Source organism: Aotus nancymaae, unplaced genomic scaffold, assembly GCF_030222135.1.
Source record: "Aotus nancymaae isolate 86718 unplaced genomic scaffold, 86718_ANA_hifiasm-v0.15.2.pri h1tg000058l, whole genome shotgun sequence".
Classification (NCBI taxonomy): domain Eukaryota; kingdom Metazoa; phylum Chordata; class Mammalia; order Primates; family Aotidae; genus Aotus; species Aotus nancymaae.
Window position 1 is genome coordinate 21,684,558 of NW_026988472.1, and position 144,179 is coordinate 21,828,736.

At 38.5% G+C, this 144,179-nt stretch overlaps 1 protein-coding gene across 2 annotated transcripts; it reads right to left on the minus strand.

Moving 5' to 3' along the window:
* Window positions 1-5,448: 5,448 nt before the first annotated feature.
* Window positions 5,449-105,098, minus strand: LANCL3 (LanC like family member 3). 2 transcript variants are annotated; one of them, XM_012448103.2, is made up of 5 exons: window positions 104,526-105,098; window positions 31,389-31,512; window positions 27,559-27,756; window positions 19,839-20,046; window positions 5,449-11,369 (listed from the first exon to the last, which is right to left on the minus strand). In XM_012448103.2, the coding sequence occupies exons 1-5, from the start codon at window positions 105,096-105,098 to the stop codon at window positions 11,210-11,212; spliced, it is 1,263 nt and encodes a 420-aa protein (XP_012303526.1). In that variant the 3' UTR covers window positions 5,449-11,209. The 2 variants fall into 2 exon arrangements, with proteins under 2 accessions (XP_012303526.1, XP_012303527.1); XM_012448104.2 differs by lacking the exon at window positions 5,449-11,369 and adding an exon at window positions 18,663-18,726.
* Window positions 105,099-144,179: the final 39,081 nt, after the last annotated feature.

A 144,179-nucleotide genomic window follows, 5' to 3' on the forward strand; every position in this document is an offset into this window, starting at 1 on the left:
GCCCGCTTGCTCGCCACAGTGCCAGCTGCGTCTCAGTGGTGACTGTCCCCTGGCGGGCCGCGAACCCTTGTACTCCGACAGCTCGCGCCGTGGCGCCGGAGCTCAAAAGGATACAGTGGGCCCTGCGAGCGTCGCGCGCAGCCTCTGGGTCCTAGAGTCCCTTGGCCGGCGTTTTCACGGGAAATTGTTCACATCCCTTTGAAAAACTGCAACCACCCGGCCCAAGAATTGGAGTCAGGACGCCTTTCTAGCCCACTCTATTTTCTGGGCCGAGAAAACGCCTGATTCTTCAAAGGGCCAGCGTTTCCGGTCCTTTAAAAAATAACCAGACCACACAATATGCTTTTCAAAGTGCAAGTATATTGTCATACACCCACCACCAACTGGGAAAAGATTTCACTTTTCACTGTGCCATGTGAGCATGTCCCTTTGTCTTCCAAATACAGTGGTCTGCATTGCTTCCAATGATGAAAAGATCATCTCTAGGAACCAATTCCTTATCTCCCAGAAAAACTGTCTACAAAATGTATTCCTCTATAACTGTAATTAATTCAGGGCAAAGATCAGAGCCCAATAAGGAAGTAGATTTTTATTCCAAGGCAGACCTCTGCTTATTGCTGTGCTAATACCAAGACTAACACAACTTCTTTTCGCCCATTGAACTTTCCATCATCTTCTTGATATTAAGATGTACTCAGCCCACCCCTGTCCCTCAGACCTCGATCTAGCCACTAAATCTCTCTAAAACTCAGGTTCCATAAAGGGATTAGACTTAAGTAATTATAAGATCTCTTCCCCTGTTGAAAGTGGGTGATTTCAATCTTCAGGCATCTCTGGCGTTTTTCTATTTGGGAAAAATGATGTAAAAACCAATAGAATATAAAGATTCAAACGGAATCGAGACAAAAAAAAAGGTACAGGGAGAGAACATGATGGCTTGTCTTTCTGTTTTTTATGTGGCATGAGAAAATCCATTTATGAGTTAAGGAGAAAATTCAGCCAACAGCTGAGAGGTAGCAGGCCCTTTCCCTAAAAGGATTACTAGTATCTATTTATAGAACCCAGAAAGCCACCATATCCTGGGCCAAGATACATACACTGTGACAAATACAGAATCAGCAGCAACACTCCACAGAGTATTTGTGTAATGTTTTACTTGATGCTGCGGTTAGCTTTAAAGGAAAAATTGGGAGCTTAGAATTATTAATTGGGACACTCAATATTTATGGATTTTATTTTAAGGCAAAGGATTATCACAGGTTTTACATTAAGTATACTGTGCATAAATGTATTATAAGGGGGGCAATAAGCCAATAAATAACATTGCTTTAAACACTATAAAGTCCAGTTTATAGTGAATTATTTTCTACAGTACAAAACGAATACAGAAAACACATTTGGAAAGATCACAGTGTTTAGAACATTGTAACAGCAGTTTTAAAAACCATAAGATGCATCTCTAACCTTCAGACTCTAACTTGCTTATAAAGATATTTCACTATACCATGCAGTAGGCTGTGAGCAAACACCCCACATGAAAGGGAAGCAATATCAACTGACTAGTACTAACCCCTCCAGGAACAACCAATAACAAAAGCTAAATTGTGATGAGCATTTGCACGTTGATCCTTCTTAGTCTGTGCACCAGCCAACTTGCTCACTCAGTCTGCACACCAGCTAAATTGCTCCAGTGATCATCTCTTTCTGTATTATCATTTGCCATTTTGTCCTTGAGAATAATATATACCTTATAGTTTATGGTTGCTAGTTTCCCTGTCAGATACCTCAATGGGTTTTGACTAAAGATTAATGTATTGCATTACACTTTTTCACTAGGACCAAAATACCTATTATTTTTAAAAATATTATGTACACAATAATAGATTTATAGAAAGTGATGTTTTGGTATAATATGTAACATACCAGAATACTTGAGAATTTGGTTTTATTATAAAATACAGTAGCATGACATTTTGTGATATAGTAAAATGTCTGGCAGAATATTCTACTCTAAATTTAGACCTAATTGCTGCGGATGTCTTTGAAAGAGCCTCAAAGTGCCTCTAAGGAAATATAACAATTAGCAAGAGGTCATATAACCTGTTATGGCAAAAAGACAATTTTAAAAAGCTTTTCATTTTGTGTACAAGTCTTTCAAAATTTTACTTGTATACAACAGATAACTGGTGTTGAATTTAGTGCTAATGGAAATTAGTAAGATTTTAAAGTAGTAATAACGAATCTCTATTATTTGGTATATTTTAAAATATAATTTTATGTTTTTAACTCTGCATTCGTGCCAAGGCAAATATATTGCAAATAGTACAATTTCATTAATAATAGTAATTCTTTGATCAGTTCAAAATTCATAAGTACTTTAAATAAGTTATTCATTCCTAGATACAATTAGAAATAAGCAGTTATACTATATTGACAGAGTATTCCTTTATACCTCCTCGTAATTAAGAAATTACCTTAATGTGCTGTTTGTGAAATGTATCATTAGGAAGGTGAGCTTTGTTTTCTTCAATGATACAATTATATTTCTGTAAGTATTGTGAATTGTGCCAAAAAAGCTTTTTGGTGCAGTGAATTCTATTCACTGGGAAATACACATTCCAAAACTAACATGTGGTGCTTGACCCAGTATATATTCCCAAGTATAGGACTTTGCAAAGTGCTCCCCCTGATAATTTGATTCTACAAAATCCATTTTTTAATGTTTGCTAATTTAGAGCCATTAAATTCAAGATACTAAAATTCAGACTTCCAAGAAGAGTTCCCCCAGATGTTTAAAGTTGAGAAAGCTGTATCTTTTTAAAGATTAGGCTGTCCTTCCTCATCAGATTCTAAAATGAAACTTTTGCACTTAGAATATTCCATTTCTACTACTAGAGAATCTATGTGCAACTCATGTTACATTTTGCATTTTCAAGAACATAGGGATTCTACTGCTCCTACAGTCTTTAAAATTTTTAATACTTAAGAATATTAATTCAGTATGAAAGAATATTAATTTCCAATGGTGAAAAGATCATCTCTAGGAACCAATTCCTTACCTCCCAGAAAAACTGCCTACAAAATGTATTCCTCTATAACTGTAATTAATTCAGGGCAAAGATCAGAGCCCAATAAGGAGGCAGATTTTTATTCCAAGGCAGATCTAATTAATTGTCATACACCCACCACCAAGTGGGAAAAGATTTCACTTTTCACTGTGCCATGTGAGCATGTCCCTTTGTCTTCCAAATACAGTGGTCTGCAATGCAGAATTAATTATATTGGTAATTGCCACTTAAGCATAGATTTTAAAATGAAACTTATGGGAACGACATTAGAGACCCCACTAAAACCAAGTTGCAAAAAGATCACTTATTATAGCTTGACAGTAGTCAAGTATAGTCTATATCTTATTTAAACTGACCGCTATGTCACAGCTACTTCATACATATTACAAGAACAGTACGCATTAAAGAATGTACATTAACACCACACACAAAATACAAAAGTAAAGCATCAGCAAGAATTGCATTACTCTACTTAAGAAACTGTATTTGGTGCTTACACATATGCACACTCAAATGTCCCCCACCCCACCCACACATCTTTTTACAGTGTTCACCATTTCTGAAAGAATAAGAGGAAGTTATATATTTGGGTACTTTCTGAAGATCTATGTCCAAGTGCTAGACTTTAAAGCCATCTGTTGGTTTCAATGTAGGTGGTGGTGGTTCTAGAACAAGAGATATTTTCGCTCTCAGGTGATTCTGAATACAAAGATAAATAGAAATGGGCTCCAAAAGGAGTGGAGAAAGAGAGGAAAACACAAAGGTTTTCTTATGGAGAGACACTTGTGGCAATTTCCAGGATTCTTACAGACACAGAACTCAACAACTAAACAACTTCAAACAGGTTTCTTTACCCAGGGTAGTTTTCTCAACCTTTAATATGTTAATGTACCATGTATTCTTCAAAAGCGGGTAAAATAATAGAACTTTCATAACATATTTAATCACAGAATCAATTTTTCTACAGGGCTGCTCTTGATACTGCTGGGCTGCATTTGGGGAAATATTGCAGCACTCATGTAATAGGGAGGTTCTGCTTCCATTTTCTCTCATAACAACAAAGGAAGGTAGGAAGACTTTATCAGTACTAGGAAACAGGTATGGGATGTAGGCTCTGCACTATCCAATACAATAGTTAACTCACGTGCAGCTTTTATACACTTGAAATGTGGCTACTTCGACTGGAGATATATAGTAAGTATAAAATACACACTAGATTTTGAAGATTCAGTACAAAAATGTAAACTATCTCATTCATGTTTTTATATTGATTGCATATTGAAATGCTAACATTTTGGATATATGAGGCTAAGTCAAATATATTATTAAAATTAATGTCATCTTTTTCTTTTTTGGCTATATGAGGCTAAGTCAAATATATTATCAAAATTAATTTCATCTTTTTCTTTTTACCTTTTTGATGTAGCCACTAGAAAATTTGAAAATTGCATATGTGGTTTACATTTGTGGCTCACATCACACACTGCTTCTGTATTTGTGAAACTCATGGCTGTTGTCTTCTACAGATGGTTACTAATGGCTTCAACCTGACAGAACTTTTAATAAGCTCAGTCAAGCTTAATAAATGTTTAATAAACTTATTCAACTTAGCTTGAACATAGCCTTTCACTGAGATCTATCTAATAGCTAAATGTCAGCTTTTGCTTCATATGAGATATCGACTCTCCTTAAGTCAGTCGCATTCTCTTTTGCTCAACTACTTACACACACACACACACACACACACACACACAGAGGGGTAAACTATTTTCCTACAGGAACTAAGAAAAACCGAAAGGGAAGCAAACAGGAAGTCCTTGCAAACTGTTTTCATAACCCTGGATAGTTAAGCCTCATGTAACTTTACCCCCTTCTCCTTCTCCTTCCTCAGTATTGGACAGGGAGGAGAAAGACAAAAAAGAGAGGATAGTCTGTTCTTTTAATCCACATTACTCACCAATCCCCCCAAAAACAAAAAAAACGGGTGATTTGGTTATTTTAAGTAATTTTTTTCAAATTCAGTTCAGAGTGGGTAATTAACAGGTACACAAAGGCAAAAGAAGATACAGGGAATTCTGCAGATAAGTGACTTTGCCATTTGTGGAAGAGTCTAGATAAAAATGACAAGGTTCAATGTTTTAAGAAAGAAAAACCAATTTAAAAAGAAACTCGGCCGGGCACGGTGGCTCAAGCCTGTAATCCCAGCACTTTGGGAGGCCGAGGCAGGCGGATCACGAGGTCAAGAGATCGAGACCATCCTGGCCAACATGGTGAAACCCTGTCTCTACTAAAAATACAAAAATTAGCTGGGCATGGTGGTTTGCGCCTGTAGTCCCAGCTACTCGGGAGGCTGAGGCAGGAGAATTGCTTGAACCGGGGAGGCGGAGGTTACAGTGAGCCGAGATCGTGCCACTGCACTCCAGCCTGGCACCTGGCGACAGAGCGAGACTCTGTCTCAAAAAAAACCCACAAAAAACAAAAAAAACTCACTGCTGTCAGTTGTCGTGGGGCTAGGGGAGGGACAGCTGAGGGTGGGCAGGGTGGGGAGGGATAAGGAGGGGAGAAATACCAGACATAGGTGATGGGGGGATGAAGGCAGCAAACCACTTTGCCATGTATGTACCTATGCAACAATCCTGCATGATATGCACATGTACCCCAGAACCTAAAGTACAATTTAAAAAAAGACCTCTAAAGTCATCATCTGCCAGTCCTCAATTCATTAGTACTTTCAATTAAAGAAACAAGAAGAGAGATTCCACCTCCAGTATGAGATTTATGATAATGGATGAGGGCCAAACATTTAATGGAGCATCAACTTTGTCACATTAAAAATAAAATTACCAGGTTTACTTATGGAGGGGAAGCAGGATAAATGCCACCACCACACTATTCTCGTGAATAGCCACACTCACTTGTGATCTGACTACTAGGCCCAACTTGTGTTGCTGCTGACCTTGAGGTTGTCTGCCCTTCTGTTCAAAGAGTAATCCAGTCTTATTGAGGCTGGAACTCTTAGCTAAGAACAGACGTGGATGCAAGAGATAAGGAGAAAACCTGCCCTCCCAGGCGAAAGGAAGTCACATGATAAAGCAGATACAGGAAAAAACACATCACAATGAACTATAATATTTAAAGAGGAGAAGTTGGCAAATCAGGGGTGGTTCTGCACTAGAGGTTCCATAAAGCAATAAAATTCATGGGTAAGAATGGATTGGTTCTTTATAGCATTAAATGTGAGTCCACAACTCACTTTCAGATACTGAGCTTCAGCAAGCTTCCCCCACTCACCCCTTTGCTTGCCTTCTCATTTAATTTCTTTGCCAAATTTATGCCAATAATACATGGGCTCAGCAAATTTGAGGCTCAGTCATTTAGCTATTAATTTGAGACAGTGCTAAATAAATAGCCCAGGTCCCCAAAGGAAGGCCTAATATGCAATTGAGGGTATATTTTTGATTACTACATGTCACGTTGTTCTGAGACTTGAATTAAAGTGCAGATCAAACTCACCCCAGAATTACTTTATTTTCCAGTTCATTTTCTCTCTACAGACCTGGCTTGCCTGCTCCTTTTCTTAAGTTATTGGCACTACAACCCTTTGTTCTCAGCAAGCAAAATAAATATTTGCATTAAAAGGAGATGCTGAACTAAATCCATCTGTTCCCATGCAGGAAGTTCTGGTGAATCAAAAGTTCTGAGGCAAAATGCTGTGCTCAGGATTGGTGGTAGAATAAAAAAAAAGGTACACTTGGTTTTTATCCATCTAGTGATCCAGACCTCAAGCACTGCATCCACATACAAAGATTCTATTTGGTTGAAATGCTTATTGGAAGTCACAACTGGGCATGATTTTTCTGTGTATATAGTGGGTAAAATATAGCATCCCTTTTAAGTGTAAAAAGGATCTGCACATTTAAAAACTCATATCCATTTTATCATTGACAACTTTTATAACAACCCTGTGAAGTAGACAGGGTGATTATTATTATTACTATAGTGGCCCCTAAAAGTGGCAGAGCAAGGCTTTGAGATTTCCAGCACAGGGCTCTTTGCACACTACTGTTTTTCTGTGTTCATTTAACATGACTAGAAATTACAAACACATTTGTTTCATTGAAATTATGGAGATTTGCTCTTTCAAATTTAAAACAATTTCAGTATTACCATGATTAAAATCTTACTATGTCCAAAAAGTTAAAGAAATTAGCTGCCACTGGAAGAGATCCAATTTAGCACAGACCAGGAAAACTACTGTTTCTTGAGTTATCAGTAAGCAAATACTGTTATCTTAATAGCATAGTCAATTACCTAATGAAGCACAGGGAAATATACTCTAGCAAACCCCTATTCTACTCAGTTATCAAGTTACAAGTGGAAATAAAAGACGACAAACCCATGACTAAAACAGGCTCGAGCAAAATAAAGATGTATAATATTTTGGGGTGCGTGTGGAAGAGATGGCATGTAATTACATTAATGAAACAAAATACACAGAGTTGTAATGGTTTCCAAAATGTCCTGCTATCAAAGTATAATGCAGTCTGCCCATTATTGAGAGACCCTTTCAATGTATCCTCAAACATTTCCACCATTACCGTCAGGGTTTATAATTGCTCATGCCATGTACAGTAAATAATATAAAGTTATACTAGCGGTGGTGAAAATGCCCCTGTAGCCTTTAAGAGACAACAGGCTTAAGTACTACATTAAAAATGTTACCATAGATAAGGGAGGCAAGTTGAATAATTAAATAAGAAGTGACATGCCACACTTTCCTACAGCAAAATTTAACGATCTTTTCCCCTTCTTGGGAAAATAATATAAAAGAGTACCTTCCAAAATCTATAATTCTTTCAGGAAAATGAAAAGTTTCATCAACAGGCTTAAGTGCTAAACAAACTTATTCCTGTTTCTAATTTGCTGAGATGTCATTTCATAAACACAATAGTCAAACATGGTCTTTGCTTAGATTTGACACACAAAAAGGGTTGTCTTTTCATAATGGTTAGCACATCATCATCAGACCTATCAGAATTTAAAAGGGCAGATAGCCTGAAAGTGGTCTGTTTTTTCTGAAGTTACTAAAAATGGAACTGATATGATAATGAACTAGAGTATCAGTTCTGAGTGCTTTAGGTTTCAGCTCTCAAGGATGAATTGTGAAAGGAATAACAAATTGAAACAGAAGGTAGCTTTGAGGGAAAGGTTATTTTGTTCACTATTGTATGGTTATTTTGTTCACTATTGTATCCACAGATTCTAGTCTAGAATACTGAATAAACTTAGAAAGAGCAACCCTGGGTTTGAATCCTTGTTTTGTCCTTTTCTAGCTGCGAGACTTTGGAACATTTACCAAACACATTTTGAGGGGTTCCTGGACTATAAAAACAGCATGTGTTCCATAAAGCTCTGTATATAGGATGGTTATTATATTCAGCCTATATGAAAAAACTTCTGGACTCAATTTGGGGAGTCATCTAAAAGCTATTATTTATGTGGTATTGTCCCAAACTGAGCATTTTCACAGATGAACAACTGAGGCCAATTTGATATAGTCATATCTGAGGATATAAAAATGAAACAATAAGTTGAAAAGGTATATGCATTTCAAAATCATTTTGTCCTACTTTATTGCAATGATTGCAAACATACATAGTCATAAAATACACAAAGATAGTTGTTACCCTTCTTTGGTCAGATTCTTTGAGAATGTTATGTATGCAGAGATCCTTGTCCCCCCAAAATGAGCACACACACACAAACAAACTGATCCATACACATATACACACCAACATACTTGTAGGTTTGCTTTTTAGGCAACAGAGTATTCTCTAACTTGTCCCAAGGTCTATGATTCAAGTTAAGAATTACAAACAACCCCATCAAAAAGTGGGCAAAAGATATGAACAGACACTTTGCAAAAGAAGACATTTATGTGGCCAACAAACATAAACAATGCTCATCATCACTGGTCATTAGAGAAATGTAAATCAAAACCACACTGAGATACCATCTCATGCCAGTTAGGATGGAGATCATTAAAAAATCTGGAGACAACAGATGCTGGAGAGGATGTGGAGAAATAGGAAAGCTTTTACACTGTGTGAGTGTAAATTAGTTCAACCACTGTGGAAGACAGTGTGGCGATTCCTCAAGGATCTAGAAATAGAAATGTCATTTGACCCAGCAATCCCATTACTGGGTATATACCCAAAGGATTATAAATCAATCTATTATAAAGACACATGAACACGTATGTTCACTGTGGCACTGCTTACAATAGCAAAGACTTGGAACCAACCCAAATGCCTATCAAAGATAGACTGGATAAAGAAAATGTGGCACATATACACCATGGAATACAATGCAACCATAAAAAAGGATGAGTTCATGTCCTTTTTAGGGACATGAATGAATCTGGAAACATCATTCTTAGCAAACTGACACAAAAACAGAAAACCAAACACCGCATGTTATCCCTCGTAAGTGGGTATTGAACAATGAGAACACATGGACACAGGGAGGGGAACATCACACACTGGGGTCTGTTGGGGGCTGGTGGGCTAGGGGAGGGATAGTAGGGTGTGGGGAGATTGGGGAGGGATAACATTAGGAGAAATACCTAATGTAGGTGATGGGGGGATGGAGGCAGCAAACCACCATAGCATGTGTATACCTATGTAAAAATCCTGCAAGATCTGCACGTGTACCCCAGAACTTAAAAGAAAAGAATTACTGAACTAAAGATAAGTATTTGGATTTACATGGGAATAGCTATGGAACACACACACACACACACACACACACACACACACTTCAAATATTTGACTATTTAAATAAGTCTTATACAGTATACAATTTCCTACTGAATCCGATATATGAAATTGCCACTGACCAAATTCTAGGAAAAGGGTCAACTCATGCTCTGCATATTGAAGTGACAGATGCTCCTATAGTATTCTGCAAATCAGTATTTACTTGAAGCAGTTTCACAACTTCTATGTGTTTACAGCAGGGTTGAATTTGACCAGACAACTTGGCTCAATGAGCATTGTAGCTAATTTCTAGTGGACCCTGTGTCTTGGAAGGTAAGGTAACCAACCTCAGAATTCACTTATCTCTTCATTTAATAGTATAAGATGGAGCAAAATTATTTCCACAATCACTGGTGACTTTCTCAGCCTGTGTCTACCTGTCCCAGACAATGGCAGAAATGACACATCTTTGTAGTGGTTACCCTGATCTTTGAAATTAGTGATTTTTACCAAGAGTATATTTTATAGTTCAGCTAATAGCTTCATAAAGATTATGTACATAAAGGCATTTTTAAAATTACTAACAATAGACAATACACAGTTCACACTTCCTCTGGAGAAAAACACTTGACAGCGACACTTGCTATAGTATAAATTTACTAGCTTATACATTTTGCTATACTAATAGAGCTTTGGGGAAAAAAGGAAGCAGGAAAAGAGATGTTCTAAGGCCTAAGAAAACTTCACATTTTAGTATTTGACCTAAGTTATGATATGATTTCTTTAAATTGCCCAGGATAATGAAAAAAATAGATTCATATGCAAATATCTTTACTCAGTAAAAACCATAAATTTCAATAAGTATAAGCACAGGACAACCAAGAGTTTTTTGAATGTATGTCAGCAACCTCACAATTCATCCCTCCTAGCAGTTTTCAGCTGGGCAATTATTTTACTTTTTGATTGTCTTTATTTATGAATTTAGGGGTAGAGGGCACACAGAAATGGTCAAATTCTCATTCATACTGCAAAGGTATTAGTGTATTTCTTGCCATAGTCCACACTTTCAGTTTGGTTTTCTATGTATAACTACAAAACAGATCATTTTTCTTTCCCCTTTTCCTATAATCCCTAGTTTCACATCTATTCCCTGAAACATTAAATCTCTGCAGTTCTGAGATGAGTTGTGGTATCTTTATTTTGCAGATCCTCTCTCAAGTCTGGCATCATGTTGCCTTCACCTGCCTGATTCCTTCCCTCTGGTGGCAATGTTAAGGCTCATGGTTGTGATACCATTGAATGTGGCTTATGCAGAAACAGCTTCAGCTTGGCTCAGAAAATCTCAGGGGATCTCTGCAGGGCCACAGTGGAAGATGGAGCCTTCTAAACAAACACGCTGAAGAGAGGGAATTCAGCCTGATTGGGCTGTAGCAGGTCAATCAGAAAGCACACTGTCCCGGAGAAGCCTTCATACAAGCTGTATATACTTTCAAGGACCCGAGAACCAGCCTTAAATTCCTCAGTAAATAAGAATTGAGCAAACCTAAGAGAAGAAGAAGAAAATATGAACAGTTTAACATTAATGTTTCCATATTGTGGACCTTGGGTTGCTTCCTTCTCTTCTATTAAAGTTTTAGCATAATTTTCTTTCCAGAATTATATAATTAAGTATTTTAAGAAACACATTTTCTCTGTTAAAAAAAGGAGAATATCCATTATATAACTGTGTATGTTTCACAACAAATTATGCTGGCAAGCAAATCCAACTATTCTCAGAGTTTGCAAAGCAAAGGATTTCATTCTCTCTGTCATCCAGTAATTAAAGTTAAAAAAAAAAAAGCCAGACAAATTGTTCTACTTTTATTTATCTTGTAAAGAAGCAAACTGATATATGACTATTCCTTTAAAAAAGTAAATATGCTGTGTTTCTGCAGGCATATTACTTCTGAGCTAGGTTTTTCATTTACATGTGACAAAAACAGAGACTTTGAAAATAAATGGGCAAGATTTTATACAATCTGTGCTGTGAGCAAACAAGGGAATAAGATGAATAGGAAAAGGCAGCAACCTTTTACAACGATATTACCAAATAGCAAATGCAGCTACGTGACAGATTATTTTTGAGACATCCACCTTAAATTAAATCACAGGCCTCTAAACTCCTTATGAAAGACCTTTTTCCTTTTACCCATATTTACCACAAATGCTAGCTTTTCTTCTGAGCTTTTCCCCCATGCACTCATTTATTTATTGCATTATTACATGTTATTAAAGTATATATGATTTGGTATACTGTATTTTTTTCACTTAAAAATGTGCTAAACATTTTCTATGCTTTTCAAAATAATTTCTAAATGATAGCAACTTAAAATACTATTCAGATTATTTATAATAAGTAATATTTTATAGTGGTTTACAGCTTTCAAAGTGCTGTTACCTACATCATCTTTTTTACTGAGTTGCTCTACTCATGCTCATCAAAAACACAAATAATCACCAATTCAGAGGCTGGTGTTCATAGCTTGGTAAGGCTCAAGCACTGATACTGTCATAAATTTAGGTTACTGCTACTATATAGGGGGTCTTACAAAGGGTAATTATTTATTTGATTTTTTAGGGCTCTTGGAATTACATATGGCAGCTTAAAATAAATCAGCAAGAAACAGACTGCAACTCTATTTGGTACAATTTTTCTATAACTGTTTTCCTGAATATGCAACAATTATAAAATGAAATTTAAAATTTAAACAGTAGAATAATAATGCATCATAAGCGTTACTTCAGAATTTGTAATAATATAGCCAGCATCTCATGATATAGCATCATCAGTCTGGCTCCTCAGGGAAAAAAAAAGTTTTCAAGTGTATAAAATAAACCACACAGGATTCCAAAGGAAATTAATTATATTAAAACACAAGAAAAATTTTAAAGCCACATTTGTGATGTAATAACATATGTATTATTTGCTAACACATTAAATGCCAAGATATAGTAATGGGTTTAATAATTGCTAACATTTCTAGCTAGTGATGTGAATATAACATATTTTATAATATCTGTAACAAGAGTAATACCACATGAGAATATCTATTAATTATATTGTTTGCAAAGTCACACCTACTAATACTTCTGTGACTTACTACCTACATTCAGAATGGAAGGAAATGCTACATTTAAGTTTGAGACACAATCACTTTCTCAAGCAAACTCACAAATCCTAGATTAAGCATCCCTGGTATAGAAGAAAGAGCAAAGGCTTTGGAGCTGAGATACACTAATTTGATAATTTCATGTTATATGACCTTTGGCAAATTTCTCAATTTGACTTTAAAATGGTGAAGTTGCAGAACTGGATAGTGTTATATGTAAAGATAAAGGATATCATATATTAGACTCTGAGCAAATAGCAATCATTCGTAAATGGAAAACATTACTTTTTACATAAGCATATTTTAAAAGAGTTGTAAAAAAAATCATGAAAGATGATTTGTAAAAAAACCATGCTAGAGAAGAAACATACAATGTTGCTAGCTCTTCTTCTGACCTTTTCCCCCATGCAGTCATTTATTTATTGCATTATTACATGTTATTAAAGTATATATGATTTGGTATACTGTATTTTTTTTCACTTAAAATATGCTAAATATTTTCTATGCTTTTCAAAATAATTTCTAAATGATACATAGCAACTTAAAATAGTACCAGCAATGTCTGATAGTAGCAGTTTCATTGTATTCTGACCTGTATTGTGTGTTATTATTTGTAAAAAATATTTCAAAAATCTATCCAGTGGTGTAAAATTAAACAAATTATTTTTTCTTAAATGTTCTCAGTCAAAATAGAAGTCCGTATGCTAATTACAGAACTAAAAAGAATGGAAGACACAATAAAATATGAAAACATTTCTTATCAAAACCTATTGATTATGACCAAAATGAATGCTGAAGAAAATTCATAGATTTGTGAGTTAATGTTATTATTAATAAAATGAAGGAATGCTTTCTAATTATGCTTTTTAAAATTCTAGAACATAACAAAATAAAGGGAAGTAACAGTGGAAAACAAACAAAAGACAAAAACAAAAAAATTAATAAGCAAAGCCAGGAGCTAGTTCCTTGAAAGGATTAACAAGATAGAAAAAAAACACTGGTGCATCTGACCAAGAAGGAAAAGCATTAGAAATCACAAAGGGCACATAGCCACAGGGATAGGAAATAAAAATATTATGGGACTATATTATTGGAGCTCTATGTCAAAAATTTGAAAATTCATATGAACTAGATGGTTTGATAGAAATACATTCACTGCCAAAAAGAAGAGTTAGAAAACCCAAGTAATTGAATAAGCATAAAAGAAAATTAAGAAGTTGTCAAATATTTTTCTGCAGCCATAAAATCCAACTGTATGTTAAATAATAGATGACAACCAAGTAATATTTATTTTAGGGAGGTACATATTTTTTAACATGCAATTGTTAAAGTATGCCCCTAGCCGACAGACAAAATGGGCTCCCCATGGCAAAATGAGGTGCTCCAAATTAAAACAGAACCAGGTAGCTATGACTGGGTGAGGGAGTGATCATGTATTCTGTGTTCTGAGAAAGATGTTGTAAAAGCAACACAGGACCTTTCTTTTTCCAAACCAGTTCCTGTTGTGAGTGCCAAGATACGCCAGCCCTCCACCCGCCATTTGGAAGAAACAGGTGACAGAGACTTCTGGTTTTGAGCCTGGAGACTAATCAATTAGATCACACCTAAGCCAAACAGAGCCGCCTGCCCTGGCCAATCAGGGCTCAGCTGCACTGACCAATAGGAACTGAGTTTCAATCCTTCATTTTCATAAAAGGACCTGACCTGGGCAGCCCTCTCTTGTTCTCTGAAAGCCTGCTTCTTTCTACACCAAAGGCTGTATATCCGACTGTTCACTGGAATAGTCTCTTTCCTACACATTCGGTTGCAGAGTTGTTCACAAAATACCCAAACAATACAGATATTACCTGTACATTTCCAGTATTCTACTTGTTAGTAAAAAATGTAAGTTGTCTCTTTAGAGCCCTGGACCCCAAATCTTATAACCAAGACTCTGTAAGCTAGGACTGGCCTGCCAGAAAATAATGTGTACAAAGTTCATTATTTGAGTGATGGATACCCTGAAGCCCTGGTTTCACCACTATGCAATCTATCCAAATAACAAAATTACACTTGAATCCCATACATTTACACAAAGTTTTTAAAAGTTAAAATATTAAAAATTACAAAAAAGAAAATAGAGGTGTTCTGATCCCTTTTAATAGACTTTATAGCAAATGAATGAATTTCATTCATTTCTGATGAAATTTAGCCCAAAGGTGAAATCCCACTAGCCTAGATGATATCCAAAATTACTTTCTTTTTCCGTATTTGGGAAACAGAAGATCTGGCTTCAAGGAAACCATGAATCAAATATATAAACAGATTTCCTAAACAATAGAGCTTCAAATTGAAGACTTACATAAGTTAGTATTTGCCATTCAGTGCATTCATGTAAATATCATGAAAAGTAGTTTATGTTTTTTAAACATTAAATATTAGATAAGTTGGCTTGGGAAGGCCTTTATGAGAAAATGACTTTTGAGTGAAAGTCTGAATGAAATGGGGAAGTCAGGAGATATATGTAGAAAGTGAGCATTACAGGTGGAGGAAACCAAAACTTCCAAGGCCTTGAGATGAAGTCTACCTGGCATCCTAATGGAATTACAAGGAAGCCACAGTGTTGGAAAGAACCAGGTGGAAGAAGAGTAGGGAATGAGATTAGAGAGGTAATGGGAAGCTAGATCATGTAGGACCTTTCATTCATACGAAAGACTGGCATTTACTCTGAATCATATAGGAAGCTATTGGATTACACTGAACAGAGAAGTGTTATAATCTAACAGGATAAACATTATAAGAAGTGAATATAAAAACCATGGTAAAACATAGAAGTATTCCTAGTAAAATCAGCATAAAAAGCAAGGGTGTTTACTACCAGTCTTACTATTGAACATTTTTATAGGGTTGCATCGTTATAGAGAACCATGTAGTGGAAAAAAAACACCATGCACATGAGAAAGGAAGTAACAGAATCATAGTTATTTGCAGATGTGTGTGTATCTATTTAGAAAACCCAATAGAATCTAACAAAAAACTAATAGAAACAGTAATGGAGTTAATTAAGGCAGCTAGATATATTATTATAATATTTATAAAAAGTAAAATATTTGTAAGATAAAATCTATATTTATATAAAAAATTACATATTAGAATAGAAAAGATTCAGTGATGTGTATGTTTTAAGAGCTTTCATATATACCAGTAATAAATGGTATGAAAATATAATGAAGGAAAAGATTCCACTCACAATAAACCTGGAAACATAAAATACCCAGGAATAAAATTAATAAGAAACATACAAGATCTTTTTCATAAGATCAAAACTTTACCAAATTACATTTGTTTAAACTTAAATAAATGGAAAGGTATACCATGTTCCTAGATGGAAAAACTCAATATTCTAAAGATGTTGATTCTCATTAAGTAATCTGTAAATTCAATGAAGTTCCAATCAAATTTCTGTAAGATTTTTTTAAGTATGACAAATTGACTCTAAAATACAATTAAAAGAATAAATGACAGAATAATAGGTGGAATAGGGGAAAGTATGGAACTTATATATTTATATCAATTCAGTTTATGAAAAAATTAGAATTTCAAATTATGGGGGTAACTGGTCAAGAGATGCTATTAGAATTTTTTTAATAAACAAAAAAAGATACACATCTGAGACTATTTAAAAAGTTCTAGCAGAATCAAAAATTTTAATGTTAAAATAAAATCATAAAATTATTATAAGCCCATGTAAATTAATTGTTTTCTAATCCTGAATTGGGAAGGGTCTTTAAAGCATAACACATAATCTAGATATTTTAAAGAAAAGATTAAAAACTTTGACAAGAAAAATACTTAAAAGTTTGGTATGACAAAAGGCTATGGACAAAATTAAAAGAGAAATGGCAAAGCAGGAAAATATTTACAACATATATTGACAAAGAGTTACAATCCTGAATAGAAGCATCACAACAGGAAAAAAATGGGCAAAGGATAAAGACAGGCTAGTTATGGACCTAGAAATACCTATGGACCTAATGATTTCAATTCTAAAATTTCTCTGACAAGTGCTTTCGCAAGTGCACAGAAATATATGTATTGGATATTTGGGGAAATTTTGTTTTTATTAGTAAAGATTACACACATACCAAGTGTCCATTATTTAGGGACTGGTTAATTCTGGTACATACATAGTGAGTAACTATATAGCCATTTAAAAAATGAGATAGATTTATACAAAATGAAATAAAGAATGGCCCTTAAAAATTGTTCATTTAAAATTATAACCTGCAAACATAGTGGGGAGGTGGTGGGCTCACACCTGTAATCCCAGTACTTTGGGAGGCTGAGGCAGGAGAATTGCTTGAGGCCAGGTGTTCAAGGCCAACCTGGGCAACATAGCAAAATCCTGTCTCTATAAAATAATAATAATAACAATAATAATAATAGTAGTTGTTTTAGTCCATTCTGGCACTGCTATAAAGAAATACCTGAGACTGGGTAATTTACAAAGAAAAGAGGTTTAATTGGCTCATAGTTCTGCAGGCTGTACAGGAATCATAGTAGCTTCTGGGAAAGACTGAGTTCCACTAGTCAGGAGCAAGAGGGCAGGGGGAAGTGCTACACACTTTTAAATAACCAGATCTCTTGAGAATTCTATCACTATAGAGTACCAAGAGGGGATGTTGCCAAACCATTATGAGAACTCTGTCTCCAGGATCCAATCACCTCCTACCTCGCCCCATCTTCAACACTGGGATTACAATTAGACATGAGATTTGGTAGAGACACAGATCCAGATGGTATCAGCCATGTATGGTGGCATGAACCTGTAGCCCTAGCTACTCAGGAGGCTAAGGTGTGCCCACAAGTTCCAAGCTACAGTGAGCCATGAATCACACCACTGTACACCAGCCTAGGTGATAGAGTGAGAACCTGTATCAAATAACTAAATAAGCAAGCAAGCAAGTAAGCTATAAACAGTATGTATAGACCTATTACACATCTGTAGTAGTAGGAGCTCATTAAAATATACATGCACACATATACATCTATGTGAACAAACATTTATGTATAAAGAAAAGTCTGGAATTATAGTAATAACAATGAACATTTACATTGCAGTTACTATGTGCCAAGCATTATTCTAAACAATTTTTCATATATAAACTCGTTTAAACTACCAAACATCCCTATGAGGTAGGTACTATTTTCTGTATTTTACGAATGAAGATATTGAGACTCACTTGTTAAAATGAGCTAAGTGACTTGCTAAAAGTTGTGTGACCTTGTTAAAGGTCACTTAAGTCACTTAGCTCATTGTAATAAGTGATTTGTTAAATGTCACACAATCAATTTGATAATCATCAGTTATGCACTTTCAGTGGGAATCTTCATAACAGTACAGGCGCTACTCTAGAACCCCCTCCCGCCTCCACCAAGTGACAGCTCAGATTGATGGGAACCAGACTACATGGGTGGGTATGAAAGACCACTCTGGCTTAGAAGACCTAGGTGCCACACAGGAAAACAATGTCTTTTGTAAGCATTCATGGTTATAGACACCTTCTCAGTCCCTTCAAAGTGAATGCCACTTTCATGACACTCTGCATTCAGGGATGCCCCTACCTGTGCTTTCTATCAGATTATTTATAGTTCATTTATGGCCCTTGGCCCAGTTTACCCAGATCACCAGTCAGAGGTAATATCTATCAAAAGCAATGTTGTCTGGTATATAGCAGATGTTTCACCTTTATTAGGTTTACAGGAAATAAACTATAGAGGAAAATTTTATATTGTCTGTCAAAATTACAAATATATATATATATTTATTTATATAACATATATAGGAGATATGTATATATAATATATGTATACACACACACATACGCACACAGGAGATATATATCTCCTTTGGCCCAACAATTCCATTTCCAGAAGTTTATCTTTTAGATATACCTATACATATGTAAAATGATATATGCACAAGATTATTCATCATAGCACTATTTGTAGTACACAGTATTGGAAATAACCTAAATATCTTCCTATATGGGACTGGTTAAATAAATTATGGTGCACTCATACAATATAATACTATGCAATAATAAAAATGTTTAAAGAAGCCCTTTCTGTACTGATATAGGGTGAACACTAAGATAGCAAGATGCTATCATTTGTATAAAAAAGAGAGACAAATACACACATACACACATATGGGGACAAATACACACACACACACACACACACACATATATATATATGTATGTATGTATTATAGTTTAGATATTTTACCCTTCAAATCTCATGTTGAAATTTGATCCTTGGTATTGCAGATGGGACCTAGTGGGAAATGGTTGGGTCATAGAGGCAGATCACTCATGAACAGATTGATGCCATCCTCCTGGTAATGAATGAGTTCTCACTCTATTTGTTCCCACGAGATGATTATTTAAAAGAGCCTGGCACTTTCCTCCTCTCTCCCTTCTTCTTTCCCCTTGTGATGTCTGCTTTTTCCTTCTTCTTCTGTCATAAGTAGAAGCTTCCTGAAGCTCTTACCAGAAGCAGATGTTAGTGATGCTTCTTGTACAGCCTGAAGAATCATGAGCCAAAGGAAACTTTTTCTTGATAAAGTACCCACCCTCAAGTATTCCTTTATAGCAACTCAAATGGATTAAGACATTTACCTATACACTACGTACACAGAATATTTTTGGGAAGATAACCAAGAAACTATCTCCAGAGAAGTCAACTGCATGGCTGCAGGGCACAGTTGATGTATTTATTTTTACACTTTTCAAACCATTTGACTATATTACTAATTCAGAAAATTAATTAGATTTAAATTTTGAAAAAAAAAAAAAAAAGACCTATAAAGAACAGCTGACCTTTGAGCTCTGTAGATATATTTAGAGTTTCCTGTGAGCCGGTACAGCAGCAGGAAGACATAGGCACTGCCAGCTACTCCGTGGCAAATCCCAGGCCCCTTCTTTAGCAGGCCTTTCTGCCACGTGAGCTCCCCACACCGAATACATGTGTCCAGGTACTGCGGTTTCTTGGAAACCAGATAAGCTTTGGCAAACAGATAGGCAATTCCTGTGAAAACATCAAAGACATTAGAGGTGACTTTCAGGACTTAATATTTTGGAGCAGAAATTCTAGAACTATAAAAAGCTCATGAATAACCTGAGTACTGTTAAAACACAGATTCTAATATGGTAGTTCTGATGTGGGGCTTGAGATACTACATCTCTAAGAAGCATCCTTCTGAAGACCACACTTTGAGTAGGAAGGTGCTAGAATGTTCTATAAGAGTCTTATTTTTCCGGTGAGATTTTAATTTGTTTTAATTGTATTGTGGGGTTGGCCCTGGGAGAAAAAGCAACATTTTAAATTGACGTATATAGATAAAATATAAAATTTAATTTACAAATGGGTTAATATTTAATGATGTATATTCTAGTAAGCATTATGCATATTTGGTTATTTGAAATGGCTAAATATTTATCCTGTAATGAATTTGTAGTTTTACATTTGTAATGTTTAGGTACTTATAACTATACACATTTTCTTAAGAGCAAAACTGGGCGTCTTTCCAAGAAAAACAATGTTCCAGAAGGACCTTGCCAAGACTTCTACTTCAGCTGTGAAGTGAGTCCTTCCCACCCTGATTGTTCCAAGGAAAGCATTGTTCCTTCAAAGCTCTTTAACAAAAGTAGTATCAATTACAAAGGCAGAAATGGAAACAAGAGAAGCAACAGCTATTAATAGAAATGATTTTCCCCAAGTTCTGGGTGTTCATATTCAGTGAGGAGGTTAATATCACAAGATCACATTCTTTCCTGCATAACCTACTTTTCTCCTATATAAAAAGTGTGAAAGACTGAAATATAGTTGATATCTTGACTATCTCGTCAATCAGGGTTATCATTGCCTTCCATTGCTTTGACTAGGCTATTTTACAACTCTGTAGAGATAGAAACTGTCTTATAGAAAACTGATAGTAATGTAAATATTTTTTGTCTCTAGAAACTCACATTCTGTCTGGTAGAGGTTGACTTCCTTCTGCCTCTGTGGCAGAAGCCAGTTTTGCATTTATTAAGCAAACTTATTTCAGCATTCCTAATGGCCTATATAAATATGTCTACTCTTTGGATTTTCCTTTGAAACAGTTGTAACATCTTTCTGGTTCCCTCATTAAATAATGACCTCAGTAAAATGGTTCACACATATTCTTTTTATATTTGTATGAGAGTCATGATTTCATCCTCTTTTTAAGTGTATCCTTTAATATACCCTGTGATTAATACTTACATAGCAACAAGCTCTTTGCTCAGTCAATGCTTTCCAGTCAACTATTGACAATGGTTACCTACAGCATTCTCCTACTTCAGTTTTAGGAAGAAAGTATCTTGCACAAACTAAAGAATTATATGAAAAGAACTGAATTTATTTAATCATGCATTCATTCATTGCATCCATTCATTTGAAAGTAGTCATTGATTATGTACTGTATGCACAGCCCTAGGCAAGGCTGGCTTCATGGGCATGCCACCTGTGCACTCCTACAGCCCATACTCCTTAAAAGGGTCCCATGTTGAGTTTAATGCTCTGCTATTACCACCTTGAAATTCTCAATAATTTTTCTAAAAAGAACTTGCATTTTCATTTTTCTATGGGCCTTCCAAATTACATACTCAGTCCCAGCACTGGGTGATATTAAATAAATGCTAAACATGACTACCACCCTTCAAGAAGGTACTCTCTATAAAGGGAGATAAAATATATACTTATAACTAATACATAATAGGATATGTAGTTCATGATGCTGCTGGAACATAAAATAAATGGTTCTCTCAATAATACTATTGGAATCAGAAAGGTGGAAGTTCCCTACGGAGATAGCTGATGAGGCCCTAGATGGAAGGAGTACTTTTTCAAAACTTTGAAGGATACATAGTAAACTCCAGGCTCAAGATGAAGCAGGGAGGGCATTCTATCTAGCACCAAGATTAGCAAGGGCAAAGATATGGAGCCAGAAAGGACAAGCCACATGAAGGCTAGTGGGGCAATGTTCTAACCAACAGACACTAGTGAGGAAGAAGGCTAGACTGGGTTCTGATTACGGATGGTTTTACAAATCTAGTTAGATAGCTTGGACTGTACTCCATGATCATCAGGGAACCAATGAAAGTGTTTTTGTTGTGGACTGGTTGGCTTTTATTTTTGTATGACAATATGATTATTATGGACAAAATGTCCCAATTTTAGTGGTGTCAGGATAGACCTAAAGAAGGGTAACAGGGTAGTTGTGAGCTGATTATGTTGGTAGAAAGACAAAAGTGATCTGCATGTTCATCATAGCACTATTCACAATAGCAAACACATGGAGACAACCTAGATGCCCATCAATGGTGGACTGGATAAAGAAAATGTGGTACATATATACCATGGAGTACTAAGCAGCCATAAAAAAGAGATCATGTCCTTTGCAGGAACATGGATGGAGCTGGAGGCCATTATCCTTAGCAAACAAATGCAGGAACAGAAAACTAAATACTGCATGTTCTTACTGGTAAGTGGGAGCTAAATGACGAGAACACATGGACATAAATATGGGAACAATAGACACCAGGGTCTACTTGAGTGGGGAGGGTAGGAAGAGGGTAAGGGTTGAAAAACTATCTATTTGGTACTATGCTCACTATCTGCATGACAAAATCCTTTGTACACCAAACCCCAGTGACATGCAATTTACCCATGTAACAAACCAGCACATGTACCCAATGAATCATAATAAAAGTTGAGAAAATAAAAGATAATAATAAAATGGTTAATTGTATATTATGTAAATTTCACCTTAATTTAAAAAAAGGGAAAAGCTTCTCTTAAAAAATAGAAAGCCAATGAAAGAGACATTTTGCAGAACTTGGTAAATGTTTCAACATTAATTGGGCATCTACTATAAGCGAGGCACAGTAGTAGGTGCTAAGCATTTAGAAAGTCTCTATCTTCACGGTGTTTTTCAGCTTAACTGGAAGTATTAGACAATGTGAGGGGCAATAGAAGTCTCATGGAAGCACACAGGAAGTCCCCCAGCCCACACTTGGTAGAAGGAAATGACTACTAGAGGAGTGAAACCATCTAATCGGATTATTGGAGGTTGGCAAGGAATTACCCAGGTGTACTGGATGCTGTTGATGACCTGCATGGATCGGCTTGATCTTACCGACCAAATGCCTCATTTCCCAGTTCCTGTGAGAGCTGGCAACTAACAAAACTCACTGCTGCATCTTCTTGAGAGATTTTCCCTCAGACAAATGAGAGGCTATGCTATGCAGCCACCCCTCACAGGGATGACACAGGGATAACGCAGGGATACAAAATATCAGCTTCCTTGCCTCAAGAGAAACCCAGCTTCTTGATATAATCGGTGTTTCTTAGCTTCTCCTCAGACTCAGGGTGAAGCTAGCCTCCAGGTAAGACATGGTCCTCTTTGGCCTATTCTGCTTCCCTGCTCCCTTACAGGTTTCTCTTGATAGCAAGCTCTACTTCTAGACCCTGAACAAAGAGCTTGTTGAAGAGTGAGGGCATTACAGCCAAACAAAGGAAGGGTGGGTGGGAAGGCCCTGCTCTTGCTGGCCTCCACCCTCAGGCTCTAAGTATCCTTCCTAGATGATTGCTTTAGCTTTCTGCCCCCAGGTCTGCCATGCCTTAAACTCATTCAGTGGCAGTGAGTGGCCTTTCTGGGACCGTAATCTGACTATGACATTCCCCTGCTTAAACTACCAAAATGACTCCCTATTACCCAGATGCTTTCGCATGACACAGAAAGCCCTTTGTGACTGAGCTCCTTTTCTATTTTCCCACCTCTTCTCCTCCATTCCCTTCTTGAATCTTTTCACTTCAGTAGAACCAAACCACCTGCAGTGCTTTCACGCTTCTAACTACCAATGTGGTTCACTTTTCTTGGAATAAGCTTTGTACCTTTCTTGGTCTGGCTAACTTACTTCAAGCATCACAACCTTCAGGAAGCCTTGTCTGGGCCTGGAGGCAGCATGAGGAACCCCTCTGAGCTTTCATTTCTCCCTATACAAACTTTAGCACTTACACAGAACCCAATTAAAATTACCTATTTCCATTGCTGGCTCCCCTAATACCATGCAAACTACTCAAGAGCAGAAACTGTATCTTGTTCACTTTTGTTCCACTAGTGTGTGACATGGTGTCTGGCAAATGCCAAGAACCTCATAAATGTCTGTTGACCAAAAAGTGCCCCATTTCTCACCCCAGCACAGGCTGATACTGGGTATAGATGAGAGATGTAGAAGGAAGAAGGGTGAGATGGTCTAATTGCTATAGCAGGCCATGAGTCCCAGACCGATTAAAAGGTATTGATCCTGTGGTTCTGGCCAGGAGCCTCTTCCTGCATCCTGGATCACAGAATGGTACATGGAAGTGACCTTGCAAAACTTCTAAACCCATTGGCTCCTTACCCAACATAATGGAAGTCACAATAAGGTGGCTTAATTTAAAAAAAAAAAAAGGAATGGTAGGTTTCTTTCCTTTTGATAGGAATCAGGAACTATATCATTTCATCATAGGAACACTAATTATTGTGCATTGATAAGAAGCCTGAGTCAGCAATGAGGTCTTTGCTAAATGCAACTAGGAAAGGAATTAATTGTTACTTAATAAATATGGTTTGAGAGACTAAACTTCAGAAAATATGAGACCTAGCAGGGCCTTCTGACAGCCAGACTTGGCACGTATAGCTTCAACATACTGGAGAATCACCACTCGGGTCAGTTCTCAGTTCTGTAATTTCGCTGAGGCATGCATTTTATGGGGTGCACTACAGAGCTTAATGACCAATGATATCTGTCCTGCAGAAGCCTTGTTGTTCTTTATTCAAAGTCACTTACCCAAGAGCCTTTATGAAATGAGTTTTTTTAAAAAATGCCCACATCTGTACTTCATGCAGAGTCAAGGAAATGCACTGTCAGTGTTACCACAGCAATGATGTAACCTAATGCAGTTGAGAGTTTATTTTAACCACAGCATTTGTTTTAATGATTTTGTAAATGACTTTGGTCCTGTATTTCAGAATCATCAAGGTTATGAAGGGGTCATATTAATCTTCATGTGGAAGGGCAAGGGTCCAAAGTATAAAAGGGGGTCTATGGTGATAAAATGATTGAGTTCCACTAGTGAGTCTCAATGTGCTCATTTTACAGATAAAGAGACAAAGGCACAAAAGAAATAAAGTAACCCTTTCTTAAGGTCAGCAAACTGTTTAGTGTTGAAGCTGAAATTAGAAGCTGGAGTTATTATCTTAGAGTCAAGAACTATTTCTACACTGTATAAATGATAACTAGGCTTGTTACCTGTAGAGGTGGGTTGAAGGAACATCAATAGGAAACAATTATAGAAACAGATAAGGTATCATTAATGAAGCTCCATGTTGTGGATTATTTCTAGCAGGTTTTTAATCACAGAATTTGTCTGCTGCCTCAAACCATCTGCACTGTTCATAAATCTACTCTCAAAAATGTTTTCCTTAAATAAATGAAAATTATTTTATAGTTCATTTCCTGCAGAGAATTTTTAGATAGTTTGCTGTTGCCAACTTCTGCAAAATCTTGGTGGTCCTTGGACTGCATTTATTAGACTTATAAACAATCTTGATGCTGTTTTTAGAGCATCTATTCAAAGAAGACCAATACCCTTGAGATGCGGGTAGGGGTTGGTAGAAATAATGGGCCCCACTTAGTTTTTTATTCAGTTTTGAATTGGTTTATTTTTGGTAGTTCAGAGAATACGTGGATTGAATGATTTTTCTTTAAAACCCATGTTTAATATTCTCTAGATACTGAACATGAATGATAAAGGAGGATGTAGTCTCCAAAGTGATGAATTCTATGCTGCACTGTTATGGTAAATGATTTACAAAGACAGATGGCATTTAGTGTACAGAAAGGATGGAATAATTTCCCTGCAAGACAATTAACTGACCCAGTCACTGATTTTAGTAGATTATCGTCCCACTTTTTTCAGGACTTTTACTAGCACATTGAATGCTTTTAAAATATTCTGTGTCTAAATTAGAGTATCTCCAAAATTCAAGGATCCTGGCTGGGATGCTTGGAGGATATACAGAGACCATCATGGAGAATAATTAAAATAAATGAAAAATGGAAGAATTGAGCATAACGAGAAGGAGTATCATTTCCAGAATGGTAAACAACTTGTTGTTTTTCTCCCCCAAAAAGGCCAAATTAAAAAGAAATTGACTCAAATTATAACTGGCAGGAGTTAGCCTGGACATAACACACAATGCATGGATACTGGTACAAGCACATATTTTGAACTTTCTTTCATAGGTAAATGTAGCAGGCAGAAAAAATACGACCAATGGACTGCAACTTCCATTATTCATCAATTCAAGACGATACTTTCTGGGATCATTATTCATCAACTCAAATTGTACCCCCCAAAATGAAATTATAGTTGGATTAAAGAACATTAATTCATGAGGGGAGGAGGTAATAAGACTCAGGTAAAAAAGTAAAAAAAAATCAAATATATTTTAAAAGTATGCTTGTGGAATTGAAGCTTCTTGAAAATTAAATTGACTTGGAACCTAAGAATTTTGTACTATTTTGGTATTTTAAATCTCTCCCCTAGCCATCTAACCCATATTAATTAATTTATTTGAATTTAACTTTTTTTTTCAAATTACCCCTTCTCTGAAGGCTTAATTAGCAATGTGATGAAATTTTTAAAAGGGGGAAAAAGAAGGGGTTTGCTAAATTTCTAGGCTCAGTTCCACAGAGATTACTGGGGATGGCTTTTCATGTTTCTAGCCATTTTCTTTGGTACTGATGGAAATTTTCATTTGAAGAAGAGTTGTAGAACAGTACATCTCAACCTTTAAAGTGTATACAATTTGCCTAAGGATACTGTTAAAATGTAGATTTTGATTCAGTGGATCTAGGATGGGGCCTGAGATTCTGGATTTCTATCAAGCTCTCAGTTGCCCATGCTACTGGTTCCAGTGGCCACATTTTGAATTGCCAGGCTCCAGATCAGCAGTATCCAATGCAGGTACTGAACACTTGAAATGTGGCTAGTATAATTGACATTTGATATAAGAATACAGTATATGCTGGATTTCAAGGACTGAATATTTTTTAAAATGTGAAATATCTCAATTTTTAAATTGGATACACATGGAAGTGATAATATTTGGGGTATACTGAGATCTATAATATATATTTCTAAAATTAATTTACCTGATTTTACTTTTTTAATGAGGTTACTAACAAGTTAAATTCCATATGTGGCTCATATTATACTTCTATTGGACAATGCTAGTTTAACTTTATAAACAAATAGATGTAGCTCATATATATTAAAATATAGAGGACCATTTTCAGAAGTTGTTTACTGATCAGGATTTTTTTGGCTTTGAGAAATTTCATCTTGACCTTGTTATCTCACATAGTAATGACATAAGATGTGATATCCTCACTTCTCAGAAAAGGAACCTCCCTGTGGCTAACCTAGATGAAAGGCAATGTTTTTAGATAACAGAGTATGTAAGACCTGGAGCGCCATGGCACCAGTGCACCAGTTCATTCTCTCTCTCGATGGTTTCGCCAAGCTCAGGTGGCCAGTTGCAGTTTTGTTCCTGTTCCATGAGAAAGTCCACACTTTGCCATACCAGCTCCCGATCTGAGGGCTTGAGATGCTCATGGTAAGAAAGAAGCATCTGAAGAATAGACGACAAGCCATGAGCTGCCCCTGTATTAACAAACAAGGCATAAAATTCACACAATTGGGAGGACAACCAGTTTGATTTAGTGAAAAGATAAACAACAGGATAAAAAATAATAATAATGCCAATATTACTTGAAAGCTCATACAGCAATGTGATAACTAAGATGCCTAAGAACTAGGCTTCTAGCAAACTATAGCCTTCAGGCCAAATATGGCTCGCTGTCAGTTTTTCTAAATAAAGTTTTATTAAAGAATAGCCATGCTCATTCATTTGCATATTTTCTATAGCTGCTTTCTGGCTACAACAGCAGTGTTGTATTTATGTCAGAGACTGTATGGCCCAGAAAGCCAAAAATATTTACTATCTCTAGCCCTTTACAGAAGAAGTTTGCTGACCAATCTTTGTTTTAGAAAAGAGATCTTTTAAAACTTTGTAATTGAAATATCAATAGCTTTCACAAAAAAAATTCTTAAAATGCTTGAAAATAATTTGGTCTAGGTATCCTAAACATTGTTTTTTATTCATTCATTCAACACACAAATATTAAGCATCTACTCTGTACCAGATACTGTTCTAGGTGCTGAGGATAGATCACTGCACAAAACAGACTAAATCCCTCTTTTATAATGTTAAAGACTAGTTATTGATATTCATTTTCTTAATTCTTTACATTCAGCACTTGCATATTAGGCACTGTCTAACCCTGGTTATACAGAAAAACATGATTTGGTTGATACCTTTGAAGACCTCTCCATTCAGTCCAATGAGACAGCCAGATTTGTAAAGAAATAATTAGAACATGAGGTGATAAGTGTTCTACGAGAAATGTATACCAGAAGTATGATGGTTAATTCTGTGTGCCAACTTGGCTTGGCCAAGGAGTGTCCAGATATTTGGTTAAATGTCACTTCTGAGTGTTTCTGTGAGGGTGTTTCTGGATATAACTAACATTTGAATCTGTTCACTTAGCGAAGCACATTGCCCTCTCCAATGTGGATGGACCTCATCCAATTCACTGAAGGGCTGAATAGAACAAAGAGTGAGTAAGAATTAGTTTTCTCTGCCTGACTGTCTTTGAACTGGGACATTGGCCTTCTCCTGCCTTCAGATTTGGACTCAGACTGAAACTTACATTATTGGCTTTCCTGGATCTGGCTTTCTCAGCCTCCATAATCATGTGAGCCAATTTCTTATAATAAATATTTATATAATAAATCATATTCTGTTTGTCTAGAGAACCATAACTACTACAAGGACTAATAGAAAGGATGGAGGAGAGCTTAACTTGGCCTCAAGGGTGGAGGGGAAGCTGAAGATTCCATACAGATAGTGTCATCTGAGCAAAGTCTTGAGAATTCCTAAGAGAATTCTGAACTAACAAAGGGTATTGAACTAGCAAAGGCCTGAACCTGCCTTTGGAAAAGAAGTTAGCTTAACAAAGGTAAAGCCCAGTCTCTCTAGGAGTTTTCACTCATTCCCAGTTAGTAGAATCCTGATTAGTGGATGGTACTAGGGTCAATATATTCTGATGGCTTGCTCTTTAAACTCAACTCTATAATTTTAAACCTTTCTCTTTGTATTCAGGCATGTTTTACTTTGCCATACTCAGAACTTTTGACTCCCTGGAAACAGCTTTACAGTTTGTATTCAGTCAAAATTTCTATTGCTTTTAACATTTGATCATGAAATTTGAAAATGCCTTTATTTTGCTGGATTTGGAATTGTTGGGGGAAAAAGCTTGCTTTTCAGGAAAATATGTATGCAGTAGATCGAAATCTAGTTTAAGCGATATATGTAAAAAGCCAGAATGTTAATTTCTCTAAAGAAAACCTGAAAAATATCGGGAGGCTGAGGTGGGAGGATCATGTGAGCCAAGGAATTCCAGGCCAGCCTGGGCAACATAACAAGATCCTGTCTCTATAAAAAAGTTTTAAAGATAAAAATTGGCCAGGCATAGTGAAGCATGCCTGTGGTCCTAGCTACTTGGAAGGCTGAGGCGGGAGGATCACCTGAGCTCTGGAGGTTGAGGTTGCAGTTAGCTATGATCACACCACTGCACTCCAGCCTGGGTGACAGAGAGAGACTTTGTCTCAAAAAATAAAACCAGAAAAATGAATGGAATAGATTAGGGGACTATAGCAGACACTGTCAGTGCCCTGGCTTACCACCTCATCCACACTCACCATTCAGGTGCATCTTTGCTCCCGCTTCATATCTCAAGCATCTATCATTCTGCCTGAGGCTTTCTCTGGCCACAGAGTATGCCCTGCCTAAAGCAGCAGGACAGAATTGCTAGGGAATTAACAACTCTAGGAGCAGCCAATCAATAGAGCAGAGAGTTGGTGGATGAATACCCCAGCTTCTTCCCCACTTGGGTGAAACAATTCTGAGACGTGTTCTATAAAGTCTCTAAGTTCCCTAGGGGAACTGAGTCTCAGTTGTACACAATTGCTCATTATTACATACTCAATTAGCTTCTTTCTCTTTCTTGTCTCATTTTTCTACTCGTCTATCAACACTTTCTGAAATTACCTTTCAAATAAACCTTTTACACCCAAACCCTTGTCTCGGGGTCTGATTTTAGAGAAACTTAAACAGAAATGTAAAATTTCTTTGAGAAGACTCATTGAAGTTCTTTATTAGATATTCATTCATTCATTTGGGTTCCCTTATGTGCAGGCTCTGTGGTAAAGGTCTAGGGATCATGAAGATAAATGAGAGAATGTTCCCATCCTGAAGGGGCACAAAGCCTGCTCAGGCAGTTAGGCAGGTAAGCCACTAATTACAGTGTGATAAGGGCTCCAATAGAAGTATGCACAGGATGACAGCATGTTATCCAATTTTGCTTTGGGGGAAAACCTGAAACTTGTGAATATTTCTCCACAGAGGAATCAACAACCCTCTTTCCAAAAGCACAGAACATTTTGCAGATTAATGATGTCTGAGCAGAGTCTTGAATTATAGGGATAATTATTACAGATACATAAAGAGGCTGAGGGAAGTAGGGCATTCTAGGCAAAAGGAACCTGGGCAAAGGTAGAAAGAGAACACTGCATGTGGGAGACTATGCTGGACAGAACCTGGAGGGTAAAGATACAGCTTGAATCTAGAAAAAGAGGCAGGTGGTCCATAAAGGACCTTGCAAATCTTGCTCAGTAGTAATGGTGAGCCACTGAAGGACTCAAAAGACGAGTAACTAATTTACTTTTTTTCTTTTTTCGCATGGCCCAGAGTTCAACATTAGCCATTACAATTCAATTGTCTGTTTAATCCACTACTATTAAAACCTTCAAAATGTTAGCCACTGAATCCTGCTTCCCTACGCAGAGGCATTATCTGCAATCGTGTGTGAAAAGTATTCATAATCTTTCAGAAAAATTGGGTCAATAAGCTTACAATCTAGAATAAAGCTATTAGTCTTTAGTGAAAGTAATTGTTAAAATAGCTACATTTCTGTCAGGTAGACTATGAAAACAAATATTAACTTGTGATTTGTGTTATCTATCAGTATACGTTTTTAAAGAACATTTTAAAGTACTTCATATTAAATGAATAGTAATGACCTACGGCAAAAACAAAATCTTCCAGCCTTTATTCTGTATTAATATTAGAGACTTTCTCCATCCTACAGGCCCATGCCAACACCTTCACTTACCCAAGTATTCAGTTCCATAGTAAGAATACATCAGGGGGAATGGTTTCCTCTTCTTTATGGCATACTGCTTCCCAGAGTCCAGAATTGCCTGGCAAATTGATTTGATCTGTGCTGGAGTCAGCACCTGAATAAGGAAATACAGAAGCAGAAGTCAAAGCAGTATCTTCTTTTTTCTTAGACACTGAATTTTCTTGCTTAAGAAGTCTAGCATCATATCCACAGAATCCTGTACTATATGTAAATAAACTGAGTCAACAACAATTTATTCTTTTTTACCACTGTTTCTTCCTTTGTTGTCAAGTTTATCTACCCTCTTTAGAAAACTTGCTGTTTCGATGGAAAACACACACTTTTACTGCTATAAGTTGCTATAAAATACAAAGACTACCTTTTGGCTGTTATATCATTAATCCTTGTCACAGGAACAAGGATTTGCTCAGAAAAGAACAAATGGCAGTCCTAACTGATTATGCTTAACAAAGCTGTTACTCCTGGTATATGATGTAGGATCTGGCCCAAACAACGGGCCTTCAATTTGTGTTATTTAGACTGTGCTTATAAAGACTGTAGTTATAAAGCCATGATTCTGTGATAAGCTGCAGTCTGATGGACTCACTCTAGGCATTTGTACTACCTGAATGAAACCCAAGTCTAATAGTGTCAAGACAAAATAACTTCTAACATCAAAATGACTCTGAATAGAGAATGGCTAAAATGTAATGACTTGTAGTCTTCCATATTTTATTCAATCTGTCCACAGTCGGTTTTAGGACTACAGAGCACAACACGTTCTCAAGCCTTCAAAGCATCATTGCATTTATTAATATTCTGCTCAGGTTAGCCATGTGTTTTGCATCCTGCCCTTCCTGGGACAAATTAGATGTTCCCATTGGCACACTCCCTGTATGACAGTGGCATTTGCTCTGGTGCACAGCACTTACTACCTTTTGTGTTAGATCTCTTTCTATTTCACTAGACTGTTAGTTGTTTGGGAGCAAACACTGTTGCACCTCATAATTTTGGTATCCTTGGTGCCTAACATAGAATCTGAGGCGGGGGGTACTTCACAACTGATGAGTGAGTGAGTTAGTGCCAGGCTAACTGGTATGAAAATCAGAGCCCTCCCTCCCCTCCCTCTTGATTTCTTTCCTCCCTCCCTCTCTCCTTCCCTCCCCTCCACAATTGTTTCTTAAGACCCTACTACATTCCAGGCCAGATTATTCTAGATGCTGGAGATATGACAGTGAGCAAAATAGACAGGACTTGTGCTCTCATGAAGCCAATCTTCCCAAAAGGTAGACCTACACAGGAAACGTACTGGTCAGATTAACAAAAACCAAAAATCACTGAAGTTTAGTCTGATTGAATAAATCTGGGATCAATGAAAAGTCTATTGGATTTTGGCCTCTCTCCTAAAACTGACACATTTAATTTTCCTACCCCATATCCAGCATTAGACCAGCCAATTCCTTTTGAAATAAGCTTCTAATGATTTAATTCATAAATTGCTCCTCTGATTTACCTGACATTAGAAGGAAAAAATGTTATCCAGGTTTTTGTTTCCCCAAATCTAGCATTTAATTTGGAAAAATAATTACTTCACGAGGAAGCCATTAATTAATTTATTAATTATGCCAACTATCATTTATTGAGCCACTATTCCAGTAAGGTCCCACACTAGGTATTGTGGAGAAATTTGAGAAACCATGAGACGTATTTTTTCCCTACAGTGAAGTTGCCATCTAGCACTGGAGATGAGGTATAGACAAGAGTCTACAATAGAGCAACTAAAGCTCATGAGCCTAGCGATGGAAAGAAACAGTAATGCAGAGTGGGTAAGAAGGACTCGGCTTCAGTAAGACTACTTTCTCCTCTTTTTTTTTTCTGTTTGCTGAAATAATGATGTCATGGCTTTCAACTTAAATTTCCCTTTTATTAACCACTCTCTCTGTCTCTTAGGTTTACTCCTTCTAACATTCCTGAAGACACTATCTTCCTATGCAGCATCCCCACTGTCCTATCATATCAGCCCCAAGTCTTCTTTCCTTAGCTTAATAGTAAATTTCTCCTAAATGACTGAATATGCCCATTCAAATTGCTACCATAATTTTCATTTGCTATTGAAAACATTTACTCTTTGTGCCTTTATCAGTGCCAATTGATTTTAAGTTTAGTCTTATACTACTTAAAATCTTGCATCATCATTTGTCTCAAATCAACCCCTCTTTCTCAGAAAACTGCTAAAAGTCCTGAAGGGCATGCACTTAATAGGACTCTATCCTGATTAAATCCCATAGTCTTCCGGGAATATATCTGGCTCGGCTCGATACTGATTTTGAATCTATATGACAGAGGCAGTTTTTGTGGTAGGAAACAGTGACTGAATTTTCAGGGATATATTCATTTGCATTACTAAAATTTTTCCTATTTGACTTTCATGCCTATAAGCAAAAATTGGCTTACTATTTCCTCAGTTGAACATTTATTCATATGTTGTATGTATGTCTGTGTACATGTATATTTACCTGCTTATTTTTTAACCCAGAAAAAAAATCAACTTATGCTGTATGTGGTGCCCTTCCCCTTTCTTTCTACCCCTAATCCACAACTTAGCATAGTGAATGAGTTTATAAAATATTATTTCAAAACCTCCCATGGTCAGGCATCATGTCTGGGTGGTTTCCTTTTATCTCTCAGAAACACTGTGAAAAACAAAGAGAAACCGGTGCTTGTTTGGCTGGATAGAGACTAGTTATACATGCAGTTCTTTATCTCTGGGAACAGACAAGACCTACCCTTCAGTTTAGTGATCAGCAAATAAAAACTAAAAACAGAGCTCATTAAAAGCCTGTGTGTGGGGAACACTGAGGAAGAGTATTTTTCACCCCCCAACAAACAGTACAGAAAGAAGGGAGTTGAGATTCTGGGGTAAGGGCTTGAGCTTGTTCTCTTGTGCGTCTGCTTTGTCAAAGATTCCTCCACTCCCTGCTGCTAGTACACAGGAGCACATGCATGAGCACACCCACTGCCTCCAAGAAGATGGCCGCTGTGCTTTCAAGACACTTTGGGATCCTGGGAATGAGAGAGCAGCATTTCCAGTGGGGGAACAAAAATGACTAGGAATGGCAGAGAGGGGCTCCCTGGCCATCAGGCCTTCACCAAAACAAGCCCAAATTATTCCCTCTCCTGTATTTGTTGCCCCTAAGATCAATGCATTTGTTGATATTTTGGATGGAATAGATTCTTTTCTTTTTACATTGAATTAAAATAAATTAAGATATCTCAAATCTGAGGTGGTTTGGTTTAAACTGTTTAGCTTAACTGATTCCCTTTGCTGACCTTGTGAAATGTTCCTATTGGTTTGGCCTCTAAGTATGAAGAGACAAGAGAGCAATAAAACTCATGCTATATTTCTTGGCCCTGCCTGAAAGTCATGCTATGACTGAACTACCTCCATGCAGAGGAGAGATGACTTTCTTTTAAAAAGTGAATAAAAAGGACCAAACCACAGAATGCTGGCCTCACCACAGACTGCTTCCCAAGGCAAGAGTCCTACCCACAGCTCCTCTGAAGTGGCAGTCTTTGCTAGCTGTATTTCTTTTTCTAGGCATCAAACACCTCCTGCCCCTCTCCCATCAGCATTGACTGAATATGTGAATAACAGCAACTAAATCTTGGGTGTGCCAGTGTCCTAAAGCATAATATTCCAATCAAATTCCTCTTCTTAGCAATTTGAAATGCATGTTCAAAAATTAAAAATGAAGTTGTCAGCAGTTGCAGGTGCTGCTGAGGACAGGTCAGGAATGTGCCCAGGCATAAGCTGAGGTTAACAGGGAGTAAGCAGGGGCTGTGAAGGAGAAAAACAGAATAAACCACCCAGCAGTGAGAGTGAAAGGAGACTGCAGCAGATATCCTAAGAGAAACAATGATACCAAGAGAGAAAGTTAGAGAAAAGTAGCTGGTCCTTATAGCTCTCTCTTCCTAACAGTTTAGGGCTACTTCCTTTAGGGCTACCTGTCAATTTTCCATACAATACCCACCCCCATACTCCTGCTTTTCTCTTTAGTCATTTGAGAGTCTCAGTTTCTTGCAAAAAGAGCCTTACTAGAATATACACAAATATAAAGTCAATCCTTTCATTTATCACTTCATTCCTTACATAAACAAATTAGCTTTGCTACCTACCATGCTAGATCCTTTCAGCCAAAATAACAAAGATACCTGTATCTAAGGTGTGTGATAAGGTACAGGGTAAGACTCTCTGGGCATGGGACCAGGCATCAGGATCTTTTTTAAGCTCCCAAGTGGATTACAAAGAGTAGTCAAGGTTGAGAACTACTGCCATAAAATACTGAGTGAATGCAAAACTAGTTTTAAAAACAAAGTAATATAATGGATAAGCACAGAAAATAAAATTAAAGAAAAAAAAGAAAAAAGTAATAATAATAGAATGTAATACAATATAATAATACTAATGATGAAGAGGAGGGCTAAAGGGAAAACAAGTAAAAAACTCCAAGGTATAAAGAAATGCCTTTGGTCTGAGTCATGGAGGACTCAAAATTATCTGTCCAGCCTTAAATTATCTGTCCTCACACTTCTGTCAATAGCCCATTTGAGACCTCTGATATCTAAGAGGTATCTGCTCCTCAAAGTGTGGTCCATGGACTAGCAGCAAGAGCATCACATAGGAGCCTGATAGAAATTCAAATTCCCAGGCCCCAGCCCAGAACCAGTGAATTAGAAACTGAATTTTATTTGTTTTAATCTATTTAAAATTTTACTTTAAGTTCTGGGATACCTGTACCGAATGTGCAGGTTTGTTATATAGGTATACGTGTGCCGTGGTGGTTTGCTGTACCTACTGACCTGTCTTCTAAGTTCCCTTCCCACGCCCCCCATCCCTCAACAGGCCCTGGTGTGTGTTGTTCCCCTCCCTGTGTCCATGTGTTCTCATTGTTCAACTCTCACTTATGAGTGAAAGCGTATAATGTTTGGTTTCTGTTCCTGTGTTAGTTTGCTGAGGATGATGGCTTCCAGCTTCATCCATGTCCCTGCAAAGAACATGATCTCGTTCCTTTTTATGGCTGCATAGCATTCCATGGTATATATGTACCACATTTTCTTTATTCAGTCTATCATTGATAGGCATTTGGTTTGGTTCCATGACTTTGCAATTGTAAATAGTGCTGCAATAAACATACATGTGCATGTGTCTTTATAGAATAATTTATATTTCTTTGGGTATATACCTAGTAATGAGATTGCTTGCCAAATGGTATTTCTGGTTCTAGATACTTGAGGAATCACCAAACTGTCTTACACAATGGTTGAACTGATTTACAATCCCACTTACAGTGTAAAAGCAATCCTATTTCTCCACATCCTCTCCAGCATCTACTGTTTCCTGACTTTTTAATAATCGCCATTCTGACTGGCATGAAATGGTATCTCATTGTGGTTTTGATTTGCATTTCTCTAATGATCAGTGATGTTGAGCTTTTTTTGGTATGTTTTTTGGCCATGTAAATGTCTTCTTTTGAGAAGTGTCTGTTCATATCTTTGCCCACTTTTTTAGTTTTTTTTTTTTTTTTCTTGTAAATTTGTTTCAGTTCCTTGTAAATTCTAGATATTAGACCTTTGTCAGATGGGTAGATTGCAAAAATATTCTCCCACTCCATAGGTTGCCTGTTCACTCTGATGATAGTTTCTTTTGCTGTGCAGAAGCTTTTTAGTTTAATTAGATCCCATTTGTCAATTCTGGCTTTTGTTGCCATTGCTTTCGGCATTTTCATCATGAAGTCTTTGCCCACGCCTATGTCCTGAATGGTATTGCCTAGGTTTGCTTCTAGGGTTTTTATGGTTTTGGGTTTTACATTTAAGTCTTTAATCCATCTTGAGTTAATTGTTTTATAAGGTGTAAGGAAGGGGTACAGTTTTAGTTTTCTGCATATGGCTAGCCAAGAAACTAAATTTTATAAAGATTACCAGGTGGTATGCATATGCCCGTTAAAGTTTGAGAAGCACTGGCTTAAGAAATATTAGCTATAAATTCTTTAAATTTCCCAATATTAGGTTAGGTCCTGACAATACTGTATATCTAGATTATGTAAATCTACCTTTCCACAGATTTTTTTTTTCCTAACTATGACTATCATGGGTTTGGTTTCTATATGAAGGAAAGGTTGATTAAAAAAAAAAGACAAGTTTTTGTAAAACTGCTATTGAAGACATTGCTCACAGTTTTCTAATGCCTCTATATGGAGGCTCAAATGATAAGCTACTCTCATAGCCTACCTAACAAACTGAAGTGAGAGTTTGTCTTAGTCTTGAGGGCCAAGAGGCAGAGTTAATTTCTGTGCTTAGTGCACTAACTTTCTTTATCCTAAGGGTTTTGCTATGAACATGTTACCTCCTAAACCTTAATCCATGTTGAATGGCTAATAGTTTCACTGCATTCATGAATTTTTGTTGTAAGCCACCCCACACATTTTTGGAAGTGGGTAGAGCCTAAGGAAACATTTTTACAATATAAGAAATATGCGTCTTAAGGTGACAATGAATTATTAGCATAGAAGTACAGTTCTAAGGCTGATCTGACAGGCAATCCTCACAGAGTCTGAAACAACTGTAAGGAGATGCTAGACTTCCCACCCTAGGCCTTGCTCAAGTACCACCAACGTTATCATGCAATAGTCCAAAATGCACTGAGTGCCCATCTGCATAGAATGCAGAGTCACTCTGATATCATAGCAAACACATATGTAACAGAGTAAGAATCTGATATTAACTTAATGTTTTCTCCCAGCAATTTATTTCACCCATCCTTTGCCTCATCATCCTGTTGGTAGCATAGACTTCTGCCTAGAGAAAGAAAGAAGCCTTCTGATTACCAATAAACATCAAAATGTCTTTTTTGTATTTTTTTTTTTTTTTAAGTTAGAGCTACTAGAATGAGACAAATGACTTTTAATTCCCATGGACAATAGCTTTGAGGAAAAAAACTTCCAGGTTATTAGAACATGGATATTTTTAACACTTAAAATTGATATCATAAAACAATAGATTTGAAGGATACTTAAACTCAGGATGGAGATACAAACTGTTCAAGGTGGGATGAATTGACATGGAAAAGAAACCAGAAGTTGAATGTCAGTGTGAGTGTAGTGTTCCTGCTTTCCTACCTCCACCCCATCATGCCAAGCCTTAGAAGCCTTACAACAGGCCTCCAGATAGGTTTGGGGATCTACAGTTTGTTAGGATGTGTATCTCCCTTTTGCCTGGAACTCAGGAAGATAGCAGCCTCAGAGGTGTGTCTCTTGCTTCAGGGTCTGGGACCAGCAAAAGAGATACTACCACGTGACCTGTCCCACATAAGACAGCAGAAGATGATCCTGAGTTTCCTATGGGCACCAGAATAGAGTACAAAAACATCTCATCCCCGAAATTAAATTTATTTTTTAAAATTCCCAGTCCAATTTCTTTCAAATTAAAAAGTTAGGGAAATTGTTTATACAAAATCAATATTCACAAGTGGTTAAATTTTTACTTCCTGTATATCTTTGGGGTTGTAGTTCACTTGGAACCTACTAGGTTACAAGAAAGAGCCAGGCCTTTCAGGAAATCTTTGTAGCAGATAGAGATTACTTAATGTATAGACAAGACAGAAACTTGGAGGATGTTCTTTGAGGCAGAACATCATAAGCACTCTTACAGTGCATAGTGACCTCCAGAGAACATCATGAGCAGAGAAGGTGTTGAGCAAGCTTAAAGAGACAAAATAGGGCTAAAGAAAAACTTTCAAGTAGGAAACTTGACAAACAATAATTCATGAGTATTATGTGCAAAGCTTATGCTAGACACTTTGGAGAAACATGGAATCTTAATAATGAGACTAAGTAGACATGCAAACCATTTAAACAATGAAATACTCAGCATTTATTTCAATCCTAAAAGTAGTACCCTATAGGAGTAAAGTGAAGATAGTAAATATTGAGGGCTTCACTAAAGAAGAGGTATATGAGCTGAGCTTTGAAGGACAAGTAGGAAGTGGGTAAATGAAAGCATGGGGAAAAGAGGATTTTTTTTAACCTATTGGATGATGGGGAAAGCCCTGTGTATTGGGGCAATGCTTCAAAAACCTCAATGTGCACACATATCACTTGGGGCTCTTGATTATATATATATATATATTCTAATTCAGTAGATCTAGAGTGAGGCCAGGATTCTGTTACTAACAAGCTCCCAGATGATGCTGAGGCTGACACTGCTGGTTCATCAACCACACTTGAAGTAGCAAAGGATTATGAAAATAGAGAGGCTGGTTGCAGCAGAGGATTTTTTTGGAAAAGGTGAGAAATTAGAGTGAAGGAACTATAGAAGTTCCCAACAACATTCAAGGCAGCAAGGGGAAGAATTAGGCAAAAGTGCTGCATACTATCATTTAAATGATTAGATTACCCAGAAAAGGGACACAGCAACGATGAGAAATTCTCTTCCAATATTCTATATGTAAGACAGACATGTCCATATTTGCATGCTCCACTGAGGAGCTCTTTTAGCCAATGTGGCCAGGTTTGTTATTTTCTTAATTGGTCTCCAAATGGGGCATGTGTGCTGCTGCAGAATGAGCAAGTCCCTTCCATCTGGTTTTCCTGATGCTCCCTGACTATTATGATGCAGGGCTATGCGGGATAGGAGGCAGGTTGCTCTAGTTGATGATTATCTTCCAGTCATTAAAGGGATTCAGCAGGGAATTTCAATTATAAACATTTGGTCCCAGATACCATTTCACAGTTGTTTCTTTTCCCTTCTCATGTGAAGAAACACAAACCCAGAAAACACTAGAAACCAGAAAAGAAAAACAGGTTTTACCCCATTCTTACAGCCTGACTGCTGGCTTTAAAGATTTATTAGAAGTAGCTGGTAACCCAGTCTGCACCAAATGTCACTAGATGATTTTATTCTCTTTCCTCTAAGACACTAAATGTCTCAGAGCACAACCTTCCTTATCTACAAAAACAGGATTACGTTTGCCCCACCTATCTCCTCAGGTGATGAGACTCTTATGAAAAAGCAGTTCACAATGTTTGACTGCATACTGCAATCACCTGGGGAGCTTTTAAAACTCCCAATGTCCTGTCCACACCCCACACCGATTACATCAGACTCTCTAGGCGTGGGACCCAGGGATGAGGATCTTTTGTATATTCCCCAAGTTATTACAAGGAGTGTCAAGGTTGAGGACCACTGACATGAAACACTGAATGAATGCAAAAGTGGTTTTTTAAAGCAAAGTGATAATACTATGATGATGATGATAATGAAAAAGAGGAGGGCTAAAGGGAAAGTATGGAAAAGACATCCCGAGTATACAGAAATGCCTTTGGTCTGAGTCATGGAGGAGTGGAAGGAGAAGCCTGATGTGCACATGAATGAACATGCTGGGTCAGGCCAGAAGTCCACTAAATGCCATCAAGTGTTTCCAACACAAGCACCAATGCACATTGTGGGAGGCTAATGGAAAAACCACAGAACACAGCAGACAGTGAACTGGACTAGCAATCAAGAGATCAGGGCTTGAGGCTCCTTTGGCACCGTACTCACGGTTAAGTCAGCAGACCTCCATTTCTTCATCTGTAAAATAAAGGGGCTGGACTAGTATCTATTCACTAGGTCATGGCTTCTCAAATGTTAGTGTTCTTAAAAATCATCTAGTGATCTTGCTAAAACACAGCTTCCCAGGCCTCACCCTCAGAGATTTTGACTCAGTAGCTGTGGAATGGGGCCTGAGGTGTTGCATTTCTAACAAGATCTCAGGTGATGGTGATGCTCCTGGCCAGGGAAGCACCTCTTGAATAGCACTGTACTAGGTGACATCTAAGGTCCCTCTAGGCTCCAAGCTCTATGGTTCTCCAAAGCATTGGAGGAATCTGGTTTTAGAATATAAAAAGGAGAATAGTGTGGTGATAAACAGGGACTTGGTCAGATACACCTGGGTTCCAAGCTAAGCTTCACCACTTTCTAGTAGTGTGAATTTGTGAGTTACTTACTCTTTCTAAGCATCATTTTTCTCATTTGTAAAAAGTAGTGATAATAAGATCTACGTCACTGGGTTGCTGTAAGGATTTCAAATAAGATACTTAGCACGGTTCCTAGCATAAAGCACATGCACAATGTATGCAAGCTATAGTGAAAAGGGACATCTGAAGTCTAATAGTGACTGAACTCCATAGGCCTTGGAGGTTTGAGCTCAGGATATTTCTCATAAAATAACTATGCTGCTGCCTACTTCCTATACCTCATCTTCCACCCAAGGACCAGGTTATGTCAGCCTGCATTCCTAAATTGTTATAATATATAATTCATAAACTAGCAATGTTTGGACCTACATGTCTGTATTTACTTTTCTCATCTCCACACTTGCAGCCTTCACTGTCCCACTTTTTCCAAAATGACATTGGTTTGCTCTTTCAAAATCTCTCTCAAGTTTATCTGGTTTCTAGATACCAACTAACTATGTAACTTTAGACCAATCATGCAACTTCTGTGGACCTCAGTTCCTCATCTGGAAAAAGAAGAAGTCAGGCTGAGGGTGGTCTTTAATGTATCTTTCACATATAGCATTTTATGATTAAAGCCTTTATGATATTTGCAAATGTATACACTATACACATATTTGGGCTATAATTCTGTAATGTGAACATGCTGGTATGTTTCAGCAGTTTAATTTCTTAGAGAAAAGGCAGAAAGTCTTTCATGGTGAAACTAGAACACAGATTCAACCTGTCCTGTTGCAGGCATTTTATTTTATCAATATGCCTATTTTCTTATATACTTTCTTCCTAATAGAAAGTTTAAAGGACTAGAACTCTTTGTAGCCTCCTGGCATCAGTAACTTGAATATCTGCAGTTGTCGGTTTCTTGATGTACCCAAAGAAAACTATGACATTATTAAGGCTGAATGCTTTGTTGACTATTTCACATCAGACCTTTCTCTAAGCCACTATTAAATGAGTATGTCATTACAGTATTCTCAAACCATGGTTCAAAATGTTCAAGTGCCTGCTGGGTACATGATTATGTATTAGAGAGAATAGAAATATGGGGATGAATAGTTGCTTATTGTCAAATATACGGTAAATGCTCTTCCTATTTTGAAAGGCCAATTCTGAATTCGTAGTGGCTTACACTATTAGTTAGCAAAATCTCTTTTCCCTTTATTTCTTGCTAACTGAATATCAATTTTATTAGGCTGACAATTGTGTCTAGCCCTAAGTGACAGTAATTAGCCTTAGACAAACATGGAAATCTCATTGTCCCTTGCCAAGTACTCTGCCTTCCTTGTAGCTAGGGTTGGCTATGTGGCTTCACTTGATCAATGGAGGAATTTGAAGGAACTTCTTGGAAAGCTTTTTGTTTCATAATACATGGAAATAAAATGGACATACATGGCTGTTTTCTCTCTTTCCTTTTTTTGGCTGCCTTGAATATATATGTGAGGCATGAAGTAGTAGCAGCCAATTTGCATCCTGAGACAAGGACGGCATGGATGAAAGGCCAACATTCTGAGAATGATTGAGGAAAAAGAAAAATCCTGGGATTTGTGGACATTAATAAACATCTGTACCACAACCAGGACCACCTATATCCAGACTCCTGTTAAAAGAGAAAATCTAATCCCTTTTTTAAAAGCCACTGTTCTTCGGGTTACTTACTGCCAAGCCCACATAAACTGGGCAGCCATAAAGTGCCAACCTAACAACATTGCTAGCCTTCACTATTCTGCAAAGCAATTTTTGCCCACATGTACCTCTGTTGCTACAGAAACCTCTAACTCTAAAGCTCTTTAAAGTGGCGCTGACTGCCTGAGTCAACAAATTCAAATGCAGTTTCCAGTTCTGACTGCACTCACAAGGTTGCAATTGATTTTTCTCATTAAGTGCTATCCTAGAGCCCAGGGACAAAGAGTGGAAAACACTCTTTGCTGCCTTTGACCCAGGTGACCTCCCTATTTCTTCCACTTAGTCCAGTTTCAGGTCAGGGGCAATGGACATTCTCCAATCCATCACCGTGATAGTGGATCTTCAAATCCGTAAAGTCACTTTGGGAAGACAAAGAGGAGGCCTGTGGGAGCTTCAGCAACAAGTGCTATGAAGCAATTATCTTCTTTTCCAGGAAACAGTCCCTTCCACTCAAGTGACTGTACTATGTACTACCAATTCTGTCATCTTAGAGAGCTATTCACAAAAATTGTCCTAGTTGAACAATATCTGAACAATTTGTGACATTTTAAGGCTTAATAGCTTTTTCACCTAGATGCTTTCAACAGAACAAACTGAAAAGATTATTTTTTCCCATGTTCTTTGACATGTGCCTGTAGGATTGATGGATGCACTGAAGGTCATAATTGGGGAAGGGAAGGCAGAGATACTTTAAAATTGCTTAGATCTTTCTCCCTTTTTTCTTTAGTACCTTAAAATACATTTTAATAAATGTATTCTTTGGATGTAGGGAAAGCAATGTGATACAGTGCTGGTTTGGCCATGAATGGTAACGTTTCTGTGTATAACATGAAACCTAAAGCTATAAGATGTGTGGGGGGTCTAGTAACCATGGTTTGAAAATTCAGAACTTCTAGCTTTGTCATAATATGGCCCTGAGTAAGTGTTTTAACCTCTCTGGCTTCACTATATTCATCTGCAAAATGAGGTGGCTGACCTAGTAACTTCCCAGGTCCTTTCTGGCATGCTGGCTCTATGGCTGAAGAGGGGAGAAGGTAAATTGACATCCTTACTCTGTTAAGGGTGAGAAGTTCCCCAATGTCTCTTCCTTAGATTTGATCTTTGACAAGTTTCAAATGGTCACTGTCAAATGAATGCAGCTGGGGAGTCTTCTGGCCTTAGAATGGCTGAGATGAGCAACTAAGATACGTAGTAGGCAAAGCAGGATTTAAAATATTGTAAGTTAGTAACTAAGATCTTTGTCTTAGACAAAGATTTATTCTACGATCATTATTGAGCGCTGCAATGGTTTACTAGGAGAACATCAGTGAGCCAAAGAGAGAAAAGTCTCTGCCACTATGGAGATTACATGTGATATGGTTTGGCTCTCTGTTATCTCATCTCAAATTGTAATCCCCACATGGTGGGGGAAGGGCCTTGTGGGAGGTAATTGAAACATGAGGGCGGGCTTCCCCATTGCTGTGCTCAGATCTCAGTTCTCATGAGATCTGATGGTTTAAAAGTGTGATACTTTCCTCCTTGTGCTCGCTCTCCTGCCGACATGTAAATAAGTGCCTGCTTCCCCCTTTCACCATGATTGTATGTTTCCTGAGGCCTCCCAAGCCATGTGCAACTGTGAGTCAATTAAAACTCTTTTCTTTATAAATTACCCAGTTTCAAGTAGTTCTTTATAGCAGTGTGGAAACAGACTAATATAACATTCTAGTGGGGTAGTCTGAATAAACTCATATCATGTTCCATGTTTTATTTTGCCAAATGTGTCTTATTCTGCTACTGTCTATAATTTATTATTTTAATGAGGGCATGTTTATAAAGTAATCAATATTAAGTGAATTGTGTGCCCTCATCTCATGTCACCTGGGGAAAGTTTTACAGAAGATAAAACTCATTCATAGACTTCAATGTGAATTCAACTGAAGGCAATTGCCAACATTGTAAGGATGGACACATTAAAGAAATGGCCATGCACTATAGCACATAATTATATGGTGAGTTTTAAAAAAATAGAGATCTCAATCTAGACCAAGACTTTGACGGAAATGAGAGAGAAGAATCAGATGCTCATTTTTTTTTTAATTTCACTTTAGGTTTTGGGGTACATGTGAAGAACATGCAAGATTGTTGCATAGGTACACATGTGGCAGTGTGATTTGATTTGCTGCCTTCCTCCCTTTCACCTATATCTGGCATTTCTCCCCATGCTATCTCTCCCCAACTCCCCACCACCCGCTGTCCATCCCCTATTTCCCCCCAACAGACCCCAGTGTGTAGTGCTCTCCTCCCTGTGTCCATGTGTTCCCATTGTTCAACACCCGCCTATGAGTGAGAACATGTGGTGTTTTTCTGTTCTTGTGTCAGTTTGGTGAGAATGATGGTTTCCAGGTTCATCCATGTCCCTACAAAGGACGTGAACTTATCGTTTTTGATGGCTGCATAATATTCCGTGGTGTATATGTGCCACATTTTCCCTGTCCAGTCTATCGGACACATGCACACGAATGTTCATTGCAGCACAGTTTACAATAGCAAAGACCTGGAACCAACCCAAATGCCCATCGATGATAGACACTCATATTTTTAAAAAAGCTCCACGTGATGCTGGGACACAGACACTGCTTTACAGGGCTTTGCATTGCAAATCTTGCATTATTTAGTATTGCAAATAGCACAGGTGGTTAGAACAAGGAACTGAGCTTAATCTCATGTGGTTCACGTAGTTTAGCTGGATATATTCCTAGTCACAAACTAGACTTTTAATTATAAGCTTAATCCCAGGTACCTTCCCTATAAGTTTGCCTCATTAGTTGTAACACAAAATACCACTTTGTAAATAAACCAAAGCAGGCTTCCCCATGATATTGAGTAGCCTCATGTTTAACATGTAAAGAGAACAGGTTCACTAAATATGTAATTGGTCATGAAGCAGTATTTTAAAAATATGGTCTCTCAATTACAACGTGAAGGAACTCAAGACAGAATTTACCTATATACATGCATGTTTTACATATATGGAGATATACATATATATAATATGGACATCTATTACAGTGCATCAGTGTCTAAGGGAAATAAATGCCCAGGTCCATTTGTATAAGAATATCTACAGCAGCTTTATCCATAAGAGTTAAAATCTGGAAACATCCTAAATATACATCAAAAGAATGAATCAATAAAAGGTAGTATATTCATAATTCATACAATGGATTATTACTTAACAATAAAAAGAGAACCAAATACTGAAAAATGCAGCAACATGGCTGGATGTCATGAACAATGAACAAAACAGGTAAGACACAAAAGAGTATTTGCTGTATAATTCTACCTACATGAAATTCAAAATCAAAGTATGATGATAGAGGTCAGAAAAGTGATTATCTACCTGTTTGGGGGGTTGGGGTGTGTGTGGGAGGGTGAATGATACTGATTGGGATAAACTATATGTAAACTATACTTCTTTTTTAAAAAAAAAGCAAAAATAAATCAGGGTATTGAACAGCATATCTGTTATATGGTAGAATGAGCAGTTTAGCCGTTTGTTAATACATTTTGTGTGAATGTTAAGGTCCTTTGGTTGTAAGTACGAAGCACCAACTTTACTAGATATCCTGATGTAGGGTCTTCCTAAGATCATGTGAGATAGAAAAAAGTGTACACTCTACTGGGAAGAGGAATTACATAAAGAAGCACATTACCTCCAGGCTGATACACCCCCAGGCCAGGGTTTGGTGACCAGAACACAATGATTGGATTTCACTTCCCTTGCCCTTTTGACCAGGTGCCTTTATACAGGGCACAACCTTGCCTGTTCTAACTGGAAGAAAACTGAGTCAGCTACTGAAACTTGAGGGCAGCTATGACCAAGAAGGAACCAAAGCTTGGACCCAGAAATCCTCCAGGCTGTAGCCAGTGTTCTCTCTCTTGGTGATACGGGGTCTCTGCCTCTCTTTCACTTTCTACAGGTCTTCTTTCTCTACTTTTCTGTGGCTGAAGGTGACCTCCCATCATACTATCTCTCACACACACACACACACACACACACACACACACACACACACACACGCACGCACTGTCTCTCTCTCTCTCTCTTCAAGTTTTAACATGTCCCTCAGTTTTAGTCACATTACAGGATCAACTAGAATTACTGAAACCAAATTTTCAATTCCTGAGAGAATCTGATAGGTTCAGCCTCATTCAGGTGTGTTTACACAATGGCATCCACTCTAGCTGAAGGAACAGGGCCAATTAGTTCAAGATGGCTGCAATGATCCACCCAGAGGAGAAGTAGGACAAAACCTCACAGAGAAATAGGGTTATTTTGAGCTAGGCAGACATTCCCAGAAGGGTCTACTCTATTTGTGTCAGGAATGTGTTTAACTCAAATGAATAGAAAATCTCACTTCTAATGGCTTAATCAAATAACAGGTCATTCTCTCATGTAACAAAAAGTCTGAAAGTGGTTGACTGCTGATATTGCTTAGTGACTTATGATGTCAGAGCCAGGATGACACAATTTGCACTTCCTTCCTTCATGGTGGCCTATAGGCACAAAATGGCTGCTGCAACTCCAGACACCACGTTTACATTCAAGGTAGGAAGAAATGGGAGGGAGGGACAACCCATATATATTCTCTTTTATCAGGAAACCAAAAGGTTTCCTAGGATACTACAGCATATTTACACTGACATGTCATTAACTAGTACTGTATGACATGGCAACCCTGACAGAAAGAAAAGCTGAAAAATCAAGCAATTATTGGCAAAAAATTGTTATGTCAAATAAAAGTAGGGTTCTATTAGTAAGGACAATGTGGCAAACAGAGCTCTGGTTGGCAATCATGTCTGTCATCACACTGCATTATAGGAATCCATATTGTCTGAAAATTTATGTTAGCCATTCATGATCGTGTCTGAACACAGGTGATGGAAGGCACACTTAATTCCTTTTTCAAAAATGCACTGCTTCTTGCCACACGATATGCCATTATATATTCAATTTTGCATTCCACCACCTAGGATTCTTTGGCTAGCATTTGCATTCTATTTCAAAAGCTGTTGTGGAGATAATTGGTCAAGGCAGGTTTCTCAGCTCCAAATATGACTGTCTAACCACTACACAAAGGCCTTTTCTAAACCAAAGTAATATAGAACTGTAGAAAGCATGGTTAAAGGATGCTTGGATTTCTCTAAATATACTACTTCAGAAGTGATCTAAAGATAGTCATCTCAATATATGCAAATAGATAATATTCCATTCAAAATATGTTCCTTACTGTAAAACAGGTGCAAGAGAAGAAGACTGTTTAAGTAACCAAGTGCCAACAGTCTTCACCTTTAAAAGGAATAGGTGGGACTAGGTGGCTTCTAGGCACCCCCCTGCTTGATATTATACTTTCTAAATGAACTACAATCATAGTCGCTCCATATCATGAGGGACATTTCTAAGAATTGTCTAGATTAGCATTATTTTTCAAGTGAGAGTCAGTGTATTCTACGAGGTGAGAAAAATGTCACAGAAGAGGACAGACTGTACTTAACCATACGATAAGTGAAGAAATTCAAATTTCTAGCTGATTTTTTAAATTATTTTAAAAAATTGTACTTTAAGTTCTTGGGTACATATGTAGATCTTGCAGGACTGTTGCATAGGTACACACATGTCATGGTGCTTTGCTGCTCCATCCCCCCATCACCTACATCAGGCATTTCTCCCACTATTATCACTCCCCAACCTCCCCGCCCCCTGCTGCCCCTCCCCTAGCCCCCCACCCCCCAACAGACCCCAGTGTGTGATGTTCCCCTCCCTGTGCCCATGTGTTCTCATTGTTCAACACCCGCCTATGAGTGAGAACATGAGTTAGAACAAACCAACTAACAAATAGCATTAGGCAGCATACAGAACTCAGGAACTGGGAGCCAGCCAGGGCTGTGCCCTTGCCTCCTTTTTCTGCCGCCTTGCCCTGCCATAAGAGATCACTGCCACAGTGCTGGGAATGTGGCACTCAGATGGGAAGGAAACATCCTAGGCCGACATTCAACGGTGTCACTACACGCCAAGCACCCACAATGGGCCGCACACTATGCTGAGTACTGAAAGCATGAGAGAGGCAGAGGTTAGGCCTTTTTGTTTGGTTTTTTGTTCTTATGTCACTTTGCTGAGAATGATGGCTTCCAGATTCATCTATGTCCCTACAAAGGACATGACCTCATCATTTTTTATGGCTGCATAGTATTCCATGGTGTATATGTGCTACATTTTCCTTGTCCAGTCTATCATCAGGCATTTCTCCCAGTGTTTTCCCTCCCCAGCTGTCCCTCCGCTAGCCCCCCAGCCCGCAATCTACTCCAGTGTGTGATGTTCCCATTCCTGTGTCCATGTGTTCTCATTGTTCAACACCTGCCTATGAGTGAGAACATGCAGTGTTTGGTTTTCTGTTCGTATGTCAGTTTGCTGAGAATGATGGCTTCCAGATTCATCTATGTCCCTACAAAGGACACAAACTCATCATTTTTTATGACTGCATAGTATTCCATGGTGTATATGTGTCACATTTTCTTTGTCCAGTCTATCATCGATGGGCATTTGGGCTGGTTCCAGGTCTTTGCTATTGTAAACTGTGCTGCAATGAACATTCGTGTGCATGTGTCCTTATAATAGAATGATTTATAATCCTTTGGATATATGCCCAGTAATGGGATTACTGGGTCAAATGGAATTTCTATTTCTAGGTCCTTGAGGAATCGCCACATTGTTTTCCACAATGGTTGAACTAATTTACACTCCCACCAACAGTGTAAAAGTGTTCCTATTTCTCCACATCCTCTCCAGCATCTGTTGTCTCCAGATTTTTTAATGATCACCATTCTAATTGGTGTGAGATGGTATCACAATGTGGTTTTGATTTGCATTTCTCTAATGACCAGTGATGATGAGCATTTTTTCATATGTTTGTTGGCCACACCATACAAGATTGTCATAAAAGACAATCACTTATGCTTTTTAAAAAATTATCTTTTATAACAGATGCTGGTGATGTTGCAGAGAAAGGGGAATGCTTACACATGGCTTCCGGGAATGCAAATTACTTCAGCCACAGTGGAAAGCAGTTTGGTGATTCTCAAAGAACTTAAAACAGAACCACCATTTGACCCAGCAAGTCCATTATTGGATATATACCCAAAGGAACAGAAATCATTCTGTCATAAAGACACATGCACACATATGTTCATCACAGCACTATTCACAACAGCAAACACAGGGAATCAACCAAAATGCTCATCAATGTTAGACTGAATAAAGGAAATGTAGTACATATATACCATGGAATACTATGCAGCCATAAAATGAATGTCCTTTTCAGAAGCATGAATGGAGCTGGAGGCTCCATCCATTATCCTAGGTGAACTAGCACAGGAACAGAAAACCACATAGTGCATATTCTGACCTATAAGTGGGAGCTAAACATTGAATACACATGGATGCAAAGAAAGGAACAATAGACATTCAGGCTTACTTGAGGGTCGGGGGAGGGAGGAGGTGACAATCAAAAACTTACCTATCAAATACTATTGCTTATTACCTGGTTGATGAAATAATTTGTACACCAAACCCCCCATGACACACACTTTACATATGTAACAAAGCTACACATATACCCTTGAACCTAAAAGTTTTTTTGAACCTAAAAGTTAAAAAAAATTTTTAATTAAGTAATAACTATACATATTCATGGGGTACACAGTGATGTGTTTATATATCAAATGTATATCAGATCAGGGTAATTAGCATCCAGCATCTCAAACATTTGTGATTCTTTGTGTTAGGAATGTTTGATATCCTTCTTCTAGCTATTTCAAACTATATAACAAAAAAGTTAATCTCATAAAAATAAAAAGTATAACAGGGAATACTAGAGGTTGGAAAGGGGAAGGGGAAGGTGGGGATAGGGATAGATTTGTTAAATGATACAAAATGACTATGCTTACCTAGGCTTTTTAATGTTTAGATATTTTATTATACACATTTAAGGACAAAATTTGGGGGAAGATCATGTTAATTGTGTGTGAGGAGATGTTTAGATATTTGTTTACAGCATATATATTCATGTTACAGCATATTTATCATTATTTGTTAATGTTGTCCTTACTTCAACTCATATTTGAACTTAAAAGTGTAAGGAAGAGAACAATCTTTGTGTATCCTTTCAAAAATCAACAGGAAAAGGAATCCTGAATGTATGTAGGTAGAAACTACATTAATTATCTTTGGGCGAGTTATTTTAGCTGTGTGGATGTCAGTTTTCTCATTCATAAAATGGATCTTAAAACTCCTTTTCTTGCTCTAAAATTCTAGGTGTCTAATACTCTCTGTCAAAGAAGTCTGTCCAGATTGGAATTGTTCTGCTGGCATCAAGTTTGCACTTCCAGTTTTCAAGGTTTCCATGCTGCCCTGAGTCTTACATCTCTCTTTTTTAAAATTTGTGAGGTTTCCCAGTATCTAGTAATAATAGCTCTTTGAATTTATTTTTGTTCCTATGATTTTTGTATATAATTCCAAAGAGTTTAAAGACCAGTACAAAAATTCTCATATACCATTTGCCCAGGGTAATATTCTGTTAACATTTTGCCACATTTGCTCAATCATTCTATTTGGAGAGGAAAGGTGTTTTGGAGTAAGTTGCAGACATGATGCCTCTTTATCCAGAAATACTTCAGTATTTATTTCTTATAAACAAGGACATTCGCCTACCTAACTACAGTGTAATTATCAAAATCAGTAAATCTAATACTTATATAATACTATTATTTAATCTACAGTCTATAAAATTTTCCAATAATCCCAATAGTATCTCTTATAGCTATTTTATTTTTTGTCACAGTCACAGGAACCAATCCAGAATCACACATTACATTTGTCACTTCCCTTTAGGCTTCATTAATGTAGGATATTTCTGAGCCTTTCTCTTTCTTGACAGAAATTTTTGAAGAGTACAGGCAATTTATTTTACAAGATGTCCCTCAATTTGGATGTGTATGATGTTCCTCATGATTAAAATCACCTTATGCATTTGGGGCAGGAAGATCTCAAAAGTGGTGTCCTGTCCTTTGCAGAATATCATATTGGGAGAGACATGATATTTGACCCATGCTGGTGCCACCTTTTTTAACATTATGTTATTTCAAGTTGAATTTCTATTGCCTAAGATTGAAAAAGTTATGACTAATTGAAGGATTTAGCTGTTAAAGACCCACGGGCTCTTTTAACACCATCTCAACAGTAAGGTGTGTCGTCATTTAAGCCTGGTTACATTCAAGCTGGGAAGGTCCGGAACTTAGGAGTTTGACAAAGATCACCAGCTAATAAATTAAGCTTACTATGAAAGTCAGTTAAATCAGCCAAGTCAGTGGAACATAGATTGGTAAGTATAAGAGGTCAAAGTCCATGAGGTCAAAATCAGGAAGTACAAGTCAACAAGGATACTGAGCACTGATTTCAGGGCAGAGGTTATGGGCTTACTGCCCACTGTTATAAAGCTAGTGGGTGGAGCTGGCCCTGGGCCCATGGGTGTTAGTCATAGACCTCAGTGGAGTACAGGAATAAGCTGTTCCTGGCTATGTCAGATTCTGAGGTGCTAGCACTCTCTCACTGAGTAATGCCAATACCTGTGTTGGCGTTACTGTGTGCTTTTCTCTTATTCTAGACCAGTATTTCCTACATTGAACTGTACATGCTGATTCCCTGGTAATCTTGTTAAAGTGAACTGTCAGATTCAGTAGGTCTGCAGTGAGGCCTGAGATTCTGCATTTCTAAGTCCCCAGATGATCCCAGGGGATGCTGATTCAGAGCATCCTTTGAGCTTCAAAGCCATAGAATAACATTGTTTTTCACTATGGCAGGAATGGAGATACTACCACTACCTCACATACCCTGGAGTCAGCATTACTGTGAGATTCTCCTCTATTCTACACTATCACATAGAAGCTTCTTTTAATCAATCAGTTCATATCTCACTGAAATATCCTATTTTGTAATTTAAATCCAAAAAGTGACTCCAAAAAGGTGAGGAGGTAGGAAAGGAGGAGACATATATGGCATACTGCCAAGCCAGAAATAAAGAGAAACTCCATAAACATTAAACAATGAATAATGGCTTTATTTAAAAGATTCACAAGAAATCTCACTCTGACAGCCCTGACAATGTGTATGTCCTAAGAAAGGGTGGCTCTTTCTGGCAAAGAAGTGTTGACTTTGCATCCATCCTCAATTTTTCTTTAGAAAATCACAGTCTACCTACATAACATAGCAAACCTGGTGAGTCAGGATCATTTCCTCTTAGCAAACACCTCTAAATAGGCCCAACACAGCCTTCCCATAATACTCACAGATGTTCTAAAACTGAGAAGGTTAGAACTGAAGTAACAAGGGCATTATTCACAGGAAACAAGAAGTTGCTTATTATTAACAATTCACATCCTTGAATATTCTTTAAAATCAGTGTCTTTTGTAAAGCTCTGTTTTGAAAAGAAGTACCAGTCAGTATTATGACTCTGTGACAGGCAAATTTGGGACACGGCAGGAGAAACACTGTATATAAAAAGGCAGTCTAGCAATACAGCAAATTGTTTATTACATTTGCTTTTGATTAAAGGGAAAAATATCTTGAAGTCTTCAAAAAAAAAAAAAAAAAGATACCATTTTACTCCAGCAGAGGGAGCCTATGAAACACTCAAAATCAGTCTTAAAATATCAGTGTTCATATGATCTTGTCAGAGTGAGTTAAGGGTCATTTGCCAAAAAAAAAAAAAAAAAAAAGAAAGAAAAAAAATTTCCAGTTATTGAAGCATGAAAAAACATGACAATGACCTTGAAATAATGATTTCAGGTACTCAGTACTTGCTTCGTGAATAAATCATTTGCTTCCTCCCTCAGGGAGCTGTCATATTGGTGACCTAATTCACTCATCAACCTCACAGAATGCCAATATTAAATCACACACCTGTCTTTTGGGAGAAGCTTGGATGGCAAACAATCAGAATTCAGTTGTGGGAGTGAAGAGCTAACTTTTGTTAAGGGTCTCCTATGGTAAATGGTTTCTGTTTATTTCTACACCAACCCAGAGAAAAGGGCCCAGCGCCATTTTGAGGATAAGGAAACTAAGTTTCTGAGAAGCCAGTAACTTGCTTATGTTCACACACCTAGGAAGGGTGAGAAGCGAGAAGCTGGAATATTGTTCAGTCTTCATTCTAGTGTAATAGAATTATATGTCTACATCTTTACCATGTAACTGTACTGCTTCCCATTGTGGCTGAAGAATATTCAGCCCTATTAATGGTCTTGGCCATGTGAATTGCTTTGATCTAAGGAATGTTAGTGATATAAGCAGAAGCTTGAAATGGGGTTTTATAGTTTGTCTTGTCCTGAAACACATCAAGTTGAATTGAACCCTATATACAGCCTGAAACAGAGCAACCCCAGATGACCTGTAGACCTATTGGCAAAAAAAATCAATGTTTGTTATTGAAAATCATTGAGATTTGAGATTGTTAAAAAGCAAGAACTGACTAATACAACAGCTCTGTACATTATACCTAGCCCCAAGTTGCAGGCGAGAATACTGAGGTACTGATACTGAGGTACTGAAAAGCAGCTTGCTCAAACAGGAAAAAAAAATTCCTAGGGACACCTGGAAGAGCTATCCTGATATCTCTTTAGCCAGAACTGTGTAACATGGCTACCTATAGCAGCAAGGAAGGATGGAGAGGTATCTGACATTGTGAGTCTTGACTCTGGGGACTAGGATCCACCACCACAGAAAGAGGAGAGATAACAACGTCTGCCATTCCAGTGTTGTGAGGCGCCAAAGTCCATTATCTTTATCAGTACCCTGTGTTGTGTTCTATTGTAGGTATGCAGAAGCTACCTGGAGGTCCCTTCATCTTAGCATTTGTGAGCTCACTATGGTGGTATGATTTGGCTTGTCCTTTGGAACTTCTGCAATTTCTGTAAAAAGATGTTGCTTCCAGTAACTGACGGTCCAAGAAAAACAGGACACACATGGAGCCAAGATGAATCCACACAGAGCTGCCCCATGAGTGAGGAAAAATAAATTTTTTGTTGTTGTAATTCACTGAGATTTAGGGATATTTGTTAGGTATTTAAATATAACTAACTAAAACAGTGTTTTAAAGTTCATCCAGCCCTATTCCAAACTAGTGATACAGATGTACTTCAATTTGTAACCACCCAGGAGTGTCAGCACATGGTACCGCACGGTAGCTATCATAGTCAATGAGCTTTCCAAAGAGTCTTCTGTAACATCCCCTTCTCCTTAGTGCCTGCCGCCTGACCAGGATACAATAGTGTGGGTTTTCCTTCATACACAGGCAGGTGAAAAGTGGCTAAATCTCATAAGGATGAATGTAGTGAATGTGAGCTAATACACTTCTTGGGGTTACTCAAGGCTCTGAGCATCTTGAGAGGAAGCAGTGAAGGCCAGGGTCAGGGCTGACTCCCTGGTCACCACTGTCACATTGACCACTGCCAACCAACTGCTGATGTTTCAGTAAATGGTGAGTATGACCTCTTATTCCTCAGAACATCAGGTCAGAGAAGCTTCTTCGAGGAGGCAGATAAGAAAAGCAAAGAAAATCCCAGAAATGTGCTATCTGTTATCTTTTGATCACAATTTGTACTAAATAAATGTGTCTGACCCTAGGTATACAATAGCTAATAAAAGAATCTTGGCTTTGTTTTCATGGAACTTATAGTGATTTAAGTTGTATTATTTTTACATTAATAAATTAAATTCCAGATGGATAAAATATTTAAACATTAAAAAGTAATCATAAAAGTTACAGTAGAACAAAACACAGAGGAATAATTTTATATATGTTAAGAAAATATGTAACATGATATTAATATTTTAAATTTTTCAAAGTAGTTAGAAAAAGAGAAACAATTCAATGGGAAAAATGGGAAAGGACATGAACAAGCAATTCACATATCATAATATGCAAAAGACTTAAAACGTATGCAAAATTATCTTCATTCATAATTCAAAAGTGCAAATTAAAATGAGCTACCATTTTTAACCTAGCAGAGTGGTAGAAATGGGTAAGTAAAATTTATAGCACAGGCTATTTGGGTGGAAACAGGCACTCTCATACACTGTTGAGAGAGGCGAACAGGTGCTACCTCTTTGGAAGGCAATTTGACAACAGTGATAAAAAAATGTCTTAATTCCAATAAATATTTTCCCCAGAATACAAAGATGTATGTATAACTCACTGCAGTCTTATATTCAATGGCAAGACTGGAAACAACCAAAATGTCTGTTACTAGGGTACTAGTTAAATGAAGTGTGGTACATCTACATACAATAAAATACCATTCAACCATGAAAGGGATAAGGCAGATCTATATGCATTGTTATAGAAAGTTAACCAACATATAATGTCAAATAAAATGACAGGTTACATACAGTATGCATAGCATGTTCCATTTACATATGCATGCTCATGGATATGTTTAGAAAATTCTTGGAAAGATTCACAAACATAAAATTGGTTGCCTGTGGGAATGAGAACTGAATACTGGGAGTATGAGGTGAGAGGAAGACTTAACTCTTGTTTCATATGCTCTTTTGTACACTTGGATGTGTTATTTTTGTTTTTACTAAGTACATGCAATACTTTAAAAAATGAATACTAGTTAATAAAGATAAATCATATAATAAATAATTGAACAGTCTTAAAAGTATGTAAAAAAGCAAACAAAAACAAAAACTAATAGCCTTTAAAAATCAATGCTTTTAATAGAATCATTTTTTAAAACAATGATCTAGTGATTAGATTGTGGAAAGCTGAATTTTCAAGGACTATTGAATTTCACTCAGTAGACAGAGAATGACCTGAAAAGCAAACTAATGACAGTTTTTCAGCTAGTAAGGGAAGTTATTTACATAACTCTGAGGACACAGCAAAGATAATGTCTATATTATCTTGGTGCATCTTCTACTACAGAAAGGCTGAAGGGACAATATCATCAATTTACACCTAAGTGATGGCTGATTCAGGAGAATTAAACATTTCTCAGGCACTGAGACACTATAAAATTTCAAAGTGGTCACTTGTCTTCAATTAGAAAAAGTAAATAAATAAACCCACAACATTGATGCTCTTCTTAAAGTAGAAATAAGTACACTGGGCTTTCATGGTGGTGAATACAGGATGGTTGCATTCTTAGGTAAGAACTGAACTGTACCTAGTTAAAAACAAAAAACAACAAAAAAACAACCCTGCACTCAATACAGAAAATTGTCTATCAAAAGGTGCCAACTGTCCAGTTGAAATAATATCCTCATAATCCATCAATCAATGAAGAGGTATTTAGTGAATTTCTTATATCCTCAAAAGGAACTAAGGAGAAATAGTGCAATTGGATGTGATAGAGCCATGTTTTATGGGAATGTATAGTTGCAAGGACAAAAGTAGGTCTTAATTTGGTGCAGTGATGGAGACAGAGTATAGGCAGTCAGAGAAGTCATTTGGAACATAAGCTGTGCCTAAAAGTAAGAACATCCAGGTGGGGAAAATGGCATTGGCAAGGGCCTACTGATGGACCACCAGCAAATCGAGCAAATAGACCCCAGTGCAATAACATATCATGTGAAGGAGAAAACAATAACGTTCAGGTTAAACAGAGAAGCTCAGTTCAGTTTGCAGCAGGCTTGGAAGACATGAAGAAGTATGCAATTCATGTGTTACTCATGTGTTCACAAAATTCTGTGCTACCAGATGATAACAGATGATTAGTAGAAGGGAAAGGGTGGGGAGGCTCCTTTGGTTAAATACTTGGGAAAGTTACAATAATTTTTTTTTTTTAGTGTAGGATTTCTCAGTATAGTATGAATCTCTAAGAGTGGGATAGTTTGCAAAAAAAAAATATATTTGATAGAAAGTCTCTCTTTTTCCACAATCTCCATTATCTTGACAACCTTGTTTGAGAAATGCCAAAGAAAACAGAGAACCTTTATTGATTCCAAAGAAAGAAAATGACTTGCCCAAGATATATAGGCTACAAGTTGTAAAATAAGCTAAAGTATTGATATGAAAGCTTTGGAAACTTTCCTTTACAGGTATTCAAGTTTCTCTCCAACTTGACTTCCTTTCATGTACATAAAATTCTGACACCTTTTTACCACTATAAGAATTGTGATTCCAGGAAATGTCAAGTTGAAGAGAAGAATCTCAAGGGGTGGGGGTGACTCTTAGAAAAAAAGAGAACCAAGGATTAGGAGGTAAAATGGATGGTAGAGGAGCAGAGTGTTTGGCAATAATGTCTTGGGAAAGACGAAGGACGACGAGAGCCATTCCAGGCCACAGAACTGTAAACTATCCTAAGGGGCACCTGGGAGAGGTGTATGAGGGATGCTGACAGGAGGTGATTTGGCCTAAAGCCATGAAGCAGAGCCAAGGGGATACCACCAGTTAAGGGGAAGGGAGCTGCGTGCGATTGGCTCCAATGCAGCTTATTCCATTTCAAGCTTCCAAGTTCCTTCACACCCCTGGAATATGGTGATTCACTAAGGTGGGCCACTTGAAGTTCAGGGTCAACTACTTTATGTCATAAAACCAGAAAGACTGAATATTTGGATATAGGATCAGACACAGTTCAAAATTATCTTTTAACAAATGAATATTTTCTTCAACAAAGCAAAACATATAATTTCATTGAAATATCAGTGAGCTGAGGAAAATAGAAAAAAATAACCAAATATTAAAGTGATAAAATGTTATTGATTTTCTCTTTAGAGTGCCACTTTTAAAGTTTTACTTCAGTGAATGTAAAAATATCTGTAATGGGTTGCTATTGATCCACCAACACTTATTTTCAACATAAAGATGACCTTCAACCAGGTTTTCCTTAAACTTAATGCCTGTAGCTAAAGATTCCAGAAGTGATGTTCTGAAGAATCAACCAAGTATCTTGAATTTTCTTATTAAGCAATGGTATCTATGTATTCTGCCAGTGCTATGTCAATCTCTGTGTGGAGTCTGAAAAACTAATACAAGACAGTGCATTACCTCAAGGCATGTGGACAAGAATAACAGGGACACACAAATATTGCAAACTATCTGAGGAGGTAAATATGAAAAAGGACAAAGTAGCTTATTACTGAGATATCTAAATCCAGGTGGGTCAATCTGGAAAGGACGAAATCTCATATTAAGATGTTCTTAATTTGGATGTAAATGAGATGGGGGCACTACTGACTACTGATGTGACAGAAACAAGGATGTGATCTGTGGAGATCTGGGTTGAGATGTGAGCTGAGTGCCCACTTCTCCAGCCCTTCAGGCCACTCCAGAAGTGTACTAGGAGAGAAACATGCATGTGATGATAAGGGGCTCTGAGCTTTAGAAGAGACAACTTTCTAAGTGAGGCATGTGGGGTTCAATGATAATGAATTACCAAAGTCAGATGATTGTTCTAGAGACAAGGTCTCATTTATATGTTCCAAATGGCTGTTACCTCTTGTCTGAAGGTACTGAAGAATGTAGCTGAGCCCCTCAGTCCTGGCCATGGTCTCATGGTCAGTCCTGCAGTCTTGTCCCCATTTCTGTTTCCTGGGGCAATGGAAAGTAAGACAGCTATAGGAATGTTGGAATTTCTGGTTCTGGAAGTGGGGCCATCAGCAATTAAAAACTTCATGAAGCAGGAAGGAATTTGTGCTGGAGTAGTGCCCCAAATCCAGGCTATCCTGAACTTAAAAGTCCTTGAAATTTCTTTGCAACTTGCTTCAGCTTCTATTAGACCATGCAGCTTATCCCCATTTTTCCAGGCCTGATGGGAACTAGGTAGATGAAATTTGCTGACTCCATCACAGGCCTGAATATCTGCCTTTAGGAGGGGTTTTATCCTCCAGCAGCCAAGTGTTAGCAGTTGGCTTTCTGTGTCTGAGACTCAAAGAGTTACTTACTCTTTTGCCTGGGGCTTTCTTCCTCTGGAGACTCCTATGTTCTGTATTTCATCCTAGAAGTCAACTGGGTCTTTGGAATGTACAGTTCCAGAAAACCCCACTCTTCAATGAGAAGCATATTGGGAATGGCACATTAGGAGTCTACACAGAGGAGAAAACCAGGCTGTGTCTCCTGAGGATTTGTTTACCTGCCTTCCTGGGGGCTTCCCTATTTTATGCCTTCCCAAATGTGCTCCAGAGCTCTCTCCCTGGCTCTTCCTTCTCTTGAAGGAAGATGGGATACATTTTGACAAAAGATTAAGAGAAAAAGACATTTCTAGGTAGGAATGACAGTATGAACAATGGCCAAGAGTCATGCTTTTATGAGGATGGGGCATCCACACAGAGGGAGAAAAATGCTCTGGAGAAGAGATGTGAATTTAGTTTATTGATAGATTGGGATAAAGAAAAGCAAACAGTTGATAATGTAAATAAGAGCCTTTGAATCCAAAGGGTTGAATGAAGGTTCGGTGCAGCTGTTTTCCTCTCTCCCTGGCTCTCTTCCTTCTCTTGAAGGAAGATGGGATACATTTTGACAAAAGATTAAGAGAAAAAGACATTTCTAGGTAGGAATGACAGTATGAACAATGGCCAAGAGTCATGCTTTTATGAGGATGGGGCATCCACACAGAGGGAGAAAAATGCTCTGGAGAAGAGATGTGAATTTAGTTTATTGATAGATTGGGATAAAGAAAAGCAAACAGTTGATAATGTAAATAAGAGCCTTTGAATCCAAAGGGTTGAATGAAGGTTCGGTGCAGCTGTTTTCCATTTCCAGGAAAAATGAGCTGAAGGCAATTTCCACTGAATGAGAGAAATCAATCTTAACATTTGACAACAGAATTGAATGTAAGAAAGTGGAGAGACTGTTACCTGCAAAGTAACTTCTCCTTTTTGCTTCCTTGATCAAGGGCAGATTTTGTCACTAAGAACTAGTGTTTCATTGGCAAGTTTCAAAGTTTAATAGTAAAGTATATTGCCAAATTAAGACTACATAATCTAAAAATAACTTGGTTCAACCAAATTTTAATCCCACTTTTTAAGTGCCCTTACCCTTCTAAAAATTATGATCTTTAAATTCCATTTTATATTTCTTCAGTGTCTCATTTATTGTCTCTGTCCATTTCCCCTTACTTGGGTTTCAGCTCAGTGTTGCATGAACTCTGCTAAATTTAGGAAGATTCTGGTTACAACTTTAAGTAAAGGATTTTCTGCAGACAATCCTGTCAGGAAACAGTCTCAAGGAGAATTTATTGTTGAGCAAAAGTAGATATGAAAAAGGGATCTTGATTGCTGGTAGAAAAGAATATGCTTCCAAATGAGAATCTGTGTGAAAATGCTATACATGGTAATATTGGTAATAATTGTGATAATTTTTATTTGGTCTTTTGAATCTGCACTTTTTTATTCAAACTTAGGATCCCATGCACAAGATTAAATTATAATTCAATCCTGAATTAATACAATTGAGTGCCAATGTTTCTTTTCAAACACTATTCCACACAATTTTCTCTTCAAAAAGAATAGTGAGAATGAAATATTCCTTGAAATATCCAACCTTTCCCACTCAATTCCACCATAATAAGAGTTAAACAACTGGAGCATAGCTACCAGGATTAAGAGTGAAAGGAGAGGGCTGGCTATGGTGGCTCACGCCTGTAATCCCAGCACTTTGGGAGGCCAAAGCAGGGGGATCACGAGGTCAGGAGATCCAGACCATCCTGGCTAACATGGTGAAACCCTGTCTCTACTAAAAATACAAAAAAATTAGCCGGGCGTGGTGGCACGCGCCTGTAGTCCCAGCTACTTGGGAGGCTGAGGCAGGAGAATTGCTTGAACCCTGGAGGCAGAGGCTGCAGTGAGCCGAGATAGTGCCACTGCACTTCAGCCTGGGTGACAGAGCAACACTCCATCTAAACAACAACAACAGCAACAAACAAGAGTGAGAGAAGGCCTCAGAAAAAGGGAAGCAGAGATTTGAAATATAGGATATGTTAGGGGTTGAATGAAGATGGGATAAATCTTCATTCCCATCTTCCACAATTCCCTGGTTGAATTGTGTCTCTCCAAACAGATAAAGTCCTATCCTCTAGTACTTGTGAATATAACTTTATTTGAAAACAGATGATCAAGTTAAGATGAGGTCATCAGGGTGGGTTTTAATCTAATATGACTGTGTCTTATAAAATGGGGAAATCTGAACATAGAGACAGTCATGCACACAGGGAAGACAATGTGAAGGCATACAGCAAGTATGCCATATGAAGACGAAGGCAGACATCTACAAGCCAAGGAACATCAAAGACTGCTAGCAATCCATCAGAAGCTACGGAAGGGGCATGGAACAGATTCCCCTTACAGCCCTCAGGAGGGACCAACCCTACCAACACTTTGATCTGACATCTGGCCTTCAGAACTGTGAGATAATATATTTCTGATGTTTAATCCACCTAATCCATGGTACTTTGTTAGGACCACACTAGGAAACTAATACAAGGTTGTAAGGGCAACCTTATATACAAGGTAAAGAGGCAAGCCACTAATCACCAGAAATAATGTTCCCCTTCCTCTGGTTGTTTTCCCACAATGCTCTCCTCAACTCCTACTTTAGCAATTCAGTGTCAGGAATAGAATTAAGAGGCACAGGGTCACATGTGGTGTCTGCAAAGAGCAACACCACAAAAACGCATACACATCCACCCTTAGCCTGGATTATTATATTTCCATACACACCTGTGAAGTTCCAGTTTGGGGCCAAATGAGTGACCTTGATGAATGCCTTATGGCTTCCTGCAGGGAGAGGGCCCCAGATAATCCTGGGTGTGGCAGGGTCAAGGTAGCAGTTTCTGGGGCATTGTTCTTCAGTTTGGGTTTCAAGAAGCCCTTTCAGCTGAAGTAGGTCAGAGACAGAACAGGCTGGCTCCAGGCATCCCACCCTACTTCTGCCTAAAGCAGGTATGCTTTCCTCTGTGAACTGGGTTTCTGCACATGATTCCATTTGAACAAAGGGTTCCACAGATTTTTTTTAATGGCTAAAAGTTCCTTTGTAAGACTCATATGCTTTAGTCAGACTCCTCCAGTAATCATTCTTCATGCACACTACACCCTCCAAGCCTTCATTCATGCCTTTTCCTCTTTTGGGAATGCCCTTCTGATTCCATCTACTGAAGTCTTCCTGTGCTATAGGCTGCTGGTGGCTTACCCAAAAGCTTTCCCACTGAAACGTGCTTGCTCCCTGCTAACAGCAGCTCTATTCTCCATATTGGGCTGAGATTACTAGAAGTCATGAAAGATAGAACAGACCCTGGTATACTGGTAGTCCCATGTTCCAGTTCTAGTAGATCAGACACAGTGGAGATTTGCTGGGAGGCCTCTAGAAAAGAATTGCCACCTTGATAAGAATGCAGAAAGAGGATTTTTTGTGCTATGCCTATCTGCTTCTTGCATTTGAATATGGTTGGATGAGAATGGGATTCTCAAAACTATAGCAGCCATCTTATAATTGATCATAAGGGGGAAAGAAAGAGCTCTAAAGAGATGCTGGCCCAGAACCCTGGCATCCTTGAATAACTGAATCAGCGCTGGAGACTGCCTACCTTCAGGATACCTACATGAGAAAGAAAAACCCTTCTTCTTTAAATCACTCTCAGTCAGGTATTCTATTACAGCCAAGTGCACTTCAAACTGACAGCATTTCCCCGTCCTTCAACACCCCCTCCAGGAAACATTCACCAATCTCTCCACCTACAACCAGGTTAAATCAATCTCAATCAGTCTCTCTCTTTCTCCCTCCCCTTCTCTTCCTTGTTCCTATAGTCACGTGTGAGTTATTCTTATCACATTTTATTATTCACATTCAAGTGTCATTTTTTTCTTTTGAGTTACAAGCTCTCAAGGATAAGACCATAATGTGTTCATCCTCTGATAAAAGTGATCTTTCAAAAGAGCACTTTTAAAGTTTTAATGTACATACAAATCACCTTAGGATCTTGTTAAAAGGCAGACCCCTGGGTCCCAGCCACAGAGGTTCAGATTCAATGAGTCTGAGGTATAGCCCAAGAATCTGAATATCAAACAAGTCCCTATATCATGCTGATGTGCTGACCCAAGGACCACTCTCTGATAAAACACTACTCTAAGAAACTGTGTATCATTTGTATTATCCTTGTCACATACCATCTCCTGTTAACCTTGTTCCTCTTTGTATTATATCCCTAGCAATTTTGTGAACTCCCTGAAGGCAGAGACCATATGCTATGCTCCTTGTTACCTTGAGTTCCTAGCATAGTGATGCTCAACAATCTTTATTTAGGAACTGAATGTATGAATGAGTGAATACAGCCACTGATCTTCTAGTCAGGTTTATTATTCCCAGGAATAAAAAATGAGACAAGCCAGTATCTCACTGACATTTCTGCAAAGAAAGTAACAACTTTAGAATGCTAGTCAGTAAAATCCAGACAAGAGTCCTTTTTAACATTGGTCCCCATTACAATATAGAGATGCTAGCATTTTGCCCCCATCTTGGTTGCATGAAGTCACATATTTTCATGAGTCACATATTTTATATTATATATTTTGTTTCCTCCAGTTCTCTGAGCCAAGAAGTGCCTCTTAAAATAATCTAATAAGTAAATCAATTTTCTTCCAGGCAAAGGCTCTTTGTCACATATATGCCTTATCTGGTTGGAAAATATTATCCAGAGTGGTAGGAGTGGATAGAGAGTCCTTCCGGGAATGTTAATGGTTGAACTGTTACAAAGAACATTAAATTTGATTCTTGTTTTGATCTCTGATGGGCCTTGTTCTCAGGAGACCCTTCATGGAGGAAATCTATGATATTAGGACATGATAGGGAATGGAAGCCTGAATCTCACCCACCACAAAATTGCACTGAGTGTGAGTCAAGGCTACTGATGAAAATATTTCCTTTCACACAAAAGTGGAAAATAATATTTTTGCAAAACAAATAGTGGCACTCTTTTTGAATTATTGTGAATAATATTGCTTCTATAGCTACTGGGATTGCTATTCAGACAATTTAATGAGAAACATTTATATCAGCAGGATTCCAGTTCTGTGCTATTTTTTCAAAAGCAAAGGCAATGGTAAACAGACACACAGAAAGATTTCCTCAAAGAAACTTGCTGAGTTGTTTCCTTTGTGTTCTCTGCTAACAGCAAGGGTAGAATAACCTGTTTAGGCTATCAGAAGAAAATGTGGTAAAGATGAAACTTGATACTAGATTCATTTCCAAGGTGTAAAAAGAACAGATGAAAGATATATAGTTATTTGAGTTCTATTCATTGCATTCTAACCTTTGACTATATAATAGCCACCTGTTGGACCCATCACTGAATCCCAGTTTACTTATCATTCAATAGCTATTTACCAAGCACCTAAGCAGAGCAGTTATGCAATCACACTTGAGACCCACTGCAGGAATTCTAGTTACAGCTTCACTGTATATTTGCTATGAGAAGCTGGTAATACCACTACCCTCTTTGAGCCTCAGAGTACTTACCTGAAAATAGGGACAATAATATAAATTATCTCATAAGTTATGTTCTTGCCTCTCAAAATGTGGTCCATGAATTGGTAGCGTCACCACCACCTGGGAGCTCGTTAGAAATGCAGACTCTTAGGCCTCATCCCAGATCTACTGAATTAGAATCCAAATTTTAACAAAATCCCCTGGGGACTTCTATGCACATTAAAATTTTAGAAGCACAGGGTAGATGATAAGGGAGTGGGCTCTGAGGCCAAACTGCTAGCTCTACAATTTATCATCTATGAGGCCTTGGCATGGTACTTAACCAATTTGTGCCTCAGTTTCTTAACCATAAAATGGGGCTAATAATAAAAACTCAACTCACAGGGTTGCTGAGAAAAGTAAATGAATGAATACCATTAAAGAACTTGGAACAGGGCATAACACATAAGTGCTCAGTAAGACTGCTGGTATAATAGTGAGGATTGAGTTGTAAATGCTGAGTAGTAAATAACAGAAAGTACTCAGTAAATGTTAGTTGTAATACACGAAATGGCATTGAATGTTGTCAGAAAAAAGATGATTATAAAATGGACCCTGGCCTTACGACACTTGTAACCAAGTAGTGCTAATTGTGCTTATATGTGGTACACATTTTTTAAAACATCAGAAGTCTTTCAGAAGAATCCACTTAATTGTAGTGAAGACATCCCTGCCACAGCTTGGAGTTTGATAGCTCTAAATTTAGTTCATGAGCCAAATTTCAACTAACATCTCTCTTGACACTATAGAGTGACAACCATGGTAGAAGAAAAAGCCACATTCTTTGACATCCTTGTTTATAAGCAGTTATCCTATAAATCGTTCCCTAAGATTTATAAAGTTGGTAACATTCAAGAGTTTCATCTGGTAAGTTGTGTGGAAACAAATTGATTGTGCCTGATGCCAGGGGAAAGAAGTGACTTGATTCTACACATCTGCACTGTTTCCTGAGACAAAATGTGTCCTGCAGTGGTGCTAAAACTTGGCCGCCCATTAGAATTGCTTCAAGAGTTTTTCAGAAATAATAATATCCAGGTCCCACCCCTAGAGATGTTGATTTAATTGCCTTGGAGTGCAGCCCAGGCATAGGTATATTTTTTAAGTTCCCCAAGTGATTATAATGTGCAGCCATGGTTGAGAGCCATGGCTATAAAACACATTAGGCCCAAAGGTGCCCCCAGTTAGCGAAGGGAATTAGCAGAAAGCAAACAATAACCAAGGACAAAAGAGGAAGTAAAAGAGAGGATATTCAAAGAGATAGCTAATCAGCATTCTGCTTCTGTGTCCTGAGATGAACCAGCAGGAATGTGGGTTTACTACACCACTAGTCCAACTAGGGGTTTTGTAAATTTGACTTCATTCCAGAGAGACATCCCAGGTCCAAGCATAAATCAGAACCCTGAAGTAGCAGGAAGAAAAGGGACAGTTCCAGAAATGTAGGACTGACAAAATGGGGTAATGAGGAAAAGCACACAGAACAGTTGCTATCAAATTCATGCCCTCTACTCATGGGACCTTTCAGGAACTTTCTCAAAGCTCCTTTTCTATAACACCAAAACCTAGAAACAACACACATGTGAGTAGAATGGACTAAACATACTGCAGTAAATGCAATGAATATTACAAGCAATAAGGCATGACCTGCTGCTTCACACAACACAGACATAATGTTGAAATGGCTAACATATAAGAGCACAAACTACATGATTCCATTTATATGAAATTCAAAAATCACCAAAACTAATCAATTATGATAGAAGTCAGAAGAGCAATTATCTTTTGGAGGAGGTCCTGTCTGGGCATGGTTTGAAGGAGCCTGCTGGTTAGGTACTGGAAATGCTTCATATCTTTGTCTGAGTGGGGTTATAAAGTAGGCATATTTAATCAGTATTTATTGAATTGAATGCTTAAGATGGGTGCACTTTACTATCAAGCTATGCTTCAATAAAAAATTAAAAAAGAAACTTATTTGCTATTATCATTCATCAAATGAATATTTATTAGAAGCCAACCCTGAGCCAGGCCATGTTCTAGGTGCTAGATACTGAGGTGTGCTAAACAACAGAGCCCTGCTCCCTTGATACTTACATTCCAATGAAGAAAGTAGACCATGGAACATAAACAAACATATGTAACATGATGTCAGGTAGTAATAAGGGCCATAAAGAAAAATCAAGCAGGGTAAGGAGCTGCAGTGTTTGTGTTGGGGGTTGGAGGATGCAATTTTAGATGGCAAGGTCAGAGAAGGCCTTTCTAAGAGAGCAACCTCTCAGCAAGTTCAGGGTATCTGGTTTCCAGACCCACAGCAGAATAAAAGCAGCACATTAGATGAGGATGGGAATGTCCTTTGAAGGCAGAAAATTGATAGAAACAGGGAGTGTCAACTGACAGCAAGGGAGAGACATAGTAGTTATAAGATAGCAGAACTCAAGGACTTAGGAGGCTCAGCATCAAGATAACATGTCCTTCCCACTTTTATAGCTGTTAGGAATTCCCTGAAATAAAGCTCAAAACAGCTTTCTATTCTATCAATTCTCTCACTGTATCACCATTTCCTAATCTCTCTTCGACTAGACAGTGAAACTCTTGAAGGCAGGAATTTGGTCCTATTCATCTTTGTATCTTTAGCACCTACCAAAATGAGGGTACAGAGTGAGACAGTTAATAAATATTTACTATCTGCCTGGCTGTCTGATGATAACTAAATCATTCAAAAAAAATACTGTTATAATACTACTTTCCAGAATTATCTGTGTAAGCATGTGATATATCATTTACTAAGCATAATACATCAAAGGTTAACTTTTGAGATTGAGTGTATATAGAGGACAGTCTAAGACATCTGGAGAACTCACTTATAGTAAACTTCTAATTTCTCAAAGTTGCTGGGGAAATGAGATGTTACTATGTTAATCAATCTTGTCTTGACATCACCTGTTCTTTCTCCTGGCCTCTCAGCTTCGAGCACTGGTGTTCAAACTTCAGGAAATACGTAAATCACGTGGGGAAGGGGGGTTAGAAATGCAGATTTCCAGGCTCCTTTCTCATAGATTATGATTCACTATGTCGAGGGTATGAACTGGAAATAATAATAAAAACAACAAAGTAAATTATTGAACACTTAGAAGTCGCCAGGCGTTATACTAAATTAATTTCACATTCTATGTCACCTAATCCACAAAACAGTCATATGACCCAGGTACATTGTACAGATAAGGAAAATGAGGCATAGAAGGCTCAAGTAATTTCCCCAGGTCACACAACTAGTAAGTAGTTCAGAGATTCAAACTCTGGCTCCAAAACCTATGCTCTGAAACTCCTCAGTCTTTTGCTTCTTGGTATAGATTTATATCAAGCAGTCCAGTTATGCTGGTGGCCTGGGAGCTTCACTTTAAAAACACTGTCCTATATCAATCTTTTCCTTTCCCTTTTGCATCCCTTATCTATAACTACTGGTTGCTACCTCGACCCTGGTCATTCCGGAAACCTTTACACTTTCCACACCAGAAGGTGACCACAGGCCCTATCCTCCTTGTTTACAATGACAGGATGACTACGCCTACATCCATGGCAAGGATAAAGTATGATAAAGGAGCAAAGGTACCTCAAATCATAGTTTGGGATGGAGGACCAAAAAAACCCACCACAGCCATGGAGCAGAGGAGATGGCCAAAGGATGAGGATACCCATTGGAAGAGAGAAAGAGAGAAGGTTAATCAGCACTCTGCTTTCTGTTTTGGTCTGTCCAGAAGTATCATATGAAAGATAGATAATGAAAAGATTTATCTACTCTGCCTGAAGCCTTTGTTTGGCTTCATGAGTGTGTTTGGGTTACGTATAGGACAAGCTGCAAGTGTCAGAGTGAATGCCGCCAACCAATGAGAGCCAGGAATTGGTGGATAAATATTCCATTTTCCTCATTCCTTCTAGGGGACAACTCTGGGTGTGTTCTACACCATCCATTAAGAGTCTCCATGGGCTCAAGTCCCAGTTGTTCATGGGGGTAACCTGCTCATTATCACACACTTTATTGGCTTTCCTTCCGGCCTACCTCACTTTCCACTCCCTATGTTTCCTTGGATCACCCGTCAAACAAACTACTTACTCCCAAATCCTTGTACTTTAGGGGAACCCAAACTAAGATAAGGACTATGTATAGTATAATAAAGGTTGTGGCTACCATAGGTGAAGTTCTAAATTTGATGAATCTCTTTCTGTGTCAAGGAGGGCCACTGTTGGTTAGAAAGGCCACTGATAAATACTTGCAACTTCTGCTTCTCTTGTTTAATTCTTTTTTGACTGCCTCCTTCTCAGCTCTGTGGCCTGAAATGTTTTTAAATGGCCAAAATTGGCCTCATGAACAAAGATGGGGAAAAAGTGGAGTTGCATCTGGGACTGGCCTTGTAGTAAAAGCCAAGCATTCTGTCTATAGGGATAGAGGGAGAAAAAGGAGCAAGATGAGAAACACTGAGGCATCTCTTTGGCTGTTGTAAATACTAAGTCATGTTCAAGATAGAACATGACTTAGGGTCCCCTGTGTGGTATACTGTATTATCCAAAAATGGCTACAACAGCCCATCCACATGCTCTTGAAGCACCCTTCCACTCTCTTTCCCCTTGAGCCTCAATGACCACTGTGATTGTTGTCTGATTACCTGACACTTTATGACATTCAAGGCTAGGTCATGAAATGTCATGCACTTTTGCTATATTCTCAGGATGCTCACTTAATTCAGCCACCATGCAATGAGAAAGCCCAATCAATTCATGGAAAGGCCAATATAGAGAAGAACCAAGGCTTCTAACCCCAGATGAATTCCCAGCAGACAGCCAGTACCAACTTGCCACCCATGTGAATAAGCATCTTGAAAATTGTTCCTCTAGCCCCAAGCTGAGCCCCTCAGCTAACAACAGAAGGAGCAGAGACAAGCTATCCTGCCAAATCTCACTCAAATTGCCTATTTTCTAGCAAAATAAATGATTGCCATTATTTTGAACTATGAAGTTTTGAGGTGGTTTGTTATGTAGCAGTAGATAACTGATACCAGTTGGTTTCCCAATAATGGAAAGCTGACTCAGGGTTTTATCAAAACATTATTTTTTAAAGTCTCAGTATATTTTCCACTTTATGAAGCCTGTACTCTAAAGTTCTCCCCTCAATCTGCATGCCCCTACCTCTTTACTAAGTCTGTTGTAGTAACAGGGAAAGTTTCACATCTCACCAACTGCAAAAACTTTCATGTGACTGTAAATATTTGTTAATTGATAGATACTCATAGTTTTTTTTTAAATCCCATCCACTCTGGTTTTCTTGGAAACTTGATTTTCCATGGATTTCCTTGATTCCCTCTAAGAAACAAATGTTATTACAACAGAGATGGAGTCTTAGCTACTTTGGGTAAACAATAAATTCAATGACCCATGTGGTCCAATCTCAGAGCAGTATCTCTTTTAGCATCTACAGATAATTAAAAAGCAGCTCTTTCTTTATTTGGCTTTAAAGAACAATAATAGAAATCCATTCTTAATCCACAATAACACTTCCTCATACCCCTTCCTCATTCTCCAACTCCTTTGTCCCTCTCAGCTGCTTCAGGACCTTTTACACATCAATGCTTTCTCAAGCCCCAGAAGCCATTAAAGTTTTATTTCCCCCTTCTCCAAAAACCTTAGTTTAGCCTCCGGATCAACAAGGAATATTTTTCCCTTCTCTAGGAGAGTGAAAGGTACCATAAAGAGGGCATCTAAGTAGGCAAACATGGCTTTCTTTTTAGCAGGTGGAAGGTTGCTGAAAGGAGACAGGAAAGAAGGTTGCTAACACCAATTTACCTAAATATTTTGTCTCAATACGTTGTAAAGCATCTATTTGAATGTAACTAGCTAATGGATACTGACAAAAAGATAAAAATAGAAAATAAGTGGAAATAAACTGTATGTTAATGAAAAGATGTGCTTAGACTCTCAGTGAGAATGTTTTTTAGATTTAATCTTAGTATCAGGAAATCTTCCCATTCTATAGCACCAAGGAAAACTTAAAGCACATTTCTGACAATAAATTTGTTAACTGGCCCAGATAAACAAAATCTGAGGGAATCAAATTCTTGTTTTAAGTTTAATTCTCTGTGTCAACTCAATTACCCATTTTGTTTGTTTTCAGTCATCATTTCTGGTTCTCTTTTTTCCTATGTTAATGTGAATATTCAAGATGAGTAAAGGCAATTTGATAATTTTCTGGTGAGGAGTTGGATTCTCAAGAAATATTTACAATTAACCATTGTCCCCAGTGGGTCATAATTCTGAGCCAGGCAAGAAATTTCTGGGGCATTTTTGCCAACAATAAAAACCTTTTCTAGTAATAATTACAAGGGCACTAGGAGAAGTAAACTTACTAACAGACCCTTCCATTCCCTGGTTACTAATACTTAGTAAAATACTTGCTCCAATCAATCAATCAAAGATTTCCCCTTCTGCAGGAAATTCCACATTTATTCTTATTTTCCTGACTATCCCTCCTATCCCTTTGACCAGTGGTTCTCAGTGTGGTCACTGGAGCCACACCATCAGCATTCCATGGGAACTTGATAGAAATACAAATTCTCTGGCTCCATCCCAGACCCATGGAAACAGCAACTCTGGGGTAGGGCCCAGCAATCTGTGTAGTAGAAGCCCTCCAGGTGATTCCGATGCCTGCTGGATTGTGAGAACCACTGACTTAAAACATAAAATTGAATTAGAATGATACAGTGACCTTAAAGTCAAAAGACCCGAGTTCTGTTCTGTGTTCTGCTATTAGTTTACTGTATACCCTTCCCTCTGGACTTTGGTTTTCTCATGTATAAAATGAAGGACCTGGGAAACAAGTTGTTTAAGTCTTTCACTAGTTCTAGGAAGTAACAAAGTCACTGCCTTCTGAAGCACTAGCTAAGTACTGTAATATCTTGGCATATGGTTCCATTTTTCTCATGTCAGATTTTTTAAAGTTCAGGAATGGCTAACCCAGTCTTGTCAAAATGACTAAATACCTTAAACAGCTAGAAGCTGTATTTAAAACATTTCTGTCAAGATCACATCATTTGCTAAAGTTGCTGGTAAATCGCCCTGACAGTTTACCTCCCTCAGAATTTGTCATTTCTCAGCCAGAACATTAATTCATCTGATCAGCCCAGGGATTTTGATGTGCAATTATTTTTATTTGACCTAAGAATAGATTCATAATTCCTCTTCCATTCATAAAAATTTCTCCCTATACTAAAATGACTCAGCATTAGAGTTGTTATTAAGATGCCAACCTACCATATTCTATTGGTAGGAGTGATATTTCAACACATTCTTGCAATAATACTAAAACAATTTTGATAACAAATGTTATGTAAGATTTATATCTTAAGCTGGTACTATGATATTCATTTTGAAAATATTTCATTTTTTCTGCTGATAAATTCAATTCGGTAATATTGAGCTGAGATTAATCTTAAGCAGAGACATAGAACATGGGCTGGATGCTCTTTGTTGAATTTCAACTAACGATTCATTCCATCAATTTGTCAAACTTCAGAATGTGACAAGCAAACTTGTGATGACATAGATAGACCTTCCAGATTGACGAAATCCTGACACAAGTAGCTTTGAAATTAGATTAATCCTTCTATTACTGAGGGCACAGAGAATGAAAAATGAGATTTTTACCTAAAGAGTCACTGATAATAGGTAAATGGAAGAGCTTACATACTCACAATGAAAAATAATTCAGGAATTAGAAAGAGAAGAAGGAAATGTACGTTCTCGGGGAGGGGAATCATTTAACATGGCACTTTTGCCTTTAAAAATAAACAGAAGAAGAAACAGAGACGTTGGTAACATAAATGTCACAACCAGTCACAGGTAAAGTCAAATGATCCCTCCAAGCCAGTTTTCAGTCCAAAGTACTTAAAAATGTTTAAAGGCAATATAGCATTTGTTTAGCACAGTGCTAGGCACTGTGGATGGCAAAAAACAAATATGATGAAGAGAAAAAATAGATGAAGAGAACTAGACCCTCACTAAGCAACTAACTAGTTTATTCTGAACATGTCGTATCTGAGCAAATGGGCTCATAAGGGAGATTTTTTTCCTCCTTATATGTTGCATAATTCCGTCATAAGTGTTTGAAACACTATTGAATAGTCAGACGTACATGTGAAATAATCAGATAATCAGATCAGGGTGTGGAAGCTGATCTTGTTTCGGGATCCTTGGACAGGGAGATATCTGGATAGGAGTACGTGTACGTGGGTCTGCTGGTTCAGGTAAAGCCTCATGGGGGTAAATCAGGAGCTTGTTTTTCCCATGTGTGGTATTTCTGCTATAGAGACAATTAACTCAAGGGCCTGGATTCCATCTATTCATTCAACAAATACTTATTGCACACCTACTGTGTGACAGGTACTGTTTTAGGGGATGCATCATGGACCAAAACAAAGATTTCTGTCCTCAAAAAGCTGATATTCCTGCATAGTGTAGAGAAATGTGTTAACATAGCAGCACTGGGAATGCTATTCTTAGAAAGGCCTGCTTGCAAGATTGGTCCTTGGCTGGCATTTGGGAGCTTGAATTTTGGGACGACTATTCCCCGGACTGGTAAGACTGGGTCACTGCACCTAAATTGTGCAAACAATGTGACTTATGCTGAACACCTAATTTCCTTCTGCGAGTTTGGAATTTTGATATGTGTTGGGCAAAGGGTGCCTAAGTAATCATCCCCCAATAAAAAACCTTGGATACTGAGTCTCTAATAGAATTCTCTGGCAGATAACATTTCATATATGTTGTCATAACTCATTGGTAGGGGAACTAAGTGCATCCTATGTGAGTCCACTGGGAGAGGACCTTTGGAAGCCTGTGCTGGTTCCCCCAGTATTTCAATCCATGTGCCTTCTCCATTTGCTGATATTGATTTGTGTTCTTCCAGTGTAATAAATCATAACTGTGGCTATAACTGTATGAGTCCTTTGAGTTCTCCCAGGGACTCACTGATCCTGGGGTGATCTTGGGGATCTCCAAAACACAGGCAGAGAAGGTTCAGACAATACAAAATTTATATTATAAATGAACAAGCTGTCTAGTATCATAGCAAGTGATCAGTGTTAAGAAAAACAGAAAATGTAGAGCAGGGAAGGAGGCCTGAGATGCAGTGAGAGTGTGGCAGTGTGTTATATTAAATTAGAGGGTCAGTATAGGTCTCATCAAAAAGGTGTCATTGGATCAAATATCTGAAGGAAGTGAGCATGTCAACCAGGTGATGTTTTCTATGCAAAGGGAACCAGCTCATACAAAGGCCCTAAGGTGGGTGTGTAACTGTGTTTCAGGAACAGTAAGGAGGCCTGTGTGTATGGAGCAGTAGAAGCCTGGGGGACATAGGTAGGCCATGAGGTCAGGGAGGTAAGGCAAGTAAGGGCTGTTGCTTATCTTTTAGGGCCCTGTGGGCCATCATGAGGATAATAAGAAATCAAAATAAGAGTAGGATAACTGAAATGAAGTCGGGGTGAGATGAATATATCAAAGATGTACACCACTGACCTTCACAGTTGTTGAATGGGCTATATACTTGCATTGGTCTAAGAAGTAAATATCAGAAGTTGAGTCACTGTATTTCAGTCTTAAGGTGGGAACTACATCAAAAGCAGCAATATAATAGCTTAATAATGGGGTTGCATAATCACTATCCATGTTTTTTTTGCTTTTCAAAAGAACAGCAAATAGCAAAAGCATATAACTGAATAACACAACATCCATTGTGGCCTCAATCTGCAGTTTAATACCTAACATTGGCCCTTCAGAGGCATAAGGGTAAATGGTCAATGATACTTGTGAAGAAAGCTGTCTGGGATTATTTGTGGCAGCCCTAATGAGAGATGATGGCAGCGAAGGGAAGAAAGGGGTGTGAAATACTCCGCAGCATCTGCCCCTCCCCTTCTCCAGCACACACATCTTCTCTTACTTCACAGAAATGTAGAAACTGAGAACACACATCCACACATCTGAGTGCACCTCTTATCTCATGCTACCTCTGAGACCACATGCTGTGACAAATTGCAAAGGCTGCCACAAAGTCCTTCCCTCTCTGCATCAATGACTTTTGCTATTTTACTCTGTAGCTCCCTCCATCAAAAAGTGGAATCCTGTTGTCTACCCTTCGCAACTGAACTGGCTACATGACTTGCTTTGTTCAACTGAATGCAGCAGAAGCGATAGTGCACCACTTCCAAACTTGTTTTAAGAGGATTTGCATGCTTCCATTCCTCCTCTTGATTTTGAGTCACCCCTGTCACACCAGTCAATAGCTGGCTAGCTGAAAAACTTATAAACGATCCTGTGCCAGGCCAACCATTGTTAGCTGACTGTTCACCTAACTGCAGACACATGTGCAAACCCAACTCAAATAAGCCAAGCCTAACACAGCTCAGCAGAACTACCAGGTGACCTGTAGACTTATGAACAATAATAATAAACAAAACATAAGCCACTCAGTTTTGAGGTAGTTTGTTATGCACCGGTAGATAACTGACACATGTGCCCAAGGTGGAATATCTCTGAAAAAGTTCTCTAGATGACTCATAACAAGAGCTCCGAATCTAAAACCACTGCAGAAGCTCTCACAGCATCTCTTAGGACAACTGCAGATCTGACTGCCACTTCAAAGCCAGGAAGACTTGGAGGGAGGCTACTGACTTCAAAGATGGGATGCTTAGCTTCAGAACAGCTCTTACATTTTGGCTTGAGAGTACAACCGTTGTCACACTATTTCTCTCTTCCTCTCCAGCTCACCAGGAGAAGAGCAAATGAAATGTTGGGAACGTTCTCTGCTCAAGTACAACAAAGGGCAGATTCTCACATGGCTCGGGGAGGCTGAGCCTTTGGCAAAGTGGGGAACAGCAGGAAGGGCACAGATGCCAGAGTAGCTGAGAAAGAACTCAGTGCCTAAGTGAAATGTCGGCAGGCTGCCCAGCAGGAAAGCTGGCATTGTTTCAATATTGCATTGAACAATGCACTCACCTCATTTTGTAGAGGTGAGTTAATATTTTCATCTCCTAATAAGAGAAGAGCTGTCCATTTTTTTTTGTATATTTCTTAGGCAGCAATATGTAAAATTAATTTAAAACCTGAATGTGCCCATACCTATCAATTTCAACACTTGTTTCTTTTTCCCTATCCCCGCCACTTTTTTCCCCTTTCTTCTGCACAAGGTATCCCCACTAATCATTGTGCTCTGAAAAGAAAGGTCATGATATTTCAATAATTTTTCAAAGTCATACCAACAAGTCTCTCAATGCAAGTTGACTAAAGTACAGTGGGAAGTAGGCATGATTTACCACTGAGAATGTAGATCTTAAAATGAGATACAAATACAAGTCTAAGAACCACAGTGGGGTTCTTCATTCATTCATCAATTAATTGAACACCAAGTATGATGGAGAAAAGACAGGATATACTCCTTACACTCTTGGGTCTGCTCACAAAGAACTCAGCACTGGCAGTGCTCAGAACCCAAAGTGCCAAGTTCTGTGTAGACACAAAAGAGGGAGTAGTGTTTACAAATATGTCAACAAAGGGGCAGTGGAACCCATGGGAAGTTAGAGTATAGCACTCTACTTCAATGTTCACATCTCCTACAGTCTGTGAGTTCAGCACATTCACTCTGAGGCATGCACAAAACTCCTGGAAAGTCTAGTTTCTGATATCTCTACCACACTGTCCCTCTAGGACCCTGCTCATCTTTTAGATCTTGGCACAAGTTATTTCACATTTTCTTTTGGAAGCAGGAAAGTGATTCTCTAGTAAGAACTAATCTCCTGATTCAAGATCTATCGAAAGTAGCCCATCTATAGGAATCTGTAAAACACTTCTATTTCCTTTAGATCAGTGAAACAAAATTAAAATTTGTCTTTTATCTCACTTTTCTCACCAAATTCTAAAATCTACACAACACAGAAATCATTCTTTTCATTGTATGAGCTAATTCAGAAACAGAAAGCACGGAGAAAGAGGATTAAACAAGGCAATCACCTTCAAAATGTTACAAAACTAAGCTGAAAAGCCTGATTTTGACTGTACATGTTGTTTTTAATTAAAAGAAAAAAATCAGCCCTCCAACCAAAATTGTATTTTTCCTCAATTTCAAAAGATGAGTTACCTCCTAGTGATTAAATTAGTTTAATAAAGTTAAATGAAGAAGGGGACAAAAACAGTTACCCAGGCTCTACTGTGTGTAAAATCCTCCTCCAGTACAGATCTAATTAACTTTAGTTGATGCAGAACATTGACTAAAAAAACAAAACCAAATATATACTAACGTCATTAGAGAGATATTATTTAAGTAATCAATGTCTAAAGAAAAATTTTTAAAGAAATATACCCCAAAGATTTTCATGTTTCATGCTGCTTTATTCTTTAGGAAAAGACCTTATGGATTGCTTCTTAACAAGAATGCAATCTTGAAGTGTCCCAAGAGGCATTCTAATGATAATTAATGGTACAGAGTTTTCTTTCAAAATCATTAGGGATTCATTAAGCTGACAACATAAGCTGTTTAATACTTGAACTTTCTAATAAGACTGCAGAATAAGGGGAGCTGCCATAATTATGACTTTAGAAATTCTGTTGAATATGCAAACTGCTTTGCATGCATAATATGATGTCCGTTTCCCTTTCCTTTTGAATTCAGGTATAATTTGTGACTTCAAAACCGTATGTATATATGTATCTCACTGGGAGGGAATGGAGTTTGGATGTCAAAATGCTGTTTGACCCTTGCTGCTTCTCTCTACCAAACCTCCCCGACCCACCCCAATACACTCACTCTATTTCCTAGAAATGATTATTGCATTCTGCTAAGAACAAAGTTGAATCACATCAAGCAGGGAAATTCTACTTCTAGTTACTTTTGGCATGGCACCAGTTCCTTGCCTACCCAGTAGCAATCTCTCTCTTCTTTCTTGCTAATAGGACCCCAATATTTTTCAAGGTAGGCCAGATAAATGCAAACTTTCCCAGTTCCCCTTGTGTGGCCATGTAACAGTTCTCCTCAATAGACATAAAAAGAAATTTGCTGGAGATTTATTGGATAGCTTTTGTTTCCCTAACAAGTTCAGACATGTCTGACACAGACTTCATTCTTCTTCCTGCCTTGAACATAGATATGGTATCTGGAGCTTCCACACATCATCTGCACCCATAAGGCAAAAGAGGCAAAAAGTCCAGAGACATTGACCTTGACATCACCAACCCATTGAACTCATTTGCTAGCAGCCACCAACTTTCAGACTTTTTTTATATGTTAGAAAAATAACTCTAAAAGCATTGCTAACTGACCTTCACCCAGGAAAGAAATCCAGCATTCACCCTCAGATCTGGGTAGATTTCATTGTTTAAAATAATTCCTGTTAGTTTACTGTAATGTGCTTCTTGAGAATAGAAGCATACTAAGTAGCTACAATGAGCCATGACTGCACTGACTCATTAATAATATCTCATCACTCGAGTTTCACCAAAGAACAAAGCAAGCAATGAAATTATCATTTTACTAAAGCAGTACTCATCCCATGCACCACTGATCATTGATCATAAGTTGAAATTTACAAGGGAAAGCTGTGGCTTTCTGATGACATCATTAACTGGCATATCACAGAGGCTGCATCTTGTATCTTTTCTTAGTATTTGGGGCCTTTTCTCTGATACTATGCTATGCAATTACCCACAATATGCTATTCATGACAACTCTTCCCCCACCAAACAGCATTTTCTGTTGGAAGTAAATTTGACATTTTTCATGCCCAAGGTAAAAAGATCTTAAAGGATATAGACATAAAAGGAGTGGTTTCCAATATGAATGGTATCCATAGTGTTAGCTGAATGTTTTTACTAAGTGGACACAAGGACACAGGTAATAACCACTTTGGGTGACTGGGCTAAGCTTCTGGTGAAGTGTTATGCCACTGTCCTACTTGCTAGTTTGTCAGACAGGTGACCTTATAAAAGCAGGGGTTCAAAAGTGTTTAGCATCTTGTCACATAACGTGGTCCTCAGACCAGGAACACAGATATCAACTAGGAACTTAAAAGAAATGCAGAATCTCAGGTCCCATCCCAGCTCTCTAACAAGGTCTCCAAGTGATTAGGGTACAAGAAAGTTCGAGAAGTACTGAATTAGTACTCTAATAAGGTTCGTAGCAGATTATAATGCCAGGATATTAATTATTTCCATCCCAGTGAAAGGCAGGCATCATCTAATATTCAGAGGGCTATAGATGTTGCCTGTGGACACTGAAAAGATTAGCAGCATTTGCCATGGTGGCAAGAAGGAAGGTTACTCTGCCTGTGGCACCAATAATTAATATATTTGACTCATCCAATGGTATTAATTTTTCCCTAATGGGTAATTTATTAAGGTCTCTGAGGTTGATATACTCTAGTCCACCCTTACCTATAGAGGATACATTCTAAGATCCCCAGTGGATGCCTGAAACCTCAAATACTACTGAACCCCACGTATACTGTTTTTTTCCTATTCATAACCACCTATAATAAAGTTTAATTTATAAATTAGTCATAGTATGAGATTAACAAAAATAATAAAATAGAATTAATATACTGTAATAAAAGTTATGTGAATGTGGTCTCCCTCTTTCTCTCAATATCTTATTCTAGTGTACTCACCTATTTTCAGACTGTGGTTGACCAAAGGCATCTGAAACCACAGAAAGTGAAATTGAGGATAAGGGGGGACTACTTTATTCTTTAAGATGACAATGATAACAATATTTGTTGTTGAGAAGCATGTCATGGATACACAATGCCAATTTTTTATAAACAAACTTCCTGTCACCTTGATGAAGCAACACAAATATCTCAGAAGTCTGGCAAGCTGCCTGGTTTATACTACTGGAAAGGGTTACCTTGGATGCTACTTGAGCAGCCAGTCTCTAGAATGCTGTCAACAGAGTGCCCACAGAATTCTCAGAAGTACTGGGAACTTGATTATACCCCTCATCGCACCAATTCACTTGAAAAATAAAATGCATGTTTTGCTCATCTAAGAAGAGTGTGAACATCTAACTAAACATGATCACATATACTCTGCAGCCTACAATGATTGTGCCAGATCTGAATGTGGTGCTCTGAACAGTGTACCAAGAAGAGGAGATTAAACTGAGGTTTAAAGAAGTTATTCTAACTTCACTAAGAGTGATTGCTGGAAGTCGAAACTTTTCAAAGGAGCATCAGGACTTTGTGTTCCACAAATTAAGCTGGAAACCATTGACAGAATTTCTGCTGCCACCATTATGGTGGTCTAGGGCAGAGGTTCTCAAAGTGTGGTCCCTGGACCAGCGGCACTAGCATCACCTAGGAACTTGTTAGAAATGCAAATCATTCCGCCCTACCCCAGACCTATATAAGGCTCAGTGACTTGTGTTTTATCAGTCTGTGTCAAGTGACTCTGATGAACACTAAAATTTCAGAACCACTTGGATCAATAGTATTCAAACTATCATTGGTGAAGAAATAGTCGTTTTTTATTTAAGTATCTAATCAATTATGGACTGATATTTTCACAAAATAACATACTGATACATTACCAGAGAAATTACCAGAGAAAACTCAATCTAATTAGTCTAATGGTTCATAAATGTCGTAAGTGCTTACCTCAAATTTCCATACTTATATCCTGTAGACTAATAACAAATTTGCAGAATGGCACTGACCTGCAAGCCATACTTTGAGTAGCACTAGTCTCGATATTTCAAAGTCCCTTTTCCTATTATAAAAAAACTGCATAATTAAACAATTTCCAATATACACATCTTTTTTTTAAAAAAAATCTTAACATCTTTGAAAATGGAATATATCTCAAAATCACTCTCGGCCAGGAAGCAGTAGGACGTGACTCTTGTGGTCTGTGCATGTGCATCAAAACCTTCAAAGTAGGTGTCAACTACTTGGGAAAAAATGCCACAGACTAAGTGGAACACTCTTTTAAGAAATTCTGCATCACTAGTGCTTTTGATGGTACAAAGGAAGATACTTTGTGAAAAATCATGGAAATCAGTGACTCTGAAGAAAAAGTGATTCAGGAGTGTAGAAGTTTGTAAGAAAGTTTTATGAATATCTTAACAAATTTATCTTGCTTGTATTTTTCTATTAGGTGTACACGAGAGTGATACATGATAAAAATCAATGTCTAAATAACTTTAAAAGATAAGTTATACTTATTCTTCAACAAGTATAAAACCCTAAGTGATAAGAAGGTATCGAGTCATTTTAATGGGCAGTGATTTTTCTCTTTATTACTGGTACATAAAAATGTATCTTAAAAAAGACAGACTATTATAATTGACTAGATACTGCATATCCTTTATAAAACTTATTTACCAACAAATAGGCTCAAAGAAAGTGGAAGACACCTCAAGGTCTCCTAACAAAGCAAAACAGAGAGAGATCCAAGATGGCTGATCACTAGCAGCTCGGGCTCGTAGTTCCCAGTGAAAGCACAGAGAACGAGAGGACGCCACACTTTCAGACGAATATCTGTTGCTCACGGACCAGGAGATTCCCAGCAGAGGAGCCCCACGGGTCGCAAGGGTGACTCTTGTGGCCGGCGCGGCGGTTTTGCTGGCGCCTCAGTGCAGCAGTTCTTGGTGCAGAGTCCAGAGATTCCTGGGCAGAAAAGCACCATCAATCTTAACACCGCTGTTTTGGCTGGCGCAGTGGATTGCTCAGATTTTGGCACTGGGAATCAACAAGTTGGACGTCTGCTCAGAGACCTAGTTAGAAAGTCGGTAATTACAAAGACAACAGACGGATAAATATATAATGAAGGGAAGAAATCAGCATAAAAAGGCAGAGAATACTCAAAATCAGAATGCCTCTCCCTCTACAGGGGATCGCAATTCCTCATCAGTAACGGAACAAGGCTTAATGGAGAACGAGTGTGTTCCAATAACAGAAGCAGGTTTCAAAACGTGGGTGATAAGAAACTTCTGTGAATTAAAAGAATTTGTTCTAACCCAATGCAAAGAAACTAAGAACCTTGAAAAAAGGTTTGACGAAATGTTAACGAGAATGGACAATTTAGAGAGGAATATAAGTGAATTGATGGAGCTGAAAAACACAACACGAGAACTTCGCAAAGCATGCACAAGTTTAAACAGTTGAATTGATCAAGTAGAAGAAAGGATATCAGATGTCGAGGACCAGCTCAGTGAAATGAAATGAGAAGACAAGATTGGAGAAGAAAGGATGAAAAGGAATGAGCAAAGTCTCCAGGAAATATGGGACTATGTGAAAAGACCTAATTTACGTTTGATAGGTGTACCTGAATGTGATGAAGAGAATGAATCCAAGTTGGAAAATACTCTTCAGGATATCGTTCAGGAAAACTTTCCCAACCTGGCAAGGCAGGGTAATATTCAACTCCAGGTAATACAGAGAACACCACAAAGATATTCTTCTAGAAGACCAACCCCAAGGCACATAATTGCCAGATTTATTAGGGTTGAAATGAAGGAGAAAATACTAAGGGCAGCCAGAGAGAAAGGTCGGGTTACCCATAAAGGGAAACCTATCAGACTTACAGCAGATCTCTCAGCAGAAACCCTACAAGCCAGAAAAGAGTGGGGACCAATATTTAACATCCTTAAAGAAAAGAACTTTCAACCCACAATTTCCTATCCAGCCAAACTAAGCTTTATAATCGAAGGAAAAATTAAATCCTTTTGCGAACAAACAAGTACTTAGAGAGTTCACCACCACCAGGCCTGCTTTACAAGAGCTTCTGAAAGAAGCACTATACATATAAAGGAACAAACAATATCAGCCTTTCCAAAAATATATCAAAAAGAAAAGAACATTAACACAACGAAAAATTTACACTAACTAATGGGCAAAACAGCTAGCTAGCATCAAATGCCAGTATTAAAGTTATATATATTCTAATCGGATAAAAAGCCAAAACCCATTGGTATGCTGCATCCAGACCCATCTCACATGCAATGATACACAAAGACTCAAAACAAAGAGAAGGAGGAAGATTTATCAACAAATCAGAGAGTAAAAATAAACAAATAAACAAAAAGCAGGAGATGCAATTCTCGCCTCTGATAAAGTAGACTTTAAAGCAATGAAGAGCAAAAGAGGCAAAGAAGGACATTACATAATGGCACAAGGATCAATGTAACAAGAAGAGCTAACGATTTTATAGATCAACGAGACAGAAAATTAACAAGGACATCCAGGACTTGAACTCAGACCAGGAACAAGTAAACTTAATAAACATTTATAGAACTCTCCACTTCAAATACATAAAACATACATTACCACCTCACACCTATTCCATAAGTGACTACATAATTGGAAGTAAATCACTCCTCAGTAATCGCATAGCATTTCATAGGTTTAAATGAAATATTGGTTGGCTGCTCGTTTGTTATTTTCTTCCCTTATTCCTTCCTGTTTACATCAAGTATAATTATTGGTATAAAAGAGGTTTTCAATACCCATTACTACTAAACTGCATTCTAGCCTGGGCAAGAAAGCAATACTCCCATTCTCTCTCTCTTTCTCTTCCTTTTTCTTCCTCTTCTTTATTCTTTTTCTTTCTTCCTTTCTTTCAAAAAAAAAAAAAAAATCTTAAATGTGTCTTGGGGAAGTATTTTATAATGACATCCCAGAAGGCATCTGAGGGGGTATTCCAGACAAAACAATTAGAAGTAACTATCTGGGAAATCAGATTGTAAGGTGCCATCTGGAACACATTTGGAGCTACATAAACCTACATCTATTTTTGAGTACTCCCAGAATTCACTAGATGGACCTGTATGTTTATAGTGATTTGCTGAATAGAAATACATTCTGTTCCAAATAACACCCAGCATAGGCATTAAAAAAAGATCTGACTCTGGGAACCTTCACATAAATAATATCTTAGAGTACTAGCACTTGCCAGTGTTATGAAAGTAATACACAGGTGCTCTTTTGTTCAGAAAAAAAAAAAAAAAAAAAAAACAAAGCAAAACAAAACAAAAAAACCTGAGCTAAAATATATGTGGTAAGCAAGGCAAGGTTGCCCTTATGGCAAATGTTGGTATCTCCTGCATCAAGCCAGGGAACCTGGAAGGCGGCTAGAGTGGTCCTAGATTAGCAGTATCTCTGGCTCCCAGAAGCAGCAAACACAAATCTCTGTGGAGAAACATCCTCAATTTAGGCAACATACGTTAAAATCAACCAAATATGTGTGCACGGTGAAAGATTAAAGACCCAAGGAAGCAAGCCACCATGACTGACAGTCTGCAGAAACAACAAGAAAATGAGACCACCAAGGACTTCCAAGGTTGAAATTACAAGATATAAAATAAAACAATTCATTGACTACTTCATGAAAAGGTAAAAATCATAAAACTTGGCAAGCAATATAAAACCATGAAAAAGGATCACCTGGAACTTACAGAAAAGATAACTAAAATTGGTAAATATAAAATTCAATGAACGTGCTTAACAGCAGATGAAACATCACTACTCGAGAGAACTGGTGAACTGAAAGATAAATCTAAAGAAGTTATCTAGAATGCAGCACAGATAAAAAAAAGTAAATGAAAAATGTAAAAGAGAGGATAAGCAATATGAAGTGATATAAAGTTATAATATATGTTCATTTGGAATCCCAGAGAAGTATAGAGCAGCGTGTTCCACCTTGGTTGCACACTGGAATTACCTGAAGAACTTTAAAACTATTGACACCTAGGACCTGCCCCAGGAGATCCAGATTTAATTTGTCTGGAGCATGGCCTGGGCACAGGAATTTTTAAAACTCCCCAGGTGATCCTAATGTGCAGCCAAAGTAGCAAAGCATTGATATAAAAAGTGGAAAAGATAATAAATTCAATTTAGACAAAGTCTTATCAGATATGACACCAAAAATATGGGCAACAAAAGATAAAGTAGATAAATTGGACTTTATAAAATTTAAAAACTTATACCTCAAAGGAAACTATCAACACAATTAAAAGACAACCTACTTTTGTAGGTTGGCAGAAAATATTTGCAAATCATATTTCTGATAAGGGACTCATATGCAGAATATATAAAGAACTCTTACAACTAAATCAAAATAACTTAATTAAAAATGAACCAAGGATCTGAGTAGACATTTCTCCAAAGATGTGCAAATGGCCAATAAGCACATGAAAAGATGTTCAATATCATTAGTCATCAGGAAACTGCATATCAATATAATAATCAGATACCACTTCACACCCAACGAACATGACTATAATTAAAACGTCTGATAATAGTAAGTGCTGTGGCCAGGCTTGGCGGCTCACACTTGTAATCCCAGCTTTGGGAGGCTGAGGCTGAAGGATGGCTTGAGCCCAGGAGTTTGAGCCCAGCTTGGACAATATAGAAAGAACGCTGTCTCTACAAAAAAAAAAAAAAGCTGGGCATGGTGGCATGTGCCTGTAGTTCCAGCTACTAGGGAGACTGAGGTGGAAGGGTCACTTGAGCCCAGGAATTCAAACTGGCAGTGAGCTATGATCACCCCTCTGCACTTCAGCCTGGGTGACAGAGACAGACCCTGTCTCAAAACAAATAATTAAGTGTTGGCGAGGGTAGGGAGAAACTGAACCCTTCATGCATTGCTGGTGAGGACGTAAAATGGTGCAGCTGCTGTAGAGAATGGTCTAACCGTTTTTCAAAATGTTAAATGTACAGTTGCCCTATGATCAAGCAATTCCATTTCTAGGTATATACCCAAGAGAAATGAAAACATATGTCCACATAGAAACATGTACTCAAGTGATCAGGATTATTCAAAATAGCATTATGGCAGCATTATTCATAATAGCCAATAACTGGAAACAACTCCAATGTCTATTAACTGACAAATGGGTAAAATGTGATGAATTCATATAATGGAATATTATTTGGCAATAAAAAGGAATGGAGTACTAATACATGCTACAACATGCATAGACCTTAAAGACATTTTGCTTAGTGAAAGGAGCCATTAACCAAAGACCACGTATTATATTATCCCAATTGTATTAAATGCCCAGAATAGGCAAATCCATAGAGACAAAAACTAGATTAGGGGTACCTAGGTCAGCAGGAGTGTGGGATGGGGTTGAGAGGAATAGAGGAGTGATTGTTAATGGCTTCAAGGTTTCTTTTTGAGGTAATGAAAATCTAAAATTGACTGTGGTAATGGTTGCACAACCCTGTGAACATATTAAAACCTTTGAACTGTATACTTTAAATGGGTGAATTATATGATATATAAATTATATCTCAATATAGCTGTTAAATGGAGAAGACACAATATTTGAAGGTACAACATGTGTGAATTTTCTAGAAGTGATTAAAGATGTGAATCCACAACTACAAAAAGGAACATATAACAAATAGGATATTTTAAATGAAATATACACAAGACACACCAAGTGAAACTTAAGAAAGCAAAAGACAAAGGAATTCCTAGCAATCAAAAATCAGAAGACACTGTGAATATACTGAAAGTACTACTGAATTGTAACTGCTAAAGAACAGAGCTTCAGAATTCTGAGAAAGTACTACGTTTGGCCTGAAATCACTAAAAACAAAACAAAACAAAACAAAAACTAGACAGTAACAGAAATCACAGTAAGATTGTTCTGCCTTTGATTTGCATTTGGTTCATCAGGACAGGAACACAGCTTGCCTAATGAAAAACATAAAATCTCTAAGCTCAAAAGCAAAATGGTAAAAGCCATTTGACACAACAATTTTAGTAGAACCTCTAAGAAGTCACTTGCACCAAAGGGAAGAATTGGAGATTTTTCTGACTGCTGGAGATACTGATAGGGATTTATCTGTTGCTCAATTCTCAACAGCACAACTCAGAAAGAGTTGTGCCATACAGGGTCCCATCTTGCTAATTAGAAGCTCATGGTATCTAACATGGGGAAATATTATATTAAGTCATAGTATGTTTCAGAAAAAATCTGACGACGCATTTTTGGTTCCAACTTCTGATTTAATTATCTCTTCAGGTATCTTTATTCACTAGGAGAAGGATATGATTAGATATTCATTTCTTAGCTGTAGTAAAAGTAAACTTATTGGAAACAAGCGTTGACTCTTCCATACATATATAATTCATGAACATTGAATTTAACACCTATTTAGGGAACAACATATTAATATAAAATTAAAGTGACAGTTTTCAATATTGGTCTCCTTCTTTACAGGAAAAGTACAAGCCCTTCAAAAGAAACAAAGAAATTCTAATAGCTGTAAAGTACATAGCTAATCAATGTTCAATTTATCAAGAGTGAAGGCAAGCTTTAAATATAAGGAGATAAGGGTCCAGAAATAAATATAAAATTTTACCACCTGCATGAATATAAAAGTAATGAGGATTACTTTTAAAAGCCAAACCAAAGCCTTTTTAGATGTCAGGTATTGTACTAGGACAAAATTACAGTTTTGTAAAAGGTATTTACAATCAGAGAGTTCTACTTGTCAGCACAGAAACACATAAGTGGATCATTTGGACCTGTCACAAGCTAGGCATACTTCCCATTTTATAATGTACAAGTGGTAAAATTTTACCATCTTTTGGCTGTCAAAAGGCAGATTGTAAGTGAAAATATGACAATATTCATGACACACCAAGTATCCTGTCCTTCAAATACTTAATCCTAAGTGGCTCTGCTGTCAGATCCATAAAGGTGAAAACACATTAAGGCAGGAGCAGGTAAAGAGCTAGTTTTAGAAGGTAGGTTGTCCTTTCTTGAGATTTTTATACTTGAGCCTCAAAGGGAGTTATTTGGTTTCACAAAATTTAAAACATGCCATCTGTATTCCTTCCTTCCTTCTGCAAATATGTATTGAGCATATTCTGTTTGCCAGGAAGGTGCCTATCATTCTGCTTTGTAGTAGTAAAAAGGCAGTGGCAATTAAGACCTTGGAGTTGCCTTGGCTAAAGGCTCCCTAGGAAACATGTAAAATAAAAAACAAAAGTGATACTGTACATGCAGTGAGCAATACACCTACAAGGGCAGCCAGAGATGCCAGGGAAAGGGATCAAGAAAATTTCAAAAACAGCTTGTGAAAAAAATAGCAGAAGAAACTCAGGGAACAAATTTTGTTAGAAACTTTTTGCTTCATGGTTTATTTCACAACTTGCCATCTAATTTCACTCCATGTACTTAAACATCCATGCTTATCTCCAGCATTTCACTACCAGCCCTTTTATTATGCTCCATTTAGGACTTCATACCTGTACCTGAATGCCTCTCAGACACCCTCACTCTACAAGTTTTCAAGTTGCTTTGGTGAGTCTAGGGTGAGAGTAAGCAAGTAATTCAGTCCTGAATCCCCAACACTGGTTTAGAAGCTATGCCCATTCCCGTGAAAGTTCTCTCAACAAACAAAAACAACTGCCATTCAGTCAACATTAATTGGTATAATTAGGTAATGAGATAATTAGGTAATACACTAATGGTACCACCAGCCCAAGGAAGCAGAAAGTTCACAACTTTGGAGAACTTGAGTTCTGGATTAGGCTCCATGTCTTATCAATTGGGGGCCATAAGTTTCATAGGTAAATCTTGGGTTGTATCTGTTGTTAGATTCCCCACTGGTTGGTGCCTGTCAGAAGTATCCTGCTTGGGCAATAAATGTTATCATTATCCTACTTCTCAACCATATAAGCTTTGGAAAGCTACTTAACCTCTCTGCAATGTTTTCTATTTTCTATTTTGAAAATGAATGTGGTAATAATATCCAACTTAAAGAGATATTGCAAGAATTAAATACGACAGCTTATGTAAAAAGCACTTAGCTACTTAATGTTCTATATAATTATCAGATTCTCTTGGTTGCAATGACTTGTAAGCATTTTAGGGTCTTGGAGCATCTAAGAGCCACTGCCATGAAAAACTGTTATTCTTGCTTTGCTTTAGATAAATGTTTCAACCAGTCTTTATTATATTTAATCATTTATCCTTTCACTTTTAATTTTCTTAAGTAGACCCTATCCACATGGCCCTTCTCCCTGGGTAGAAGCTTAATATAGTTGCAATCCTTATTTTTAATCCAGTACTTTACTAGGGAAGGCACAACTGTGTAAATTAAACCATATGAAGATTTGAGTCAACACAGAGCTGTTCAACGCTTTATACTACTAATAAAACATCATCATTAAATCTTAATTTAATATGGCTTATAAGAATATAAGGGATATATCAAGCTGTATTTTTGATAGGGGAATGTTTATTGGCAAAATGTATCTATAAATGACCATATCACTTTTGTTATTAGATGGCATTTCATAAATGTTCTCCAATAATGCTGTTTAATCATTGAGCAAGAAGAGGGTAAATGTGAAGAACAAAACAGAATGTGGATAAATAACAGCCAAAAAGCACAGGTAAAGTCAGTTAAGGAGACTTCATTTATTTTCTTGATGTTTATATTTCTCAATGAAACACACGTGCATAAAAAGTCAAGAGTTCTTCAAATAATAGCAGGCTCCTGCAACCACCTATTCCTACCCAGATATTAACTCCTTTAAGGAAAAAAATTAAAACACTTTGATCTGTATATTTTTCTAGCAACTTATCTCCATATTTTTAAAATGACATCATTATACAACTATTTCTTTGTTCATTTAGGCATTGTCCATTAATCTACTAACATGGAAGATGAAAATTTAGCTTTTTTATGATCTCTCCATACATGCTTCTCTTTTCTTACCTACCCCAAATAATAATATCACATTATTTGGCTAAATCAATATCCATTGAGCAATATAATGTGCAATTAGTACAACTTTTGTCTCCTTTTTCTCCCCTTGGTATTAATACCCAGTAGAGATCCTGGACTGTCCTTTTGCCACCACTTGGGAAGATCCGTGTGTCTCCACTGGTATTGAGGACTCAGGTATCATGATCACATATTTTCCAATGTTTTGGTTCATTCCATCTTTTTGGCAAACTACAAAAAGGATATTTTTTGGAGACTGTGCATATATAAAGATAAGTTTTCTACTTTCATACTTGGTTGATAATTTTGGCTGCTATAGAGTTCTAGTTGAGAAAGAGTTTTCTCTATGAGTTTTGGAGACCTTGCTTCATTGTCTTTTAAATTTCTAAGTTGCTATGAAAAGTCCAATGCTAATCCTTGTATGGAACCAGTTTTTTTTTTCTTTTTGGAAGGTTTTAGAGTCTCTTCTTCATTGTTTTTCCATCGAATATGCTGGTGGGTCTCCTAAATCTGGCAATGCATGTATTTCACTTATAAAAAAATTCTTGCTTTTTTCACAATTTTCCTCTTTCACTTTGTTCTCTTTTAATTGGGACCAACTACTAGACAGAGGTTGGACTTCTCTAATTAATCTTTACTCTTATTATCAATCTCAGTGTCTTTTGGTTGAACATTTATTCAATTTAATATTCTAACTTTTGCATTGAATTATTTTTATTTCTATCATTTTTATTTTCTAAGTGTTCTTTTCTGTTCTCTTAATATTCTTTTCAAAAATATCCTGCTTTCATTTCAGACATGATTACTTTCCTCTCTGACAATATTTAATTATAGATTTGGGCATTTAGGGAATTTCCTTATGCAGTATCATCTGTTTCCTCCAAGATTGGTTTTCCTATTTGCATATTCTGTTACCATCACTGCCTTTTAAATCAGACATGTTCCTCAAATGTCTTTTGAATGACAGTCCCTCCTAAAAAACTCACTGGCAACTCTGGGTATGGGAAAGGGCTAGTCAGTTGGCGGGCTTTAGCAGAGGGTGAAGAGACAGTGTAACTGCATTTACACTGGGATGGAGTACACCTCCAAATGTCAGTATCTGTGGTTCTTTTTTCTTGAATGTATCTGACAACCACATATCCTCCTTCAACCTACTGCCTGGTGGAGACAGTGGCTGCCAATGTTCTGGATGTGAATTTGAGGAAGAGGGTAACTAAATGTGTGTGCGGGAGGGAGGCATCCACAATTCAGCATGTAAACGTTCATGTCATTCTGCTTTCAGTGAAGTACCACATCTCTGCCCTTGACTGCATAGGCCTCAAAGCTGAGTTTCTCTAATTCAATCTGCCAAAAAAGTGAACCTCAAGGCTTCCACTAAGGTGTGGAGGGCCCAGGTGGAGGAACTGCAGGTTTCCCTACCAAACCCTCTCAGATGCTTCTTTATCAGTCATTTGAATCCATCCCCATATGTCCATATGCTTTGCTTCTAACAACTCTCACCTGCAGCCTTCTTTAGAGCCCTACTTTTGGGCTACAAGGGCAACTTCAGCAGCATGCCAAGAGAGTCGGTAGTACCTGAAAATTTACATACTCCCCACCACCAGCTGGAGCTCATTACTGATACAAGAGAGTACCTCTAGTTTAGAGTGTAATTTACACTCCAGAGTTTCCCTACAAGATGAAACACAGGCTACAATTTAGCCTAAGATCACACTCTTGCTTTGTTTTCTTCCATTTACTGCTTCTTACTTTCCCCATTCTCATACTGGTTTCTCCTTGGAACACTTAATAATCAATTCCGTATGGATCCACATCTCAGGGTCAACTTTGGGAAACCTGGCCTAAGACTATCATCTGGTTGCTCAGATTTGGGAAAGTATCTGGGAGTCTAAACACTGCTTACTAAACTTGCAACTAATTCTGTTTTCATACCTCACCCACACCCCCACTACCACAAGAGATGCCTGGAACCTCTAATTCCTTAACCTTTCTAGTGTTCAGGAAGCTGAGATTCCCAGGCTTCTGAAAGTTTGTGGAAAATGCAGAGCACCTTCCTGTATTGTCATTTTTAATAGAAACATTTTGCATTTGATAGAGTTGAGTTCAGGCTATTCTTCCAAATGTCTTGGGGTACAAGCCCAAGATCCTCTTGGAAGTGTGTGCTTTAGTAGAAAACATGCAGAGGGCTTACTTGACTTAAATCTATAGAAATTAAGAAGTTATATAGTTAGACAAATGTGGGTTCCCCTTCTTTACTAGCTGTGTGATGATAGGCAAGTTACTAAACCTCTCTAAGTCACAATTTTCTCACCTGTAAAATGAAGAAAATACACATATCATAGTGCTTGCAACATAGTGTTATTGCTTTGATTTACTTTCTGGTGGTAATAAGTTGATGGTACTGCCACGATATGCCCTCACCTAGTTCCCACATTTCTGAGATGTTTGGCTAAGGTTAAGGGCATAGTCTAAGAAATTCATTCTTGAGATGTGTTCCGCAGACTAGCAGCAGCAGCAGCAGCATCACTGGGAACTTGTTAAAAGTGAAAATTCTCAGGCCCATCTCTACAAACTTAGGGAGTGGAGCCCAGCCATGTATGTTTAATAAGTCCTCGAGGGATTCTAATGTATGTTCAAGTGTAAGAAACTCTTGTATCAGGAAAAAAAAAAAAGATAACAGACCCACATGGAGATTAAAGCCAAGACTTAGAACCCAGTTGGTGTAGTATTGAAGATCATAAGCAGAGCTAATCAATATATATAACACCCCCACCCTCGATTGGGGTAGGGGAAAGTCATAATTATAGGTTTATTATTAGATTAGTGTAGTTGTTAATATCAAGAGCATTATGTGATAAATGAATATACATAGGAGCTAGGAATGAAAGAGTGAGGAACAGATTTAAGTTCGTAAAACTGACAGTGAGTCTATGCCACGTAGCTTTCAAATCCTAATAGTGTATTAATGCAAGAAAAAATAATTTCTGAGCCCAGAAACTGAAGAAACACTTAAAAGAATCCTTAATTGTATTAATACTTTTCTGAAACAAGCTACTAAATGTACATGATCTGGAACATTTGCTGAGAAAAATTCATTTGAAGTTGTTACTTTGACAGTGTCACAACTACCGAAATTCCTCCAAAATTCTGAATTAGTGCTATGTAAGTAAATTATCTCTACAAACAAAGAAGAGAACTTAAGAGCAAAAAATAGCTCATGGAATCCACCACTGAGAATATGGGGTTGGAGTGGGGAACAGAGCAAGGAGCAAGTATTCCAGCATCACCTACGTAGTAATTTACAGTATCTTCAAGCCAATCAGGTGATTTACTCCAAGGAGCACAAATCAGAGAGGCAAGAAAGCCAATTCTTATAAGACTGCAAAGATCCCACAGTTTTTAAAAGAGAAAAGAGCCCTTTCCCTGGAGGAAGTACAAAGTAATTCACACAAGTTCTTGTTTTAGGGGTGATGCCCAGCCACTCAATTTACCTTGACATATAATCTGCCTGAGCAGCTCAGCTTAATCTCCTGCATGGCAGAGCTGAGGATACTTCCCTCCAGCCCTTTATGGCCTATGTGTTAAAATCACAAAGCTTTGGTGTTGCCATCAGGAACACAGCAACTCTGAATACCACCACAGGGAATATTAGACAGACTGGCTGAACATCCAAAAGAATACATATGCTAGTTAATCAATGCAGAGTGCTTTAGTACCCTATGCTAAAGCACACCAATACTCAAAATCATGGCTGACATAGGGAATTCTTAGTCTATGCCTGGGAGCATCCTCTGCCAAGCACATTACCACACATTCTTAGTGGCCCTTCATAGCACACCTACGAGGTAGGTGCTGCTTGAATTGCATTTTGTTGGTGAAAAAACTAAGCCTCAGAGATACTAAGCAACTTGCTTAAAGTCAACCAGACATTGTAGTGGAGTCAGACAATCCCAAGGCTACCTGAATCTGAAAAGGCTATTCTTAACCATCATGCTTTAATGTCTTCATTGAGAGTCCAGCCTATTTCAACAATTACAATTTGTAATAATTGTACAATTCTCTTTGCCTCACAAGAAAAAAAAATTAAAACACAAGATTATGTTAATAAAATATTCATGAGGACAATACATTATTTCTGGTCGGACACTGGATCTCTTTGGCCTTTATAGCTGTAAAGTCTGTTAAAGATGTGTCTCCTGCATAAAGTCATTGTGTGAGTGGAGTTTCAGCTGTTACCGACAGTGCTTGGAGATTGGTAATGCTTTTATTGTCATAGACACCAGATTTCAACACACTATTGAGCACAGGGAATCCATTTCACACAAAGCAATGCAGCCAGCAGATGAGCACAGTAACAGCTAACCGCACATAATGCCATGAACAATATTTGTTTTGCCACCTCTCATTTAGGTAATATTCTCACCAATGAAGTCTGTAAGACTGTCTCTCATTTGAGAAACAGCTTCTTTATGACCCAGATAGCAATACTCACACTTTAAAGGCCCAAAGTCATTCATTTATCTGCTTCACTGAATGGTTAAAGCTATTCAGAAAGGAAAATCTGATCTTCCACAAAACACTCTTTTATTCAGCTTGCAAAAAGATCAAATACTTCTTGAAAATTCAGTTTGTTCAAGTGGCTAGCACCCCAAGAATAATGGATCTGTTATCTTGGTAGATTTCTCTAGTAACTAAAACCACAAAGAAAATAATTAGGAAGAGTTAAGTTATGTGTGACTGTGTATTTTATATACATATGCATACATATGTGTGTGTGTAATGAGAACAATTTGTTTTTTTATGAGACAAACCAAACAATCAAGACATTGTACTTGACTAGTGGTCAGAGATAAACTTATAAAGTTGAATCATGAAGAGAAGCACTTGGACACATCATGAACACATCATGGACCAATTTACCAAGAGACCATCACCATGTGGGGAAACTACAGGACCTCCCTGTCACTTGGAGGAAATCTACTGTATATTGTGTTACAGTCAATCACATGACAAACATCATTTACTCTATTAACCAGCCAAAGTGTGATTAGTGAAGAAGTTAGTAAGAAATTAATATAATCTGTCATTTTCACATCCAAAAGCCAATACATTTAATAAAATTCCATTAAAATAATCTCCTTATAGAGCACTGGGCATTTAGTTATTGGCAAAATAAACAATTATGTTCATTTTAATGAATTTTTACTGTGTTTACTTTTCCATTTAACAAAAAATTATAAATTATGTCCTCTAAATAATTATAATACAAATAAGTTTGGGTTTTAGTGGAATGTATATTAACAGATGAAAATATATAAATAAAGTGTATCTCAAGCTTTCTGGATTATTTTGAATTAAGTCTGTTAAATCATTGTGATTAGAAAATAAAAAGGAAAATGATCATTTTAAGTTAATTTAGTGTTGGAAGAGAAGCACTACTTTATGTCAAACAGGTAAAATCAATTGAATGACTCTAAAATAGGAGTGGTATCATGATTATCAGGCTTGGGAGGAGATGGGCAGGGAAAAGGGAGAAGTCGGTAAAAGAGTACAAAGTTTCAGTCACACAGGAGGAATAAGTTCTGATGATCTTCTGCAAAGCAAGATAACTATAGTTAATAATAATGTATTATATACTTCAAAGTTGCTAAAAGTGGAGTTTAAATGTTCTCACCACAAAGAAATGATAAGTATGTCAGATGGTAGATATATTAATTAGCTTGATTTGCTCATTCCACAATGTACACATGTATCAAAACATCACATTGTACCCCATAAATATACACAATAATTGTCAATTAAAAATAAAATGTTAACCAACAAAATTACACTTAGTTACATTTTGAAAAGTGACATAATACATGAAAAATGCTTACAACAGTATGTGGAAACAAGTGAGGAATCATTGTTAGTCCTTATTACATCACTACATGTTATACATCATTTTAGCACTCACTGGGTTCCGGGTCATGGATAACAAATGGTCTAAGCTGTGGCCTGCATAAGTGCCCGCTTTCTGGTGGATCTGTAATAAGGCAATTAGAGATTGGACACAGACTACAAAAATCCAGCTTGCTCAACCCTGCTGTCATTTCAAGTCAAACTTCAGGGTTTACTTAGGCAGTATGCAACACACACCTGCCTGAAAAATGGGGACTGCTCAAATCCAAAGACTGAATGAAATCCTACACATGCATTTTATTTGGAAAAAGTTGAAGGGAACAATAAGGGGACTCAGTTTCTACCCTGGAAACCTCCATCCTAATATTCTATTCATCAGTTTGGCATATATTAAAAAGTCTGATGAAACCCAGTGAGAACACAGGCACTCCCAAATTCTGGTGAAGGGAATAGAAATTAATGGAACATTTTTGGAGAGCAATTTGATAATCCTCTAACAAATAAAAACAAATATGTAGGCCAGCCACAGTGGCTCACGCCTGTAATCCCAGCACTTTGGGAGGTCAAGGGAGGTGGATCACCTGACGTTGGGAGTTCGAGGCCAGCCTGACCAACATGGAGAAACCCTTTCTGTACTAAAAATACAAAAAAATTAGCCGGGTGTGGTGGCACATGGCTGTAATCCCAGCTACTCGGGAGGCTGAGGCAGAAGATTCACTTGAATCTAGGAGGCAAAGGTTGCGGTGAGCCGAGATCGCACCATTGCACTCCAGCCTGGGCAACAAGAAACACCGTCTCAAAAAAAAAAAAAAAAAAAAGTAAACTTTGAACCAGCAATTGTGTTTTAAAAATTTACTCTACATAGATACTTGCAAAAGTAGGCAAAAATACACATATAAAAAGACATATATATGCACACACATATATATATTACATGTATACATTATATTTGTATATATGCATTTTACAAAAGTCCTCTTTAATCCGAGGTTTTGCTTTCTGTGGTTTCAGTTACCAGGAGACATCTGGGATGCAAAAACACTACATGGAAAATTTCACAAATAAATAATAAGTTTTAAATTTCATGCCATTCTGAGTAGTGTGATAAAATTTTGGGACATCCTGCTCCTTCCCACCTGAGATGTGAATCGTCCCTTTTTCCAGCATATCCACACTGTAAACTACCTGCCCCTTGGTCACTTAGTAGGTGTCTCTAGGCATCTGGGGTATCAGATAGAAAAAGCAGTATATATAGCATTTGGTACTATCCACAGTTTCAGGCATCTACTGGTGGTCTTGGAACATATCCCTGGCAGATATGGGGGAATTACTGCATCTGTATATGCATTTATATTATTTATGGCACTATTTCTGATAACAACAAAAGGAGATTAAACTTGGATGAACCTAAATGTCCCTCAACAAAGGTTAAATTATAACCATAAAATGGAACCAGTACAAAGAATGTTACATCTCTCTGTATAATATGCAAAGATGTCCAATGGACATTAAGCAAGAAAGCAAGCTGTATAATATATGAATATTATAATTTATATAACTGGATAAAATATAGGTGTTTTATGGAATAGACTATTTTAAAAAAAGAAAAAATGTTAACTTCTAAAACAAATTTTTTTTTTTTTTTTGGAGACGGAGTCTTAATCTATTGCCCAGGTTGGAATATAGTGGCGCAGTCTCAGCTCACTGAAATCTCTGCCTCCCAGGTTCAAGTGATTCTGCCACCACAGCCTCCCCAGTAGCTAGGATTACAGGCACCCACCACCATGCCCGGAGAATTTTTGTATTTTTATAGAGACGGGTTTCACTATGTAGGCCAGGCTGGTCTTGAACTCCTGCCCTCAAGTGATCCACCCACCTCACTACTTCAACCTCCCAAAGTGCTGGAATTATAGGCATGAGCCACTGTGCCCAGCCTAAAACAAAATTTAGATAAACAATTTAAGGACACATTTTGTTTTATATCTTTGATGAGAGAATTTTTAAGAAAAGGTAGGAAAAATGCAGTTGCTGCCATAAAATATACTCCCCAAACTTTACTAGTTTAAATCTCAATTAATAGTTAATATCTTAGCTTTTATTTAATTGGCAGCTAGCTGACGGCAAAACCAAGATACCATATAGGTGTCATGACACATGGAGGTGACCTGGAAAAGGGAAGAGAAACACCAAAGGGAGGAAAAGCGAACGGATAAAGGAGGTCACATGACAGACCTTGCCAAGGGACGCCAAAAGGCAGATGCTTTGGTAACCACCCAATAGCCATTTCCTTCTCCTTTTTTTTCTTGTCAGTACCTGTGTACCAATTTTAACCAATAGAGGTTAAAAGTAAAAACACTAGCCTTCCCAGCCTCCCTGAAACTAGAACTGGCTAATGACCAAGTGCTGGGCAATGAGTCAGAAGGGAAATTCTTCGAGGATAGAATGTTCTACATGACTTTAGAAAAAGATGCAGGGGGAAAAAGCCTCAGATCCGCCCTCACTACTTCAGTCAGCGGGAACACGATGCTTGGAATGACAGCAGCCATTTTACAACATTGAAAGGTGAAACAGCCCAAACACTGACAACAGCAGAGAAAACGGCTGGAAAGAGCTTGGAATTGGATAACTCTCCTGAGTTGCTGAAACAATCCTGGAGTGGCCTAGTTTTCCACTCCTTGCTAAGTGAGGTAATAAACATTCTCATTATATAGATCACTTTTTATTGGACATTTTGTTATTTACAGCTAAAAGCATTGCCTCTTACACAGCTGCCAACCACCTGCCTTAGAAATGAGCCAAGGACCCAATTAACAACTTTGCAATAATTTGCTGTTGTTGTTTTCAAATCACAGCAGGAAGATACAATTATGATACTCGGAATTACCTCATGTTTTCTGTTAGTGATAGGGAAAAAGGCTACCATTGATTCCATTAAGCAGCTACTATGTGCCAAGCACTGTGCTAGGTATTTTACCTAGGACTGGTCATCACAGCAACTTCTAAACCAGTCTCCTTGGGCTGGGGAAATAAAATCACATCTATATATTTCCCACGTTACTTAAACAATTTAGCATTTTGTTACAAATGTAAACCACAAACCACTAGTTGTACTTGTGACTCTGTCACCTATAGAAATCACAGAGACATGCATACCACACTTGCAGCTGTTGAAGATATCTCAAAATATCACTGGCTTTCATCACCATTTCAAAAGCTTTATATTAAACCTGCTGTAAAATCTTATGTAATGTGTTAATAAAAGAGCACATACGCTACTGCATGACACATTTTAAAAATGTTTTGGTAACAGGATTGCAATATAATCGACTTCCTTCGTCATTCTGTGTGATTTATTTTATGCATTTAAAAATATTATTCTAAGAAGAGGTCCCGTAGGTTTCACCAGACTGACAAGGAGTCCTTGGCACAAAAGGGGTTTAGACCTCACACAACCAGTCCTCGTCGTTATCATTGTTAATATCATCAATCCACTCAGGATCAATACAGAAAACCAGGGTGATCTCTCTAAAAGGTAAGGCAGATCAAGATATTTCCTCCTTTAAACGTGAAACAAATGCAGACTCCTAGTTTTGACTAACTTGGCCCTCCAGGATCTGATTTTACCCCGCTCATGTCTCCTTCCATGGTTTCAAACTCCTCTATCCCCTGCTCTCTGCTCCAGACATGCTAGCCTCCTTCCATTTCTTCGAAATGTCCAAGCCATTTCCTCCTACCTTAAGGGCTCTTGCCCTCTGCCTGGAATGCCTGTTTGTAAAGCAGCCAGTCGGTTCCCATGCTCTAGTGATAAGCTAGGACATTGCCTCCACAGAGAAGCCTTCCTACCAAACAGCAGCCCTCCCCTTTCCCACCTGTCCTCAGTTCCTGATTACACCCTTAAGAGCACTTATCTAAAAGGACTCATGTTATTTTCTTTGTTCACCAACAGACTTTTATTTTTTTGTTCACTACTGAACCGCAGAGTGAATTACCTCATACCATGTAGAAACCTGACATTCACTGAATGGACGAATGAAAAGCAGAGTAAATCAATGAGGAAGCTCTTACTAATCAATTTACAGGTGAGGAAATTGAGGCTCAGCGATGTTAAAATATTTTTCCAAGATCACTCAGTGGCAGAGTTATTATTTAAACTGAGATCCTAGGTCTCCCCCTAATCCCTCCATCATTGTCCACTACACTTCCACCAATCAGTGGAAAGCCCGATGGACCCAATATAAGTTTTTATGGCAGGATTTCTTGAGACTTCAGCGCCCCATCACTCAAGGATATCAGCCTAAGCACTCCTCAGAGCTATTCCAGGAAGACCAAGTTAAATAAAAATACATTGCCTGGAGAGAGGGATTCTCTGTCCCTTGCTACATACACATACATCTTTTTCTTATATCTGAACCTTGCAAACATAAATACAAACAACAAAAGTAAATATAAGGAAAAACAAATCCAGAAAAGGGTAAACTAAGGAAGAAAGAAATTAGATACACCCAGGGGAAACATCTACACATAAAAATAGATCTGATAAGGTATTGTATGCTAGCTTATATGGACCACAATTCTAGCCATACACTCCCTAGTAGCCAACACAAAGTGAGAAACAGAATCAGTTACACGCCATACTTTGAAGAGTTTTGAAATTCAATCCTCAGGAGTCGCATGACTATTTCTGTCTCTACGTTCTGAGAGCAATTCCTCTTGTGGATCTTTAGAGTGAAAGGTAGGATATAGTAGTCAGCATTCTAAACTACAGACCTTTTAAATAAACATATCAAGCTTATAGAGTGGTGTCTTATAGTATGCCTTAATAGAGGTGGCAGTCATAATGCCGAAACCTATCCACCATTGTATCGCCTTGCTATTCAAAGCATGCTCTATAGACCGGCAACATCAGCGTCACCAAGGAACTTGTAAGAAATGCAGCGCTACAAGATCTGCAGGTGATTCCTATGCACATTAAAGTTTAAGAAGCACTGCTTTATTGGTTGAGCTTAAGCCAAGGAAAAAAAAAAACTGTAAGAAACTATAATTCATTCATTCATCCATCCATTTAACAAATATTTACTAAAACTTTGGCAGGAGGAAATGATTTCTTTAAACTTGACACCAAAACCACCACCATAAAGGAAAATACTGATAGATGAGACACCACTAAAATTGAGTGATATTTGCAAACACACACAGATCTGGGTACCTAAAAATATGTCGGGCAGTCTTGGCAATGAACATCAATGAAACCAAAAATGTCTACCCTTATGGAGCTTACATTCTAATCGGCGAAGACATAAATAAACAATTTAAGTAAAACGAATCAGTCAAGAGGGATAGGTTAAGAGTGAGGTTGCAATTTTAAATAGGGTAGTCAGAAAAGGCCTCATTTGAGGAAGTAAAGACCTCTACAAGGCCAGGCACAGTGGCTCATGACTGTCATCCCAGCACTTTGGGAGGCTGAGGTGGGCAGATCACTTGAGCCCAGGAGTTCCAGAACAGCCTAGGCAACATGGCGAAACTCTGTCTCTAAAAAAAATACAAAAAAAGTTGCCGGGTGTAGTGGCACATGCCTGTGGTGTCACCTACTTGGGAGGCTGAGGTAGGAGGATCACCTAAGCCCAGGAGGTCGAGGCTACAGTCAGCCATGGTTGCACCACTGCACTCCAGCCTGGGTGACAGAGAGAGACCAGGTCTCAAAAAGGAAAAAAAAAAAACCCTATACAAGGTCAGACATCTAGCTATAGATATCTAGGGGGAGTGTTCCAAGTAGAAAGAACTGTCAGAACAAACACCCTGAGACAGGAAAGTAACTAAAACAGTAAGATGGACAGTGCGGTTGAAGAAGAGTGAGCAAGAAGTAGAGTAGGTGTGTAGGAGGCTAGATCATGTGGAGCCTTCTCGGCTAATTTTGAGAATCATAACTTTAGCTGTGAGATGACAAGCCACTGGAGGAAAAGGAATAGGGAGCCATTGCAGTATGTTGAGCAGGGAAATAACATAATGAAAAGTGTCTTTTGAAATACTGGTTTCTTAGAGGTGGATGGAATGGCTTGAGTGGGAGATTCTAGCTTCAAGTATATTGCACCAATCCCAATATATGGTGATTCAGTCCTTCAACTATGTACCAGGTGGCAAAGATGTGCCAAGTAATGTGAGGAGGATCTAAATTAGAGTGATAACTGAGGGAACTGCCAGAGGAATGTGAATACAAATGACGTCGGAGGGAAAGAAACCCAGGACATACTGACAGATTACAGAAAAATGATACAAATTCGCAACTCGATTTAATCAAGGTTTATGGATCACCTACTGAGGGCAAAGCCCTGTGCTGGCTAGGACTTGCGGGGTGGGGATGGAGTATAAAACGTGTACTTTCCCCTCAAAGGGCTTCCAGCCTGGCGTGCTTAGCCCCTGCCCTATGCCTTTCAAGCCAGAAAGTCTTGAATTGCCACAGCTGCAGCTGGCACTGGAACTAACTGGTTTGCTCCGGTTAAGAGCTGCTGGTGGTGGTTGTTTTTGTTATCCTTGAAGCTTGTTCCATCTCCTGGGAGCAGGGGATGGGACCCTGCACCTCAACTCGGGTAGTACAAAAAAATAGACCTGGTTTGGCAGGAGGGCAGAAGGGAGGTCTTAATAAATGTCTTTGTGGATCAGTGCTGCGGACTGGCCCAAACCACCAGTTTTGGGGCAGAGTCCTTCTGGTCTGCTTCCACCAGTGTGACCTGGTGGTCAGGCACCCTTCCCATTCCATTCTAGAGAAAAGGCCTGAAGGCATGGAAAGGGGAAGAGGCAGGATTAAGGAAAGCAATTGGAAAAAAAAATTTTTTTTTGGAAAATCCCCTGCTGCCAGACTACAAGGTGAGGGGAGCAGATGCAAATGCAATGCAAATGATATGTAAATATCTCTGTGGCCTTCTAAAAGGTTTTCTACAACTGGAAGGGCATTTGAAAAACTGCTGGCAGTTTTAACAGTGACTCAGAAGCAGAGCGAACTATTTCAAGACAACTCTGTGACACAGACCTTCGCTGCCCAGCGAACAGGGTGCACATTGTTTAGTAATCTTTTTTCTCACTTGAATCAGCCTCACCTGCTATAAATAATAATAATTAAAAAACCCTGTCTGCCTCTGCAAAGTTTATCGAGGTTAATTACTCGCTTAAAACACTCTATATACCTTTAATTTTTCTTCAAACGCCTTTCTCACATAAATAAAGCCGAGTTAAATGTGTCCCTTCCTGCCTAGAACAATACTTGGCTCCAGTGGACTATGAATGAAAGAGCCTCTCTCTCATTTCTAGTTACTATGATCCCTCAGAGTTTTGTTCTTTTTCCTACTCCACAGGAACTGGCATGTTCTCTTCTAATAACCACATGCTGATTTCAAAGTGAGTCCAGGAAAAAATCCGTATGTGAAAACCAATTCAGTTTTAGGAGCCGCTGTCAAGTTACTCATCAAGAAAAGCTGTCCGGTCAAGAAAGCTGTGGTCTTGCCCATCCTAAGCAAATATTCTTAAGTGAAATAATGGACATGCAACCACAATAGGGTATATTTCCGGGTACATTTCCGTCTACATTCATGTACTTTTAAAGGGGACACTCCTACCAGATATGCATTTAGTAAGAGCCATGGGCTGAACTGAATAGTAAGCAAGACAGTAAACACAACAGCCACACAGCTGAGCAATTATTCTTGGTTACGGACCCAGGGCTCCAGAAGCTACTTACCTCCACATCGGCCCCCAAAAGCGCCCTTACTTCCTGGCCCTGTAACATTCGAGGGTGCCTCAGCTTTTGACAGCAGAGTCAAAGGAAAGGAAATCCCTTCCATTTCTGAGGTTTTCATCTTACTTGAAAGGGCCACACTGTCATCCCCCAGGAAGCTGACAGGCATCTGGGGCGATGCCACGTTCAGCATAAAAACAGTGGCAAAGTGCAGAGACGCCGAATCTCGACAAACGAGAGGCTGCAGACAGACAGGAAAAAAGACGGACAGAAGCAGGAGACAGACCTCAAGGGACTGAAGAAATACATGCTAGCGCCAGAGGAAGAGTAACAAAGAGAAGGAGAGCAACCCGGGGCAGTGCGGCTGGAGCCAGGGAGTCCCGGGAAGGGAGGCCGCCGGGCAGGCGGCGAGCGCCCTCCCGCGGCCGGGGTTACCTCTTACCTCCTGGGCGAGTTTCTGCTTGAGCACCAGCGCCGCACACAGGTAGCCCGCGCGGCCGACGAACAGCTCGTCGGAGCCGCACTCCAGGAAGGAGACCGGCGCGCAGACGGCGCACAGAGCCCGGAACTTGCCCAGCGGCTGCACGTAGTCGGACCGGCCCAGGGCGTGGTACACGAGCGTGGCCACAGCGTACACGCCCGCGCCCCCGAGCAGGAAGGCAGCGCGGGTGTCGGCGTCCGGCTCGCCCCACTCCTCAGCGCGGGCGCACGCGTCGATGAGGCGCTTAGCCGAGCGCAGGTAGCGCTCCCGGGCGGTGGCGAAGAGCGGGCTCTGCGAGACGTGGTAGAGCATGTAGGCTACCCCGGCCACGCCGCCGTAAAGCCCCCCCTGGCAGCCGCTAGCCCCGGCGGTCGCCCCTCGGGCCTCGGCGCCGCCCCCGAGAGGGGGAAGCTCCTGGAGGATGCGCTCGATGGTGGCGGTGACCAAGGGCGCCACCGCCTCCTCACACTGGCCCGCCAGCAGGCTGCCCTGGTAGTCATCGAAGCGATTGGCGAAGCAGCGCTTGGAGTCCATGCTGTCGCCCGTGCCCCCTAGTGCTAGTGCGGGGCTAAGGACCGCTCGAGGTCGCGCCCTGCAGCCCCGCACACCACCTCCGGCTCTCTGAGGCGCTCACTCGGATGGCGGTGTCTGCGGCGGGGACCGAGCGAGAAGGGTGAGACGGGAGGTGACAAGAGGAGGCGGGCAAGGAGCGGATGGCCAAGTGGGGCGCCGGGCTGCCGCGAGGCTCCCGAGTGGCCCGGGCGATCGCGGGAGATGCGTGCAGTGCGCCCCCCTCTCGGAGGCCGCGCCCTCGCCGAACCCGCCCCCTCCTGCGCCGCCGCAGCTCGGCTGCCTCTCCAAGGGGCCGAGGCGATCTCTGGCAGGACCCACGCGGGGCCCGCGCCACTCCTCCCGCTCCGCCCCCGGCTCCTCCCCTCCTGGCGGAAGGCAGGGGACGTGCGGGGCACTGATCTGGAACGCCGAGACTCAGCATACACACACCTGGCAGCGGAGGTGACGATCTCCAGTCCCTTGGACACTCAGAGTGTGGTCCTTGGCTCAGAACATCATATAAGCATGTGAAAAACGCAGCATATCCGGCTTCGCTCCAGACCTATTGAATCCAAATCTGAATATTTAGCAAGGTCCCCAGGTGATTCGCATGCACATTAAAGTTTGAGGAGCCACTCAACTAGGCTTGAGTACCAGGAAAAACCTGGGCGCCTTCTTTGAGGTTTGTATTTCATCTTGGTCGCTTCGGAGTTCTCATTATGAATGCTTCAATCCCAAAAGCTGGGGCATTTGAGTACATCGTGTTGAATGCATTGAAACGGTGAAATACCCCATACGGAAACGTTTTTCCTAGCTTTGGTTTTTGGATTGTTTTCTTAGAGTATACAGGAGTAAAATCTCAAACACACCAGGTTAAGTCAAGGAAGGGGCAGTCCGCTCCTGCGGTGCGTGCATTGTAAAAGCTCAATACATATCTTGGGGTCATTAACTAGTTGATATTAGGATAAACGCTCTGTGAGAATTTAATTAGGCTTTTTTTTTTTTTTTTTTTCGAGACCGAGTTTCGCTCTTGTTACCCAGGCTGGAGTGCAATGGCGCGATCTCGGCTCACAGCAACCTCGGCCTCCCGGGTTCAAGCAGTTCTCCTGCCTCAGCCTCCCGAGTAGCTGGGACTACAGGCGTATTTTTAGTAGAGACCAGGTTTCACCATGTTGACCAGGATGGTCTCGATTTCTTGACCTCGTGATCCACCTGCCTCGGCCTCCCAAAGTGCTGGGATTATAGGCGTGAGCCACCGCGCCCGGCTAATTAGGCTTTTTATCTCCTCCTTGCTTTCCTTCTTTCCCAGGTTTGTTCTCTTCTGCTTTTGTCCCACGGGCATTATGAAGGGTCTCCTGTGTGTCCTGAAACCTGGAAATAGATGGATGAACAAGATAGACATGGTCCCAGACCTCTGGGAGCTTACAATTCAGTAGGAAAAACAGAAAACGAACAATTGCACAAGCTAGTGGCCTTTCTTGTGCTCAGCTGTTTGAAATAATTCTGCCTTTCCCCAACTGTTGACTCTTGAAGACTAAAGACTTGGTCACGTCTCTCAGGAGTATTTGCATTTTGATAGGGACTGAGCAAGACACAAAAGAGTCAGTGGCTCATAGAACAGTTTCTGATTCTTTGTGGGGAGAGTAACTATTCCACTTACTTGAAAGGCCAGTTTGGAGGCATTTTTTTTTTTTTTTCCTGAGAAGTTTTAAATGTCACCATGATTGGGAAGTGGAAATTAAATTCCCTGCCCCTCCATCCTTACTTTATGTAGTCTGGGAAAGAACCTTAGTTTGCCAGCATGATGGCCAAGACTGACACATCCACATAGTTCAAGGACAGTATGGCCATCGTCCCCCTTTGATCCTGCCAAAACAGGTTTATTTCTAACAATAACAGTAATACTAAAAAGTCCACTTTTAGGCAGGGAGCTTGATGTGTTAAAGGAAGGAAAGGCATCAAAGAAGCAACAGGAATGTTGAGTTTCTTCTTGAGACTTCCTTCCTTATCCTTCGACCATGACAGGCATTAGAGGTGACTTTTGTCCCCTCAGAGAAGGAAACATAAAAGCCTTTACTGGCAGAAATGAAGCCTTATTCCACTTCATTCCTCCACACTTCATCACCTTGTCATGAATCTAGAGGCAACTCTATTAATTCTGACTCTGATTATTCTTCCAAACACTCCAGCCTGGAGGTAGCACCAGCAACAACAGGGATCTGCTAACTGACTTCAAAATAGAACTGTATGTAACCACTTCTCCAGGAAAAGGAGCTCTTCTGCTTTTTCCCAACTGTGTCATCTATTGCCCCAAAATGCTGTATAACAAGCAATCACAAAATCTTATAGCAGATGACAGTAAGCTTAATGTTCACGCATCTGGGATCTTGGCGGGGCTCATTCAGGTATCTGGAGGTGGGTTGGGTCTGGCTTGGGGAGAGTGAGGTCACTGGTCTCTGACTCGTGTCTCTTGTCTTTTAGCTGCCCAACCCCAGCAAGCTTGCCTGCCAGTGGCAGAGGGGCTCAAGCAAAAGCAGAGGCGTGCAAGACTTCTGAGGGTGCAGGCTCAGGACACACACTCTTGTCTGCCTTAGTCTACTGGCAAATCACATGAGGAAATACAGGGTGTTTTTGTTGAACGTCAAAGTTGCATGACAAAGGGTATGGATACAGGGTTGGGCGAAGTATTAGGGTTCTTTGAAGCCCCACCTCCAATAGTCCTATACTTAATTGCATGCAGTATAATGTATTTTAATATCATTACTCCACTAGGATATACTCTCCATGAGGGTAGGGCTTTTTCTTGCATTTATTTACTGATAAATAAGAGCCTAGGATAGTCTGACTATTCTACTACTACTACTGCCACCACTACTATATGTAGTAGATATTTACTTAAACTTAATGAAATAATAAGTGACTTACCATGAGAGAATTAAGGTACCCTGAAGTATACAATACAGAGTGAGGCCTTTTTTGAAACCTTAACCTGACTTGTTTAAACTCCTCCTATATTCTTGGATCCTTTTGCTCTTGTGAGCAGAAGAATGTAAACATTTTGCAGTTTCTGCTCTTATTTTATCTGTTTCTCTACAAGATACGGTGACCTCTGTACTTTACCTTGAATTCAGGGCCTTCACAGCTTCTACTTTTGCTAACTCACCCTGTCTGACAGCTTATATTTTTCAACTATGACCACAACAATATCTCCTATGCCACATGTTCCTCTACAATCAATGTGACCTTGACGTTCCTCTCATCAGGAGGCAGGTGCAGGTCACCTCTTATTTCTGGGTGGGCTTATATCTCATTTGTAACCAATAGAATGTGATGGAATAACACTTGTGACATCCAAGGCTAAATTATAACTAGTAACGCAGCTTCCATCTTAAATGTTGCAGCACTCACATTTGGAGCCTTGGGCTGCCTTGTAAAAATCTGACTGCCCTGCAGCTGCCTTATTGGGAGGAAGCCCAGACAACATGAAGTGGCCACTTGGAAGTGCTTGGATTGATAGCTCCAGGACGGCATCAACTGACAGCTATGTGAGTAAATCACTTTGGATATATCCAGCCCAGTCAATCCTTCATATTACCACCATCCCGTAACATTCCAGAATTCCTGACCCAAAAAATTATAAACAAAAATATAATTGTTATAAGCCTCTAATTTTAGGATGATTTGTTATGTAGCAAGGTAACTGGAATTTCCTGCTAGCTTCCTACAATCCAATGCTATGGAAGTCCCCTCTAATCAACGGTCTACACTCAACAGGGTAATGAGCAGTTAGGAAGATAAATATTTTAGAGAAATCTGGAATACACAGATGTATGCAGGGACCCAAAACGTTGTGTTCCAAAATAACAATTCTATTTGGATTCTTTAGAAGTAGTGATGACCCCACAAGAAATATGCGGTCTATACAAAATCTTGCCAAGGCCATTTATTTTACCCTTATCTGCAAGATTTGTCCTGATAGTCACAGAATTTCTCACAGCATTTGCTGACAGGCAGCTCCCAACACATGTTCCTGTGATCTTGCTGAATTGCTCAGTTCCAAGTTCTTCTTCAGTATATCTTTATTATGCAGATTATGCAAAACTGTGGACGGAAGAGAGTATTAGTGGGTTCATCCAGGAAATCGTGTAAAAATTATGCAAAACGATCCAGAAAAGAAAGCATTAAAATCAGGGTTTCTCTTATGCAAATTGTTGCTATCTATGGTGAATATGGAAAAAAAAATCAGTAACTGTGTAACTGTCAAACCTTACCAATTAAGTTTTAATACATTTTATGGGATAATGCATCTTAGAAATGCTTTCAAGAAGTTTTCCAATGTTTTACTCAAAGGGTGCATCCTAGAAATGCTTGAGATAACTGAATAGTGCTTTGTTCATTCCTTATAGCATATTCTCTGTGGAGACTCATCCCTATTTAATTAGATCAACAACATAATTGGAAACATTTCCCTGGTTCTGCTCTTTCCTTTGCAATTTTCTCTCCTTGGAATACTCTTCAAAAAGTTTCCTCATGGCTTGCCTCTTCACTTCTCTCTCAACGAGGTTTTCTCCCACTTCTTTGTTTAAAGTTACTACCATTACACCAACCCTTAGTATCTAACAACTATATATTTTACTTATTTATTTTGTTTCCCATCTATTTCTCTCCAGTAAAATTTAATCCGCATGAGCACAGGAATTTTTGTCTGTGTCGTTTCCTCTTGTATCCTCAGCATCTAGATCTATGCCTGACACATGATATGTGCTCAGTAGATATTTACTGATGTCTGTGATGCTCTTCATAATGTCAAAATTTTCTATCCATCCATGGCTGAGCTTTGCTGTCTGCCTTCCTGACCAGTTGCTTGATGATACTCCTCTGCCATAAGCAGCCATAAAAACGTGCACTCTAACATGGGACTTGATGCTCTTTATTGTCTTTTTTTCCCCCTCTACTTCCAGTTTTATCAATTTAGAGCACTTTGTTAGCCATTATAGGCTAAGCATGATCTCCAGTACACATGTAATCCCAGAATTCAAAGCCACCTGAAATAAGCAAGCAAAGTGGCACTCTCCACTCCCCCTGAAGGAGGGGCAGCCCAGTTTGATTGGGTCACAATGGCCAAGAATGAGCAACGGTGCACACCCTAGCTTACTGGATATGAAGAAAGTATATGTCACTTATGCCCTTGGGTATTACAATTTGTATGTATGGATGAGTGATTTGAATGAACTATGATAAAACAATACTGTATGGGACACTGCTAAAACAGGTATTCCTCTGTTGTAAACTAACGAATCTCTGTAAGGTACATTAAATTGGCAAGTGGGGATATAGGTGTTCTTTAGGTAGAGCAGATTGCTTAACTGGAAACATGTAACAGCCTCCTACATGTGGTCATTTCTAAGGATATCACCAGCATTCAGAAAGGCAGGAGGAAAAGAGTGCTTATAAATTCTTTGGTGTTATAGTTCAATGGCTATTAAATAACCTAATAATAGCGTAGTGTTGATAATCCATTAAAATGTCTGCTTTGTGTCTTACGGTACACTAATGGTTTTCACTTGTACATTCACAGTACTTCTTATTGTAAGTAGTTCCGATGTCGAAAATATAAGTTAGAAGTAATTGTTGTATACAATTTTTAGACATTTGCAAGAGGTGGTAGTGAAAAGAGCAGATATGTTCCAAATAATTCATATTGATTATGACTCTGGAATGGTCATGGTCACACTTAGCCAGCTGTTCTCAATATGAGATGACTGCTCAACAGGACTTGACCCAGCATTCTCATGAGATACAGTAAGGGGTGATAACCAGAAAAAAACAGGGTCTCAGTCCGTAATCCAAAGGTAGAAAAATCCGTTACCAAATGATTAAACAGAGCTATCTGCTTCAGGCTTGCAAGGATTAATGGAATCATGGACCTGCAGATCATCTTCAAGAGATCATATCTTTATGCCATTCCTTTAACAATAAGGAAACCGAGGTCCATGGAAATTATACAACAGGGGATCACTGAAGTGTTGTAAAGAGGAGATTTATAGGATCATATCTGTGCTTTAGAAAGATGAATTTTCTGGAAAATTAGATAACATATTTGAAAGGGGGAAGATACGTCAGAGTGGTAAGTAGAATACCCAATAAATGAGGAAATCTGAACTAGGGCAATAGCAGGAAGGGTGTCGAGACTTCAAAGGAGTTAAGAGATCTTAAGTGAGCAGGTTTACAGGGTTTTATGAGCTACTGGATGTGGGAGTAAAGGAGGATAAAAGTCAAAGATTTTGACTGGTTTCTGTTCTGGACAATCAGGCCAACAAAGGTACTATCCACCACACCAAAGAATAAATGCAGTGGAATAGATGTGAGGCGCAAAGAAGAAGGAAAATAGCTAATTTAGTTTTAAAACCTGAGTGTGGCTTTACAGTCTTATGATGTAAAAAGAGAAACAATAAAGCAATAAAATGTTAATAGTATGTCCTGAAGATTAAAAATTCAGTACAACTGATTAAAGGAGGTTGATGGAGGTGACCTTTGGGAATTGGTTAATACAGGGATGGTATGGAGGAAGGCATGTAGCTAGACGTCAGAATGAGGAAGCTTGACTACCCAGCTTTCATTGCCTTCTACTATCAGCAACATCTTGAGTTTATTTTGAGAAACCACCATTCCCCATTCCTAGAACTTGTGACTTAAAAGAAGCTATACCATTTCCATGTCCCCAAGGGAGAGCATATATCCCAGGTCTGCCTGAAGCAAAGCAATCCTCACCTTTCTTGGCTAAAACCATTGGGAAAGCTAAGATTGCTGATTTTATTTAGAAGGATTAAACCTATAGTTACTGCTGGCTGTGTTATGACTGCAAGAAGAAAGCATGCTGAGGATAAAGCCACACAGAGGAAAGCAGAACTCAGTAATAATAATAATAATAATAATAATAATAATAAGTATGACACACTATAACAAGACATCTTAGAATAAAATAGAAAAATAAAATAATAAACCAATAAAATAAAAATTATAATTAAAAAAAAAGTATGACAAAAAGTGTGATTCAATGGCATTATTAAAATGCCTGTATCTGGCTTTACCTGAAAGACTATTCAATTATTGAATCTAGCACATTCCTTCGCTTACTTAAATGGGGGTCTGTCACTTGCAAAAGAAGGAGACCTGGAATAATTCAGGGGCTTTTGGCCATTTGAAGTAGTTTGCTGTGATTCAATTAGAGGAGCTAGGTAGCTCCTAGCCTCTTGCATTTTTCTCTTTTTTTAAGTTGGTTTTCCTTAGAAAAGAGTCAAAGGTTATTGGTTTGTGTGTTGGTTTGTTTGTTTGTTTTGCTTACTCTTTCTCAATGATTCCTAAATAAAATGTGTTCCATTACAAGCCTAGAGATTTTTTAGTGTGACAAGTTCAACTTCTAAGGTGAAAAAAGAAATCATGTTGTGTTTTTCAGCTTTTATGTGATCACCGGTAATAAAGATTCAAGTTGGCAAATTCCGTTGCTGATGCATGAAACAGAATAAAGTTAGTCTTATCAAGGCTATCTGGTTCTGCAGCAATAAGAGTAAACAGGAAAGTAAAAGCGTGTGACAGAAAGCTATGTGGGTGAGCAGATCTGCAAAGAGAGGATAAGCAGACGGTATCTGAGGGGGGACTCTTGGTTGTTTCCAATCTTTTAAGTTCTTTGGAAGTTTCCCACAGTTTCTGTTTACCAAGCTCTCACACTTTGGGGGAAAAGAAAAGCTCTGCAGTATGTCCTTGAATATTTAGTTATTTGAGCTGCTTCTGGAAGGATTGAACAAGAAATTTGCTTTATTTTTGGCTAGTAGGTATACAAACCAAACTTAGTTTAAAAAGAAAATGGGAGTCTTCCACTTCTAACTATATTTTCCCTTTCAGTTAAGATGTTCCAGAAAATTATTAATAGTATATTTCTATGTGTCACTCAAGTAGGTGGCTTACTCATATTTACTTGAAATTCACAACTAGAACCTCCACATAACTGAATCTCCAGGCTACCACTACTCAGTAAAGTTGGTTTTTATTTAGATAGTGACTTTCAGCACTCCCCCCGGCCCCATTTTTTAGTCAAGAAACTGCACATCTGGATTTTGAGTTTTGCATGAAACACACACAATTTGAATTCAGACATAGAGTACTAGTGATTCAGAGGTGATAATTAGGTAAGTACATATAAATGGTGTTTTTAAAGGCATTCAAAAGATCGAGTATCTTAAAAAAGGGAACCTGGAGAAAAGTCAATGGAACAGAACATCGTAACAGTCTAATAGGCTCCTGCTTCCAGAAAAATTTCATGGAAAAATGAAGAGATTTATTTTGTCTCAACATTTATTTATCTCTTCTAATCATTTTATTTCATTTCCCAAATGATTAAATATAAATAAAGTGAGACTATGTATTTAATACAACTGACTCTGGTTTCTGATGCAGGCAAAGTATACAACCCAAAAAACTGAGATGTGAAGTGCGAGGCTAGCTAACAGGTTACTATCCAGACATCTCCTTCTTTTCCCTAATCAAAAGAGCATAAGGTCAATTAATTTCCTATGGGTAAAACCAAAAATAAAGAGGAGGATTTGCTTTCCTGGGAATTATATTTGCATATATTCTCATTGTTATTTTTAAATTCCTCTTTTTCCTAAAATATTTGGGAGAAAAATGCACTGAATCTTGGATATATATATATATAGTCCTAGATTTATAAAGTATTAAAGTATCATCTTATATTATCTACCACTCAAAGCAGGGATTTCTTTGTATTAGGATTAGATTTAGCTGCATCAAAAATAAAAATACAAAAAAATTCTAAGCAAGGTAGTAGTTTATTTCTCTCTTCTATTAAAAAGGCCCAAGGTACAGAGAGTGACATCATAAAATGGCACAGTGGGAAGCCTTAGGCCCTCCTTCCTCCCACGGAGACAGATTTGGCAATAAAACATGAACCAACTCCCTCTGGGAGAAATCCAGAAACGAGTTAAGGGGCTCCTGCACTCCACACGAGTACAAGTCCCATCACATCCAGTCCTATATGAAAATTCGTGGCACTCATGCTACAATCTCTCCCCCAATACAGCACATGTTTGGGAGAAAACTCAAAGCTTCCAGTTTCTGGCTTCTACCTAGGGAGGGAAATAAAAGACTGGGCTGTACTTCTAATGTTTTTACTTTCCAGGGGGCGGGATGAGGGACTGGCTTTTGTACACCTGTCTGGGAGTACTAACAGGAGCAGGTGCATTCTAAATACCTGGGGGACCCTGACAACAGAAAAAGAAGTGTGCATCATTCTGCTGCTACCCAGGACTCATGGTACAGCAGACAGAGGTCAATAGAGGTTGGCAGGGTCTTCTTCAGGGAAAAATAGAAGAATAGACTGTGTGTTCAACATCTGGCTCTTCATGGGGCTGCCTGAGGTATTGGTCTCTGTTCAGCTTGATGTGGGGAGCTGACAGAACCCAGTATACTTTAGATACCTAGGGTTCCACTGAGACTAAAAAAGGGCTAGACTATATGGTCATGTTTCTGCTTCAGATGACCCATAGTGAAACAAAAAGACACAGAAGGAACAAGAGATTACAAGCTCCTTAAAATAAGAAACTGGCAAATCCCTCTAATTAGAAATCTACGCACATGTCTTGAGAAGACACATTCAGAGAAAAGACTTGGGAGACCCCCCGGAATCTCTAGCCAGGCTTATGGATTAAGAACTTTCCATGTATAAAGCTAATCCTTAAAGACTGGTAGAGGTGGCTGATTTTTCAAATACATAGATACCAACACAAAATCACAAAAAGTACAAGACATGGGGGAAAATGGCCAAATTAAAAATAATAATAATAAAACTCAAGAAATTGACCTTAAAGAAAAGGAGAGATATCAATTACCTAAAAATGAATTCAAAATACCTGTCATGAGGATATTTAATGAGCTCAGAAAAATGATGCATGAACAGAATGACAATTTCAAAATAGAGAGATTTTTTTAAAAAGAACAAGAAATTTTTGAAGCTAAAGAATGCAATAACTGCAGTGATAAAAAAAAAATCACTAGGAGGGTTCAACAGCTGACTTTATCAGGCAGAAAAAAAGAATTAGTACAGTCAAAAATGGGTAATCTGAAATTATGCAATAAGAGGAACAAAAAGAACAATGAATGGAAAAGAATGAACAAAATCTAAGGGTCTTACGGGATACCATCAAACAGACCACTGAATGGATTATGGAAGTTGCAGAGGGGAAAGAGAGAGAGAAAAGTAAAAACAGTTTATTTAAAAATTAATGGCTCCAAATTTCCCAAATCTGGGGAAGAAAAAAGAATCTGTCTGTTACAGGTGAATATAGATAAATACACAATACTGTAATAGTGTATTGGTGGTTCACAAATCATTTTTAATTCTTGTATGGAAGTTAGAAGACAGAAGTATAATAATGACTTTAAGTATGAAATATGTTAACGAATAAAAAATACTTAAACAAAACAAAATTCAACTATTTGCTTTCTACAAGAGACCTACTTTTTATTTAAAGACACACATAGGCTAAAAATGAAAGTATAGAGAAAAGGTATTTCATAAAAAAGATTATAAAAATGAAAACACAACATACCAAAACTTATGGGATGCAGCAAAAGCAATATTAAGAGATGCTAAAACAAAAAATATAGCTGAATTAAATGTAAAGGAGTTTAATTGAGCAAAGAACGATTCACAAATTGGGCAGTCTCCTGAGCCTAAGTAGACTCAGATACTCCAGCGTGGCCAGAGGGTGGAAGAAGATTTATGGACAGAGAAAGGAAAGTGACATACAGAAAACTGAAGTGACATACAGAAACAGTCAGATTGGTTACAGCTCATGGTTTGCCTTATTTGAACATGATTTGAACAGTTGGCCACGTTGGATTGGCCAAATGTTGGTGATCAGCGCAAAAGTAGGCTATGGTCTGTATACAACTCCATTTCAGTTATACTTTATGATGTACAGAGAAACCTTTAGGCTGAACTTAAAATATATAAGAAGGCAGCTTTAGGATAAACTTAACAGAGATAAGTTGATAACATAAATGCCTGCATTAAAAATGAAGAAATATCTCAAATAAACAATCTCATTCTACACCTAAAGGGATTAGAAAAAGAAGGACAAACTAAGCCCAACGTTAGCAGGAAGAATAACAAGGATTAGACCAGAAATACATAAAATAGAGAATAAAAGTAACAGAAAAAAATCAATGAAAAAAGATTTGGTGTTTTCAAAGGATCAAGAAAATTGCCAAACTTTTAACTAGACTAAGAAAAAAGACACAAGATTCAAATAAATAAAATCAGAAAACAATGAGATGGTGTTACAACTGATGCTATGGAAATAAAAGATTATAAGAGACTACTGTGAACAATTATACACCAGATCCAGGAGATTGAAGTTTATCTTGAAACCTCAAGAGACAAAATCACCCAACTCACAGGTATGTGAGGATAAACCCATGGCTGGGCTCAGCTTTAAAAGGTCTTATCAGAGATCCCTTTGAGATTAGAGCTCCATCAAAGCCAACCCAAGAGGCTTATGTGGAAATAATTATTCTTGCTGCACTTTATGCAAATAATCAGGCCAACTATAAGACTAATGTCTATTTTGCAAACCACCAGTCCTATGATGATTTGTTTTTTAACCAACATGAGGACTGGAGAGAGAGAAATTATGTTCCAAAACTTATCATACATTTGTCTTTAAATTCTAAACTCACTAGTTGTTTTAAGTTTTTGCCTACATTTTAGACTAACCCCACTTGTTCTTGTGAACCAACCAGCAACCTGTGGCTGCAGCTCAGAAAGAACAAGAGGAATGGATAATGTAAAAATCTGGATTGATATTCTAGTTCTGAGCAATTATTCTGCAAATCCTGCCAGGTGACTGGAATCAGAGATTTCCTTTTGGGACAGCAAGACCAAGGGAGCTAACCAAAGACAAACACCATGCACCCAAATCTATCAAGTATAACTATAGCCATGAGTTTTTTGGGTGTGTCACAGCACATCCTTTTCTCTCTCCCTTGCTGGAGGAGGACTGAGTTCCACAGTTTCATCTTAGCATTCAGCTTATGATAAGGAGTCCATGCAACAACCCCACAACATACATTTTTGTCCCAAACTAATTCCAAGCTTTGGGTCAAAGCCCTAGGAAAGAAAACTGGATCTAAGGGATCCAGCGGCAGACGACAACAAAGGTTAAAAGGCACGGTGCAGGTGAGTGTGGCTGATTCCTGCCAATTAGGCCAAGCCCAAGCTTCCTGTTTCATGGCTAAAGGCCACATTAGTATCCGTGACATAAATAAGGTCTAGGGAATTCAAGACTACTGACAACAAGGAAGATAGGGCATACGTGGGAAGGAGTGGATGATTCCCACCCCTTAGGCCCCCTGCTTCGTGGGTGTAAGTGCCTTTACACTCATGGCCACACCTGCCAAAGTTGACAGGACTTGGGGATGCAAAGACAGAAGAGGAAAAGAGGATGCTCTTCCCTCTTTCACTCGTGTACCCCGGGTAACTGTTAGGCAGAGAAGGGAACCAGGGATGTCTGCTCCCCTCTTTCTAGATGGCTAGCCATTCATCTTCAGTGTGTACCACTTTTGAATGAATCCTGAACCCCTGGGACTCCTTTGAAAAAGAAAAAAAAAAAACGCCTTTTTTTTCTTCTCTCCTCCACTGTCCTCTCTTCACTGACAGGTAATTGTGTCCCATACTATGGAACACTTCCCTCAGATGCATCCTCCAAACTGGAAAGAGTTAATTTCCCAAACTTTAAACTGGTTGGCTTGGGGTTAGGCTCAGGGAAGGGGAACCCAGAAGTCCAACATGCCTGCAAAAGGGTAAAGTTTTTTTACCGGCTGGGCTTTTGGCCTCCTTGTCCCCATGCAAACCGGTAAAAGGCTTTCGAAGTTTTTAGCTATCCTTCCCCTTCCCCTAGTTTCATTTAGATACATGTTTTCTAATAACCCATTTCGTCTGTTCTTACCTTCAGGCCATCGTACTCCCAATGGCCACGCAACTAGAGCCGCTAATGATGGCCCCTTCTGCTGGGAACCCTTAGGTAGGCCTCTGAAGGAGATCTGAGTGCTGTTTCCCCCAAAACAGCATCCCCTGTCAGCAGGAAGCAGTAAAGATCGGTCTTCATCCTTATCCTTATTCTAACAGGAGTTAGATGTACTTATTTAGAGGGGGTAATAAGATAGCCAGGTGGGAGGGTGTCCCCCAGGAAAATACCAACCAGCCTGCTCACTGGGGTGGAGACACAGGAGTTGTGGCAACCGGGAAGAGCCTGGCCTCACCTCTTCCTGTTTGGAACCTGGGATTCAAACAGCATGAGGTGGGAAGTGCACGGGCAGGAACTCTGGCCTTGTGGAGAGTCCTTGTTCCCCTCCTTTTCCCTTTTCACCCAATAAAACCCTGCTTTACTCACCCTTCAAGCCAACTGTGAGCCTGAATTTTTGTGGCCATAGGAGGGACAAGAAGGTCATCTTTAGCTGAAAAGTCCTGCAACACTGAGAGCAGCTACCGGTGGCAGGTCATATGACTGTGTGATATGTGCAGGTATTGTAATATTGCTTAGCATTCCTCAGACCTTAAATCACTGTCAGGGACTAAAAACTGCGATGATGACTGGAAATATCTGTTCCACATCCAGAATAATCTATTTAGAATTGCTTACCCATTTCACCAGGTCGCTATGCCATAGCAGTGCTTTTAGTTCCTTCCACATCATCACTTTGGCCTCTAATCCAGTGTATTCCTGAATTATGCTGTAGAAAAAAATGCAGTTTCCTCCACGTGGGTCTCCCTCCTTAAGTTTTTCTTCCTCACATTTTAAAAAGCTGTAACATTTAGAAAAAGACAATTGTTTGTAAATGAATCCAGGTGTACAATTGTCCCAATCATGAAAATAACTTCCTAAACCATTATTCATTGATAAATATATTGACCGAATCAGTGTTAGAATTTGATCAGTTTGTCTACAGAGATTGTGGCTACAAAATGAAAAATCACATTCAGCTTATTCATTTGTTATAAATGCAAAAGGAGCAATGGAAATAGGAATGACAATATTCTATGCAAAACCAGAAGTCTACTTCATTTTTTCCCAGAGACACTCGTTTTTAGACTATGGGGCTGATTTTCCTAGCCATGTTATTAAATATAATTGTTTAGATTACATTCCAAATTACAGCAGTTCATTGGAGTAAACCTGTGTATGGGACACTTGGCATCATAAAGCTGTTTCACAGCTGGATGATGTAGAATATCCTTCAGATTCTTTGTAAAGAGGTACTGTTAGGTCAAATGAACACACAGGTAGTAATATAATATTAGAACTATTTTTATAAAATCACAACTCAATTAACATTTTGTAATAGGTTCAATAATATCTTAGAAAACTATGGTGTGTTCACATGTGTATTGAATGCATACATTTGCCTATACATATTAGGCTTCAATCACTAATGTTAAAACCAGCTAAACTTTGGACCTTTATGTGAATTGTGGTATGGATATATATGTGTGTAATATATATATGTATGTATGCTCTTCTTAAGACCCGTGGTTTTAACATAGAATTAACGACCTATATTTCAAAATTGTGGTTAAAATGGTAACAATCTATAAATACTACTAATATTGCATATTTTTGCCTGCTCTTCCCCTGTTGGACATTGGCCAGGTTAAGTGTACACTACCGAGAACATGGCTTTTAGCTGGTTATGTATGTATGTGTACAGTACTCTGTGAATTAGTAATTCCGTAAAAGATGCCAATCTTGCGTTAGAGGCCAAGGAATAAGATTAAATCAGCACTAGTGGACAACTGAGATTATTGATTATTCTACATTATTCATATCCATGATATGAAGTGATTCTGGAATTTTTTTGCTAGCTACTAGAAAATAAGCTAAGATTAATGACAGCTTGATGCATGCACCTAAAATATTTCATCAATAGGAAAGTGAGAGCAGTCTTTTTAAATTAAATCAGAGGATATGACACGGTACCATTTATCTGTCCTCAAAGTTTTATGACTTGAACAACACACAAAATTGCCAAGATTTTAGCCATTTGTGAAGTCCTTTAACTATATACTAGAGAGTGTCATTTGTACCTGAAACACCTTATAAAACAGAACTGCCTTTGCTCGATTATTTTCTAAATATTGCAATCCATTTATATTTGTGAATTGGAACAATGAACCAGATGATAATGTCCATACAAGGAGACAGGAATACTGTCACATTTTTCTGAAATTTATCTATACCAGAAAATACAATGAATGTTCTAGAAATATAAAAAATACTAGCCAAGGCATTAGCTTGTTGGTGTTGGTTTTGCTTGTAAGCTAAATTATTCAAAGAACAAAATGGCGATCTTTAAGTCTATATTATATCTTATGCCTTAACTGTATTTTATACCTTGCTGAGAAAAAGTGTCAGTGGGTATAGCAGTGATAAAATTGACGCAGTGTATATCATTATAAGAAATGTACATTGTTACGTTAGAAAAATGATCAAAATGAATAGTGTACTATGGTTCTCCAGAAAGAAGAAAATATTAGGAGATATATATGTGTGTGTGTGTATGTGTTTATATGTGTGTGTGTGTGTGTATGTGTGTGTGTGTGTGTCTATGTGTAAAAATATAGAGAGAGAGAGAGGGGAAAGGGGATATATAGAATAATAGGAAATAAAGTTTATATATAATATATAGAAATAATAGGATCTATACATATGTGATCTCAGTTGAATGGAAAGAAGAGTTCCAGGTCCTGCTAGGTTTCAAATGAGAGTCTCAGTGAGACCTAAGGAGAACACCCATCCCAGGACAGAAAAAGACAACAGATTTAGCCCTATTCCTACTATTGACCCTAGGAGCTCTTGCTCAGAGCTGTCGGGCTGGGACATTCAATTACTTCTATTTTGAGAGTCTGAGGGAGGGCAAACCCTATGGAGAGATATGCCACAGGTGAGCACAGGGAAGAGCCCTAGTCCTGCCTGTTGTTGAGGTAAGGTTCATAATTTGTGTCTGCAAGGACCACAAACCACACATAGTTGGAGTACACAAGGAGTCCTTTCCTGACTAGCCATGTGCAGAAAGCTGAAACTGGACTCCTTCTTTACACTTTATACAAAAATTAACTCCAGATGGATTAAAGATTTAAACATAAGACCTAACACCATAAAAACCCTAGAAGAAAATCTAGGGAATACAGTTCAGGACTAGACATAGGCAAGGACTTCATGACTACAACACTAAAAGCAATGGCAACAAAAGCCAAAATAGACAAATGGGATATAATTAAGAGCGACCTTTACTCCAAGTTTCCCTTCACAGCTAGCAAGTGCAATGCTGAGAGCAAAACCCAGACCTCTCCAGAGAAACAGGAAAAGGTAAAAGAATGAATTTGCAAATATTTCTGACTTCTTCCACAAAAGCTGATTATTTTATGGAAATTTGTAGGGAAAAGGGGTTTTGATTGCTAAGATCCACCTTGGGGTAGAGGGATTCTGATTTTTACCACTAGCTTCTGTGTAGAAAAGAAGTGAGAGACAGAAGAGCAGAAGGTGAGAAAAAAACTTTTGCTTCTGAGGCTGCTTCTTAAGCCTTCATTTTGGGTTATAGTTTTCTGAGCCCCAACAACACCTAGAAAAAAAACAGTCTCATCCTGGGCTGTATTTTCCCATGCTATCTTCCATTGCTTATAAATCTCAGGTGTTATGTAGTTAAGTGTGTTAATAGTAGCCACAGGAGACCAAACAGTTATCATTTATCTTCACTCATGACCAAGATCAACCAGGGAAATGTGAAGTTTTATACTCAAAATAACATTATCAGGTTTAATGTTTCTGTGCTTTTAGGCCCTCTCAGCTGACAGAGCAAGAAAATACATGTGCCTATACTAACCCCTGCGTATGAACATACCTGTAAATATTTCTGCATGAATCAACCTATAACTATTTTAAACTAAACATAAGTTCTTTCTAGTATCTCCAATTCTAATCCAGTATGATATGGTTAATTCTAGCCTTTCTCCCTGGCCTGTCTGTAACCTCCCATTCCAACACTGAAAAAACCTGTATTGGCCGGGCATGGTGGCTCACACCAGTAATCCCAGCACTTTGGGAGGCCGAGGCGGGTGGATCACGAGGTCAAGAGATCGAGACCATCCTGGTCAACATGGTGAAACCCCGTCTCTACTAAAAATACAAAAAATTAGCTGGGCATGGTGGCGCGTGCCTGTAATCCCAGCTACTCGGGAGGCTGAGGCAGGAGAATTGCCTGAACCCAGGAGGCGGAGGTTGCGGTGAGCCGAGATCGCGCCATTGCACTCCAGCCTTGGTAACAAGAGCGAAACTCCGTCTCAAAAAAAAAAGAACTAGAATTCAAGATGAGATTTGGGTGGGGAGACAGCCAAACCATGTCACTCTTCATACTACTAGTTGTAATATTGGTATATATTTTAATCTATGTAAACATTAACTTCATATCCTGGAAGATGAAGAAATAAAAATCATGTGTTCACATTGTCTGAAATTGTATCCTGGTATCTTCCCTGACCAATTTCTATTTCTTAGGGATGATAAAAATGCAATACTGGGGTGGCTGACAAGATGGCCAAATAAGAACAGCTCCAGTCTGCAGCTCCCAGTGAGATCAATGCAGAAGGTGGGTGATTTCTGCATTTCCAACTGAGATACCTGGCTCATCTCACTGGAACTAGACAGTGGGTGCAGCTGACAGAGGGTGAGCCGAAGAAGGGTGGGGCATTGCCTCACCTAGGTAGCACAAGGAGTTGGGTAACGCCCTCCCCTAGCCAAGGTAATTCATGAGGGTAAGCCATGAGGAACGGTGCATTCCAGGCCAGACACTATGCTTTTCCCAAGGTCTTCGCAACCCGCAGACCGGGAGATTCCCTTGGGTGCCTACACCACCACGACCCTGGGTTTCAAGCATAAAACTGGGTGGCTGTTTTGGCAGACGCAGAGCTAGCCGCAGGAATTTTTTTCATACCTCAGTGATTCCTGGAACACCAGTGAGAGAGAGCTGTTCACTCCCCTGGAAAGGGGGCTGAAGCCAAGGAGCCATGTGGTCTAGCTCAGTGGATCCCACCCCCACAGAGCCTAGCAAGTTAAGATCCACTGGCTTGAAATTCTCATTGCCAGCACAGCAGTCTGAAGTTGACCTGGGATGCTCAAGCTTGGTACGGAGAGGGGCATCCTCCATTAGTGAGACTTAAGTAGGTGGAGTTCCTCTCACAGTGTAAACAAAGCCACCAGGAAGCCTAAACTGGGCAGAGCCCACTGCAGCTCAGCAAAACCAGTGTAGCCAGACTGCCTCTCTAGATTCCTCCTCTGTGGGCAGGACATCTCTGAAAGAAAGGCAGCACCCCCAGTCAGAGGCTTGTAGATAAAACTCCCATTTCCCTGGGACAGGGCATCTGAGGGCAGAGGCAGCTGTGGGTGCCACTTCAGCATACTAAAACATTACTGCCTGCCAGTTCTGAAGAGAGCAGTGAATCTCCCAGCACAGCACTCAAACTCTGCTAAGGGACAGACTGCCTCCTCAAGTGGGTCCCTGACACCCCTGCCTCCTGACTGGGAGGTACCTACCAGCAGGGGTCAACAGACACCTCATATAGGAGAGCTCTGGCTGGCATCTGGCAGGTGCTCCTCTGGGACAAAGCTTCCAGAAGAAGGAACAGGCAGCAATCTTCGCTGTTCTGCAGCCTCCACTAGTGATAACCCAAGCAAACAGAGTCTCAAGTAGACCTCCAGCAAACTGCAGCAGACCTACAGCAGAGGGTCCTGACTAGTAAAAGGAAAACTAAACAAACAGAAAGGAATAGCACCAACATCAACAAAAGGACGTCCACACAAAAACCTCATTGGAAGGTCACCAACATCAAAGACCAAGGATAGATAAATCCATGAAGATGAGGAAAAACCAGTGCAAAAGGCTGAAAATTCCAGAAACCAGAATGCCTCTTCTCCTCCAAAGTATCACACCTTCTCGCCAGCAAGAAAACAAAACTGGACAAAGTATAAGTTTGACGAATTGACAGAAGTAGGCTTCAGAAGGTGGGTAATAACAAACTCCTCTGAGCTAAAGGAGCATGTTCTAATCCAATGCAAGGAAGCTAAGAATCTTGAACAAAAGTTAGAGGAATTGCTAACTAGAATAACCAGTTTAGAGAAGAAGATAAATGACCTGATGGAGCTGGAAAACCACAGCATGAGAACTTCCTGAAGCATACACAAGTATCAATAGCCTAATCAATCAAGCGGAAGAAAGGATATAAAGATATCAGAGATTGAATATCAATTTAATAAAATAAAGTGTGAAGACAAAATTAAAGAAAAAAGAATGAAAAGAAATGAACAAAAATAAACAATTATTCATATCAAAAGACACTAACCTTAAAATGGTACCAAAAAGTGAGATAAAACCTGAATTACGGAATACAAAGTCAAATCTATTTAACAAAAAGCTAGAATAAATAATTAGCAAATACACACACAAAATACCACACAGCAGCACTATGTAGTCACTCACAAAGGGGAAAAGCAGTGATCCATGACCACTCAACGTGGCTTGTTAAAGGGAAAAAAAACCAACAAATCAAACACACACACACCCCCAAAACAAAACCACTACAAAGGCATCATTTTTCAACAATACAATCTACAACAAACAAAAACTCAAAATGATTTTATGATGCTTTCTTAACGCAAAATACGCCCATCTTTAAACATATTAATGTCACTATACACAACTGTTTCCTGTATTTAATCGCCTTTTTTTTAATTTACTTCCCCAATGTGTTGAGCTTATATCTGTGAGAAGAGTTTCTGGTTGGCAGGCAGACGGGTGGCTGTTTTTCTGTGAAATTAAAGTTTTAAACACCGGCCAGAAAATGTTCGATTGCCATTTCAACACCTTTTAATAGATACAGTGATGCTTAAATCGCCGTTTTTTTCAAAAAGCTGTGCAGTGTCCGCGTCAAAGTTTAAGCAGTCACGATTCTTAACGGCTGTTGCTATGTCCTCTTGAACAGATAGAGGAGTTGCTTCCCAATCTAGTACTAGGCGACGACGTCTTAGCTCAAGTCGGTAAACAAAAGTCGCAGCTTCCCGGCGTGTTCCGATCAGTTGTACAATTGCGAAGAAGTGCTTGTTACCATTTTGTTTTTCCTGTTTCTGCAGGACTATCATGAAGTGAAAGCCGTGACAGAACTGGATCATCGCCCAATCTAAAGATCCAATATCATTAATGCTTGTAGCATGAAAAATTATACACTCTTCCTCTCGGCTTACAATGTAGTCATGCTTATCCATCAGATGATGCACTATAGCTTCCATAGTACCAAACCATTTACAGAGAGCATCGGGGCTCGGGCAGGGATAAAGCCTAAAGTTACAAACTTCTTCGTGATCTGCTTTTTCGTTGTATGGCAGAGTTATTTGACACCCAGAAAGGGCATATGTACACGGAAAAAGGACAAAGTTAGCTACTTTCTCCATAGCCAGGTTGCGAAAGAATCCCAAGGGGCCCCGGCAAACTGGACAAGAAACGAGCTTGGAGCGACAGGCGTTACAAACAATATGGCCTCTCTCACACTGAAGAATTGGCGGTAACGCGTAGCCTAAGCAGACCGGACACTCGAAGAGACTTGCCAAGTTGTTGTTGGATCCAGTCGTGCCAGACAGGGCAGGCACCTCCGTGGGTGGCGACGAGGTATATGATGTAGCAGTCTGTTTACTCATTTCTGTGGGCGGAGAGCCCGCCTCAAAAGCCGGTTCTGTTACCAACTTATTTAGTCACCAATCACCTCAGCACTGCTACCGCGGACAGCGCCACTGCCTGCCTCTTTGCGGTGAGGAAACTAACGGACACAGAACTGCCCCCGCGGAAAGCAGCACTGCCGGCGTCTTTGTGGTGAGGAAACAAAGGGCACACCCTGAGCCTCCTTTGTTACGCCCTGGAACGCGCCTAGCGAGACCCTCCCGGTTCTCCAGGGGCCGCTGTCATCTCGCGAGTCCTGGAGCCCAGCACCCCATTGGCTGCCGTTATCCTGCGAGCCCTCAAGCCCGGTTCCCCACCCACCGCCGTCATCTCCCAAGTCCTCGAGCCGGGCTCTCCACCTGCCACTGTCATCTCCTGAGTCCTTTAACCTTTAACCCTTTAACCTTTAACCCAGCTCCCCACCTGCCGCCGTCATCTCGCGAGTCCTCGAGCCGGGCTCTCCAACTGCCACTGTCGTCTCCTGAGTCCTTTAACCTTTAACCCTTTAACCTTTAACCCGGCTCCCCACCTGCCGCCGTCATCTCGTGAGTTCTCGAGCCTGCCATGCTTTCTTTTCTTTTCTTTATTTTATTTTTAAAAGATGGGGTTTCACCATGATGGCCAGGCTGGTCTTGAACTCCTGACCTCAGGTGATCCACCCACCTCTGCCTCCCAAAGTGCTAGGATTACAGGCGTGAGCCACCGTGCCCGGCCCCTTTCTTTTCTTTTCTTTTCTTTTCTTTTTTTTTTTTTTGTTTTGTTTTGTTTTGTTTTGTTTTGTTTTTTGAGATGGAGTCTCGCTCCGTTGCCCAGGCTGGAGGGCGATGGCGCGATCTCGGCTCACTCTAACCTTGGCCTCCTGGGTTCAAGCGATTCTCCTGCCTCAGCCTACTGAGTAGCTGGGAGTACAGGCACGCGCCACCACGCCGGGCTAATTTTTGTATTTTTAGTAGAGACGAGGTTTCATCATGTTGGTCAGGCTGGTCTCGAATTCCTGACTTCGTGATCTGCCCGCCTTGGCTTCCCAAAGTATTGGGATTACAGGCGTGAGCCACCACGCCCAGCCCACGGCTTACTTTCTAACGGAAGCTACCACTGTTTGCAAATAAATAGCTTGAGAATTGCTTACTAAGTCTTAGAGATCAAACCAGACCTTACTGCTTTGGGTTTTGGTGCTATCATTACGAATAAAACTTTCATTTGAATATTTATAAATGAGGTTCAACATTGAGGGATTTTCTCTCAGTAGCCCATGGTTTTACTCCTGTAATCTCAGCTACTCAGGAGGCTGAGGCAGGAGAATTGCTTGAACCCAGGAGGCGGAGGTTGCAGTGAGCTGAGACCACGCCATTGCACTCCAGCTTGGGCAACAAGAGCGAAACTCCATCTCAAATAATAATAATAATAATTTCCTCAAAATTTTGTTTTAAATGGAATGTATTATCTTGAACTTCATTTTATACAGTGGTCTTTGAAAGTGACTCTCTTTTTAATCTTTTGGAAGATTGTCTACAGACTATTTATTTTAAATTCTTGCTCTTTCTAGAGTTAAGTGTCCTCAATCTTTTCAAAAATGAATATACACAGATGTAGATTTGTATATATATACATACATAGAATGGGCATATATCTACTATAGGCAATGTAGTATAAATATTTGCATTCAAATTAGTCTGCTTTATCCCACAAAAGCCAGATGGTAAATTAAGAAAGCATTTCAGAGCACTGAAAAAAATAAGTCAATAATTGTCTTCAGATGAATTGAATCTGAATAAAGGGAAAAAGAAGTCTAAAGACTGTTAATGAAAAATTGTACTATAACAGTAATGCATTTTTTACTGTTATTTATTGCGTTAAAAAATCTCAAACTTGGACAGGAGGAAAAAGTAATCTTAAGGCACGTGGTTACTACTGTTGTTTATAATTCTTTTTTTAATGTTTGTTGATTGTTTATAAATGGCCATAACATTTAAATACATTGATGAAATAATCTCACTTCTTGGAATTTATCTTAAGAAAATATTTCAAACATAAGCAATATAGATTAAGAAAGTTTTCTTGTTGGTACTGTTATGGTCCAGACCTTGTCTCATCCTATTATTGGTATATGAAAAAGCTATTTTCTAAAAATTTATATTATAATTAGCCAATTTTTAAGCTACACATAGATGATTTTGACTTTCAATTTATCCTTTCAGATTTCCTAGATTGAAATAATATCTGCTTGAAATAACAGACATTTCCATTTTCTTTTCTTTTTATAACTAATTCATTAAGGTGTAAATGATATACAGAATACAGCACATATTTAATTATACAATTCTAAGAGTTTGAACATAGGCATACACCTGTGAAACCATCATCACAATCAAGGTAATAAGCATGTTCATCACTCCCAAAAGCTTCTTTGTGCTCATTTTTCTTTTGTTAGTTTTTGTGGTAAGAACACATTGTAAGATCTTCTCTTAAATGTTTTAAATGCACAGTACAATATTAACTATAGGCAGAATGTTGCGTAATATTAAATAGATCCCTTGAACTTATTCATCTTGCTTAATTGAAACTTTGTATCCATTGAACAACAGCTCCTCTGTTCTGAGGGGAGCAGGTATATGGAAACCTACCCCCAACAGCCAAGGGAGATGAGAGGTCTAAGGAGGTTGACAAATCCAGTTTCTCAGAAAGAAATGTTTAACAGGGGCCGGGCGCGGTGGCTCACGCCTGTAATCCCAGCACTTTGGGAGGTCGAGGCGGGTGGATCACGAGGTCAAGAGATCGAGACCATCCTGGTCAACATGGTGAAACCCCGTCTCTACTAAAAATACAAAAAATTAGCTGGGCACGGTGGTGCGTGCCTGTAATCCCAGCTACTCAGGGGGCTGAGGCAGGAGAATTGCCTGAACCCTGGAGGCGGAGGTTGCGGTGAGCCGAGATCGCGCCATTGCACTCCAGCCTGGGTAACAAGAGCGAAACTCCGTCTCAAAAAAAAAAAAAAAAGAAAAAAAACCTATATTTATCATCTGCCATCAGTTTACTTAGTTATTAAATTTAGTTTACATGTGTAGTGTTTTCAGTATTGCTAACTTATAGCACCATGGGAAACAATTTTAGCAATCATAGTTTTATTGCCATTACATAGTCAATTTATTAAAATGAATAAAATTATTTTCAAGGCATCTTATGCTATTTGGTATAATATTAATTACATGTATACTAAAACATTGGTGTTTTAATGGAGGCTAAACCACTCATATTTTAATTGATAGGCAAATGAAAAATGTACAGTAATAATAATGCAGAATTGTGTGGTAGATAAGATTGAACTAAAATCAGTGCTAGTGATCAGAGGGCACACCATGGTATGGCCCCATCAGTGGATAAAAGCTTGAGAGTTTTAGAAAAAGCTTCTAAAAATATACTAAAATCTGCATACTTCTATTGAGGTTGATAACCAGCCACTGTCATCAGTGCCCATATCCAGTGCCTGAGCTGCATCAAACACTCCTGGATTTTGGATGCATTCAGGGACTAGTCACTAAAGGGTTATGCCCTGGCATGGCAGGGGTCCTTCAGGAGCCTGCTCTCTTTATCTACAGCTTCTTATACATTATAGAATTCATTGGTATTAGAAGTAAATTTTTTAATATCACGCTTTTTTTTCCTAAGAAATACTATTATGTGTATAAAGAACATAGTTATGTGGTTATGACATCAGGAGCAGTGGTCCTGCACTTTCGTAATTGGCTGGTGTTCAGAAGCTTCAGTGTCATTAACAGCAAAGCTGCCACTGAGGTGTCTGTTCTATGAATTGCTTGATACACAAACTTCTAGGTAGTGCCTGATTTAGTTGTCCACTTAAAACCTATAATAATTAGCAGTTTTTCTAATTAGGAGTAATATATGGTTTAGCTGAATTTTTGGGCTTTTTGTAAAAAGAAATTAGGCATCTATTGTTTACTTAGGAAGTTGCTGGTTTTAAAATACTGGATCATCTACACATCCTTACTTTAAAGCAGGTAAAAATAAAAAGGACCCGTGTATAAACAGATAACAATATGTGAGTTTAGATATAGTTTAAACAATAAAGTATAAGTTATATTTTACTCATTGGTAGGTTTTAACCATCTCATTGTAAATTTAAAGCTAAATCAATACTTGGTGTTTATCATAAATGTGCTGAACATTTTCTGATGAAAATATATTTTAGAATGTGCCGATCTGATATTAAAACTTATAATCATATTGTGTTTACCTACACTATAGTAGCATTTTGTCAGCCTTGTATAACATAAACACTTTTGATGCATTATAACCTTGTTATGCTTGTCTCAATATGATCAGGAATTGCCACTTTCTTAAAGGGAAATCTTACTATTTAAAAAAAGCTTTATAAAAATAAACTAGAAATAAGAAATCAATGGAAGTTGATCCTGGATTTATTCAGTATATCCTTAGGTATTTGTGAAGGTCGCACTTGGGTAGAGTAGGTTAGAATTTAGTATTTTTAAAGTATTTTACACGTTTCTTCCTGCTTTTTTTTTTGAAGGAGGTAGAAACCTGCATCATACAGAGAAGACTAGCAGGGAATGAATCACACCCAGAATCAAATCACTTGGAGTGTGACTGCACCAATGCTGGCAACAGCTTAATAAGTGTAATATAGGTAAATTAATATCCACTCTTTATGTGACTTTCTGGGATGTTTGGACTAAATACATATTTATAATAAGTATGTAAAGTACCTCTAAGGGACCCTACCAGATAGCCAAAAACAACTTCTGAGATACTCAGCGCGCCCTTCACTGATTAAGAACAGCTGTTCTTTACGATGTTTTCATCTTGTGGACACTATTTTTAGCTCAAATCTGCTGCACATGAACAAGGAGCCATCTTGAATTTTAGCATCATGGTTGCTGAAAGGCAGACAGTGGAAAATCTCAGGAGTATTGCAGTAAACATTTACTTGATTAAAAGAAATTTTCAATTATTTCTGAATTTATATAGTGGAAGTCATATCAGTTTTAATTTTCAAATATCACAGGAATATGATTTTGAAGGCATTTTGGTTTACAAGTTAGCTTTTTTATTATTATAATACAAGTTAGCTTTTTTATTATTATAATACAAGTTAGCTTTTATATTATTATAATGTATTGCTTTTAAAAGTTTTTTTGGAAACAACATAGAGAAAATATATAAAACATACTTGAATATTTTAACAAACCAATGTAAAGTAAATGCTCTTGGATCCACAACTCTGGTCAGGAAATAGAACATTACTAGTGCCCCAAGGGTCTAGTGAATCTCTTCCTAATGATAGCATGGTTTTAAATATTTCAATTATTAGTTCTCTATAACTATTATTGTCTATAGTATTGGGCATTTCACACAAGAAAAATTCAGCCTTACTTTTTATGCTTACTAAAGGTGTTATAAGAAATCAGAATTCATTCACTTCCCTCAGGGTAAAAATAAAGGTAGAATATGGTATTACTAATGGAAATATTTTGTTCTGTTTATAAATTTCCATCCAAGGTAAAACTAACTGTACTTCTTCCATTCTTTAATTATTTTTATTAAATATACTGAACTATCTTATTTTAATATCCTTAATTCTATTTAATTTCAGCATTTAAGTTTTTAACCTTTACCTGCAACATAAACATTTTCACTATTCCAACAGAATAGAAACCAACAATAAAAAGTGCTTTGATAAAAGTGTTCAAGAATTTCAGCAGACTATTTAAAATTCATTATGTTGATGTTTGGATTGTATTTAAAGATGAATGTCATTTCAAATAATCTTAAAGGACTTATTCTTCTTGTTTTAAAATAAAATTATAATCTACTTGCATTAATCTCTCAATGAAACCAGTTTTAAATACCATTTTGGTTCATCTCAGTTATTAAGTATTCAAATCATATTTATTGTAATAGATGAGTAATATGTGACCTATGCAGTAGAGTTGACTTATAAGTATGAGCTAGAAATGGGGATATTTTACTTAGGAGGGTGTTTCACAATTATACTTAGTATATTTTGATTAATGTGCCAAGAAACTGTGCTTACTAAAGGCTTCACAGGTTTAGAAAGGATATGAAGTATTTGGCCATTCTGTCTCTTCTCACTTAAGAAGAGCCGTCCAAATAGTGTACTGGCCCACACGTATGTATCTGCTCTCTGCCAAAACAAACAAAAAGATCTGGGTTAGTCAACTGTTCGCTATTAGACGATTATCTCATCTGTTAGATTTTTCTGATTTGTAAATCAAGATTAAAGTGGGTTAGTGTGGAAGACATGGAGCTGCACCTTCTAGAACTCCATCAATGTAGGAAGTGCTGCTCAAACACGTGGATTGTGGTCAGGTGAATGTCTCCATTTGAGAGCCCTTTCAGTGTCTCAGCCACCTGGCCTGAGGTTACATCCTAGTCATGTAGCCTCATGGCCTAAGGCTATACTCCACCAGGCAATCCTGTGTACTCTGACTGATTGAGGCAGGGCTCAGAGATACAGACATTTCAGTCTGATGCCAGGCATTTTGAATGGCAATCCACAGCTCCTGGCCACGTTGGCCAAGGCCTCATGGGGCTTGTGTAGCTGTTTTATTATTTACTCTGCCAAAATCTGCTTACTTCTTATTTCTTTCACAGAAATTTATCCCAGATGAATCTCTTATATCACATTCTGTCTACTTCTGGTAAACTCGATCTGTACAATTCAGGAATAAATGTTTTATTCTTGCTGTTCCTGATGATGGTTACAAAACAATTTATTCTTATAATTTAAATGTATTTTGAATGAGGGTGTCATATTCCATCTATCCATCTTTGACCCACATATAAAGTTAAAACTCCCAAGTGCTGTGTGCTGATATTTGATTTAAGGGAGTTTCCAGACAGAAGCAATAAGATATTTATGTTCTAGGTGACATGAAGAGAGAAAAGGAAGAAGCAGAATGACTTGTAAATAAATTTACCAGATTGATGGTAAATAAACAAGATTGATGATGTAACAAGTTACAAAAATACAGTGGAGGTAGTTATGCTGAAGAGAAAAAGACAGATGAGAAAGAGGGAGGAATTTCTAATTGCATAAATAATAGGATTTCATGACTGATGACAATGTTAGACCTAAAATCCTTTTGAAGGAAAGAGATGTTAAAAGCATTATATATGCATGCAAATAGGGCCCAATGCATTCATAGTTCAATCTCTGTAGCTTACTTTAAATATCTTAAAAATTTAGTCATTAAAAAACCAACTTCAGGCCTTGTAATGAAAGTTATCTTGTAGTTCTAGATAACAATAGGATTTTTCTGTTGCTTTGTTTGATTAGTGGAGTATTTCTTATCTTTCAATAGTTAGTGCAACACACTATCTTCTACTAATATCCAAAATATAAATCTTTTCTGGTTATTAAAACTCCAAACCAGCCAGGAGCAGTGGCTCACACCTGTAATCCCAGCACTTTGGGAGGCCGAGGTGGGCGGATCATCTGAGGTCAGAAGTTCGAGAGCAGAAGTTCTGTCTTCTCCTTTGTAAAATGAGGTTAATAAGGTTCTCCCTACTTCCTGGATTTAAAATAAAAGTTTAAATAAAGAAATACATGAATAAATTGAAGAAAAGGAGTGTTTCTCTCAAGATTTTCACTCTCTTTGGCCTAGTTTTGGTCACATGCCCATTCCAGAACCAATCTGGTTGGCCAAACTTTGGTCACATGATTATGCCATGGAACATGTTATGAGAGTGGGAAAGAAGTGATTCCCCAATGAAAATTAGGGTATTGATGCCAAAGCAAAGGCTGAGGGCTGCCGGGCAAGCAATAGCTTCCCAATTTGTCTCAGTGTTTTGCCCCCACACTTACAAGGTAACTGTCAAAGAGTTTATTCCTGTCTGTGAGAATTTTGAAATAACTGCTTCCCAAATATGAACCCAGACACATACAGGATCTAAGTCAGACAATGTGTGTGACAACAATGTGCTATTCCTCCTAGTCCTAACACTTCAGAATCACTGCCATCACTACCCAGTTTTTCCTTGTGATTAATATTAACATCAGTAATTGCCCTTATTATTCTTACTTTCCATTGACAGACAATACATTTTTTGGGGTAGACAACAATTTATCAGATATTCTGTCTGTAGTACAATGAGATTTCTGCAAGTGCCCAGTGGCTGAAACCCTCCCCTCCCTCATCACTGAACAAGTTTTGCTATAACACTAAGCTAATTGGAAAGCATTACAGGTAAAATCAACTGAAACTTCTCAGTCTCCTCCAAATTTTATTTATCCTTTTCCACCAAGAAAGAAGAATCAATAAAAAATTTATTTCTCATTTTCGATACACTAGTATGTGATCATGTGATCTTAGGCAAGTCTTCTCTACTTTTTGGTTGTAGGCTAAAGTGTGATAAAAATATAATAAAATAATTTAAAAATAAGAAAGTATAAGATCTTAGATATATTTATATTAGATAGTTTTAGCTTACATGTGACAAATTCAAATCAAACCAATTTGGAAATTTATTGCCTCACAAGACCAAGGGAATGACAGGGAAATAGGCCACAAAGACAACTGGAATTAGGAACTTGAGTGTTGTTAGATCAGTCTCACTCTGTTTCTTTTCTTCTAAACATAGGAGAATGTGACTGCCTTACAATTCACAATGTTCTCCATCAAAGGGAAACATGCTCCACTAATTCAATTTAATAAGCTCCTACTATGTAACCATCATTATTCAAGGTGATAGAGATATATCAGAGAGCAAAACAAAGTTCCAGAACCTCATGTAGCACCCATTCCGGTGGCCATAAATTTGAAATTCTAGTGAATATCTCTTATTATTTCTGTTTGGGTCACAGGCTTACTCCTGGGCCAATCAGTGACGGTCAAGTGGAGCTTGATAAATGGAATGGTCTTGTCTCTGGAAATTTGGATTCAAAGAATGAATCCTGAGAATTTGTATTTTTAACGATCCCTCCCAAGTGATTCTGATTTAGGTAATTATTGAAAGAAACAGAAAAACCCTTTTCTCTTTCACAGAGGCACCATCATTTTTTGGCATTATCTTAGAAAGTCACATTTCTGTCCACATGCCCTAGTGCTAATAGCATGCTATCCTCCAGTAATACTTTCTTGTACCTTAGTGGTAAGGGCCAACTATGACAATGAATGAAGAACTATACAATTAAAATAGCAACAACTGCATTGGAAAAATTGTGGACTTTTGTAAAGAGCTGGCACGAGGCAGCAATTCAGGCATGGGAAGCTCATGGAAAAATGACTTTTCCTTAACACATGTGACAAGTGATGAAAAAAATACTTTAGGTCTTTAGAATTTCTTCAACAACATTTTTTTTTTTTTGTCATGCTACACGTTTATGGAAGCCTAATTTGTGTGGAAATTGGTTGAAGGTGGAGATCAATTCAGTCTCACAGGATGACTTCTGAAATTCAATGTCCAAGTGCTTGATGGGGAGAATATTCCAAAGCGTTGTAGGTAATGGAGTTAAAGCAAACATACTCAGGAAGGGTCACTTTTCCTGTCCAGGGGGATGTCACTTTTAGGCGATAAAGAAAAGGTACATTTTGCTCAGCAGCCGTGTTGCTAATCTCATTTGTGTGCTGTGAAAATTTTGCATGTCTGTATCCCAAATGTGGCTGAACTGAAAATATATTGGGAAAACGGAATTCATGAAAGGAAATTGGGTAAAACTTGTTTGGATGGCAAAGAAAAGAGATTGGATGATACCTCTTATCTCCTTTTTCATTTCTAATTATGGATTTTTGAAAAACCTGTCAGATTACATTTGAATAATTTTAGTAGGCATTAATCACAAAATAGTCCAAAAGACAGAATTTGTAGTGGTATAACTATTTTCACCATTTCTTACTTTAAACTGCTTTTAATGATAGATTCATTTCAAAGAAAATTTTACTTGGTTATTTTTAAGCATAAGACTTTTAAATATACGTTCTACCTGCCCAGAAAAAAAACCCTTTAATAACATGTAGTTTAAGTTCTTCTGATATTACATTTGACTTTCTTAATTAATGCATATGTCTATATGTCTATAAAATGTATGTGTATTCTATCCTGTTTGAGAAAACACAAACAACATCTTTGAGCACTTAATCTGTTTGGGAGACTATGAGGTATTGGATTGGGGGAGGGCAGAGAACAGGGGCACAACGGGAATAAATCAGTTCCCATTCATAAGGATCCTTTAACCCAATGGAAAATACAGATGTATAAAAACACAAATGACTAAATGATAAATGCAAAATAAAAAAGTATTAAAGAATGCTGAGTGTGTAAAACTCCGTGTATGTGTATTTATATATTTATGTAGAAATATAGCATACATATAGCATAGAGATTATCTATTTATGTAGAAATATAGCATTAAAAAATGCCTTAAGTCGCAATTCTCAGAAACAGACCCTAAGAAGAGGATTGGCATACAATTAAAGATATTCCTGGAGGACTTGACTGCTAATGCAAATGAGGGAAACAAAAAGGAAAATATAAAATGACAAGTAAAAGTACAATTTTAGTACCAGTCTCACAGAGGGTAGCTTCAACGTGGTATCAGGAGTAAACTCTGGAGGGTAAGTTACCCTTCAGAGTCATCTGAATCTGAATCAAAGAAGCCATGATTTCATACTTCCACATCTGCAATCGTTGAAAAGCAGTCCCAGTAACCTGAGTGGCATCTTCCTCCTGAAGAAAAGCTCTAGATGTTGGCCTGGTTGTTGAAAGCACACCAAAGTGAGGAAGGGCCAAAAAAATCCCCCAAAATAGATCCTTGTGCCCTGCACAGCAAATGTGGAATATTTTGCCTAATTGCAAAATACGCATTGTCTCTTCTTGTACGTTATTATCATACCATGATATTTCCACTTAACCCTGCTAAGGGGTGATACTTTCATATTTTCATGCCCTATTCTAGGCATTTAAAACATATAATGCCTTAAGTAAATATTTAAAATGATTTACTGTTGAAGTAATAAATGAATGAATAAATTAATGCATAAAAAGATAAAAGTCCAACAGATGGGATTTCTTGGGGATCCTCTCCAAGGTGGCTGAATGGACATAACTCCGGCACACAACACCCAGCGAGAGAGATGCAGAAATTCAGACATCTGGCTCCAACTGAGGTACCAGGTGCATTTCAATGGGTCTGGTCCGACAGTGAGCAAAGCCCGTGCAGGGCAGACTGAAGCAGGGAGGGGTGCTGCTTCACTCAGAAAGTTCATCTGACTGGCGAGTTGGAAGCTCCCCCTCTGCACTCTGGTCCAGATATAGCACTTCCCCCAAAGCCTCAACAATAGACAGAACAGGGAATCTTTGTCAGTCAAGCTCCAGGAATTACAAGCGCAGAGTTGAATAGTAATCCAGGATGGTGTCCCGGATTGGCGTACAGACCTAAATAGACACATAATCCCAAAAGGCGGCCGGGAGAGCCTGCAGACCGAGCTATCACCCCCCAACCCCCACGTGGAAAGAGAGAGGGAGCTGTAAGCGGGAGCAGCTGGGCAGGCCCTTACCCCATGACCGGAGAGAGAGGAAGCTGAAAGGGGGAGACAGCTGGCCGAGTGCAGCTGGGTGGGTCCCTACTCTCCCCAACAAACTCCAGAGTGCTGAAGCTCTGACTCTAGCTGGTTGCACAGCCACAGTCTGAGCTGAACCCTGAATGATCCAGCCCAGTGGAAGAAGGGCACAACCCAACATTATACGGGAGGGACTGGGCTACTTGTTTTAACAAAAACCACAGGAAGCCTATGTAGCAACGGGACTGTGTTCTTGACTGCCCAGCAGCACCACCAGTTCAGCGGAAGAGGTGGGCCTAAACCCCCAGTGTAAACAAAAAAGACACAGGAAGCTTCCCTAGTAACCTGAAGGAGTCCCTAGAAACCCAGTAGTGCCTCGTCAGGCAGACAAATGACCTCATAAAGTAGCTTCCTGAGATCACAGCCAGGTAAGTCCACAAAGATGGGGAAAAAACCAGCCCAAAAATGATGAAACCATCAAAGACCAAAACACCTCTTCTCCTTCAAGGGATCACAACTCCTCAACAACATGGGAACACAACATGACAGAGAAGGAGTGCAACAAATTGACAGAAACAGGGTTCAGAAGGTGGATAATAACAAACTTTTATGAGCTAAAGGAACACGTTCTAACTCAATGCAAAGAAACTAAAAACCTTGAAAAAAGGTTAGAAGAAATGCTAACTAGAATAACCAGCTTAGGAAAGAACATAAACGACTTGATGGAGTTGAAAATAACAGCACGAGAACTATGTGAAGCAAAAACAAGTTTTAATAGCTAAATCAATCAAGCAGAAGAAAGGATATCAGAGATTGAAGATCAACTCAATGAAATAAAAAGAGAAGGCAAGGCAAGAGATAAAAGAGTGAAAAGAAATGAACAAAGCCTCCAAGAAATATAGGATTATGTGAAAAGACCTAATCTATGCTTGATCGGTGTACCTGAATATGATGGGGAGAATGAATCCAAGCTGGAAAACATGCTCCAGGATATTATCTAGAATTTCCCAAGCCTAGCAAGGCAGTACAACATTCAAATTCAAGAAATACAGAGAACTCCACAAAGATATTCCTCAAGAAGAGCAACTCCAAGGCATGTAATCGTCAGATTCACCAGGGTTGAAATGAAGGAAAAAATGCTAAGGGCAGCAAGAGAGAAAGGTCAGGTCACCCACAGAGGGAAGCCAATCAGACTCACAGCAGATCTCTCGTCAGAAACCCTACAAGCCAGAAGAGAGTGGGGGCCAATATTCAACATCCTTAAAGAACAGAACTTTCAACCTAGAATCTCATATCCAGCCAAACTAAGCTTCATAAGTGAAGGAGAAATAAAATCCTTTAAAGACAAGCAATCACTGAGAGATTTCATCACCACGAGACCTGCCCTACAAGAGCTCCTGAAAGAAACACTAAGCAAAGAAAGGAATAAGTACCAGGCACTGCAAAAGCAAACCAATTGGCAAAAACCAAAAATGCCATGAAGAAAATGAGTCAACTAACGGGAAAGAAAACCAGCCAGTAACAAAATGGCAGGATTAAATTCACACATAACAATATTAACATTGAATGTAAATGGCTTAAACACCCCAGTGAAAAGACACAGACTGGCAAACTGGATAAAAATTCAAGATCCATTGGTGTGCTGTATTCAGGAAACCCATCTTACATACAAAGACACACATAGACTCAACATAAAGGGATGGAAGATGATTTACCAAGCAAATGGAGAAAAAAAAATAGCAGGGGTTGCAATCCTAATCTCTGATAAAATAAACTTCAAACCAACAAAGATCAAAAGAGACAAAGAAGGACACGACATAATGGTAAAAAGATCAATCAAACAAGAAAAGCTAACTATCCTAAATATATACACACCCAACACAGGAGCACCCAGATACATAAAGCAAGTTCTTAACGACCTAAAACAAGATTTAGACTCCCACAAAATAATAGTGGGAGACTTCAATACTCCACTGTCAATATTAGACAGATCAATGAGACAGAAAATTAACAAGGACATCCAGGACTTGAATGCAGAGCTGGACCAAGCGGACCTAATAGGCATACACAGAATGCTCCACTGAAAATCCACAGAATATACGTTTTTCTCAGCACCACATTGTACTTACTCTAAAATTGACCACATCATTGGAAGCAAATCACTCCTCAGCAAATGCAAAAGAACGGAAATCATAACAAACAGTCTATCAGACCACAGCACAATCAGACTAGAACTCAGGATTAAGAAACACACTCAAACCTGCACAACCACTTGGAAACTGAACAACTTGCTGCTGAGTGTCGACTGGATAAACAATAAAATGAAGGCAGAAATAAAGATGTTCTTCAAAACCAATCAGAATGAAGACACAGCTTCCCAGAATCTCTGGGACACTTTCAAAGCAGTGTTGAGAGGGAAATTTATAGCAATAAATGCCCACATGAGAAACAAGGAAAGATATAAAATTGACACCCTATCATAAAAATTGAAAGAGCTAGAGGAGGCAGGTCAAAAAAACTCAAAAGCTAGCAGAAGGCAAGAAATAAGTAAGATCAGAGCCGAACTGAAGGAGATAGAGACACAAAAAACCCTTCAAAAAATCAATAAATCCAGGAGCTGGTTTTTTGAAAAGATCAATGAAATAGCCAGACCACTAGCCAGATTAATAAAAAAGATAAGGGAGAAGAATCAAATAGATGCAATAAAAAATGATAAAGGGGATATCACCAGTGATCCCACACAAATACAAACTGCCATCAGAAATTACTACAAACAGCTCTGTGCACATAAACTAGTAAACCAGGAAGAAATGGATAAATTCCTGGACACTTGTTCTCTACCAAGACTAAACCAGGAGGAAGTTGAAACCCTGAATAAACCAATAACAAGGGCTGAAGTTGAGACAGCAATCAATAGCCTACCAACCAAAAAAAGTTCAGGTCCAGACGGGTTCACAGCCAAATTCTATCAGACGTACAAAAAGGAGCTGGTTCCATTCCTTCTGAAACTTTACCAAACAATACAAAAGGAGGGAATCCTCCCTAACTCATTTTATGAGATCAACATCATCCTGATAGCAAAACCAGGCAGAGACTCAAGTAAAAAAGAAAACTTCAGGCCAATATCCATGATGCACATCGATGCAAAAATCTTCAATAAAATACTGGCAAACAGATTGCAATAGCACATCAAGGAGCTTATCCATAATGATCAAGTCGGCTTCATCCCGGGGATGCAAGTCTGGTTCAACATATGCAAATCCATAAATGTAATCCATCACATAACCAAAACCAAAGACAAAAACCACACGATTATCTCAATAGATGCAGAGAAGGCCTTTGACAAAATTCAACAGCCCTTCATGCTAAAAACTCTCAATAAACTAGGTATCCATGGAACGTATCATAAAATGATAAAAGCTATATATGACAAACCTACAGCCAATATCATACTGAATGGGCAAAAGCTTGAAGAATTCCCTTTGAAATCAGGCACTAGACAAGGATGCCGTCTCTCACTGCTCCTATTAAATATAGTATTGGAAGTTCTAGCCAGAGCAATCAGGTGAGAAAAAGAAATAAAGGATATTCAATTAGGAAAGGAGGAAGTCAAACTGTCTCTATTTGCAGATATGATTGTATATCTAGAAGACCCCATCATCTCAGCCCAAAATCTTCTCAAACTGATAAGTGACTTCAGCAAAGTCTCAGGATACAAAATCAATGTGCAGAAATCACAAGCATTCCTATATACCAATAACAGACAAACAGAGAGCCAAATCAAGAGTCAACTCCCATTCACAATTACTGCAAAGAGAATAAAATACCTAGGAATACAACTAACAAAGGATGTAAAAGATCTCTTCAAGGAGAACTACAAACCACTGCTCAATGAAATAAAGGAGGACACAAACAGATGAGAAAACATTCCATGCTCATGGTTAGAAAGAATTAATATCGTGAAAATGGCCATACTACCCAAAGTAATCTATAGATTCAATGCTATCCCCATCAAGCTACCAATGGCCTTCTTCACAGAACTGGAAAAAAACACTTTAAACTTCATATGGAATCACAAGAGAGCCCGCATAGCCAAGACAATCCTAAGCAACAAAAGGAACAAAGCTGGAGGCATCACACTGCCGGACTTCAAACTATACTACAAGGCTACAGTAATCAAAACAGCATGGTACTGGTACCAAAACAGAGACATATACCAATGGAACAGAACAGAGGCTCCAGAAGCAACACCACACATCTACAACCATCTGATCTTTGACAAACCTGACAAAAACAAGCAATAAGGAAATGACTCCATGTTTAATAAATGGTGTTGGGAACTGGCTAGTAATGTGCAGAAAGCAGAAACTGGACTCCCTACCTGTCACTTTACACTAAAATTAACTCCAGATGGATTAAAGATTTAAACATAAAACCTAACACCATAAAAACACTAGAAGAACACATAGGCAAAACCATCCAGGACATAGGCATAGGCAAGGACTTCATGGCTAAAACACCAAAAGCAATGGCAATAAAAGCCGAGATGGACAAATGGGATCTAATTTAAATTCAGAGCTTCTGTACAGCAAAATAAACCATGTTTAGAGTGAACTGGCAACAAGTAGAATAGGAAAAAAATTTTGCAATCTACCCATCAGACCAAGGGCTAATATCCAGAATCTACAAAGAACTAAAAGAGATATACAAGAAAAAAACAAACAACCCCATTGAAAGTGGGTGAAGGATATAAACAGACACTTTTCAAAAGAAGGCATATATGAGGCCAACAAACATATGAAAACATGCTCATCATCACTGGTCATTAGAGAAATGCAAACCAAAACCACACTGAGATACCATCTCATGCCAGTTAGAATGGTGATCATTAAAAAACCTGGAGACAACAGATGCTGGAGAGGATGTGGAGAAATAGGAACACTCTTACACAGTTGGTGGGAGTGTAAATTAGTTCAACCATTGTGGAAGACAGTGCGGCGATTCCTCGAGGACCTAGAAATAGAAATACCATTTGACCCAGCAATCCCATTACTGGGTGTATACCCAAAGAACTATAAATCTTACTATAAAGACACATGCACACGTATGTTCATTGCAGCCCTGTGTATAATAGAAAAGACCTGGAGCCAACCCAAATGCCCACCAATGATAGACTGGACAAAGAAAATGTGGTATATACACACCATGGAATACTACACAGCCATAAAAAATGATGAGTTCATGTCCTTTGTAGGGACTTGGATGAATCTGGAAACCATCATTCTCAGCAAACTGACACAAGAACAGAAAGCCAAACACGGCATGTTCTCACTCATAGATGGGTGTTGAACAATGAGAACAAGTGGACTCAGGGAGCATCACACACTGGGGGCAGTTGGGGGGGTAGGGGAGAGACAGCAGGGGGTGGGGAGGGTGGGGAGACTTAGACATGCAAAACTCACAAGCATTCTTATACATCAATAATAGACAAATAGCCAAATCATGAGTGAACTTCCACTCACAATTGCTACAAAGAGAATAAAATACCTAGGAATACAACTTACAAGGGATGTGAAGGACCTCTTCAAGAAAAACTACAAACCACTGCTCAAGGAAAGAAGTGAGGACACAAACAAATGGAAAAAATTTTCATGCTCATAGATAGAAAGAATCAATATCATGAAAATGGCCATACTACCAAAAGTAATTTATAGATTCAATGCTATTCCCATCAAGCTACCATTGCCTTTCTTCGGAGAATTAGAAAAAACTACTTCAAATTTCATATGGAACCAAAAATGAGCCCGTATAGTCAAGACAATCCTAAGCAAAAAGAACAAAGCTGGAGGCATCATGCTACCTGACTTCAAACTGTACTACAAGGCTACAGTAACCACAACAGCATGGTACTGATACCAAAACAGTTACATTGACAAATGAAACAGAATAGAGGCCTCAGAAATAACACCACCCATCTACAACCATCTGATGTTCGACAAACCTGACAACAACAAGTCACAGGGAAAGGATTCCCTATTTAATAAATGGTGCTGGGCAAATTGGCCAGCCATATGCAGAAAACAGAAACTGAACCCCTTCCTTACACCTTATGCAAAAATTGACTCAAGTTGGATTAAAGACTTAAATGTAAAACCTCAAACCATAAAAACCTTAGAACAAACCCTAGGCAATACCATTCAGGACATAAGCATAGGCAAAGACTTCATGACTAAAACACCAAAAGCAATTTCAACAAAAGCCAAAATTGACAGATGGGATCAAATTAAACTAAATAGTTTCTACACAGCAAAAGAAACTAGCATCAGAGTGAAATTTTATTCTTTTATAAAATTATACTTTAAGTTCTGGGATATTTGGACAAATCTTGCAGAATTGTTACATAGGTATACACATGCCATGGTGGTTTGCTGCCTCCATCCCCCATCACCTACGTTAGGTATTTTTCCTAATGTTATCCCTCCCCAATCTCCCCACCCCCTGCTATCCCTCCCCTATCTCCCTACCCCCCAACCAACCCCAGTGTGTGATATTCCCCTCCCTGTGTCCATGTGTTCTCATTGTTCGACACTCACTTATGAGTGAGAACATGTGGCGTTTGTTTTTCTGTTCTTGTTCATTGAAATTTTATTCTTCAAAATTATCTTCTACT

Excerpts from the sequence above, each read along its gene's own strand:
- LANCL3 (XM_012448103.2), bottom strand. The coding sequence starts at position 105,098 with ATGGACTCCAAGCGCTGCTTCGCCAATCGCTTCGATGACTACCAGGGC. Across the intron at positions 27,757-31,388 it reads CTATGGAACTGAATACTTGG|GGGCAGCTCATGGCTTGTCG; the intron begins GTAAGTGAAGGT and ends TTGTTAATACAG. Across the intron at positions 11,370-19,838 it reads TATATCTACAGAGCTCAAAG|GTTTGCTCAATTCTTATTTA; the intron begins GTCAGCTGTTCT and ends TTCTTCTCTTAG.